This window comes from Astyanax mexicanus, chromosome 6, assembly GCF_023375975.1.
Source record: "Astyanax mexicanus isolate ESR-SI-001 chromosome 6, AstMex3_surface, whole genome shotgun sequence".
Classification (NCBI taxonomy): Eukaryota; Metazoa; Chordata; class Actinopteri; order Characiformes; family Acestrorhamphidae; genus Astyanax; species Astyanax mexicanus.
Genome location: NC_064413.1, coordinates 38,629,180 through 38,773,358, shown reverse-complemented (window position 1 = coordinate 38,773,358; position 144,179 = coordinate 38,629,180). Strand labels below are relative to the sequence as shown.

The 144,179-nt window shown below is 37.4% G+C and overlaps 5 protein-coding genes across 8 annotated transcripts in view; 2 read left to right on the top strand and 3 right to left on the bottom strand.

The window, feature by feature from the left end:
- pip5k1ab (phosphatidylinositol-4-phosphate 5-kinase, type I, alpha, b) overlaps positions 1–12,623 on the top strand; it is a 24,738-nt gene extending 12,115 nt beyond the window's left edge. Inside the window, exons 7-16 of the mRNA XM_022673485.2 lie at positions 4,352–4,651; positions 4,814–5,037; positions 5,282–5,365; positions 5,740–5,788; positions 5,875–5,956; positions 6,101–6,265; positions 6,364–6,463; positions 7,351–7,413; positions 7,505–7,592; positions 7,689–12,623. Coding sequence (XP_022529206.2) covers positions 4,352–4,651; positions 4,814–5,037; positions 5,282–5,365; positions 5,740–5,788; positions 5,875–5,956; positions 6,101–6,265; positions 6,364–6,463; positions 7,351–7,413; positions 7,505–7,592; positions 7,689–7,691 — 1,158 coding nt within the window. The 3' untranslated portion in view covers positions 7,692–12,623. The remainder of the gene's footprint in view (positions 1–4,351; positions 4,652–4,813; positions 5,038–5,281; positions 5,366–5,739; positions 5,789–5,874; positions 5,957–6,100; positions 6,266–6,363; positions 6,464–7,350; positions 7,414–7,504; positions 7,593–7,688) is intronic.
- Positions 12,624–23,577: 10,954 nt separating this feature from the next.
- Positions 23,578–30,972, top strand: vamp1b (vesicle associated membrane protein 1b). The gene is made up of 5 exons (XM_007250455.4): positions 23,578–24,138; positions 24,921–25,071; positions 26,148–26,306; positions 28,188–28,239; positions 29,404–30,972. Coding segments are annotated over exons 1-5 (381 nt in total). The 5' UTR covers positions 23,578–24,136; the 3' UTR covers positions 29,421–30,972.
- On the bottom strand, positions 30,966–41,244 carry tapbpl (TAP binding protein like). 2 transcript variants are annotated; one of them, XM_022673484.2, is made up of 9 exons: positions 40,786–41,244; positions 38,744–38,947; positions 37,892–38,170; positions 37,444–37,644; positions 35,344–35,514; positions 35,129–35,232; positions 33,759–33,987; positions 32,520–32,590; positions 30,966–31,611 (listed from the first exon to the last, which is right to left on the bottom strand). In XM_022673484.2, the coding sequence occupies exons 1-8, from the start codon at positions 40,829–40,831 to the stop codon at positions 32,520–32,522; spliced, it is 1,305 nt and encodes a 434-aa protein (XP_022529205.1). In that variant the 5' UTR covers positions 40,832–41,244; the 3' UTR covers positions 30,966–31,611. The 2 variants fall into 2 exon arrangements, with proteins under 2 accessions (XP_022529205.1, XP_022529204.1); XM_022673483.2 differs by having other exon boundaries at positions 32,520–32,593; positions 40,786–41,243.
- A 912-nt stretch (positions 41,245–42,156) lies between these two features.
- On the bottom strand, positions 42,157–57,972 carry grhl2a (grainyhead-like transcription factor 2a). The gene is made up of 16 exons (XM_007250452.4): positions 57,612–57,972; positions 53,988–54,174; positions 52,852–52,907; positions 52,337–52,676; positions 51,369–51,427; positions 51,110–51,266; positions 50,606–50,717; positions 48,879–48,973; positions 47,073–47,231; positions 46,374–46,464; positions 45,051–45,199; positions 44,859–44,896; positions 43,676–43,764; positions 43,496–43,581; positions 43,346–43,410; positions 42,157–43,081 (listed from the first exon to the last, which is right to left on the bottom strand). The coding sequence occupies exons 1-16, from the start codon at positions 57,626–57,628 to the stop codon at positions 42,967–42,969; spliced, it is 1,815 nt and encodes a 604-aa protein (XP_007250514.3). The 5' UTR covers positions 57,629–57,972; the 3' UTR covers positions 42,157–42,966.
- Positions 57,973–65,208: 7,236 nt separating this feature from the next.
- On the bottom strand, positions 65,209–109,132 carry ncalda (neurocalcin delta a). Of its 3 annotated transcripts, XM_007250449.4 has the most exons (5): positions 108,966–109,132; positions 100,995–101,063; positions 73,149–73,550; positions 69,385–69,490; positions 65,209–68,014 (listed from the first exon to the last, which is right to left on the bottom strand). In XM_007250449.4, the coding sequence occupies exons 3-5, from the start codon at positions 73,524–73,526 to the stop codon at positions 67,917–67,919; spliced, it is 582 nt and encodes a 193-aa protein (XP_007250511.1). In that variant the 5' UTR covers positions 73,527–73,550; positions 100,995–101,063; positions 108,966–109,132; the 3' UTR covers positions 65,209–67,916. The 3 variants fall into 3 exon arrangements, with proteins under 3 accessions (XP_007250511.1, XP_049336311.1, XP_007250512.1); XM_049480354.1 differs by lacking the exon at positions 100,995–101,063; XM_007250450.4 differs by lacking the exons at positions 100,995–101,063; positions 108,966–109,132 and adding an exon at positions 92,035–92,220.
- Positions 109,133–144,179: the final 35,047 nt, after the last annotated feature.

The following is a 144,179-nucleotide window of genomic DNA, read 5'->3' as shown; positions in this document are numbered from 1 at the left end:
AAATATTATTGAATTTAATTAAAAATTGTGCTTATTAAAACAGACAAATAATATCTTTAATCTTTAATTTAATTACAATAAAATGTTTACTGGACCGTGAAAACAAATGCATCACAGAGCTGTTCTAGGGTGCCTCTATTCTAGGGCCCTACATCCTTGCTTTATGACAGCTCCAGAAACAGAAACATAGCGTGATTTTCACTCCACCAGGTGAGTGAGCCTGAGTGGACACCTGCGTAAGTTGAAGCTGTTTAATCACTGTTTAATTCATCTCTCTCTCGCGCGCGCGCATTATGTTTCAGTCTCTCTCTCTCTCTCTCTCTCTCTCTCTCTCGCATTATGTTTCAGTCTCTCTCTCTCGCTATTTACAGGCGCGCTCTCGCTCTCTCTCTCTCTCTCGCGTTATGTTTCAGTCTCTCTCTCTCGCTGTGTCCTATACTCACACTCTCTCTCTCTCGCGCGCGTTATGTTGGCACTGCATGACTAACTACCGATTTCCACCCCCGAAGGGGCAACGCTGATCAAACGCGGGAAAAACGCCGGGCTCCGAATTTTCACGAAGGGTGGCGGGGAAGAACGAAGGCGTGGCGGACCGCCGCACTGAAATGAACGTGGCGGAAACCCTGGTATAATAGAAGACTTTATAAATGCAAATAACCTGTGTTTATTAAATGATGGATCAGAAACATTCCTTTACTCGGGACACGGAGTCTACTCAGCCATTGACCTTTCCATTAGCACTCCGGAGATACTCCTGGATTGTATATGGAAAGTATGTGATGATCTTTGTGGGAGTGACCACTTTCCAATCATAGTAACCCTGTCAAGCACACAGAAACAACAGAACACCCGGAAATGGCTTCTCAAAAAAGCAAACTGGTACCAGTTTGAAAGCCTCTGCTGGATGGAATATCACCCATCCAAGGGGAACAATGCAGATCCCATTAAATGGTTCACGGACACTCTTATGGACATAGCAAAAAGGACCATCCCAAGATCAAACCCAAGGACCCCAAAACCACACAACCCTTGGTTTAACGAGAAGTGCAAATTAGCCATAAAAGCCCGTAAAAAGACTGAGAGGCTATTCAACAAGAATCCTACAACTGAAAATCTCACCTGACTTAAAATCGCTAGAGCTCAAGCCCGTAGGACTGTCAATGAGGAAAAAAAGCAAACATGGAGGAACTTTGTCACTGGACTGAAAATGAACTCACCTGCAAGATCTGTATGGAATATGATGCGCTATATGCGAAACAAAGGCAACCACTCCCAAATTCAACATATCAAGCGTCATGGCACCCTTTTAACCACTGAAAAAGAAATAGCGGATGAATTAGCAAAAAGCTTTGAAATAAATTCCTCAGCAACAAACTGTCTCCCAGAATTTCAACAACTCCGTGCTCTACATGAAAACAAACAACTTCTATTCCATTCTAACAATGACAAACCTTATAACCAACCCTTTACAATGGAGGAACAATTGCCATTAAAAGCTCACATGATACTGCAGTGGGCCCAGACAATGTTCATTACCAGTTTTTAAAACACCTCCCTCATATTGCTCTATCGATGCTCCTAAATAGTATAAATGACATATGGACAACAGGCAAAATACCAACATCCTGGAAGGAGGCAAATATTATTCCTATCCCCAAACCCGGAAAGGACCACCAGGACCCAAACAATTATCGGCCCATAGCCCTGACAAGTTGCTTATGCAAAACTATGGAAAGGATGGTGAATCACAGACTTGTGTGGTTCCTGGAAAAAAACAACATTCTAAACAAGTTTCAAAGCGGCTTTAGAAGAGGAAGAAGCACAATAGACCATCTAGTCCGGATAGAAACGTACATCAGAGATGGCTTCCTTAACAAAAAACACGTAGTGGCGGTCTTCTTTGATCTTGAAAAAGCATATGATACCACATGGAAATATGCTATACTTAAGGATATGTTTCAAATGGGACTTCGTGGGCACCTGCCTATCTTCATTAAAAACTTCTTAATGGACAGAAATTTTAGAGTTAAGGTAAATGACACCTTTTCTGAACCTCACGTGCAAGAACTAGGTGTACCTCAAGGAAGTATTCTTTCAGTAACCCTCTTTAGCATCAAAATTAACAACATCACACAATCCATAGACCCGAGTATTCTGTGCTGCTTGTATGTAGATGATCTTTGTATCTGCAGCAGCAGCAGATATATGCCAACCCTGGAAAGGAAATTGCAACAGACCATTAACAACATACATAAATGGACAACAGAAAATGGATTTAAACTCAGTAACTCAGTTTAAACTCAGACAGTATGTAACCATTTTTGTCAGATAAGGTCACTTCACCCTGAACCAAACCTATTTCTAGATGGAGAATGCATCAAGGTAGAGAAGGAAACCAGGTTCCTAGGCCTGGTGATGGATAGCAAACTCTCCTTCATTCCTCACATTCAGCAACTAAAAAAGAAATGTCAGAAATCTCTCAATATAATAAAAATTCTGGCTAAAACAAGATGGGGAGCTGAATACTCGTTGCTAAGGCATCTATTCAAGACAATAATCCAATCACGACTGGACTATGGCAGCTTTATCTATGGAGCAACTAGAAAATCCTATATAAACTCACTGAACACCATTATTCACCAAGGCCTGAGACTAGCCTTGGGGGCCTTCAGAACATCTCCAGTTAACAGCTTGTACGTAAAGTCAGACGAGCCTCCACCCCATCTCAGAAGACTACAACTGGCACTTCAATACACTATAAAACTTCAAGGAAATGATCGAAACCCAGCACATTCCTCCGTCTTCAACAACAATCTCTCAGACCTGTACGAAAGAAAACCAAACGTGATCAAGCCGTTAGGACTTCGAATCCAGCCAGAACTGGAAAAGCTGGCCATTGACATGACAACTTTGAAAAAAGTACACAATTCAATAGCCCCTTGGGAAATTATCCAACCAACAGTCATATTAAAACTAACCGGACACCAGAAATCAAACACCCACCCAAATGATTATAAAACTCAATTCTTTGACATTCAAAACATGTACCCTACCCACAAGACTATTTACACTGATGGATCAAAAACGGAAACTCATGTAGCAGCAGCATTTTCAACCTCAAACTTTCACAAAAGCATTCGCCTACCAAGCCATAGTACCATCTTCACAGCTGAAGCATATGCACTGCTGCATACATTGGAATACATCAAAAACTGCACACACCCCAACTACCTAATCTGCTCAGACTCAAAATCTTGCCTTCAAGCTTTGGACTCATTAAAAACAGACCATCCCATCATTTCTGAAGTGCTTGCGAAAGTCAGCTCCCTGCACAAACAAATACCGGATAGCCTTTTGCTGGATCCCAGGCCACTGTGGATTTACAGGAAACGATATGGCAGATGACCTCGCCAAGAAGGCATCTACAAAAGAGATCACTAAGTTCTCCACCCCACCTCTGGACACCTTTTACATAATAAACTCCTTCATTAAATCTAAATGGCAAGAAGAGTGGGACCAAGAGCACAACAATAAACTACATGAAATTCAACCTCTGTTAAGACGGACAACCTTCAAACACAACTCAAGATCAGATCAAACAGTTTACACAAGATGCCGTATAGGCCACTCAAAAATAACACATGGACACCTTTTAACAAACACTGAAATACCATCTTGTCAATCGTGTAACACCCCACTAACTATAAAACACATCCTCATCTACTGTCCAGCCCATAACCATATAAGAAAATTGTACTATCAAGAACAGAACATAAAGGACCTTTTTGGGAAACACCCACCAGGGAAGATTTTAAAGTTTTTATCTGCTCTTAATCTTAAACATCTCATATGACACACATGTAGAGGCCTATGTAATGTTTGAATCAACTGTGCGTTTATATCTACGCTTTTAAAACCAAGTGTATGCCACAAATAGCCTAATTTGTGCTGGAGTGGCAATAAAACCCCAACAACCAACCAACATTGCACACTGTTTCATCATCTATGTGAAATGTACTTCATATTGCATTGTAAATGTTTGTTTCAAAATTTGCAACCTACTTATACATCTACATAGTTTAAAGGTCTCATTCCATCATTTTCAAATTTATAAAAAAAATTCAAGAAAATCTCCTTGTTTCAAATTAAAAGCCTGCTGCAAAGTATTCAATTGTGAACTGATGTAGTATTGCAAAATAAAATATGGCCTATGCAGCAGTGAGATTACAAAATACTAAAGCTGTTGCAGATTTGACTGTGCACTTCAAATGCATTCATTGATCAGTTATTGTTTCTTTGACTGAGACGAACTAAGTTAATTATGTAATGTAACAACCCTATTTCATGATAGAACTTGAACCAGAACAAGAGAACCCTACTGCCCAAGTTCTATGGACTGTACTGCGTGCAGTCTGGTGGGAAGAACATCCGAATTGTTGTGATGAACAACCTGCTGCCGCGCTCTGTCCCGATGCATCTCAAATACGACCTGAAGGGCTCCACATACAAACGTCGTGCCTCACCTAAAGAGCGGGAGAAGGGTGTGCCCACATATAAAGATCTGGACTTCATTCAGGACATGCCTGAGGGCATCCAGCTAGAACCAGACAATTACAACGCTCTCAGCAAGACCATCCAAAGGGATTGCCTGGTGAGTTTGTGTGTGCGTGTGCAGTTACGATTTAATGTGGATATATAATTTATCTTCACTCTTAAGGGTTTAGCTATAGTGTCATATATATGTATTACAGTAAATGTTAATAATATTAAATATTTGAGTGGTGGTAATGATGGTATTTTTCTGGTGTATTAGTTATTGCAGAGCTTTAAGATTATGGATTACAGTTTGCTGGTTGGAATTCATAATGTGGATCAAGCCTGCCGTGAACGTGTCGGAACAGTAGAAAGCAAAGGGGCGGAGGGGGCAGTGACGCCAGACCAACGGAGGCCACAAGCGCAGAAAGCACTCTACAGCACTGCCATGGAATCCATCCAAGGAGAGGCACGAGGGAAGGGCACACTGGACAGTGAGGACCAGTCAGTAACGTATTGTTTCTCTATAGCGATCTGTCTGTCTGTCTGAATCTTTAGAGGCAGTTTCCAGACAGTAATTAAGTGTTATCTAAAGCTACAAAGCACTTTAAACTAAGAATTTAAATTGAAAAGAACACACATTCTATGACCATGCTTAATCCCTGTTTGGAAAAACAACCCTTTGACTAAAACATAAAATAGAGAATGTATGTTCAATCTAAACACTTCTTTTACATTGTGTTTTTAGATGGGGAGGCATCCCAGCCAGAAACAGTAAAGGGGAGAGACTGCTGGTTTATATTGGAATTATTGATATTTTGCAGTCATACAGGTAACACAGCACCAGGTTTATTCTTCTTGTTTTTAATCACTTGTGACATTTAACCAGCACTACTGCATACTACTCTCTTCATGCTCTTCATGTCTCGTCTCACTTACAGTTGACCAGGGCAGATTTAGTGGGGCGCAGACCTTATGTATAGTGTTTCAGTGGAATTTGTGACGTAAAAATGAGTGTTACTAAATACCAGAATTTGGTGATTTAGGAGAGGTGTTTACCAATACAGTTGGTTAGGTAATAGCAGTAAATAATTGTATATTTAGTATGTTCATTCTTTATCCTCCCATTTTTGTCCACACATGTATTTCAATCAGTCTATTTAAAAACATGTTGCTAACCTTTTTTAAACGTGTGGCCTTTTATAGATTCATTAAGAAGTTGGAGCATTCCTGGAAGGCACTGGTTCATGATGGGGTAACAGCATGTTGTTGTTTTTTTTATCCATTATTTTAATGCCTCTTTGTGTTCATTGATTGATTATGCTTATCTTTGTCTTGCAGGATACAGTGTCTGTCCACAGACCAGGGTTCTACGCTGAGCGATTCCAGCGCTTTATGTGCAACACAGTGTTCAGAAAAGCATGTAAGGCTTCTTATTTTATCCCAGTGTCATTTATTTGTTTTTTCTCCACAGTCCGTTACTGCTGCCGTACCTATTTGTTTATTTGTTTATTTATTTATTTATTTATTTATTTATTTATTTATTTTGTGACTCCTTATTCCCCAGTAAAGTCATCCCCATCAAAGAAGAGTCAGAGAGGTTGCCAGAGTGTGGTCAGAAGGCTTGCCATGGGCAATGCCCCTACTGCCCAGTCAAGCAGCCACACGCTTCCAGACGCTCGTCTGGTCTACCGGACCCACCCTATGCAGCCTGACCCAGATGCAGAGAACGGTGAGAGAATACATTGTTGGAACAGGGAAAAATCAAGGTATGCTAAATTGTAGTTCCGTTAAAAATATTGACTGTGGTTTTCCTGTGTCCCTGCTTAGGTATGCAATCAGGCAGACCTGATTTACTCCCAAGGACCCCTCCCTTAGCTGGAGTTTCAACTGAAACTAATCTGCCCAACTTTTCAGCGCCCTCAATCAGGTATATTCACACCATCCTCTGTCATTTCATCACAAGTATATACAGTGGTATGAAGAAGTTTGGGCACCCCTGAAAATGTCTGTTTTTTTTTTTTGAGTGATTTGTTAAGGTTGGCAATGTCAGTTACATATATTATATAGCAGACAAACACAGTGATATTTGAGAATTACAATTACGTTTTTAGGATTTGCATAAAGTGTACATGAATTCTTTAAGCAAAATTAAGCAGGTACATGAATTTGGACACCCCAACAGAAAAATTATATCAATATTTAGTAGATCGTTCTTTTACAGAAATAACAGCTTCTAAACACTTCCAGAGTCTGGCTTCTGGTTAAATGTATTTTTACAAAACATCTCCAGTTCAGTCAGGTTTAATGGTTTCCAAGCATGGACAGCCGCTTAAAATCACACCACAGATTTTCAATAATATTCAGGTTTGCGGACTGAGATGGCCATTCCAGAACGTTGTACTTGTCTCCTGAATGCTTTAGTAGATTTTGAACAGTGTTTAGGGTCATTGTCTTGTTAAAGTATCCAGCCCTGGTGCAACTTCAACTTTCTCACTGATTCTTGAACATTGTTCTCAAGAATCTGCTGATACTGACTAAAATCCATGCAACCCTTAACTGTAAGAAGATTCCCAGATCCTTTAATTGAAAATTGATAGTTTGGACAGCAAAAAACACATCAATTTTAACTATTGAGCACGGTTGTTTTTCATTTGTTCATGCGACAACATAATAAACTTGCTCAACCTTTGGTGAAATTGCCATCCAGATCAAGAGCATTATCCCTGGGAAGATGGGTAAAACATTTATTTATTTTGCTGAAAATAATTTTGTTCTTCTTACCCATAAGCACTTTTTTTTTTTTTTAATTCACAGGTCAGTAGGGGTGGAGGTTCACAAATCTGCCAGCACAGAACCTGAGAACAGCACCCCCCACAGGTTAAACCCAAATACTTCTCTCTTATAATAAATGTAATACAGCAAATTACTATTGTTTTAGAAAAAGCTCTTTTTTTTATTTTTCCTTCAGTTTGGGGGCCGAAGCTTTGGACGAACATCTGGGGAATGAAGATGCCATTTCTCTCAAAGACATCATTCCAGAGACCAACATTTGTTTTGTGAGTCCTGTCCTGGTATAATATGTTCTGGCCATCCCTGTTAACTGCACCAACATGATGCTTTTGAGTCTTAACACTTATCTTCACATTTCACAGTAAAAGAAGAGTAACCCTGATGCCCCAACCCCTAATGGATCGAGAGTGTAGAAAAGAAAACGGGAGAGGGGAGAACTTGAAGTCAACGGAATATTTAGCCTTTTCTACCTGTGGAAGAGTGCTGGAAGGATGGCCAAACCTTTGGAGTAACTGCACAGTGGTGAAGGAGAGGTGTAACAGAGAGGTTGTCTTATCTCTCTTTCTCTCCAACACAGGGTATGCTGCTATAACTCCAGCTGTTAACTACAAGCATCCATCTCGACTCTTTACAGGCACCTTTCTCAAACACCTCACATTGCTCTTAAATGTACACACATACTTCATGCCACTCCAGTATATGCACACTCGTACATGCACAAACGCACACAGCAGACTGAGGTGAAACGTTCTTTTACATTTCTATAATACTAGAATATATATATTAGCTGCCCTCTAATTTTCCTACAGTTTTTGCATCATTAAGTAATATTTTTAATATTTGACAGTAATGATGTTGAATAAGACCCTTTCAAATTAGAGACTAGACTGGTTCAGTGCTCTAATGATTTTGTTACTTGATCCCCTGTAACCTAGCACATGATGATAAAAGTCATAGTTAGTCGGTTGTAGATGTGTGTTTACCAGTAATCAGAAATAGGGAGTGTACATGCATTAAATTTGGTCTTAAATGCTGCTGTAAGTTAAACTACAATGCTGCACTGCAGTACAAAAATCACTATTCAAAAAACCTGATGGTGAGAAATGTGCCTATGGTTTGATAATTGTTACATTTACCCTGGTGCTCCTGAAAGTATCCTACACTGTTGTGACTGGGATCATTGACTTCTCATGCTGCATAATTCCAAACAGTGCAGAATTACTTTATACGTCTGCATGAGCAGATACATCAGTAACAGCATTTTATATTGTGAAGGCAGGTTACACAATATTTTTATTATTATTTTCAAATGTTTATATTTGATATTGACTTCATAGATTGTCCACTTCTGCTTGGTGGGATTGCTTTTCTAGCTCCCCCCCCTGTTGAGATCTGTGCCCTGTAAAAATGAAGACATCCACAAGGATAAAAAAAAAAAAACACAGTTTTTAAATTCCATTTACCGGTAGCTTGACAATATATATTTAAGTGTTCACAATTTCATAACTTCAAAATTAAAGTGACTTTGTAATGAGTACTTTTCTTCCATTCTAAAGAGAAGCTTTTTGGGAAGCATGGATTCTTTTGTGTTCTTTATGAAAACACATATATTACGACATAAGTAGAACATGCAGTACACCTTTTGCTTTGATTTTTCTTGTTATTTAAGTGTTATTTTGCTCACTGGCTGTAACGACCTGTGTGCATTTTTTTGAATGTCTTACAAGGTGTTTTTTTTTTTTTTTTTTTGCATGCTTTTTATGCATCCATATTTCAGTTCTGTCAGTGGCCTTCAATCCATTGATGTACTGTATTTCTGTAAGTAACTGTACATATATATATTTTTAATTTGCTTACTTATTACAAAATAGAAGACTAATGTGCCCTAATGAAGCAGTAGATGTCCAAGCTAAGAAAACTAACAAATTAATGCATTAACTTGTATGTGTGTGTATATCTATTGTCTTCTCAGCATGCCTTCAATACAGCTATATAAACTGTATACTGTTGAAAAGTAATTTCTGCTGGATACAGAAATTACTTGAAAACTATCTATACATGGACCAACTTACATTACTTATGCAAATCAGTCATCAGGTTGATGCTGGAGTATTGTTATTGGTGTATTTGCTGACGTTTACCTCATCTAAAAATGCTGAAGTGCTTTATTGTGTTTTTTTTGCGCCTTAATCAGTAAAGAAAGCATTTTCTTTAGAAACGCATTATTTACCCTGTTATTATCAAGAGGATTATTTTTTTGTAATGGTGTGTATTTGTTTTGGATGAATGTGAGTGGTCATGGACAAAGAGACTGCTAGCCTGTTTACTCTTTAGTTGTATAGTTTGTACTGTAAAACTGTATGTTGGTGTGTAGTGTCTTACTCTGGTGAAGCAAGGCAGTGGACAAATTTCTTTAAAAACTTTGCTAGGTTGAAACAGGTCTGCATAATCAGCCGACCTTATCAACATAGTCAAACCTCAACTACATCTAAAACCTTTCATTTTATTTGGCTGAACATTGTAGTCTGATTTTAGTATTTACAGGGCCACACAATTTTATGATTGGATGCTTAAGAAATTATCCAAAATTACTTGGAATAACATCTTTCCACTGATCTTAATTAAAAGTTAAGAATGGTTGTTCCTTCATTTGTAAACTTGCCATTTAAGAGATTTTGCATGACTGAGACAACTTTTGCTTTTGCAGTAAAAAAAAAAAAAAGGATCAGAGTTGGAATTGGTATCTGTATTCAGTATAAGCACATACTTGAAAATTTGGCATCAGTATACATATTGGAATGGAATAAGTGATGTCTGTGCATTCCTGTCTCAGAGAGTACAATTGGCTGTGCAGTAATACACAAGGTCCATCTTTCTTCACTTTGAGCAAAAAGCCATTGTGTCCGCATAATATAGTTTAGTTATAGTTATAGTTAGGAATTCTAGACCAGCAGTGCTTAAAGAAGGCTGCTGTCAGGCTTCATCCTGCTTACAGGTACAGTAAACTGTGCAAGTATTTGTCCATGACCTTATTTTTTATTTTAGTTACATTGTACCTTTCTTATAAAACTGATTTATTTATTCCTATTATTTATACATTTTTGTGAAGCATAAAAAGTGAAAATATGCTGGCTTTCTGAAATATTTTCTGCACCGTTACACAGTCAACCTCCCACAGTTATGTAAAATAGTGGCTAAACAAATCCCTTAGAAAGGAAAGGAAATGAGGGCACAGGGGTCAACAGTGGGGTAGCTGGAATGGAAATCAGTTAGGTCTACATCCACTTTGCACATTGTGGAATCCTTATGACTGTAAATCACTCTAATCAGCAGAACGTCTGTAAGATATGTAGTTTGGTTGGTAGTGGAGGTTGATTGAGGTATTGGAAGGCTTTGTTGCAACTTTTAAAAACAAAAATGTCTTGCTAATCCCTTACTTCTTTCTGGAACTACAGTAGCAATCCTAGCTACATTCTTGCAGAGATTTTACATTTTCCTTTTCTGAAGATCACTTGAGTCAAGAGCTGTAAAAGGACTGGCTGTTGCAAGTGAGTATTATTTGGCACTCCTAACTATTCCTGAACTTTGTTTCTTTTGCTCCAGAAACGAATGAATAATTCTGAAGTGCTGTTGGGTGTTAATTTATAGAAGACAGGCTATAACAGACCTTAAAAGGGGGAAAATACAGTGACTAGGACAAACAAAAATAGAACTTGATTGTGGTAGTTACAAGTCTTTGGCCTGCTGATCCAAAATACCTAGAGTAATATGTTAATCTTTTTTCGTTTAGTTAAAAGCATGGAACAATTTTTATCTGACCGTGCCAAGCAACTTAAAGCTTGCAGTGGCTTTAGTAAAGATTGTTGCAGCTAACCTGCTTTCCAAACTTGAGCACTAAAAAAAAAGAATGGCTGATTTTCTTTCTTCGTCTAAACTCACTGACCAGTTTTGTTTGACCCAAATGTTGGCCGATTCAAATAAAGTTTTAATTTTTTTAATTCTACTTTTGTCATAAAATGTGCTTTATATATGCTATCTTTAGATTATTTAAATTTTACAGCCTGTGTACATCTACAGTATTAACATTTAGGCTTTCTTAAACTTTAAAATTGCCAGAATATACTGAAAAATAATATGTGACCCATTTACAAATGAACGTAGCCCATTTTTGTTCACAGGTGTCCTGCAGCAGGAAATTCTGCTGTTGTTACTTTTATGTGCAACGAATTAGCTTGTTTATTTAATTATATGGTGCGTTCCTCGTGTCTTGCTTTTTTAAATAAATGCAGCTGGTGGGGTTGGAAAATAAGGCCTTTTCAGCTTGTGAACACGACCTCTCTGTGTTCTACCCAGCCAGTGTACAGTTAAAAGCCTTACTTGTGCGTTATCTACATTCAAAATATTAGCATGAACTAATGCTTTCTTTTTGTAATGCTGTTTCTTTTGCATTTAATCTTTTGTATTTGTATTTTTCGGGAATGTGATGGACTACAATGTCCTGATCAAACTAAGACACATACACAGAAGTGTCTGTAGACCGCTGTCAGTTCGGTTTCCAATTGAGTTCACCTGAGTGAAAGTTGACTTGTATAAATGGAAGATGCAGAGTTCTTTGTTCCAGAATGTTAAGCGGCACACTCTCATCAGTGTTTTTAATTGTGTTGATCAAATTCCAGTAATATGATAGAACTGGCTAATGCACAACAGACACATCAGTCTTGCACAATTCATACAGGATTGTATGCTGGCAACAAAGACACTACATAAGCATATAAACTTTTGCAACATGAACATTTCTGCCAACTTTGTTTTTAGTAATTATATTTACTAAACCTTTTTTGTATCTTTTTAGGATTTCATGAATTTTCAACATGTACCCTAGATGATTGTAGTCATTATGTAATCAGATAATCATTTTTACAATGAAACTGCTTTTTTTGTCAAAAGGTGGAGTCTGACACTTTACAATGTGTTTCAGATGTATTTCACTTGCGTTTAACATATTCTAAGTTGTAGTTCTATGAAAGTAGTTTTTATTATTTTATTTTAAACATGAATGTCTGGTAGTTTCAAAACAACTGCCGTAAATGCTTTGATGGCTATATTTTTATGTGGCCTGTGTAAAATGTATATATGTATATAAACAGTCACAGAAATGCCTTGTTCCTTCTCTGTGTCCATCGCTTGTCATTTTTTGTGATGTGGAGGTGTTGTTTTCTCCCCTCATTTTTTAAAATTTTATTATTTTAAATTGGCAACAGTGTGTTCAAATATAATAAAATATTTTTTACACCTTGGGGGTCTGAATATTATTTTGACTGACTACAGCTTTAGCTAATAAGTTAACTCTGGCAGTGGGAATTTGTTATGGGTTATTTTAGATTAGAGTGATCACAACAGTGTATTAAAGGGATAGTTCGGGATTTTTGACATGAATCTGTATGGCATCAACATGACCAGTGTCGTGCATTCTCACTGACTTACCCCCGACCATGTCCGCTGAGCGGAGTTCTTGTCCAGTATTGTCCGAGCCGAAAGTAGTCCGGCATGTTTGCTGGGGTCACGAAACGAAAGCGTTTTTCTTCCCAAAACAGTACGAGTGCAAAAGAGTGATTTATTTGCATAACAAAAAACGGTGTCTGCAAAAGTCACGCCTCATTATCACTGGGGCACTACTTTCATTTTGGATCAGTGCGCATGTCATTCTAACTGCGAGCAGCGCACTAGTCTTTCAGATCATTGGCTGCGCTCAGCTTAAAGGGATAGTTCGGGATTTTTGACATGAATCTGTATGGCATCAACATGACCAGTGTCGTGCATTCTCACTGACTTACCCCCGACCATGTCCGCTGAGCGGAGTTCTTGTCCAGTATTGTCCGAGCCGAAAGTAGTCCGGCATGTTTGCTGGGGTCACGAAACGAAAGCGTTTTTCTTCCCAAAACAGTACGAGTGCAAAAGAGTGATTTATTTGCATAACAAAAAACGGTGTCTGCAAAAGTCACGCCTCATTATCACTGGGGCACTACTTTCATTTTGGATCAGTGCGCATGTCATTCTAACTGCGAGCAGCGCACTAGTCTTTCAGATCATTGGCTGCGCTCAGCTTAAACCAGCAACGCAAAGAACAAGCTTTAGAGAGAAGTTTATCGGCTTTTATAAGCTTCTTGAACACAGATTTATACATTTGTATGTGTGTGTGCTAAAATGGTGCGGACTTGTGATTATCCAGGCTGTAGCAACAAAGATGTGGCTGATTCTCCGCACAGTTTCCATCGTATCCCCGTGACTGACATTGCTCTCAGGCAACTTTGGATACTTGCAATGGGCTTCCATGTGGACACCAAAGTGGTGAAAATGAAGAAGCTTCGTGTTTGCGGTGCGCACTTCAGCGAGGATGACTATGTTTCTCCATGCCCGCTGTTGTTTGTGATGCAGGCAGCAGCTGGCCCGCCGACGTCCTCATCAATTGACAGGTTCTGTATCTCGGGCATAACTAAATCCCACTCGTGGCAGCAGTAACATTCCACCTCTGTCGGCATTAGTTCGCACTTCAAACAAGTGCACCAGGATTTGTCGGCCACCCTTGGTATCGCAGCAGCAGCAGCAGCGGCTCCAGCTTCGGTCTCAATCATTTCTCTGTCCACCCTCTCTCTTTCTGCACGATCGAATTCGATTTGGGCAAGTTCCTCCTCAGTATACTCAGGCTCATAAAGATACCCCCTTGGCTCTGAGCGGAAATCAATATATTCCTCGTCGCTCTCGTAGTCCGACATGTTCACGAACAGTAAACAGTGAAATCGAAACCGTAGGCTAGCTGCCAGGTTGCGCAATCGCGCGCACTGATCCAAAATGAAAGTAGTGCCCCAGTGATAATGAGGCGTGACTTTTGCAGACACCGTTTTTTGTTATGCAAATAAATCACTCTTTTGCACTCGTACTGTTTTGGGAAGAAAAACGCTTTCGTTTCGTGACCCCAGCAAACATGCCGGACTACTTTCGGCTCGGACAATACTGGACAAGAACTCCGCTCACCGGACATGGTCGGGGGTAAGTCAGTGAGAATGCACGAAACTGGTCATGTTGATGCCATACAGATTCATGTAAAAAATCCCGAACTATCCCTTTAAAGTGATGTTTTTCTGCATGAGGTATAGACCCAGCCTTTTACTGATTTTAAGGTCTTACAGTATATTTTTACTGTTCCTGACATGGATGCACCAGTGCAATACACGCCTGCTGAAAAATCCAGCTGAAGCTGATCATCAAGAAAAAACATGCCGTATTGTGGCGAGCATAGTTGGATTAGAGACGTTACCATTTTGGTGCTACTACTGTGTTGATAAAAACGCTCTACTACTTAAATGTTATGGTCAGATTTATTCCGGAGAGGGTGGCTGACAAAAACTATATAACAGCGAATGAGCTAAAGATACAAGTAAAGTATATATAAAAAGTGTGGATCGCTTCAACACAAGCAGGACGAGCAGTTGGACCTGAGGGACTAAACGCGTGAGTGTGAGTGCCAAAGTGGGAGAAATATGTCCAAAGGCTAAAGCCCTGTGGTAGAAAAAGGTCAGAAAAGGAAAAAAAACAGGAAAAACCGACGAGACACGCTGGTAATGTGTCCAATTAAAACTTGATTTGTTCATAAGTAAATTTTAGCCAGAAGAAAAGTTGTGAACTCTAGCTAGCTATCTACTAGCTAGCAAGAGATAGTGTCAGTTAACGTTACTTCCACCCCTAAATAAGTATATATTTCTATAAAGAAATGTACATTTATTTTAAACCTACAGTTACAAATGTAGCTAGGTTTTCCCTCCTCAGAATTAAATGTGTTGCCTACATAAAGCACCCACTATCTGTCTTACTCATAGACAGTCTATGGTCTTACTTAATCAGGCGAACATTTTTATTGACATCTTAGTCTAGTTTGTTTGTTAGCTAGTTAGCTAGGTAGTGTTGGATCTTCTTATACAAGTTAATAAAATGTGTGTTTTTTCCATTAATACATGTATAAGCATTTAATTTGATTAGTTTTTGATGACTAGTTACCAGTGTTGGGAGTAACGGCGTTAAAACTAACGGCGTTACTAACGCCGTTACTTTTTTCAGTAACGAGTAATCTAACTAATTACTCTGACTGTAACTATAACGCCGTTACCATTTCCGACACCCCGTTACTGCACGTTACTGTAGCCGCTCTATGAACTTTTTTTTTGTTGTAACTTTGGTTTGCCCTGGTTAACCCCTCCTCTGTCCGGTGAACTTGAGCTTCTGGCCGCTGTGCCTGTGGTTTGGCGTGGTGAAGTGAGGCACAATTGTGACGATTTGCTGCTCTAATCAATTCAGTGATTGCCGTGGACAGCCCAAGTTCCGAATTAAGGACGTTAAGCTCTTTTTAACGAGGCTGAAGTTGGTTTGATATTCACCTCTTTTTAGCTGCTCCGGTTTTTGTAGTGCTGCTGCTTTCTCTTTTAGAGCTTAGATTCTCTGCCCGAATCCGACCTGACCCAAAGACCGTCCCAAAATCGGGCTCCTATTTCTATTTTATATAAAGCTCTGGTGTGATAATTAGAATGTTGCTAAGTAACCAATTATTATTGTTCACTAAAGCGAACGAAATAGCGAAAACTGAAAGTGAAAAACATTTGTGTTAACTGAATCTAATAAAAACGGTAATTAAAAGGAAAAAACATAACTATCTCGAACTGTATTTTGTGTTTATAAAACTAACTAAAACGAACTAAAACTACTGAATTTTCGTGTTTAATTTATTTACAAGCGCTGTTGTACAGCGGAGTTGTACAGCGGGCGGTGTTGCCGAGCGCGCATCACCTCGTGGTCTGTGGCGTTAGTTCTTGTGTAAAGCGCTCGCGCTAGCCGCAAAATACGACAGAAAACACTGAGAAACTGCAGAATTATGAATGGGATTACAATATGAGCGCCAGGCAGATGAAAAAGAAACAGGAGATTCAGTATGTGAGAACATTTACCTGTGAGTAGCTCATTCCAGAACAAGCAAATCTCTCTCTCTCTCTCTCTCTCTTCCTCTCTCACGTTTATTAGATTGTTGATCTCTCTGATGAGATGTGTGAAAACTAATAAAAACTAGCAAGCCCACCCGAAAACAAATTAAAACTTACTGAATTAAACTATAATAAAATGAAAAATGTAATCACGTAGCTCTGGGCGCACGTGAACGCCTCCGCGTTTGACTTGCAGCACTGTGTGTAGCTGTTCTTAAAAATCATTTTAATTAAATAATAGTTTTATGCTATGTTACAGTGTTAATTAACATAATTCTGATTATATTTCGCTCATTCAATCAGCCCAAAAACAGACAGTTTATGGTTTGGGTTGGCTCGGGCTCATAATGACAGTTCATGGTTCGGGCTTGGGCAGAATGTGCACGGGCTCCGGCTGGATCGGGTCGGATTTTTTGGGCCCGATCTAAGCTCTATTCTCTTTTGGTGAAGCTGTTATATTAATACCATTTTAACGGTCATTAGATTGTTGTTTTTGTCCATTATTTTGTTTTGTTTATATATATACATATTTCCTTTGAGTATTTCGTTTTTATTTTTTGTAATTCGTTAGATTATATTTTTGTCAACATTTTGGGTTTATTTTCGTTTGTTATTTTTCTAATAATAATAGTAAATACATAATTCATTTCCTTTTTTTTTAACAGGCGAATAATAAAAGTAACGCGATAGTTACTTTTACTGGCAACTAGTTACTTTTATAGTGGAGTAACTCCGTTAGTAACTTTTTGGAGAAGTAACGAGTAACTATAACTAATTACTTTTTCAAAGTAACGTGCCCAACACTGCTAGTTACATAGCTACAGCAAACATTCTTTATTTGAGAGAAGTTGTAAGCTCAGCTAGGTTAGGTTAGCTAGCTAGCAGCTAGTGTTCACAATCTTTTTACTACTAGCTAGCAAGAGGCAGCAGCAGTTACTCCCACCCTAAATTAATTAGGAAATTTGAAAAGCCGTAGCCTACATAACACAAATCTAAGTTTCTTTAAAAACCTACATTTAAAAATGTCGTTCCTTCAGAATAAAGTTGCCTACACAAAGCATCCACTATTAAATCAAATCAGATTTTTTTTTTCACATCACAGAGCACAGGTGAACAGGTGAGGGAAAACTTGGCTGCAGGTTCCCATTAGTATGCAAAGAACAATATTTACAACTTAGAGTATAATACGTAAAAAAAAATAGTCTGACTAAACCAGGCAAACATTTTTATTAGTATCTCAGTCTAGTTACCTGGCCAGTGTTGGCACTTCCTACTAAAGTCAATAAAAATGTAAAATATATTAGAATTTTCATTCATTGTTTTTGATATATAGCTACAGAACACATTCTTTTTGTGAGAGGAGAATGGAGGAGACTGCCGGGTATGGTGGTAAAAAGGGCTGAGCAATATTGTTAAACAAATGATCTCAATGTTCTTTAAAGATTTTCTCAAATATGATTTAGATTTTTAGTTCTTAAATAACAATTTCAGTTTTTTATTTGTAAACAAACAGCACTATTTAAAGTAATACGCTATTGTTTTCCTTTACATTCACTATATTTGAGTGGTTTAGACCATGATACGGGCCTAATGAGTGTCTTCTGTTGAACCACAGGAAGACTTTTTCCCTGGACGAACAGCTGGTCGCACCTGAGATTAAGAAATTAAGTGATTGCACTCTGGATTCCTGACTGTCACATAAAAGATATTTTTACAGGTTTTTAAAAGAAATGTCTATCTACTGAGATTGCCTTTAGAAGCTTTGCTATATAAAAATGTACTTGATTATCCCATTTTGAAAACCGCATTAAAACAGTAATTTAAATAATCAAATAAATTCAATTAACCGCCATCCCTAGTGGTAACACATCTTCTTTCAGTGCCTGTAACTAATTGTTTAGCCAGAGTTCTCAAACTTTTATACAAAGTACCCACACTTTAATACTACAAACGTATCCAATATTACAGACCTCGTGAGTTAATGTCAAATACATGGTATTTCCTTGTTTCAGACTTGCCCACTACCAGGGTAGGTTGTAACCACACCACGCAATATGTTTAAAAAAGAACATAGGTTTAAGATCCAAATGGTCAGGGTCCAAGTCCTCAGCATTGATGTTTCTGAATGTGTTCACACAATACCCTTGGGAACCTGTGGCCCCTTTTATTTTATTGCATTTATTTCCTTACACTCACGCAACCTTGTCTCTCATGCACAGCCACATTTAAATTCACCAAAACCAAGCCTACACCTTACTGAATTGGAACTCACAATCTGCTACTCAAGAGGCAAAGTGATTTACCTCTCAACCACCTGGGATCACAAACAGACACTTTATTTAGGAGATTTATCATGAAAATTGACAGAAGCCATGTGTTTTGAACAGGATCATCTAGTTCACACTCCTAGTTTATACTGTGTCCATGTGCTAGTCACAAAAAAATCTACCTTTAACCTTTTATCACAAAGAGCAGAGAATCAGTAATGAATGGTAAATAATAAATTCATTTGGTGCCAGTGTGATGGAGGTTGGTAGAAGAAGTAAGAAAGGTTGCAGGGAGATAGGATGGAATTTTACTTTGCCCTCTATTCATCAATAAGGTTCTTTCTTTCTTCCCTCGATTGCTCTCCTCTCTCACCCTTGTCCTCTCAACTAACCACTTCCATCTCACCCAAGCCTTCACCTTACTGAATTTGAACCCACAATCTCCCACTTATAAGGTAAAGCCCTTTACCTCTTAACCACCTGGGTTCACACACTGCATCTCTTTTTAGGGGGTTTATCATGAAGATTGACTCACTCCTCCCCTTGACAAACAGGGTTCATTACGTGCAGGTGCTTTGTTGTAACTTACTGGAGCATCATGAACAATGGTAGATGTTAATTAAGCAATATAATTTATTTGTTTAAAATAATGTCACATCACAGGACACCTACCCTGTGTCAATCTTCATGATAAACCCCCTAAAAAAAAGGTGCTAAATATGAAACTAGGTGGTTGAGAGGTGAAGGGCTTTACATCATACACTGGAGATTGTGGGTTCAAATCCTGTGTGATGGAGCTCAAGAGGTTGGTTGGGTGACAAGAAGAAGAAGAAGAAGAAGAAGAAGAAGAAGAAGAAGAGAGAGTGGGGGCATGGTGTAATTTTTTCTGACAAAATAGAGGTAGCAAAGATAGAATTTTGCAGTTCCCTTTCAGGGTTAAGTTCATTAAAAATTTTGGCCCTAGGCTCCATAACTGCTGCTAGTTATCTCTGTGGAAGTCCCAGGGGGAGAGGGCCAGGTAGTTCCTCTCCCCCTTTGTGGGTTTGGTCCGGCCTTGTCCGCCCATCACATGTGACCCCCGGTGCGGGGACTGCTGCTAGGTTTATCTGCCCGTCTCTTCATGCATGCATGGTCCATGAGGTGTGGAGATCCTGGCTGGTCTTGAACCGGCAACCTCTTAATCGCGAGGTGGAGCATCTACCAGTGAGCCACAGGATCTCACAGGAATTGTGGGTGTTTTTTAAACATTTATATATCAGATTTTAAACTTTACAATGAATATGTGACAAAAAGGTCCTCTCTCTGGCCTTGAACCCTGACTGTACTGGTCACAGAGCCTTGTTTTAACCACTGAACCACCAGGCCTTGATGGTTTTTCAGGACCTTTCTGACTATGGTATGTGTTTTACTCGTATTTAGAAATATTAGTAAGTTGTCACATACTGTTTAAATTATTATCTGTACTTGATACAGCCTTTGTGCTGTAGACTTCCTGACCGGCCTTGAACCGGTGGCCTCTTAAATGTGAGGCAAAGCATCTACCAGTGAGCCACAGGATCCTGCAGAAACTGGGTGTTTTTTCAACATTTACATCTCAGATTTTAAACTTTGCAGTTAACAAATAAACAAATGTTTTGCTTTCTAGGATTTGAACCCTGACTATTCTGATCATAAAACTATGTTTCTAACCACTTCTCCACAGTATCTTCTGACTTCTCAGGCCAAAACTAAAGGAGAGGGTCCCCAAGAAGACTGCCCGGACCCGGTCTCAAACCGTCAACCTTCGGCGCTCCGAAGACCCCAAGGCCAAAGGACGGAGGACTCTACCTCTGAGCCACCCGTGCCCACATGGTCTTTGGGGGAGCTTTTGCGTCATTTGTATTTCGTTCTTGTCAAGACAAAACTAAAGGAGAGGGTCCCCAAGAAGACCGCCCCGACCCGGTCTCAAACCGTCAACCTTCGGCGCTCCGAAGACCCCAAGGCCAAAGGACGGAGGACTCTACCTCTGAGCCACCCGTGCCCACATGGTCTTTGGGGGAGCTTTTGCGTCATTTGTATTTCGTTCTTGTCAAGACAAAACTAAAGGAGAGGGTCCCCAAGAAGACCGCCCCGACCCGGTCTCGAACCGGCGACCTTCGGCGCTCCAAAGACCCCAAGGCCAAGGGCCGGAGGACTCTACCTCTGAGCCACCCGTGCCCACATGGTCTTTGGGGGAGCTTTTGCGTCCTTTGTATTTCGTTCAATCTAGTTCCTCACAGGCCAAAACTAAAGACGAGGGTCCCCAAGAAGACCGCCCGGACCCGGTCTCGAACTGGCGATCTTCGGCACTCCGAAGACCCCAAGGCCAAGGACCGGAGTACTCTACCTCTGAGCCACCCGTACCCACGTGGCCTTTGGGGGAGCTTTTGCATCCTTTGTATTTCGTTCTTCTCAAGACAAAACTAAAGGAGACGGTCCCCAAGAAGACCTCTCAGACCCGGTCTCGAACCGGCGACCTTCGGCGCTCTGAAGACCCCAAGGCCAAGGGCTGAAGGACTCTACCTCTGAGCCACCCGTGCACACAATGTCTTTGGGGAAATTTTGCATCCTTTGTATTTCGTTCAATCTAGTTCCTCACAGGCCAATACTAAAGGAGAGTGTCCCCAAGAAGACCGCCCGGACCCAGTCTCGAATCTGCGACCTTTACCCCTCCGAAGACCCCAAGGAAAGGTGCGGAGGACTCTACCGCTGAGCTGCCTGCGCCCTCATGGTTTTTTTGGAGCTTTTGCATCCTTTGTATTTCGTTCAGTCTTGTTTTTCTCAGGCCAAACTAAAGGAGAGGGTCCCCAAAAAGACCATCAAAACTGATCACAAAAAAAACGGCAACCTTTGGCGCTCCGAATACTCCAAGCACTGGAGGACTCTACCGCTGAGCCATCAATGCCCTTATGGTTTGTGATGAGCTTTTGCATCGTTTGTATTTCTTTTTGTCTTGTTCTTCTCAGGCCAAACTAAAGCAAAGGACCTTCTGGGTACCAGAGAAGACCACTCAGACCCGGTCTCGAACCGGTGGCCTTCAGGGCCGCGAAGATTTCAACCGCCTGTCGCTGAGCCACCGACACCCTCATACTTTTTGGGGAGCTATTTGCACAGATTTCTGGGTGGTTTGACGTTATTTGTATCTAGTCCAGTTTTGTCCTCCAAAGTAAAAAGGTTCAGACGCCCAACATGACCCAGTCTTAAATGGGTCTTGAAGGGACAAATATGGAATTACTGGTACTTGAGAAACATTGACCACAACATGTAACTTACACACCAACCCAATGAACCAGTTCTGCTAAACTATAAGCACAATTCCTGCTTTACTGCAGTTCTAAAGCACACTTTTTCAAAAACTACATGCACAATTTTCTGAATTTGGCACAATTTTCAAGAATAAAATCTCTTGTTTTCACAAGGAACTCACTGTTATTCACAAACTCTAAAGTTAATTACCCTACTATGCACAGTGACTGGTCACAGTCAAACACCCTTTACACAGGTTTACAATCAGCAATCAAAGCTTTAGCATATCGAAACAGAAGACAGGATGCAGCATAGTTTTTTGTTTACTGTAACTTTATACAATAAATTCGTCTGTTGTTTCGTATGTAAATCACTGCATTTTTGTGTTGGTTGCATTGTACACTGTGTACATTGTTTTTGTTGGAAAAATAAAATATATTTTTACTGTGTATTTGTGTATTCTGAGTATAAAAACAATATAATTCAATATTTTTCAGCGCATTCATGCATTGTTCAGGGTGAGTCTTCCTCATGAAGCAACTGAGAAAATGTTGAAAGTATGCAAATCTGTCATCAAAGAAAAAAATGGCTACTATTAAAAATCAAAAATTAAAAAAGTGGTAACTGTATTCTGGTTTGTTCACAAAATATTTTTTATGTGCTCTTGTATTGCTTTAGGAAATAATAATGTAAAAAAAATCATAAAAGCAAGAAAACAAGTTGGATATGAAGAGGTGTATGCAAACATTTTCCTTGTACGGTACATCTTCATTAATGAGTGTTGTAACATTTTTTGTGTTTTGTACTGGTGCTGGAATTATTTTTTACCTCTGCTGCCTAAACTGTAAAGTCAGCAGTTTTGTATTTGAGACCAGAAAAGGAGGAGGTGGGTGTGTGGGTGTTACTAGTGTCCATGTGATCACAGAGCTGATCGCCGATTGATGGAACTGACACTGACGCTGCAAATATCCTGGTCCTGCATGCATCCCCAGGCTCAGCCACCTCTCTTTACATTACAGTAATGCAACTGTTTTCTTACAGATTGGAAATCAGATTGTAGTGTGAAGTCTGTATAGTGCAGTGCAGTAGTGGGTTGATGAGACTGTAGGTCTGCAGTGCGGAAACTGGAGTGTGTTTTCTTCATAAGTAGCAAATATTAAATTATGTCAGGACTTTATGGAGCTCCCTGATACTGCAGAGAGCATCGAAACGGTGTGTGTGTGTTCTGGAGCCAAATGTGCTTGTGAGAGAGCAGACAGCTTGCAGAACAGTGCAGGGGGATAGTGTGTGTGTGTGTGTGAGAGAGAGAGAGGGAGATGGGGTGGGCAGTGTTAAAACAGCAATGTCAACATTCTGTGGGTCCTTCTCAGCTGAGTACTGCAGAGAAAAGAGAGAGTGTGTGTGTCAGAAAGAGAGAAATAAGAGCAAACAGAGTGTATATATGTAAGAAAGAGAGACAGCATGTCAGAGAGAAGAAAAGAGTCAAAAAAATAAAATAGGGAGAGAGTTAGAAAAAGAAACAGAGACAAAGGGAAAATGTGTGTGTGTGTGTGTGTGTGTGAGAGAGAGAGCGTGTTCAACACTGCACCATCATTACAAGCAAGTACAACTGTAGCTGCGACGCATTATTGCAGCAGGCTATAGGAGAACGCACAAGCACACACATAGAAAGTACTGCGCTACTCCATAGGTGCCCCTCCCCCCTCCGCACCGATTTACAAGCAGGCACTTGCTCTGAGAATCAGCAGCAGAGAGGACAGTGCTCTAAAACGGCACTGGGACCAGCCCCCAGACTGGACTCTTACCCATCCCATTATATTGAGGACATACTCATGCATTTCCTGAGTATATACAGCAGAAAATTGCAAGGAAACACAGGGAGAGGACTGAACAAAGCTGTGGCTGGACAACGTGCGATTGTGTGTGTTTTCTGAGGAGGATATTCTTGCCGTTTTAATGCGCCACTGCTGCTGAAGCCCCAGCTCTACCTACTTGCAGCTACTGCAGTCTCTCCAGCACAGCGCAGACCTCCTGCCCTGTCAACTCCAACACACTGGTCGTCCTTCAGCTTGACTCACAAGTCTAGGGGGTCATAAGGGGTCTTTATCCACCTTCTTCTTTACTTTTTTTATTTACTTGCATTTTTTCTTGACTTTAGGTCTCTTTCTCTCTATATATCTCTACCACTCGGTATCGCTGAGTCTCTCTCCCCATCTTTACTGAGGCAGCCTCTCGGAAATCACTGCGCACACGATGTGAGTACCAATGCGGACTGATGGAGGCATTTCTCCAGATCTTTAAAACCAAGCTGGTGGGTTTAAGGGTTCTTAGGCTCACTTCATCCATATTCTAGCTGTGGGTTGATAATAACTTTTATGCGTAATGTTTTTTCCCCCAGAGTTGACACTTAATGCAGGGTGTGCACGCGTAAAAATATACAAAACTCTGGGTTGGGACCCTTAACTGTATGTGTTTCTTACCTTTAGTTATGCCATCTAAGATTGCAGTTGTTTTTTCACTACTTTTAATTGAGAAACAAAAAAAGTATCTGCACATCACCTTTTTTCTGACAGTGCATGTGTCACGCATTTATCGACTTGCTGGGCACACTCTTGTCCATTAACAATATCGTATTGCTGCATAGTCTCCTCAAGTCAGTATCGACAAAGCATGCATTATTGTAACGCTTAAGCAAGTCTAGTAGTCTAATAGCTCTAGAAAGAGAGAAACACCTTAAATATATAAATAAGTAATGTTCTGTAAGATCCTCTATATCTGTAATAATTACGCATAGAAGTTCTGAAGCTCTGCATTATAGGTAATAAAATAATAAAGCACTTACTGCCAACATGACATCAGAACCTACGCAATTCCACAGTGAGTGTGAGTTCAATGCAGTGATGTACTTCAGTGCGTGACCAGTGACTGTGTTTTGGTGTTCTTATTAATCTTAACACTTAACACTTTGGGAAAAAAAAACTCTGAAACATAAGAACAAGGCAGCACCTTCATATCGTCTCCATATCTCCCTTTTCAGGTCAGCTCCAGATGCAGCAGCTCCAGGAGGGGCTCCAGGGGCTCCTGGTGCACCAGGTGGAGAAGGGGCCCCAGGTGGAGGCCCCCCTCCCGCTCCCCCAAACACCTCCAGCAACCGCAGACTACAACAGACACAGGCGCAAGTGGAGGAGGTGAGCATGCAGAGGTTATGATGGGAGGGTGATTTATGGCCCTGTGAAAAATGTATTTTCTTTCATTCATTATATACTTTTAAAATATTGTTACGATAGTGAAATTACACAGCTATTCAGCTATACAGTGCTTAGGTTAATGTTATAGAGCATAGTTCATCATGTGTTCTGTATACATATTCCAGTAGCCAATCACATTTTTAGATGGCTATAGTTGGGAAATATAGTGGGGGAAGATTGTTTTTTTAATTAGTTGTGTGATTGTTACCCCTTGGTGTGAATGGTTCAGCCTCTACCACCGCATTGAGAGAGAGCACTGACCTTTTATGCTGTAATCTCCGTTAATCCAAGTATTTAGTAAATTCCAGCCATCTAGAATATTCCAAGTTGTTGTGTGAGTCATTTCACGGCTCCAACACTCAAAAGAAGAACACGACGATATGTATTTAAGATTCTGCACATTGAACATTGTAGTTTTTTATTTGGTGGTCCTCTAACAGGTCTGATGCAATGCATTTCCTTTCCAGATATTGACAATACAATGCTCGTACTGGCTTTTACAGCCTTTCTACTAGAAGACTGAAACACTTTCTGTCCCATAACTCCATGTTGTTTGTACCAGAATTTTACAGTCTTTTTATTTGAACGTTACTGACTTTCCTTAAAAGCTCTACATTTTTTTATATCTGAACTGTGCAATGTTTTGTAAAGTGCTCTACAATCTTATTCACAGAACTCTACACTATTTGTACCATGTAATCTCTATACCAGAATTTTTTATATGCATTTTAGCAAACTGCAACCTGTGATTGTTTGTCATGTGGAAAACTATCACTATCAAATATATCTACAGTAGTCACACATTGGTGTTGGTGTTTTTCCCACTAGCTGGAAGGTTTTTGTTTATTATTAAATGCATTGTTCATTCGTCCATTTCGGTGTTCCTTCAGATTGTTCAAAAGTGAATTTATTTCATATTTATAACAGTCTCGTATAATCTTCCACACATACCAAGTGCTATATTCATCAAACACATGAACAGGCATTATGCTGACCCTATCTGTTCTGCTGTGCAGGTTGTGGATATTATGCGTGTAAATGTGGATAAAGTCTTGGAGAGGGATCAGAAACTGTCAGAGCTGGACGACAGGGCTGATGCACTGCAGGCTGGAGCCTCACAATTTGAGAGCTGTGCTGCCAAACTGAAGAACAAGTATTGGTGGAAAAACTGCAAGGTAAAATACAATGGAAATCTGGCAGTTAGAAGTAATCAGCTTCAGAACCATACAGCTTTAAGAAACAATATAAATATAAATGTGATGAAAGGATGCCTTGAGAAGTCTACAGTGAGTTATCTGTGGGAAATTAGATTAACACATTTCAACAGATGGAAAAATTAAATAAAAGTATTTGTTTTTATGTTGAGTAAGAAAAGGCATGCATCTCAAACTCACAGGCCCCTGCTGCTTAGTCAGACCTTGGGAGTGCGGTAGTCCTGCAGTCAGTTAATTAACCAATTTTTTTATATTGCCTTTTTACAATTGATGTTACAAAGCAGCTTTAAACAAACCTGTTTACTGATAGAGATAGTGTATATGGTAGCATATTGCTAATATTTTACAGGGTGTGGTATGGTTGGGACCCACACAAAAAAGAATAGGTTTCTTATACTTGTTATAATATACTTGTTATACTTATATTTATTATACTAACCACAGTAGCTTATAACTGGGGCTTTAACCATTTTCTTTTCAAAACAATTAAATATGGGGGCGCCGAGGGGTCCAGTGGTCTAAAGCACTGCCACTTTGAGCGGGAGGTCGCAGGTTTGAACCCCCGCTTATGCAGCTTTGCCATCAGCTGCTGGCGCTCAGAGGGTGCAAAATTGGCCCTGCTCCCTCGGGGTGGGTAGAAGGCATTCTCTCCCCACATCACTTAAAGGGTGATGTCTGCAGCACTGGGTGTCTGTGAGCAGATATACCGGAACCGAATCGCTGCGCTTTTCATCCGAGCGCGCTGGCTACTCGGCAATGCTGCATCAGCAGCAGCTCGAAAAGAAGCGGTGGCTGGCTTCACATGTGTCGGAGGAAGCATGTGTTAGTCTTCACCCTCCTGGTGTGTTGGGGCATTACTAGTGATAGAGGGAGTCCTAAAGAGTGAGTTGGTTAATTGGCTGGGCAAAATTGGGGAGAAAATGGGGAAAAAAACAATACAAATAAGATTAGCCAATACTCTTCATTAGACATCCCAATTTTTTTTAATGAGCTGGCAAAACCAGTACAAGTGGTTCATATAACCCATTAGTCCAATAAATAAGTCTTATTAATGAGCTGCATTATCATGGATATATTTCTCTCTATAACAGTGGATAATTAAATGCTGGGCCTTTAACCTGATTTTAGCTTTTATTATATTACTATAATATTTGTGTATTTGTAGTGTTCCAGTGGTATAAATATATAATAATAAAATATATAATTTAAACAGGCCTTCTGGCTTCTGTATTATGAGTGCACAGGTATATAGTAATATATTTTTGTTATTGCTTTAAGCAATTTTCTGCACCGCTTGAAATCAGAATCAGACGCATCATCATTTTCACATCTATCTCCCAGACAGTATTCCTCTTCTGCTAGCTGCGCAGTTCCAGGACATTCCTCTTGATTGGACATTTTTTGAGTAGGGAGTTTTTGGCTCAAGCCTTGCTTATTGATGGGTACTGGGGAAACCTTGCCTGGATTAGATGGAAAACTGGATTATGGCCCAGGCGTGAGACTAGACAGGTGATCCCATGCCGGAAGATCCAGCTCCGTATTTAATGAGCTGCCGATTCTGCAGTGAGTTTGCTTAATGCAGCATGTATCCCTCTGCTGCTTTTAGTGCCTAATAATGCCCAGCTAAGTGAAAGCCTGTGTTACACAGTTTACAGAGAGAAAGCCAGTAAGAGAACAGCTGTGTCATGTGCTGTGCTTTGCTAGTTTTTGTGCACTATATCTGTGTGTTAACAAGCTGTCAATGTTAACCTGAAGAAGCTCGAATAGTGTATACAGTTTGCAGTGTGTGTGCGCTGGCATTCTGATTTAATTCTGTTATTTTTTTTGTTTCCTTGCCTTTAGATGATGATTATGATGGGTATTATTGGAGCCATCGTGGTCGGAATAATCTTCTGTAAGTTTAAAAAATGTTCATAATTTTTTGATGAGAAATATGTTTTTATATTCATAATCATACTATTTTTATACTTTCTTGTCCTGTTATTCATTTGTAAAGTATTTCATTTAAAAAAATGTTTGAACACAAAAGTATATATTTTAACAATCATAAAAAATAAACAACACTTATTTGCCATGCATATTCTATGGACTGCCTGGATTATATTATAGCTGTATTTTTAGACATGTACTACAGTAATTTTATATGTATGTAATATTAACTATGTTGAAACATGTCTGCTTTTGCCTTGTGAATGTAAAAAAAAATTATTCACTGGGCAGAATAACCAGTTTATTCAGTATACCATTTAAAAGTTGTCCTACTGTCTACCTTTCTTAACCCTAACTCTAATATTATCACCATGCAACAAAAAAGCGCAGACAAAACTTAGTATTCCCTAATTTAGACATATCACAAACTTAAACAAGCACACATGCCTAGCGACAGTAAGGTAGCATGGCTGGGCACACTGATTTTGGACCCCTATGCAGTTATTAAGCCTGTCTGATTTAAATAAATTGTCAGTAAACTGTAGAACATATTATTATGAAAGACATTAAAGGGAGCTGAGCTGTTTTGGTTATCCGTCTGGGGTAAAACTGAACTTTTTTATTTTCTTTCTAAAATACGTGTCGATACACTAAATTATGTACATAATCATTCAATCAATAAAATAAGAAAAATATAACTAACATTTGTTTGATTTACTGTAAAAACGGCAGAGTATAAAAAATATACACATTTCTTGCCATGTCTCTGTACTAACACTAGAATAGAGTAATTTTGTACTGATGTGTCATGAGAAATTTCCCAGGTTGTTTTGTGTAGACCCTGCTTTTGTGGCTTCAGGGTGTGCCTGTATAAGGCCCAGACTGGACCACCTCAACACAAGCTCAATAATTCATCACTTTGATTACTGTGAATTATTCATGTCGTGCAACTGTGCCCAGTACACTGCAAATGTCTGCTGAAAAAAGAAAGCCTCACTGTAGCAGAGTAGAGTAACTATAAGTACACTGTCTGTATGAATTAAGTGTATACATTTCTGTAATTATCTGTGGTGTGATGAGCTCTGATGATTTGTTTTCTTTCCCTTTTATCTTTTACCTTTCTATACAGTGTATTTCTTCTCATGAGCTTATGACGAGGAGAAAATCAATGAAAGGAAGTGGAGGAAAAACAAAACAAAAACAAAAGACCTCTCATTTTAAGTCAATGCCTTTTCTGTTCGCCCTTCTCTCTTCACTCTCGAGCCATCTGGCACTGCAGGGTGACTGTAGTTAGCAGATCAGCAGATTCATATGAGCTAACCATCATTCAGCTTTCCACCTGAGCTTTCACAATGACTATCTCTTACTCCCTACTCTATGCTGCGTGGCATCACACACACACACACACACACATGCCACATAGGGAAAAGCATACATGGAGTTTAAGTGGGAACAAAAGAGTGGGAGAAAAGCAAAGGTGGAAGAGGGAAAATCAAGACTGTTTGAATGAAAAACAAAAAAGGGAGACCATGATCCTTCTTCTTCCTACAATGCTAAAACATCTATACCTCATGTGACCTTCCAAAACCTTTAGGATTCAATTTGTAAACTGATACTGACATATCTAACAACACTTCGTAACCTGCTAATTCCCACTTTCATAATGCTTCAGCAATTAGCATCCCTTTAACACTTGAACAAGATGAACAAGAACTTCAGTGTACTTTTTCTCTATGTGTAATTGTGACCCTGACCATTGCAGATAGATGCTTCTGTTCATATTTAGCTATAAGGCTTTTACAGCTATTACCATTGTCTTCTATGCCTTTCCTTCATGCTTCAGTACACGCCTTTTAAAACAGAAAGCCTTAGTGAGAACGGAGAATAGATGCGGCACACAGTTATGTGGAAAAAGGCAAAAATATGAAGACATTTTCATACATAGAGCTTTTCATGCATGCCGTAGAGTTACATGCATACATTTCCATCCACACACACATCCGTATATGCATACAGAGGCTATACATGATTCTGCAAGTCACTTTAAGATTGTGATAAGATTCCTTCTTTGGATTTGTTTAAAAATAATATGTAGTTGAAAGCTTGAAAGAAGGTAATCAGAATTAGGTGAAAACATATAGATAAACAAGCCTACATGAACACACACGCACATTAACAATAGATGTTAGAATTTAATTTGTGTCCAATTACTTGCATGTAAGACTCTTTGGAGTCTTATTCTGTAATGTCCATTTCTTAAACTACTGCCTAATGTACAGCTCTAAAAGAGACACTTCACAGCCTCCATAAAAGCTCATCAGTGTACGAAACACAAAACCTATGAGCCTGCCAAAAAAAAAACTCACACACTGATTAAAGGTGATAAGGAAAATTAGTAATTATTTGAAATGCCATGTAAAATGCTATTTTAATCCAAGTTCTTCATAGACACAAACTTTATTATTTTTCTATTCAATGCAGCTGTTGAATCTTGCAAGGACTGTCATTTTTTCATTGTATTGATTGAATTAAACAGATTGTATGACAGCGCTAAATGTAAATGCCATTTATGAATGATGTACCAGTGATCAGTAAACAAATCACATACAGCCATTTACTGAATCCAGAGAAGTATTAAAAGCATGCTTATTTGCCCTAACACTTTTGCTGATGCCAATAAACAAATCTTCAAACTGCTCATGCAATTGTTTTTTTTTATGTAAATGTTACCACTTGAATAGCTTTAAGTTTAATGCATGAATGACACTCTGTGTTATAAAAAATAACAGGAAAAATAAAAGCACAATAGAAGAGTAGAAAAGTAAAATTAACCATATAAAGCAAAAAACCCAAAATACAGATTATACAGTATTTATACATGTACAACAAATGTTCCTACAGTACTGCAGATCATCTCAAGATACATTCAGTTTAAAGATACATTACTCAAATTGGATTTTTGGCCTTGATGTGACAAAAACTGATTTTTTTACAGGACTGTGTGGATCTTTTTTTATCTGAAACCCCATTTCAAGCATGTATCACACATCAATATCATATGTGCAATTATTATTCCTGTTGTTATATTTATGAAAACAAGTTATCTTTCTTTACACAACAGAACCTTATCTAAGGGGAGTCAGCAGAGGGACAGATTAGTTCTTATTACAGACAGATACAGATGATTTATATGTATGAATGTGTACCGTTAATCAGTGGGCTTAAAATGTGAATGTAACCTTTGTTGTATGTATGTGATATGTACATCCATAAAAAAATAGATGGATAAATAAGCATTTTTTCAGTTCTTCAATAACTTCAAGACAGATTTCAGCATCTGAAAGGTTAAACAAATATATTTTATACACACACACACACACACCCACACATATATACACATATATATATATATATATATATATATATTAGTGATGTCAATCGATAAAAAATTCTAATCTGATTAATCACAGCAATATTCTGTGATTAACTGATTAATTTTTTGTTTTTAAGACGCAAGTTTTAATACTAGTATACTACTACATAAGCCAACGTGGGGTGCTGGAATAGAAAATAATAAATTTAATTGAGTAAACTTTTTTTTTTTACTTTGTTATAAACATCTCAGCTTGGTTGTAAGGATTTCTAAATTAGAACCTAATTTGCAGAGTATTAAAGAAAGTTTTCACACCTGTACTTGGTTTCTATGATCCAGATCAGTTAATGAGTTTGTTTACTTGCGGTGTTTTCTCCCTCTGTTTGGTTTGGTTTCACACAGGCCTAAACACACTAAAATGTGCACAAATAAACCACGCGAGCACATTGGCTCCTCTGGTCAGAGCTGCCTGGCACGGGGGCAAGAAAGTAAATATAGCGAGAAGATTCTGTGTACCAGCACGTATACCTGTGCAGTGTGAAGCTGATTTAACACAGAGTGCTGAAAAATTACCGCTGCGCTTTCAAACTATTTTTAATGCGACAGTTAAAAAAGTACATCTGCTTGCTGGGTCGGATCGAGACCACATTCTCACCACAAGCAAACCGCTACAGAAAAAAAAACTTCGCATTGGACAGGGCCAGGGTGGATTACAGTGGAAGGGCCAAAATTGGTGGCGTTATTAAATGCGTAAAATAATTATAACAAATTAATCATGTGTGCTAATGCTTTAATGTTGACAGCCCTAATGTATATATATATATATATTTTTTTTTTTTGTAATAGTCTGTAGAAAAGAGTTTTATACTTACTTATCTTGATGCCTGATATAAAAACAGGGCTGACAAAATCAGCGTTGCCAGGACCATCCAGTAGTAGTTGCCTGCTAAATTTAAAAGAAAAACTTTTAAAATTTTCATTCTGACCTGAACACATCTATATCCCAACAAACATAACAAATATGGCATTACTGGAATTGTGTTTTACCATAAGAAGACAGGTCAATGTTTTGTTTAAATACTGTGGAGTTTATAAGTACTATATACAACCCAATGTGGAATATCCAAAAGAGAACAAATATTTACAGTACCTGTCAAAAGTTTGGTCACACCTTCTCATTCAGTGTATTTATTTTTTTCCTCCATTTTAAATGAATACTGAAGTCATCCAGACTATTAAGGAACAGATAAGGGATTATGCAGTAAAATTAAAAGTGTTAAACAAACCAAAATATATTTAGGTGCTCTTATCTAAGGTGCTGTTAACTTGGGGTTTCTGAGGCTGGTAAAGCTGAAAAACTTATCTTGGACAACAGGGGTAACTCCAGGTCTTCCTTTCCTGGGGCGATCCTGATGAGAGCCACTTTTATCATAACATTTGAGTGTCTTTGCGACTGCATTTGAGGATACGTTCTTGAAATCTTAGTTGAGTAGTTTTCTTAGTTGAGTAGTTTTTGCCATAATATGGATTACAACATTATTCAAATAGAGCTATTCACTGTATACCAACTGTACCTCTTCACAACTTTACAACTGATGCTCGTAAACACAATAAGAGGACAAGAAATTCAAGTAATTAACTCTTGATGGGGCACAGCTGTTAACTAAAAGCCATTTCAGCTGATTCTAACTCATAAAGCTGACTGAAAAAATACCAAGATGTGCAAAGCTGTCATCTGAGCAAGAGGTGCTACTTTGAAGAATCTAAAATATAGAACATACTCTGGTTTGTTTAACACATTTGTTTTTTTGTATGGAATCTCATGTTTCTTCATAGTTTGGATGACTTTAGTAATAATGTACAATGCAGAAAAAAATCATAATGAATAAACCCTGAATTTAAGGTGTCCAAACTTTTTACTTACTCTGTAATTCTTTACATTTTACATAATTATTTCTCAAATACAATACTTAAGGCACTTTTTAAGACCAATTTATACTTCTGTGTTGAAACCTACGCCATAACCTGTGCATCCCCATGTACCCTACAGTCATTGATCAACAGTGGAAAGTAAAATGTACTTGATCCATTCTGGTTGAGTATTGTCTAACCTGGTTCGGGTGGATCTACTGTCAAGCTGACATCACTGGGGGTTTGCAGGGCAAAGTGTGAGACTCTGCAGGTGAGAACAGTGCCAGGCGGGTGTTCAGAGGGGCGGATGAAGAGGAAGGAGGAGAGGGAGAAAGTTCCATCGCTGTGCTGGCGGTGGCTAGAGAGGGAGGCTTTCTCTGTCAGAGAAATTGCCTCTGTCTCAGAGGGGGTCTGAGAGATCCACTCCACCTGCCAGAAGATATAAACATATAAACGTTTGCATTACAAAATGTTATTATGTGCTGAAAAGACAGTGCTGAAAACATCCTTATAGTTACCAAAAAAAACATCTACAGAAATACTTCATACTAAAACATCTATCATCTTCATATTAAATGATGTCCTTTTCATTTTAGCATGGATGCTTGGTGAAATATTTCAGTTTTTACGGAAAATTAATACACGGCATGTAGTATGCAATTGATTTATGTATTCTGTATTTAGTTCTTTGTGAAACCGTGGTTAAGAATCCATTACTTTTCTGTATACCACACACACAATTTCTGTAACTAATAGAGGGATGTATTATTTGCTCCTTAAAAGGTTTGAATTGATTAGAATAAAATAGAAAATCCATTAAAACATAAATTCCACTAATGTTAAAATGTAAATAAGTCAGAATTGTTCATAGTTTTTGAGTATATATAAATAATCAGCTGCATATAGTCTTTTTAGAATTTTGTTAGCATTCATATTTTTAGAGATTTAGATTTAGAGAGTTTTGAGAATTCTCTAAAAAACAGTATGGTAAAATATACCGGTAATCCAGATATTTACTATTATCCACATTACATAAAAATATAAAAAAATGTGCAGGCTGTATGTACAATATAAAAAATAAACCTGTCTGTGTTTACATAAAAAAAAAAAAAGTTTAATTCCATTTTTTTGTGTGTAAGATTTTATCCATTGAAAGCTGCAAACTATATTTTTGAATTTCATTCGTATTCTCAGCTTGCTGCTATGTGACTAGAACTAGAGTTTTAAAAAAATCTTACACAGAGTATTGCTGCATTTAAATGAAGGGCTACACAAAATGGGTCAGCTACCCTTAGCATGAATGCAGCTGAAACAGCAGATGTGAGAATGTGTGCGCCAACAAAGATGGGCAACAAATAATATTAATATTAAGAATATTAATAATCTCATTAATTGTTACAAACATGTCACTAATGCAATGTGTTTCTTTAGGAAATGAACACATTTGATTTAGGTACATTTAATACATCAACTTTATTCAATGTGTGTGTGAGAGAGGGACAGAGAGAGAGCTCATCTGATCTTAAATTACTGGATTCAGAACTGGCTTGACAGGATGTAAAGGACATACGTGCACATCCAAGGGGTAGTAGCGCTCACAATGACAGCTGAGTTTTTGGGGCGACTCGTCCTGAAACATCACTTTCTTTTCAGTGAGAAAAACGTTCGGAGGCTCTATAACAGACAGTGCAGTGAGTGGGCAGTTACAGTTAAGAAAGGCTTAAACTTAAAAATGTATAGACACAGTCCTGAGTAAGAGGGCTGCCTGTCTGATAATAAACTCACTTGTGATGTGGAGCTGAATGATCTGTTGAGTCTGAAATGCTCCAGTGCTGATGGTGCAGATATATGTGCCCTCGTCCGAAACCTTTAACTTCTTCATAGTCAAAGATGCATTTCCATCCCTGATCAGTAGGACTGAGTCTGCACTCACTCCTTCTCGCTCCTTATGCACTACTGTTAAAAACACAAGAGAAATAATCAAGAAAATAACACTGGAAACACAAATTACACATAGTGAACAACAGTAGTTGCACGCTTCAATGTAACATGACTGTCCAAGAAAAAGCTATATTGTCACTTTATAAAAGTCTAGTGCCTCTGCCAGTTGGATGCAGTATGATGTGTAGCTTTACCCATTCCAATAAACCTCAGTGTCACAACAGCCCATTTTTCCCTGTCTAATTCTAACAGTTAATTGTCCCTGTGCTAATATTGGCACACATTATTCAGAACTATCATGAGATATATGTGGTAGCTGGAACGAGCACCTGAGATGCTAACTTATTAATCATACTTTTGTTCTATAATATCATGAGGTGTTGTTTTGTTGGTTGCAAGGGCGTAGGCAGGTTGGGGGGGACACATATAGTGTGGAAATACTTTTAATGACTTTTTTCAGTACTTTTTACAGTTTATTATTAGTTGCATCCAAGTAAAAGTCACTTTACAACCTAAACATGTTACTTCACATTACAGGTAAAAAAAAATATGCGTGCAATGTCTGAATTATACACATATGTGACAAAAACTGATGAGTTATCACCTAATTTTTAAAATAATATAACAGATGTGGTTATAATTATTATTATTATTATTTATTTTATAATTTTATTTCAAAATTTTCGCATTTTCTCCCCAATTTAGCGCAGCCAATTACCCAACCCACTTATTAGGACTCCTGCTATCACTAGTGATGCCTCAACCCACCAGGAGGGTGAAGACTAACACATGCTTCCTCCAATACATGTGAAGTCAGCCACCGCTTCTTTTCGAGCTGCTGCTGATGCAGCACTGCCGAGCAGCCAGCGCGCTAGAAGGACAGAGCCGTGGCTCGGCATCCAGCTTCTAGCTAAGTAGTTTAGCTATCTAAAATAATTTTTCTTCATTGTATCTTACAGTAATCCTGCAATCCTAGTCACAAATCACAATGACTAGTCACAAGCTGCATTTTATTAGGCTGCATTTTATTAAGCACATAGTGGGTTCAATCTGACTTTTTAACCAGCTGTCAGGAACAATCTCACCACAGTTTACATGGTTAGCTACCGTTACCTGTCTTTTATAGAAATCGCTGTATATTCTGTATATTTTTTTTTTCAGTCTAATGTTAGCATAAAATGGCCAGTGTGATCCAATTAGTTTTAGCTAGTCAGCTAACATTAGTGTAGTTAGACATGCTGGTACGCTGTTTGTACTCTGCTTCAGTCAGATAAATTTAGTCTCCTAAATTTATTATCATCTATAATTCTCATCTAGACTGAATCCAAACCCCTTTCTACCTTCCTTTTACCATCCCCTGTCTATGCACTCTCGACACAAGAATAAACCGCAAACCTATAAAAGTGCCTGTCCCATGAAACCACCAGAATACTATGATTCACATTTTGGCCAAACTGCCATACATCTGCCATTTAAAATTGTTAAATGTTTTGTTACTGCAAACATTTTCTAATGGGCACCAGCAAATGTGTTACATGAAAATCTGTTTTGGTTGTAGCACCATCTCTTAAAACTAAATGTACAAAAATAATATATGTGTATGACAGTGCTGTCATCCCTATTCCATTCTGAGAGGAACTAACACTGTCCAACTAAAAGTAAAAAAAACAACTACTTTAAATCCGCTGTCCTTATGTGTTTTTTTTATTGAATCAGTGTTCCTGAGTTAATAGAGAACCAAATATTCTAATGAATGGTAGTATTATATCCTGCACTACTATCACTACAATGTTTAATATTCTAAAACCATTCTAAAAAGAGTGGTATGGTATGTTTGCTGGCTGGAATTGCTCTCTTCATTTTAAAAGTATCTTAAGAAGAGTCTCTTTTTCCCAAATTCCACAAATATACAAGCGGTTACTTTAAATACAGTCTGTCACTCACCTTGTGTCCCTTCTTCACTATCAACTCCTTGGGCTTTAATTTCCAGAATCCTTTTCCCATTTCCTTTATACTGCCAGCGCCACTCAAGCCCTACATCCTGGTTTTGAGATGTGTCCTTTTGCCTATAACCGCAGTCTAGAAGAGCATCATCCCCTAAAGGAGCGGCAAGGGATGGAGAACGAGAGAATACTACGAACACAGCTAGAAAGAGAAAAAATAATGGGAGAAAGAAATTTGGTGGAAATATTATGGTTAACATGGTGAATGACAACTGGTCAATAATAGGAAAAGGAATGCAGGGATGGGAAGAATATAAGGGGACCAAATGCCAATTCTTTTCAATGCATGAAGGAAACTGTTTAATGACAAGAAAAGCAAAGTTGCATAAACAAATAGATGGAAATATAGATGGACATACAAAATTAGGTTATGTTTAAACGAGTGGTACCCTCTGTTAGTAGTGTTCCCCACTGGCTGAGAGGAAGCTGGAGTTTGCTCTGCATTAGTGGTGGAACATTTGATTCTGCTTCTTCATTGGAGATTGTCTGCAGCACTAAAGTGAGGCCAACTCCGCCTCCTTCTATTTGAATGGAGCTGATGAAATGCGCAGGTAGGGCATCAGGCTCTGTTCCTCGTGGGACATACCGACTCAGTTCACACACAACCTCCTGTTCGTTACAATCAGCATGGAGCAGAGACTCTGCTTCTGGAATCTCTACTGATAATACTGAGCAAAACAGGAAAAAGAATGGATAAATGCTTTAAGAAAATGGGAAAAGAAAAAAAAGTGACTAATTAGACCATATTAACACATATTTATATAATAAAATGTAGCTGAAAGTGGCTTAGAAAAAAGAAAGAAAGAAAGAAAGAAAGAAAGAAAGAAAGAAAGAAAGAAAGAAAGAACAAAAGGAAGAAATCTAGAGAGGAAGAACACAAGAAACTGTATTTCAGCAAAAATAACAGCATACACACAAAATATTAACCAAAAATAAATTTTAAACATAGGGGTGTAAGGAAATATTGGTATATCAAAGTATTTCAATATAATGTTTTGCAATTTGGTATGAATTCTCAAAAAGACAGTATTAATTTAAAAGTAATATTTTATATGTGACAAATGGTGGGAGACAGTATTATTGGAAAACAGTTTTTTTTTCTTTTATCTTATCTTCTTTTTTTCTTAAATTCACAAAATCACAATATACTATTCATTATGTGTAACTGTATTGTATTGCCAGGTTCTTGCCTATACAGAATTCAACTTAAAAGTAGCTTTGCACAAACTGCTGCGACTTACCTGTGACCTCAAAAATGAGATCATCCGCATTAGGAGTGTCAGGAGGGTTATATGGGGTTACAGTGTCTTGTGAGGGGTCAGACGTCATGACAAGGTCCCTTAAGACCAGAGTAGCTGGAGTGCGGGTAAAAAGAGATCCACCCATCATACCCCCACCTTCTTCAATGAAGGAGCAGGACAGCACCACATCAGCACCCTGCAGGCCTGACACACAGAGAGAGGGGGAGGGGTGGAGAGAGAGAGAGAGAGAGAGAGAGAGAGAGAGAGAGAGAGAGAGAGAGAGAGAGAGAGAGAGAGAGAGAGAGATTACAGAAAAGGGAGAGGGGCACACTCATAGATCATATATAAATATATGGGCTTGGCCTGTCACCATAATTACATTATCGACTTATCGTACATTATATGGACACAACACCTCAAAAATGTGATTTACGAAGAGGATCCAGTGATGTCAACACAGGTTTTACTTACTTGATTATTTTATTTATGTACTAAATGTTACTACATAATAATATAATATAATTACCTTAACAGGCCTATATATATATATATATATATATATATATATATATATATACAATATAGGCCTGTTAAGGTAATTATATTATTGAACACTGAACTATTATTTTTGCTGACCCTAATATTGGCCATTTTGTTTTTTAAGCAAGAAGATCACATGGCCAAAATGTGGACTTTCATCTTATTATTTTATTATTTGTAGGATAATTTTTAAAGCGTGTAATTTATTTAAAATGTCTAAATATTTTTAAGCATGAAAAGTTAATTATTTTTCTTTTATTGTGCTACTAAATTCGCATTATTTTAGTGCCATAAAACTTGTGTCTTAACAAGACAATAATATTGTTTATTGCAATTATGGCTGGACCAATTTAGCATCCAAAAAAATAGTTATCAAAAAAACGCAAATAATATTAGATTTATTTAGACTTATATTTGATCTATTTGTCATAATAGCTGACTAAAAATACACAGTGCAATGAAATTATGTTTCCGTGGAACCATGCTGCAACACAGGACAAACAGTTCAAAATAAATTGCACACACCAAAACACAACAATATATACAATAAAAACAGCAGACAAGAGACAATTTAATAGCCAGGACAGTTAGGTACAGACAGACACAGCACAGTCTAAATGTGTGTGATGTAGAGGAGAAGGTGCAGAGATATGTGACATACTGTGACATACAGATCATACATGATCACAGCAGCTACTCAGGTAGATGATGAATTGTTCTTAGTGGATTAAAGAGTTAGAGACATTTCCTGTCTCTTTGAGCAAAGTGTGTTTTGAGTGTCTTTGTTTATAGAGTGATGGGTGGGTTTCAGTACAGTCTTTCATCATTCATTAAATCACTTAGAATTAAATAACTTACAATAGAAAAGAAAATAACGAAAGGATTGAAATGTCTGATATATGGATATTCATCTTTGTTCACTACTGCTGTGCCTCATACTTATTGCTTTATTTCAATAATATAGTTACTGTCACCTAGTGGACTATTTCCTCAATTCCACATACACACTCTAGTATCTGCACATTTATATAGCATTATATAGCATTGTATATTTATATATTTAGTCATATTTAACATATATCTGTGAAATATTATATGTCTATAGTGTAGGTCATCATGTGTATTGTTATTGTGTGTATTGTGTACTGTATAGTTATTTGTTTACTTCTACTTTATTTCATTATTCTACTCTTTGTTGTAAATCTTGTTCTCTGCAGGCTAGTGGGAACCTGCACCCAAGTTTTTCCCTCACATGTACACCTGTACTCTGTGATGTGACAATAAAAAAATCTTGAATTTAAAAGAGAGAGAGAAAGACTTTAGAGTTGAGTCCTGTTGAGTCCAGCAGAGGGCAGTATATTTAAACTAATGCTTAAAATAGAGCTTTCTCTGCAGCGTAATTTATCTCAAATAATAAAGGAAACAACGGCTGCTGTAAATCTTCGCTAGCTAATCTAACAGCGCTGAGAGGAAAGCATGTTATATTATATTATAATACTCACTGTGCGCCAGGGCCTGCAGACAAGCGAACACCAGGACTTCCAGCATATCCGCCGCTCACTTACCCTAACCTAGTAAACCTAACGTTACATACACAAATAAACAGCAGCAGCAGCTCTTACTGGGTTTAACTCCTAAACAGCTTCGATTAAACTGATATTTTAACAGGATAATAAAACGGAGGGCTCGTCTGTTGACGGCAGGTGAACTCTGGACATCCCCCTGATTCAGGTTTCTTTCACTTTTGATTTAGAAGGAGAAAATTCCGCTTTCAGAGACGCATTCTGATTAATATGCATTTCAGGTAGTTGTTCAGTAGTTCAGTAATATAAATCCACCAGGCGTGTGTTCAGTACTCCGTGTATATCTGCTCTGTTTATTTATTTATTCATTTTAAACCGACCTGTACAAAGTGAAAGTTAACACTGCTGGGTGCAACACGGAAATACGTCACGAGTGTTATTGACTTACATTACTGACTTTTACATTAGTAAATACACATATAGCAACAGCCTACATATTGTTCTGTAACAGAATATAAGAATAAAGGCAGGAATTGGCAGTTTATTTTTACAAGGGACCACATAATAAACTTGTAAAAGGCAGGTTAAGCTCAATTTGACTCAATATTAATTTTATTTCTTTATAAAAGTCAGTAATCAAATAGTTTTTGGTTAAAGTAGCAGGAATAATAAAAACACCAACACTATATACAGTGTCAATGTTTTTCTATATTTATTTCTTTATTTAATTTATTTCTACATTGTAGATTAATATTAAATACAAGAAAACAATTATGTAGTAAACAATAAAAAAGGCGTTTGTCCTCCAGAATCCCCTGACCTAAACCTGATTAACTGAGATGGTGATTTGAGGTGATTTGGGATGAGCTGGAGCTTCACAGCGTGAAGGAAAAGCAGCAGCTATTGTTCAGCACCTCCAGAAACTCCTTCCCTCAAGACTCTGAGAAAACTGTTCCCGGGGACTCTACCTATAAGATAAGATTTTACCCACCTGAAGGTGAACATTATTACATTTGGAGTGATTCCTAAATCAACCCAAATGGCAAACTCTTAAGCATTGTTTTTTTCAGGGCAGCTTCTTGTTTCACTTTGCTGGTAAACAATACAGAACATAATAGGTCAGTAAAATCGATCAATAAATGTTTACATTACTGTTCGGTACTGATCTGGCAGGAAAATGTGTCAAAAATACATTAAAAAGCCTTATTATTATTTTAATTATCAATCCTAAAAAAGGCAAAAGATAAAATTGCTGTTTATGTTTTGTGGGCCTAATAGAAGGCAATAGTTTCTGCATATCCGTAGGTAAAACCAAGACATTTGAAGTAGAAAATTAAATGAAAAAGATGCTTATGAGTTTATTACATTTATTAAAAAACATATTTACATCAACTGAAAATTACTCATTAAAACATGTACATTAAAAACACAATCTATATACACATCCAGTACATCATTAAAGATGTTTCCTCAGTTTTTATCATTATTACGAAATGGCAGTTAACAGGAACTGTGGTGGAGGAGCTGAAGAGTGGAAAACCAAGAGAATGTTCCTAGAGAACATCTTATATTACTAGAAAAGTAAATCCAGAAACCTTCAGAAAGAGATGCACTTGGTGCTTTTCTGTCTCTTTTTCTTTTTTGTTATTTTTTAAACTTTAAAATGTTTCAATTAATAATGTTTACAATACAAAAGAACTGTTGCATCTTCAACATTATGCCTCCTGGAAATCAGCTCACCTTATACTTGCTTTACTATTCACAGTAACACATTTTTATCGGGGTGCTCTAAATCTGCATGCCACTCGATGCCCAGTATTCATAATGATGAAGCAGAACTTATTGGGAACAACTCTTTTGTAGGAACTTGTTGCAGACCTAATTCTTGCTGCTTAACCACTGAGCAGGAGAGGGAGCTTAAAAAACAGCAAAACCAAAAAACAAAATAAAGAGGCATTTGTCATCCTATGCTAGTGCAATCACACATTAGTTAAGAGTGCATTTGAAATAATCCTGTATCTTTTCAGTGTTGTCCTTTTACAGAATCTACTTCAAGACGTGCTGCTCTGAGTGGTGAGAAAATTGAGACTGGGCTTAGGACAGGGCTGGTATAACATTCAGCAGACATGGGCAATTAATTCATCATAATCGGGATGTTCATTATATCTCTGTAAGTGTGACGTGAAAGCATTCTGTCTGAGGGTCAATGTTAAGTATGAAGGCATCCTCATTGGAGTAGTGCTCAATGATGTTATCATCCATGTTGACAAGAATCCTAATGGCCAAATAAGGAGGGGAAAACAAAGATTAGTATAAATATACAACCAAAATTAGTTAAAAAGCAATTGAGATCATTCTTAATTGAGTAATTTTGTTTAAACTAATGGATGCTAAAACATTTAAACCAATGATGAACCATTTTAATGCCCATAACAAACTTGTAGCAGCACATGTAATCAATAACATATAGGTGGTAATTCATTAGTAATGGCTAAATCAATCTAAACCACATCTTTAGTATGATGCCTATTTAACTCACCCTTTCTTACTTTTCTTGTAGATTTTAGTTATCCTCTCAGCTGGAAGAGAATATTTGCCTGATATCTAGAGAAACAAAAAGTGAAAACCTGTAATTATGAATAGGTTAATCCAAAGCATATAATGCATACATGTTGTACAATATACTTACAGCCTCAAGCAGACTTTTCACTGTTGGAGACTTCAGCATTAATGCATCAAAAACCTCATCAGCTTCTTTCCTAACATACAGCAGAACTGTTGAGAAATGGTCACTGGTTATTACAGAAAGAGAATCTTTTTAATTGCATCAGAATCTAATTTAACACAGCAGCATTGTGTACAGACATACCTCTCCTTGGTGTGTTTCCTTTACTCTGCTTGGCTGGGGAAGGGCAGATATCGTCTTCTGTGTCTCTTAATGGCCTCTTCATTACCACGCTGAATAAGAGTCAAATCGCTGTGCTCAGTTTTTATATTATATTACTTTTTTTTTTGTAAAATGAATAATAACTTAGCACTTAGCAATGAAAAACATGTTCAAATGGATATTCTGCCTAACCTGACCTGAGCAATCCTTACAAAACTGTGCCATCACCAGCATAGTGAAATAAAATAATCAACTAATGAGGCATTACTCACTAATTCATGCACTGTACGCTATTCACAGAACAGTTAGGGGTGTTCCATACTGTACTGTACACAATATACTGTAACACAGGAATATTTTAACTTTAATTTTGTGATAATAACAGTATTCTATTCAAATCAGTCTATTAATTACTGTGAATTTTGTTATTTTTGCAGTTTATATGATTACACTAAATATTCTGCATTTTGGTAGATTTTCTTGCTACATTACATTATTTTTATGTTACATTATTATTATGTCCGGCCAGACTGATGGAGTTTCTGAAGTCAGCTCTTCTCCATCCACCACCCACCACAGATCAGCTGCTCATCATCCATCTTACTCTCCACTACAGATTACATCCAAGACATTAGTGGCGTTACTATACTCCTGAATATATAAAACCTATGCGGATGTATAAAAGACTTTTTAAATTTTAATTTAAAAGCCGTTTGACCAGTGGTAGTCTTGGTCCTCCCAAGGTTTCTTCCTCCTCCTGCAGCTCTGAGGGAGTTTGTCCTTGCCTCCGCGCTCACTGGGGGTTCTGTATTCTGTATTTTCTATGTTTAATGTTTTGCCTGATTCTTTGTCCTGTAATCATGTTTCTGTAACGCTGCTTTGTGCCAACACCTGTTGTAAAAAGCGCTATACAAATAAATTTGATTTGATTTGATTTGATTATTTTAAATGGAATCAGAGTCTTGGCTACTCACTGTCTACAGATTGATTTTTTATCTACTGAATGTTTCAAACTGATATACTAAATAAAACTTTAATCCAGTAGTATATTCTTGAAATTAATAAAATATTTTCATATCACCAAGAAAAATATTATTACAAAATCACTTTTAAATATTGTATTTTTTGTATTTTTATATTCCCCACCCCTAAGAATAGCACTTACCCATCACTCTCCGCTTCTTCAGTACCAAAACCAAACATCTGTGAACACACAATCAAAGGTTGAAAAATAAGGCTGTAATAGAACATAGCAGAAAACAAATGACTTTGCTAAGTAATTTATTTGACCCTGTACAGCAATTGCACATGGCAACTAGGCTGTTTCCACCTCTCTCCTACAGAAGGCAGGGCTCACCTGTGCAGCTCTTTGTAGGTTACTGAAGTGGACATCAGGGATGAAAAGCACAGGCTGGGACTCCAGATCCATCATGGATTTGAAAAGCGTGATGTCTGACTTCCTCTGCAGTGCTGCTCCATACGCTCCTGCTTTTCCTGCCAAGTCTCCTGCCAAGAACATGAACAGCTTTAAGGCCATGTCTGGGCTTCAGGGCTTCATTATGACTATATCATTAAAGATGAGGCTGCTTTTTCTTTTTTACTAAATTAGTGCATATATGCCAGACTGTGCAACTGTTTGAATGCTTTCAGAATATTAACTGCTGTATTCACTCGCACAGAAGAGAGAGAGAGACCGGATTTTTTTTTTTTTACTATGATCACTGGTGTGTCTTTGATATGTAACACACAGCCCAATAATGTACATTTAGACTGAAGATTATGGTCAGTAGAATTTGTTTTATATCATTGTGGCCCACATTTAGTTACAGAGTACCATGTAAACATTACACATGGCCTTTAACACTGCCAATGTCCAGTGGTTCTTCATGTCTGTGAAGCTAAAGTAGCACTTAGAAGATGGATAAATTGTGGCCAGGAACATGGCTAGCAACAATATTAAAATTGAGTGGCACTGAAGGCATTTAAGTGGTAATTGGTTGATGTTAGTGGATCCATACTGTGCCAAATAAATATTCTCCACAGGCTGACGATAATTCTGCTGTGAATGCAATGATTGGTTGATATTTGTGGACTCAAAATGTGCTGAGTAAACATTCGCCACTATACCACTTCTATCAAGCTGGACAGTTAAAACAAGGCAGGTTAGGGCCATGAGTTTGTGCTGCTTGGCACCAAATTCTGACCCTAACATCAGTGTGCTACAGCAGAAATTAAGATTCATCCAGTTTTTAACTGTCCATCTTTGCTTTTTTTGGTGAGCCTGTACTGACTGCAGCCTCAGCTTTCTGTTCTTGGCTGACAAAAGTGGAATTTGATCTTGATGTCGCTTTTCAAGATGATGTGCATCCTGAGATGCTTAATGGAGTTACGGTAGCCTTTGTGTAAGCTCCAACCGGTCTCTCCATTCTTCATCGCCCTCTCTCATCAACATCCTGAGACGTGCAGCTCACTGAATGTTTTTTCTTTATTGTAACATTCTAAGAAAGCACCACATCCTGATGGTTGATGAGAACTTCACCTGAAGCTGCTTGCCTGTATTTTATCTGCATGATTGCATAGCATTGCACTGCGGCCACACTCTTGGCTAATTAGAAAAATGTATGAATGTTTCGGTAAGCAGGTATTTCTACAAATATGTACATGGATGACCCTGACTCACCACCACTATGACCGTGCCCTCCAGGTGTATGACCCTTCACCTTCTTCCGGATTTGCTTTTTCTCTTCATCCCTGATTTTACGCTCAGCCCCCTGTAGTGTAACAGGAATGCAGGAGTAACTCATCACAATACATAAACCATGGTTAATTTCTGAAATTTTTAGCATACAAAAAACAGTACACTTATGATTACAGTAATAGAGTTAGATGCCACTTACAATGCTATTCGTAAGGAAGATAAAGGATATCAGAAATAATGACCTAGTATGGCTAAGACATAGGCAAGCTCTTGAGATGATAGCAGTATGCAGATGAGAATTTCCCTACCAGAGTGTGCATTTAAAAAATAGCTGTGCCACTGTTTGCATAACTTCAATAACATAACTTTGGAATGTCAAAGTGCCTGTAATAAAGACTAAAAGTGATCAGGCTTCCTGCACCATGAAACCACACCTTCTGAGCATGTGACAACAAACACAGACCCACTGGTCATCTCCACCAAGACAACAGTGGCACTCATCATGGAAGATGCCACCCACAGTCACTCAATGACAGTCTGGCCTGATTACCAAGTTGCATTCCTGTTGCTTGATTCCTTCTGAGTGCAACAATTGTTTAACTATGATTGTAACTCATAAGCATGGTCTTAAGCATATGTTGGCAAATAAGCCTCAAAACCTACAGAAAATTTTTTGCCAACCTTGTCACAGAAGACCTTGATCTGGCAGTAGGCTCTGTGAATAGGCTTGTTGCTCCTGTTATTGTAGCTGTAAGTGTCGATCTGAATCATCAGCGGAAGCCCTTTCACTCCCTTCTGAGAGGAGAAGTCTGTGCTCAGACAGTTCACTGTGATAAACACCTACGAAAAAAGGAGAAGGAACATGCATTAACAGAACTTCTCTACAGGGACTAGACAAGCTGCGTGTCTGCGAGTGTGCATTTGCACATCAGCGTCAGAAATTCATTTGCAGGCATGCCCACAAACATTTAGATATACAGTGCATTTATCCAACATACATTACTCGTCACTCAGCTAAATCTACGCTCTAGAATCTAGATCAGTTATAAATGGTTAAAAAAAACACGTCAGCTGTTGGATGATCTGCATTACTGCAGGTGCTCACAGTTTATTCAAATAAGCTAAACGACATTCAATGAAATGCCTCCAACTGTAAATTGCCTAACGCCAATGTTTCAAGAGACACTGGAAAAACTGCTTTTGAGAGATGAAATGTGGGAAATCTTTTTGCCCAGAGTGAAAATAGTTTCCCACTGACTGACTTCTCTGCCTTCGTGTCCATGCATGCAGGTTTTGTTTGACAAGAAGGCTTATGAAGTAATATTGTGAGAACCACTTTTTTCTCATGGTCACATGACCACGTCCAACAGCCATCAGTTAATAAACGACAAACATGTTCAAAACAACAAGTGCCTGTAGTGTACACTATGCACCCTTCCCATAATGCTTAATGCACATCTGAGCAAAGGTGTGTATAAGGTTGTATCACAAAGATTGTCTGTCAGGAGTTAATTGTAGAGCCTTTGCAGCTGATAATTGGATACCAGAATAAACTTTTTAGTTTCATAGGGGGCAAATGTATCATAACATTATTAATAATCCTCTCATCCTAGTGTTTACTAGGCTTTGCCTGTATCTGTGGGTATCTGTCTTTGAGGGCTCATTAAAGTGTTTCCACAGAGATTTCCAGCCACCCATTATTTAACATATCTTCTTTGCTAATCAAATAATGTGAAGAGATCAGATCATTATAGCAAATATTGTCTTAATATGACAAATGTAGCAAAAATATATCTGCATCTCAAACCACATATTACATTACTATACATGTATTGCCAATGTGTAGAGTGCTAATTATGGCATAGTATTTATTCACACATATACTTGATACATTTTGTATATTTTTTTTACTTCTACTAAAACAGTTAGAGAACTATATTGATGACTGATTAATGTTTACGCATCTTAAAAATCTGCAATATGTATACTGCACATCACGTTCCCACTTTTTTTTTATTTTCTATGATATCTGAATACTGTATCATAAATATATAAATAAAAAAATTAATATTTGTTTAACAATTTCATTATAATATTAGCTGAATATGTTAGTAAAGTGCATTTAGACAAATGCATTATTAATAGCTTGGTTTTATAGAGAAATAACTATGGTATCTGAGTGATATTCGGATCAGCACATACTAAAGGCTGACATGTCAGTATCAAACATAAAAAAGTGTCATGGTGCCACGCCAATCTAAACCCCTATTGTATACTACAAGCAAGGTTTATGTTTGTATTAAATCACATATCATTTAAAGCTTAAAAGATCTTAAAAAGCGATGCTCAATAATGCTGCTTTTATTTCTCCAATTAAAGGACAGTCGCTAATTAAAGTAGTGCACAAAAAAGAAAAAAAACAAAATGAATAAATTATTGACACATTAATAGTACACAAAAAGTTTTAATACAGGTCTACAATCTCACCTTAGCTTCCTCTGTAACATCCCAGGTGAAAGAGACAGCATTGTAGGCGATTTCCTCAAGATTCCCAATGGTATTGAAGCTTTCCTTGTAGTCAGCTAGACAGAAAAAAATGGACAGGCTGAAGATCAGTAAACATTGTTCACTCATTTTAATGCACAGGTACAGTGCGCATCATAACACAAAAAAAATCCAAATCATCAATGTGTCCTGTGCAAACACTGAGACATCCTTCAGCAACAGGACTTAAATGTCCTTAATACCTTAAACAGAGATTACAGCTTACAATTTTGTTTGTAGCGGAGAAACTGTTAATGCATTTGGATTTTTCTCATATTTCTTTGCGAATGGTCTCTAATAAAATATTATTATCCCTCTGCATGAAATATATCTGCTGGTATTTTGTGGAAGGCAATTCTTCCCTCCTCCTGTGCTGTACTGTACTGTAAATGATACATGGAGCAACACAACCCCAAAGTATGTTAGAATTTTTTTTTACATGTTCTGTATTATGTTTTAAAGTTAAAGTTGAAGTTTTGTTCTTAAGACTCTTCCATGAGGATTACGTTTATCCATATAATTGCACAGTGTAACTAAGGACCATTACTTGTGATTTGATCAGCCTTTTTACCAGAATATGGCCATTTCCCTTTAGATAGTTCTTTAGACCCCATTTTGACCACTGTAGCTGCCCAGATGTGCCATTTCTTAATAAATCTTGACAGTTGCTATCAAAAACTGGTGACATGCCTCAGGCCTGTTTGTCTTACAATCGTTTTTAAGCACTTTTTTTTTTTTTTTTTTGATTTACAACCATCTAAAACAAAATCTGATCCCTTGCTTTGCTTATGTCAACTAAGGCAGAACAATAGGACCTAATTTTTCTTTTCACATTCAGATTTCCCACAATCAACCAACCACATAAAAAGAGTGTATTTGATTAGAAGTTAAATAATTGAAATTCACGAATATTAAAGTGTAACTGATTGGGTGTGTAAACATTATATAACAAATGCCAGACTTTTACCATGATGGTAGTCCCGAGAGTTTCATGACCTGAGACTGTTTCTATTTATGTGCACCTCGCCCTGCAACGGTTAAAATATCTATTCAAATCCTGATCTGTAGCTTCAGGCTCTAAGGAAAAAATCCCTGGATACTGTTATTCAAATAAAACATTTAAGACATATCAGGTTCCAAGCCCTCCAAAAAAAGCCAGACACTACATCTTGTAGGTCTGCCAACTGCTGTTGGTGAGACCCCTATAGTGGTCTTTGAGTGTTTCCCTTCCCCCATGTCTCAGGACTGACCCTATTCTTTACTGTCTTTCCATTTCCCATCTGTGAGTGAAGGTGACGGATTTCACTGCCCTAAGCCCTATACTAGTGTTGCATTTAACGGGATATGATATGCAGGGAAGGCAAAAGGCCACTGAATGAGGTTCAGGAGTTGTACACATGTACACACACACACACACACATTTGAGAACAAAGTGGGGATTCCCCTTGAATGATACCCCAAGAATCTGAAATAAGACATGACAAACAGTTACACTAATGGACTAAAGTATTGGGGCACCTGCTCACCTCCAACTCCCCAACTTATAGGTAGTACATATAGACATTTGCACACTTGTTTCAGCAATGGGTACAACTACAAGTGGCTCAGTGCCTTCAGTAGAGGGTTTTTTTTAACAAACATTTTTATAGACAGTGTACACATTCCCTTACCAATGTCCAGCACTCTTTGTTTAGCAGTGTGCTGACGGTTGTGCCAGTAGTTCCAGTGCTTCAGTTGCTCGTCTCGACACTTATCCTCTCCAAAAACCACCATCACCACACTCTGCGAGAAGCACCGCAGTAGAACAATGAGCAACAATACATTAAATAGAGTATAATTTCTTTTCCTGTCAGAATATAATGACCACCTCATTGTTTATTGATTTTACACTCTTTTTTTACCAGCTACACTGCACTTTGAAGTTCTTTAGACTGTAGATCTTCTATTTCTCTGCATATGCTCTGTAATCCTCCTTTCACACTGTTTCTCAATGGTCAGGACCCTAGAGGACCATCACAGAGCAGCTATTAGTTGGGTGGTGTGTCATTCTCAGCACTGCAGTGATACTGACATGGTGTTTGTGTTAGTGGTGCGTGTTGTGCTGGTGTGAGTGGATCAGACACAGCAGTGTCACTGCTGGACTGAGAATAGTCCTACAACCAAGCAGAACTCACCCGCACTTTGCTGATGGGAAGACGCAGACCCTTGCTTGCCCCCGACTCACTCAGAGTGATGCCGTAGTACTGCCCTCTGTTCAGATAGATCATTGGCCCCTCACCCTGCTTCTGGCGCACAGATCGGCTCGCTTCTATACTGTACTGGAAGGTGTCTCTGCACCAGAGAGAATGAATGTAAATATAAGTGTGTTTCTTTTTATCCTTGCAAGAATGTATTCATTTAAAAAAGGACTTAAAAAGGGACAGCAGTACTTACACTGGAGGCTGTTGATAGAGGGTGTTTTGGGATGCTAGGGATGTTGGTACTCTGAATTTCTGTTCAAATCAAAGAACACCACATATCACATTAGGCCTGATGCGAGCACTAAAAATACCTCTAGGACTAATCATTTCTGGAAACTACAAATAATATATTTATATTGTATGTCTTCATGCTTGTTGTGTTTGAAGTCTGAAATAGTGTTGTATTGCACTACTCTTATTTCATTGTTTTGTTTGGAAACAAAAGAACTACATTCTTCAATTTCAAATAGTCCATTCAGCATTTTCCACCTGTGGTATCTGGATTGATGTGCACAGGTAAACTGTCCTATAGGTTAGAACTTCATGAGAAGAAATGAATGCATATCGCATCAGATCAATCATGATTTTAGCACTCTGAATCACTTTTTTGTAATTTTTTGTATTAATGAATGGACATTATGGAAAATAATGGAAATTCTAGACTGCGTTCTCATTACCAAGTTCAGTGCTCATGTCGCTGATTTCATAAATGTAAGTGATTTGTGTCTGTATGTAGTGTGAACAAGTCTCTTCCTGAAATGTCTATCAAACACACATTGATGCATTTTACGTATAAATAGGCTAACAAGCAGTAGCTTAACCAGCCAGTTAATAAAATGGAGAACAGTAGCAGCAGTGGCTCTGCAGTGGCTTTCCTAAAAGAGTCACTATAAACTCTAGCATAAAAGGTAAATACATATATCTGTTCTAAGCTTAAAATAAAAATGTAATATATTTAAAAGGATTCAAATACCTGTATTTAATCTAATGTGTGCTTTACTGTTTGCTTAATAAACCTTTAGAATCTTATAGTGATATTAGCTTAATATTAGCATTATCACAGAAGCCTGACAATTGACAGAATTGGTACATTTATGACTCGAACTGAAGGCCTAGGTCTATCCAATGAATGTTTAACATTACATATTTAGACGCTCTCACCACATTCTCTCCGGTGTAAGAGTCTTCAAAGGTGCTATCCGGCACGCTCCTCTGTTCATCCTTCATGTAACGGCTATGGGTGATGGTCCTCGCCTCATGACTGGTTTGCTGATAAGGTAAGCGGTGGTGTGGCTGTTCCTCTTGCTGCTGGTTAGAAGTGGACAGTGCTGAATACTCTGGTTTTACAGGAGCCACTACTCCCCCCTCAGCTGGCAGTGTGCTGTATAAATTTCTCTTCATCTCTGTGCTGTGGGAGTCTGCGTTGAGGGACAGGTTGACTGGCACAGATTTGGCAGCCTGAACACGTTCCTCCACTGAGTCCACATCTCCATGCCATAACCTGTAAAACATATATAACTATGAGAATAAGCTTTGGGTTTAGAGTTATCATGTGTGCAGAGATATTATGCAAGGCATCTTGCAGCTGGAAGACACAGTAATGTGCAATGCAGTTTTTGTAAATATTAAGTATTTTTAATCACTGTGTCCAAGTGAGTGTGTGATGCACAACAGACCTCTTGTCTTCCTCTGGGATTTTAGCTACAGGCAGAACTCTCTTTTCTTTAGGAACCTGGCGGTCAACAGTAAAAAGAAAACAGGATTGAATTAGTAACTCCATATTGAATTTCATATTTATATTGTATTTGTATGTTGTTGGAAACATGTAAAGGTCTTCTATATTCCATATTTATATTATATTTGTGTATTGTTGACGACATGTAAAAGCCTTGCATCTGCAGTTACTACTAATTATTGGCATAATATTATCCGGTAGCTGTTCTTTGCATTGCTTCATGATGAATAGACTCATTGAAATGTTCCAAAATGATTTGGAAAAGAATTACATGCATTGACTTTCACTAAGTTAAAAAAAGTTTGCTTAAAAAAGGTATCATCATTTTTAGAGAAATAAGGCTTTTATTGATGGATGGATGGATGGATGGATGGGTATAGAAAGAAGGAGAAAGTATATTACAAAAAAGAAACACTTATTATAGAACAATTAAAGGGTTCTGAGACAGGACCTGAACAATTTTTGATGACCTTAATATTACTTAGGTCAGAGATGAAGGTGAATGAGGTGGTATGCCAACAGTGCATTTATTTAATTTATGTAGGATATTTAAACATTTTTAAAATTCCAATTCCATTGTCTGTATATTTTTATTAAATAGAAAGTCATTTATCTTAAAAAAATGTCTCCACTATTATGCTAGTATATTATTTTATGTGGCACTAAAGTCATAAATTTACAAACGTTTATTGCACTTATTCCTGTGAAAGTAGATCACCCCAAAAAGGAGACAATACTTAACTTTACATTTACAGTGTTCTAAACTGTTCTATTGAACCATGCTACTGTTTTAATCCATCCAAATCAGATAAGTGTGAATAATACAACATGGTTGGTGTGATATCTTGGGTCATCAAACCCAGTCTGACATTTATGTAACATGCTCAGTCAGAAGGTTTTATTTATTTTACTGTATACAGTGAAACACCTCAAACCCAATCATCAATGGAGATGGACTACATGTTATAAGTGCATCTTTCTTATAGGAAAATGTATCTGAATGTCTTTATTGTGCAACACAAAACCTTTATGAGATATGACATCAGACAGTTTCCCAATAGAGCTTTTCCAGCTGACCTTGTAGTAGTCGTAGAGCAGACCAAGAGCTGCCACACTGTCCTCATCTCCATTGATGCTCATCATAGCCTTGGTGACTGCAGTCAGAGGATTCTCTAGGTAGGCCCTCCAGGCCTCATCTTCACTGGTATAGACACGACGTGATGGAAAGGACGTCTCATTGGGGACCACCACCACCAGCCGCTTACTGTATCACACAGACAACACAGCTAGTACATTTGCATATATTGGAACATATAATGAGGTCATGTCTTCAAAGGCAAGTCATGTCATGAGCAAACTGATATTTTGTTGTTTGAACAAATCGAGCCATTCACCATACTCATATAATGAATGTCAGGACTTTACTGTCAAGCAGGGCAACATTTTACATTTTTATCCTATAGTGATTGTTATTGGAATTAATGATACAAATCTCCGATGTTGTGAATTTCATTGGGACATTTCGAATGAAAATCACTATCATTCACAGTACTGTGTTGCTTCTCTCCATACTGTCGAGTTTACAGTCTGTGTGTGGCTGCCCAATTCACATGACTATCAAGTGTGAACTTCCAATAAAATATATATAATTAAATTAAAATATTAAATAAATATTGATTTAAAATATGAGTAGAAATCAAATCAGCAAAATCAGACACTTTTAGTCACAACAAAAAAATTTTTTCCTTCCTGTAATTTAATGGGTTTTGACTTGTGACACTGTGTTTTTACACACAGACTCTGTACATTCTTACATCATTTGTTTTACTCCTAGTGAATTAAAAGTACTAATACAACCTGTTATTCAGAAAACCATGATGGAAAACAAGTGAAGGCATATTGAAAGTAGGGCTTTTAGCATCATAGGGATTTTCATGGATCATCACCACAGTTAAATCATACACATCGTGCTACAACTTGCTTGATACAAAATGAAAATTCACACTGTTCTCATTTCCCATGACTGATCTACCAGATGCAGTTTGTATCTGTCCAGTACTATCATTTACTTCAATCTTTAATATACAGAAAGCATTATAAATGTCATGTTGAATCTGTTTTAAAAAATCTTGTATTTTGTAATATAACAATATGTTTTGCAATATCAACAAAATATTAGGTTAATAAGTTAATGCCTTTTTATTTTAAAAGCTACTTGCTGACCACTGTATAAACAGATAATAGTGCGTCTAAAAAAATAGAATTTAATTGTAAAAGTACTTAATTTCCGTAATTCAGTTCAAAATGTGAAACTCATATATTATATAGATGTATTACACACAGAGTGATCTATTTAAGCGTTTATTTCTTTTATTGTTGATGATTACCAATGAAAACCCAAAAATCAGTGTCTCAGAAAATTAGAGTATATTATAAGAGATCAACTGGTACTGTGAGCAGTGTGCCATGCTGGAAAATAAAATCTGCATCTCTATAAAAGTTGTCAGCAGAAATAAACGCTTCAAATAGATTGCTGTGTGTATAATACATCTATATAATATATTTTCTATATAATATATAATATAATAAAGTTTCACAGTTTCACAACTGAATTACTGAAATAAAGTAACTTTTTTAATGATATTCTATTTTTTTGAGATGCACTAGTACTGCCAATTGTTAAACTGTCAAACACAAAAGATACATTGGTAAAAAAACATTATGTAAATCTCCAGACCAAATTTGTAAAAGAGAATGCTTTGTATATCTGTAAATCTGGTAAAGTGCTTTTTATTCCTGGTAGGCTGAAAAAACTCAGCTTCAAACTATGGTCTGACACTTGATTAGACACCATCTTTCAACAAGGGTGACCCTATTTTCCAAACCAGACATCTACACTAAATAAAACTGACACCTTTCGGTGCCTGAGGGCTCGCAGAGTCAACAAAGAGCTGCACCAAGTACCTGCTATTCCCATAGCTCTCCCTTTACATTGCCATCCAGTGTCCTGTCCTCACACACAATGTATTATCCCAGTGGATATGGATACTGCCATGTGGAAGTCAAAAGGATGTTAGTGGATCTAGGTTAAAATCTTTAATTCAGCTGCGCAAATTGTAGGAAAGTACAAACACATCAGTGCGTCATAGTACATATGAGAGTGTAGCTGCTATATCAATTTACTGCAGATACACCCCCAGATCTACACTAAATAGACAATTTAGTATTGTATTTAGTAACCTGCTCTTTTATTGTTTCTTCCAAAATCAGGGGTTTTAAAAAGAGTTATATTAGAGTTATATAAGAGTCTATTTAGAGCATTGCAGTTAGGATTTGATTGCATTCAGTGGGAAGAGCATTAGCAAGGTCAGGATGTTAGAGCATCATCAGTCCATTATATTGACAATACTTCTTTAAAAATATTATAGTGTGAAGCTGTGTGTGTACTAGTGCTGGGAGGTTAACTAAATTATTTCATTAATTATAGCATGGTTTTGAGTAAATATAAAAGAATCTATATTACAATACTGATAGCTCTAAATGGCTTCATTTGTTAGTAATTTGGCACATCTACAAATAAAAACTACTGAATTGAAGTTTTAGTTCTCAGAGTTGATTCATGACCAAAAAACAAGATCTAAAACAAATTAAACTGTAATAGGGAATCACTCATATTTGATGAATATTTATATTTAATTTTTTTTACAATATTGTGCAATAGCTGCAACTTAAAGCAACTCAATGCATTCATTTAAAAAGGTGTCTACAAATTATTGGACAGATCAAGTAAACACTAGTTCAAGTTCAACTTAAACTTATATCTGGCTAACTGACAAATCCTGCTTTGGAAAATACCCCTCAACACCCCACCCTGGTCCTGGGGTATCCCCTAACACATCAAACTTCAAATAAACCTCAAACACACCTAATTGATTAGGGGGATTAGGCTTGATTAGGGTGAACCCTGCTGAAACATCCAGTTGAAGACCAGCTAGTGGTTGATTTTAGATGATTTGTACTGGTCAAGTTATTAGAAACTGGTCATGTAGGCAAAAAAAAATAAAATACACACTTTGGGAAGCTAGCTGGTTCACCAGATCTTGACCAGTTTAGTGCATGTTAAATTAGATTTTTTGGCATACAGTTTGGCCAGCATGGTCTCGCTGGTCATACTGGTTGGCAATCTTTGAGATCCAGTATGGTCTCACTGGTCATACTAGTGGTCAATCTTTGAGATCCAGTATGGTCTTGCTGGTCATGCTGGTGGTCAATCTTTGAGATCCAGTATGGTCTTGCTGGTTATCATGGGTATCAATCTTGGTCAACCAGCATGGTCTTGCTATTCATGCTGGTGGACCAGCATGGTCAATATTGGTCAAACAGCTTGGTAATGCTGGTCAAACATATAGACTGGAAGACCAGCTAAGCCATCAAACACAAACATAAACATGTCCTTCGCTGATCCAAATCTACCTTAACAACCTTGACCTTCTAGAGCTGGCCATGTTTTTATTTCTTAGAAAAGAAGTTGAGAAAACAATCAAATATGAAGGTCAGAGGAAACTCCAGGACCAGAGGGTTATAAACACTGCTGTTCTTCATAATATAAGACTAATACTGAGCTGCTGAAGCAGCAGCTGATACTTCTGACTCAATACTGAGTTAGCAGACTAACAAACAGGTGCACTGTCTCCAACTCACCCCTCCTCCTGAGCCATGGAAGCAGCTGCGTGTCCTCCTGGGTTCTCTCCTCAGAAGCTGGTCAGGAACCTGTAGGAAGGTGACTGCTGGTCAGGAGAGTGAAAGGTGGACTCTGCCTTAACCCCTAGCTCACTTCACTCATCTGTGTGATGTCAATGCACCTTGCAGCCATAAACAAAGCAAAATAAAAGCCAATTTAGCTTCACCACAGACTCTGTGGAGCACAGTTAACATAAAAACTACAACAACAAAAAGGTAAGATATATCAGCTCAGCTCTCTGAGTGAGAAGGTGAGGGTGTGAATGAGTGAGCTGGAGTAACAGTGTAATCTCTCAACAGGTGAGAATCAGAGGTGTAGGAGGTCCTTCAGGATTAGACCCACCCCCTGACCAACTCTCCTCTCACCATCCTGCTACACTGTGTGCACTATCACTGTCACATGTGTGCAGGTTATAAACAGCTCTAAATATTGGGGGTGAACTATTTAAATCTTACCAATTCTAGTAAGTAATGAGATAAAAACAAGATGTGTCCTCTCCTCCCACTTGTTCATGGGGCGTTTAACTGTTCCTTGGTATAGGTGTCAGTACATTGAACAATATGAACAAGATAAATAATATTTATTCACATAACCCATTTCTAAATACTAATACCAATTTCAAAATGTAATCTGATAAATTTAATCAGCAGCTCATTCATGTTTGTTTCTTATTGTGGGCATATATATATGTCTGTTGATATTTTAAGGCAAGGCAAGTTTTTTTTTTTTTACAAAAAAGTTTTCATACACAGAGGCAATTCAAAGTGCTTTACAGAAAGATAGAAAGAGAAAAGTTATAAGAAATATAATTCAAAGAACACAGTAATGTAAACTAAGTATACAAATGTGACATTTATAATAGAATTAAAATGAATAAAATTGGAATATAAATAAATGTAAGATACAATACAGAACAATGTTTAAAAAAGGTACAAGACATTATATTTAAATTATGAAAATTAAGAACAAAAATAAATATAAGAAATAAAGTACTAAAGGTTTCTTAATGCTAAAATCTAAATGTAGCATGAATAACACAACAACAATTTCCTAACATTTTGTTCTAGAAATCAGGTCAAAACCAGTTCTGTGCATTAAAAGTATGTTCAAATTAGGTAAAGAATACTAAAAGTGCATTTTCAACTGAATATACTTTATGAAAATACACATTAAATACACTTTCTCTGTATTTCCATGCTTTAAAGTATACATTGTGTTGATAGAAAAAATATAAAGTAGCATTAAATACTGTTTAAAGTGCACACAATATGTGCATCAGTACGCAGAGTACTACATTTACAATATACTTTAAGTGTATTAAAAAGGTGTTTAAAAATACTTAATTAAATCTACTTAAGTTTGCAGAAGTTTTACAAAAAAACTCTCAAAAGCTAAATTTAATACTTTTATGTTGTATTTAAATATAGTTATTTATATATATATAGTTAGTTAGAAGTTAGTTTTATCTCCAGCACTAACCCAACACTCCAACATTCTGTAAATAAGGTGAGATGAACAAACACACATTTACACACTGTCCTGTGATGCCCTGAGGATGTTTAGTATATATGTGTGACACTTAGGGAGTAAAGAACAGAGTGCTGTAAGAACCTTTACACAGAGTCTTTAAAGAGTCATTAAGAATACATCACAATGGATTTTTTTTGGGATCTGAATAAAACAGCATGGCAAGATCAATCTTTTTAAGCTAATCTTAAAGTTTCACCAGCAGAGGGTTAAGTATTGTTAAATTTGAGCTCATCTACCAACCAATTACAAACATCACCAAGCTAAAAAAGCCCTGTCACTATAAAAATAACAGAAGAAAAATGAAATTGCTGTAAATACAAAGCACAAATAAAAAGCTTTTTAGAAATCCTTTGCTTTCTAGTTTACAGTTGTGATGTCATAAATACAATAAAATCGTTCCTGTCATTACACCATCAGTCCATTCAAACAGTATATTAAAAAAAAAAAAGATCACTGTAACTGTGGAGATAAATATGGCACTAAATATCCACCATAACATATTTGTAAAAAATTCAATGTAATGTTTTTTGTATTATTTTTTTTTTGCCTAATGGTAATTCATTTACTACAGTTATATTTTGCACCTGGTTTTGCTTAGATTTTTGTAGCAATTAAAAACAATGCTAGAAACAATCATGCATTCGTGCCCAATAAATTAATTAGGAAAGCATCTGAAAATCGGACATGTGAAGAGTGAGATGCATATGAAATGAATTTTATTGAAGCATTAATACATGCTGTGAGCGCTTAGTTTAAAATATACTCCTACTGACTGAATGTGCAAGTGATTTAAAAGCGAAATTAGTTATTTTGTAGAATATTTCACTTGTACTTTTTAACCATTGTTTAAAAAAAAAAGAGCAAATGTTTCCTTATAACAGCAGTTAAACATCTCTGTAGCAGCCACAGTTAGCCTATGGTAGATTTTCAGTGTTAAAGCAAGGTCCAGCTAGGCCTGACTACACCTCATTTTGATAGGACAAGGTAGTTTTAATGAAATTGCTTAAAACCTTTTCTCACTGCCACTGTATTTCTACATCAATGCTTTACTATACGTGAAAATTGGCCACAGTTGTACAATTGACTATTTGGCAGCACTCCAAACAGCTTTACCCATCAGAATAAAGGTAAATCTGTGGTGCGTAAGAGCTTAGTCACAGACTTGTCGGGTCTCAACAAGAGTGCTGTGATGAAATGAAACTCATGATCAGTCTTGAGTTGTGGGAAAAGTTGGTGAAACTGATTTAAAAGATAAACGATGCTTATTGTCCAAAATAAGACATTCCAGTGCTCCATTCAAACAGAGAACAGTGGCTACTGTTTACTGAATACATTTACACAGCATATTAAATCATTTATTTACTTAATATTATGTTCCTTTAAAAAAAAAAAGTTTTAGAGTTTTGCTAATTTAATCTCATAATATAAGATGATCATGCAGGTGAAAACATACCCTATACTGGGAAATGAGCAGGCTAACCAGCTCTGGATCAGCGTAATGTATGTAGCATTTGACTTGCAGTCTTGCTGGTCATGCTGGTTATGTCGGCCATACTGGTCAACCAGCTTGGTGATGCTGGTGATGCTGGTCTTGTTGGTCACACCAGTCATTCAGGCTGGTCTTGCTGGTTATGCTGGTCAACCAGCAACCAGCTGGGCAGGTTGATCTTGTTTGTAGACCAGATAAACCATCAAACTTCACCAGTTTAACCAGCTCAATCAGCCAAGATGCTCAGACCTATTTGACTTATGGATTTTACTGCTATAAAAATATCCTTCAGCATACTCTGTAAATGTGGCTGCACAGCAGCACTGCTGTGTCTAATCCACTCGTACCAGCACAACACAAACTAACACACCACCACCATGTCAGTGTCAACTGATCTGTGGTGGGCTTGTGGGGTCTTGACCATTGAGGTATTCAGAGAAATTAAAGGACAGTCTGTAATCACAGAATGACATAGTGCTCCGATACTATTATGGCTGATCTCTGTATGATGACTGTCTGTGCCAGTGTGACGGTAATAAGCACCTCTTCGCTTCGTTGAAATGAAATCAGTAGCTTGTTCTGGTGAAAAGGGAAACTTGTTTCAAATACAAAACTTTTTCTTCCAGGGAATCAAATAACCGACAACAGGCCGAGACAAACCCCATCCAGCAGTGCTTTGCAGCTTTGGACCTGTGTGAGAATAAGAAAACTGGCTCAGTGCCTCGAGGTCAAGGCTCTTCACCAACTGCCAACAGCAGTTAGTTCTCCCTCTTTCCTTTCTCTGATCATTATTGTTTATGGGACAGTTAAAAAGAGGTGTGGCACTTCAGAGGCTGCAGAGGGAAACTTGCTTGTGCTGGAGTCGCAGAACAGCTTCGTCTTCTACCTGTCTGACAGGTAACGGCTGTGGTGTGTGTGTGTGTGTGTGGTAAACGTGAGAGTGGTGTGTTTGTATGCACACACAAACACACATGTGGGCTGCACTGCCACTTCAGCTGTTTTCTGAAGCTGTTTTCCTATTTAACTTTTTGTGAGTCGGTTAAAGCAGCAGCCCTGAAGACTATTGTTTTAATTGAAAGCAGTCGTATTCCTGTTTTTGGGAGGGGAATTATAAAATTTGAAAATTCTAATTCTAAACAATTGTGTCCTGGCAGGATTACCCTTGCTCTCTACATTTTGACAGCATTTTATAAATGAACAATATGAACAAAACTATACATAGTCCAAAATGCAGAATTTTACACAAATGTAAAATATAGCATTGCAGAGTAGCCAGCGCACTCGGAGGAAAGCCCAACAATTCTGTTCTGATACATCAGCTCACAGGTGCCTTGTGCTGATCGACATCGCCACCCAGAGAGAGCAAGGCCATGTGTGCTCTCTCGGGGATCTAGCAGCTGATGGCAAGCTGCACACCCGGGATTAGAACCAGCAATCCTCCGATCATAGTGGCAGCACTCTCGGCACCCTAGTTTATTTATATTTACCTGCATTTAAAAAAGTACACCTCCACATGCTTGTGTGCAATTATACATTCTCACCAGAGAGGTCTCTAAATCCTCTAAACACCTAAATCCCCACAATTTACAGACTGTTGCTTTAAAAGCTTAATCTGACAGTACAGCTCAAGATGAGGGCTGATTTTGCAATGTATGTTCCATCCCAGCATTGTATGTGATTTTACTGGTGTTTCCTTTTACTGGTGTTTTGGACAGTATTTATGTAAATATAGTATGACACTGGGTTTTTGTGTATTTTTACTTTATCATAGAAGTGTTCAACATACAGTATGTGCAACAATATAACATTTCAAATGTGTCTATGCCAACAGAGATGAAATATATACATGCAATACAGAATAGAGAGTCTTTCTACCCAATCTGCGTTTGAAGCAAGTTTTTATTCATTTATTCATAAAGCTGTAAACTTAAAATTATATGTAAACTTTTACTGGCATAATATTTTAATGTGGGTATTTCTACTTTAATCTAAGAATATGCCTTGTGTATTTTGTTCACCGCTGGTGTTACTTCAGGTCAGTGAAACACTAAGGAACGGTTAATTTCAGGCAAATGTTTCATTATACCGAACAGGTTAGACTGCTTACTCCCTCTATGCTGGGAAAAAATGCAGCCACTATGGATTAAAGCCACTCGAGCATGATGAATCACATGATGTCATGATTTTTCACAGGAGGAGAACCAGCCTGACTTGTTTATTCTCGCGAACTTGTTTTATTCCCAGACACTTTCCAGGTGTATTTTGTGTGTGTAGGTGTGTGTGTGGACTCATAAACACATTGTGTTTAGATGCTGCAATGTTCCGACCACGGCTGTGACAGATTTGTGACGGGGACGTTAAACGGCCTTCAGTGAATAATCATAAGCACTAGCTGTTGCCAGACTTCCTTTGTGCTGGAGCGAATTCCGGCACCTCCCACATTTTACTGGAATTAGCTCCAATTTCCAAGATAACATTCTCATGTGGAACTCTCAAGGATAGAACTTAAGATAGGTTCCAGTTGGGAGTTCCAGGTGGGCATGACCTCTGAGTGGGTTTATAATTGTGTTTTTACTGGAACCCAGTTGGGATTTTCAGTTGGACCCCTTTATTATAGCCCACATTAATCTCACATGATTCCATTACTGACCTTGATGGGCTCTATCACTGATAAATAATCCATATGTGGGGCCAACATGGAACCCAAGGACAAGACATTCTAGGTCCCAGGTCCTAAATGCTCCTGGAGATCTGTATTCTATAATTTACTGTATCCCCACTACTTTACGGTGCACCCATTGCTGACATAGATGTGCAATTTCATGCACACGGCTGTTTTTAGAATAGATAGGGTGCTATTGAGATTCAGTACATGGGGAAAAGCTAAGGAGCTGGGAATTAGGTGGGTGGTGATTATTCAACATCCTCACATGTTTTTTTCTGAATGTGAATGTGATGACGATGTCTTACACACATTACTTAGCCATTGAAAGAAATCAAAAGGAATATATATATATATATATATATATATATATATATATATATATATATATATATATATATATATATATATATATATATATAATATGATCTATGACAAGGTCTAGTCCCTGTCTAGAAAACCTTAGCCTTATGTGGTCAGTTTAAAGACTGACTCTTTAGCCTAGCCCTAGACGCAATTTTCTAGATCTTTAAGCCTAGTAATAGACTATATTTCTCTTTCAATAAAAAAATCTTTAAAATGTTATATAGTCCAAGACTAGACCAGTTTCCGTCTGGGAAACTGGTACAAAGCTGAACAAAAAAAGAAAGCTTCTCTAAAATCATTTCTTGATTAGCAGTGCGGGGCATATTGGATTTTAGATGTCATGAACGTGGCTCTCCAGGAGCAGGGTGGGGTTCTCTGGCTTCAAGCACATACGAGATTCACTCAGAACACTGACAAACTAGAAAAACAGCAACAACCGTTAGAGCATACAGTCACACTGGAGAGTATTAAGTAGGCTTTATTTAGAATAGATACCCCCTTAAAGAAAGCACTGGATTTATGTAGACTTTTAAAGCTGGTGAATTGTGAAAAAAAAAAACATGCATATGATCCTATAATGCTCCACAAGTTGTCACATTTGTAGATCTTTGAAATAACAGATTTGAAATTGCTGGACCTTGGCTGGAACAATTTCAGGGATGTATATGTGGGAGTGTTTGCAGAAATTTTCTTCATTAAATCTGAGTCATAATGATTTAAGAGATTTACAGTATTTGAAATGATATATGAATGATGGTTCTGCTAATATATACAGCTACATTATTTATATAAACAAAATTACATATATCACAGAGGATCTGTTGCTTTATAAGCCCTCCGGTCCTCATACAGGATCAAAATATTCTGTATGCCCCCAACTGTATATATATATTTTTTATCAAAAAATATTAAAGAATTCACTCAGTAGAGATTTTAATCCTCCTTAATCAAGCTTATAACTGACTGGGAAATTAAGCGTAGACGGTATAGACTTGATTTTTCTTTCAGAGGAAAATCTCCATTTGAAATGCTGTTACTCCAAAAGTAGGTTTAATGACTGTCTGGGAAACTGGCCTTAGAGGTTTTATTATTTTTTCTTGTATTATTATTATTATTATTATTATTATCTATTCTACTCTTCTCTCATAAGATTCTTCCTGCTCTTATTACCCTTGACAGATTTATCCTGTCCTGTCTTACTGATGATTTGATCTTGTTATTTTTTTCATTTTTAGGTATTTAAATTATACTACAATTTTGTTCTGTAATTGTGTTACTTACTTATTTTTCTTTTAATATATATTTTAAACTTTGTGCTTTACACTATACTGTACTCTAATATTAATGCCTTTTATAACAGACTAATGTTTAACTTTATTCCCTCTATAAAACCTTCTATTGTGACATCTGGTGGGCCCCACTGGTATTACTTGACTTTTTCAAGTTTTGGTTACTTTTTAAGCTAAATTCTTAAACACACAGGACACTCCAAAAACAAAACACTACAAAACACTTTTTTGGAGATTTAATCTTTGCTTTATAGGATAACCAAAACAGATTTCTATACCTCAAATCGACATAGTCACAAAATACAGGTTACCATACAAAATCTACAAAAATGCAACAATTACAAACCTTTTGTTCGACAAATAACAATAGTACAGTATAAATTTATACAATACTGTTTCTGTATATTTGGCACCTGACCACATGATATAATTATGTGATGCAGAAATGTTATGTCCAATGCTTACAAAATAAGGAAGAAAAAATAATAAAATAAAATATATGCATAAAACATGGAATAATTGCAGTAGTTGTGATCTGTTATTTAAACATGTTTTTTTTTAACTTTACAAACAGCAGTTCATCAGAACAAAAGAAAAGTAAAAACATTCAAATTTGTCCAATTAACAGTATCGCAGTACTGAATACACTGCGCATTGAGGCATTCAAAACTTACAACAAACAACAGCAGCAACAGAAGGATTCTGGAGCTCCATGTGCTTTAGCATGCTCACTGAAAGCAGAGCAGGTGATGGGAGATGGAGGAAGAGAACTTGTGGAGTGTTGATTAAGTTTGATTCTTTGTACCAGAGTACAGCAAGTGGATCCAGCTCGGCTGTAGTTGGCCAATAGCATCTCATGTGCTACTGGAGAACAGAATCAAGTGCACTTCTTGTATTCATCAAGTACAAAGAATGGAGTAAAGGGTCTTGGGGGCCTAACTAGACCCCATCTCAGACTACAATCTCTAATGGTAAAACTGCCTTTGTTTTTACTGTTGACAGTAAAAATGTGCATATTACATCCATAAAGCCCAGTCACAAAAGAGTTTAGTGGGGAAAACTAATAGAAAAACCTCTGTCAGATGGTGGAGCGAGTACCACGCTTTCAACACTTTCTCTAAGTGATGAGACGATCTAAACACTACAATGCTGTCAGGAAACTGGGCTCTGATGTGTTGTTCTAGATGCTCTTCCAAGATCACCAGAGGCTACAGGAAAAATTCTACAGATCACACTTTAGCATTGCAGGCAGCCATACTGCCACTAAATAGCACTAAATAAGAAACAAATAACATGAAATAAAAATGTAAAACCAGTCATCCATAAAAAACACTTAACTCTGTGTATGTTTGTGTGTGGCACATCAGTAACTGGAACAATGTCCACTGTAAGACAACTGCAGCTGTTCTTTTGTAAATATTACAGATTTGGCTTTCATGTGTCTTTCACTTCTGTGACGATGTAATAAACCAGTACCAGGACACTATTAGCCACATGCGTGCGCTCACACACACAAATACACACACACACACACACACACACACACACTTGCATGCAGGCATACATATAACACAAATAGTTACTCTTCCATACACAGTTAAAACTGATTTAACATGCTCCACTAAAGCCACCAAAACTGAGCAGATGTTGCATCTTAAAATAGCATTTCATTTTGATTAAAGAGTTGTGCATGCATGTGTGGTGTTTCATTATTTAGAAAATCTAAAACTGTACAGGTCTAAACAAAACCACAGAAAAGTCCCACAATTCTTCATTTCATTTCCTTCAAACAATACAACTTCTCGGATAAAAGTGTGTGTTTCCAGAGATCTGTATTTAAATGGCTTTGGGGTCTGTCTAAAACGTGTAGTGTCGTACATGGAATAGAAATGCACGATTAGGTTGAGGGTGTTGACTTGGCGGTCAAGATTAGTTAACACTGATATGCTAAACGATAAAATGGGCAAAAAAAATGGAACAGTGGTTACTGCCATCAAAAACTACAAAATAAAACTACCAAACTACTAAGGGTTGGTGCTAAGGATCCACAAGAGCCAAAGCCATGGTCCATTTCTCCTGAGTCCAGCATCCCATGCCAATCAATACTAACAACTAAACTGACAAGATAAGCACCTCTTTTCACCTCTAAAACACATGAAAACCTCCTAAAAAAAACAATAAACTACTGTGATAAATCAGATTAGTCTCACTAGAGTTCCCATGTTTGCGGGGTGGTCAGATATGTTAAAGTTATGTAGCATTTTAATACAGTGTCCTACAAACCCAGACAACATGTATCTGTGTGGTGCAAGTTCAAAACTGTTTCATGTCAGAATCAAATTCCTGGTAAGAGGCATCTGGTGAGGAGAGTATAGGCATGTTTTTAATCATGGTCTGAAGCAAAAGGATGAGCAAAAGCACTTAACTTTGTTTTTGAATTTGTGCCATTCTTTAAATTGAATCTTACCAAAATCTTCCCTTAAAGACCTTCTAAAGGCTTCTATCCTGCAAGAACAAAACATTAAAGGCATATTACATGCTCCTCTCAGGCAGTTTCAGCTGCATTCCACTGCACAGAGTAGTGCTCTCATTACCATCACTCTGCCTCACACTGGACCTCAATCCAGATCAGAGGGAAATCCCTACAGAGCCCCACATATAGTGTGTGTGCGTGCGTGAGAGAGAGAGAGAGATACAGAGAGAGAGATACAGAGAGAGAGAGATACAGAGAATGGGGGGAGGGCAGAGATTGCGTGTGTGTGTTGAGGGAGTCCTATATCTGGTCAAGCTCAGTCTGATGGGACAGAGGCCCTCCATCATGTCCCCATGTTTGACCAGAGGGAGTTGCTGTGTATCAAAAACGGAAATAAAAACCCATAAATAAATAAAATGGAGGAGGATGAGAAGGAGGAAGAGGCGGAGGGTGCTCTCAGAACTGTCCTGCACTGCTAGGGTCACACTGCAGCAGGCGCACGATGGACGGGTCACTCTTGGCCCCTTTGATGAATTCTTCCAGGGAAAGTTTACCTAACCAACAAGAACACAGGCATACTGTTAACAATGTGTCATTAAGAGAAACATCCTTAAACTAAAGAATGACCGTTACTGTTCATACTGACATGATGCTATCAAACCGAGAACCTACTGTATATCATATCATATTATCATACACAAACCACACTACTATACAAAGATCACAGTATTGTGTGGAGACCCCCCTTGTATCATATGGGGCCCCCAATTATGCAAAATCAAGGGCCCACTGTATCATATCTAGATCCCACTGTATTGTATTGAGATTCTACTGTAGCGCATTAAAACCCCATTGTATAAGGATCTCTCTGTATAGTACTCAAGACCACCCTGTATCATAAGGAAACTCACAATAGGATATTAACACAATACACTGGCCATGATAACGATGATATCACATTACTGTGATTCTGCAATACTCAATATAATGCAAGACTTTTTTTTATGATAATAACTAACTACTTCTAACCTCATTTATTTCTTCTCCTCCTTTCCTCCTCCATCCCATTATTTCCCTTTGACCTTCTTTAGGCCCTATCTAAAAATGTTTTTTTTTTTAGCTTAAACTTCTATTACTCTATGTACATCACTGTTGTAAGTACTTTGGACAAAAGCGTCTTCCAAATGTGATGTAACGATACTCTACTCTATGCATCTCTGTTACTGAATACTCCTAAATACGCAAATACCTGAAACTACTGATTTATTGGTGTCAGATTCACAAAATGTAACAACCAATATTTATTGCACAGAGACTCCACTGTATCATAAGGAGAACTATGTATTGTATCGATAGAGTGTATCAGGCCATGATCTCTTTAAAAAAAATGCAGCATGCTGTAATGGCCAGCAGATGGCAGTAAATATATTTTTTTCCATCCAAAAGAACAAATGAAAATGTAGGCTCTATATTCTTCTAAATGTGGACACTGTATATAATACATGAGAAAGCACATCAGTCATATAAACAGTTTACATTTGCTCATTCGCTCACACTCAGCCAGAGTCACACAGAGAGACAGAGAGGCGCACTGATACACCCTCTGCCTGTCTCTCGTGACTCTGATCATGAGTGCTGGAAAAGCAACACAGTTCACTGACCATGGAAACACTCCACTCTCTAACTTGTCCAAGCATTCCATCTCTACTCTGCTTTTCTGAAGTGCACACACTAATGTAAAGTGGGTCTGCTAATGTAGCTCTCAGCCAACCTGTCCATTTCACAGCTTTTTGTTTTATCCTGCAAAAAGAAGCAGGGGATGCAGGGACACATAACTGCAGTAGAAAAAAAATCATTGTCAAAATAATGATTTGAAACAAACAGCACCTGAGAAAAAATACAAGGTTGAATGAGAAGCTCTTACCATCACGGTTGGTATCCATTTGCCTAAAGATCTTCTCTGTTCTTTTCTCTGGTGTGGATTCGTCCTCCGGCATCTTCATTACTGAAGACACCATTTTATAAATAGCCTGTCAAACAAACATGAAGGTTATTCATCTGTTAGTCAATCAACCAGGGAAAAATCAAACTGTACAGATAGATATGGATTTGGAAAAGGAGAGATGATATTTAACTGATGTGAAATTTGTTGTAGATTGAACAGATTTAGCAAGCTTACGTTATATGTTAAATACAGATATTCTAATATGAATGAAATACAATAAAATTCTAAGGTCTGTCAGAATAGGCATGTTATTAAGTTATCACACAACATATAGACATGACCACAATATTTTTTGCTGATCCCAATATTGTCCTTCGTGTTTATTAAGCTAGGTGAGACCAGGATTGTGTCTTTGTTTCAGAAACAGTGATTTTATTTTATTTATGGTTTTATTGTTAAGAATATTTAATTTAAATGACTATATTATTCTTAATCATTTTAAGTCCACTTCTATTCAAAAGTGTAAGGGTGGTCTGCTTCTAATGTGTACAGGGTTGAAATATGTGGTTAAAGGAAGAGAAGGTAAACTGACTTCATCTCAGCCATAGAACTACTGAATTGGCAAATGAAAAATAGAAACCAGAAAAATTAAGCTAAAAAACATCATCATAAATATATAACACGTATAAATAAGCAAGAAATCGCCTGATTCTATGCAACAAACAGCTTTTGGAGAACTTCAAAGACCTCAAATAATTGAGAATGTGTGAATTAGACTCTTGGCAGTGGACATATGTGAGGAGCTTGGCTGCCAGGCAGCAGAAGAGTGCAAACACAGCCAGCGTCACAGTACTGTGACACAGCTAGGCAAACGATGCGCAGCAGAGCTGTAAACACCACCAATATGGGAGGACAGGAAGGAATTGCTAACACTCTCACACCTTCAGATGAATGCACAAACACACACATACACAGATGCAGTGAAAGAAGAGATGGTGCCGAGTGTTGTGTATGCAGAAGTCAAAGAATACATAATCTCTCCTTACCATAGATTTTTTTTATTTATCTATAAATTTACATCTATAATTATAGCCTTGTATACTACTTTTAAAGTGGGAGCAGATCATAAACCAACTGGAAATATTACACTACATGACTGGTAAAATCGGAAACCAAAATAGAGCACACTACACGACTGGATATGGTACAAACACGACCAGATTCCTGACCACACGTGTCAGGAATCTGACACATGACTTGTGTTACCTAGGAGATTCAGATGCCAACATGGAGGTGCTCAAACTTGCTGCAGTTGTAGTTTGTGCTGCTTCTTTGTGAAGCAAAAAAAAAAAAAAACAACACTGTTGGGTAAAGGTTAGCATGGGAGAAGTGGTCAGCATGGTCTCTATGCATAACCCACTTACTTTTTGTGGTACCCACTGTGTGTTTTATAATAGATAAACAGTTACTTCAGTAAAGTTCTGTTTTCATTGGATGCTAATGGAGTCTGTTTACACTAGAGTTGGTAAAAGGTTTTTTTTTTTTGCCAGATTCTGGTCAAACTAACACTTATTAGGTGTGAGAAGCAGCAGGGAGCTCACAGTGAACTTTTACACAGGAAGACGCTTCAGTACGATTAGCCGTGCAAGATGTTCTGTGAACCCAAAAATTAACCCTCCCTAAACATGACTTTGCATATACTGAAAGAATGCATAGTGTAGTGTGAATCCTCAGAGGGACAGTGTGCACCAAACCGTGAGCCCTGTACCATGAAGGTGTTATAAGAATACACATGATACTGAGCAGCTATATGAAGGGGCAGAAGTTAGAAGTCGGAAAAAACATTATTTAGTATTATTATTTTTTTTTTTTTACCAAATGATCTCTGGTTCACACGTCTACCAAACGATGAAGGTTGATTCATAGGGATTAAGGACTATTTATGGCCTGTTACACCCCTAGTAGGAGTGTACCCTATAACCTACAGCTGTGTGATTACCTGTCCATCAAAAAGTCCGGTCTCAGCAATTAGCCATAATAAATTATTAATGATCACAATTAATGCATTTAGTAATACACCAGCTGCATCACAGATCAATTAGATACTTATAAATCAAGTCAACTTTCAAATTAAAAGATTTTTCTCAATGCACGCAGTCAGAGCCAGTCCACTTGAAAAAACTGAAGATCTCCATGATTCACTGAAAAGTCCTAATCACCACTAATTGCAAACAATAATGGCAATTATAATATTTACTGCAATAAAATTGCAATTATATCATTGTTTCCATGAAAATGTTTAGTTTTCATTAGACTAGAATTTGTTGGACAACTTTAATCAGAGTCTCAAAATCTGAGCAAAGCTAATCTATGCCAAAATTACTGCAGCACTCCACTAGCAGACAAAAATAGACCTGCGAGAGGTGGCCGTCTGAAGCCTTTTTGTTCAAGAAGGACATAAGGCTGATCTCTCTTCAGCTGTAGAATGTCCTGACAGCTACTGCCAACACTTGTCTAAAAGCTTTACAACATATTTCAGAACTTTTGCTATTAAGTTTTTTTTGTATAGAAATAGTAATTTATTAGGGATATAGTGATATGAAAATTGTCATATCGCTAAGAATATTGTTATTGTCAAAATGCCTTAAATAATACCCTTGTGATAATCCTTTAGAGCCATATCATCTACCTCTAAGGTAACTGCCTGAAATAGCGTTCACCTTGCTACACTTTAGCACCCATCTAGCATCCACTTAGAAACACCATAACAACCACCTGGGATACCATAGTGGGAATTAAGCAACACCACAGCAAAAAAACAGTCACATATTCACTTTTTACGTTCCTCTAATAATCCTCTAAAACACATACAATATGCCAATGCTGCTACACACCTTTCTCGTGTTACTTTATTTTTCATTTTAATTGTCATATTATTCACATTATGAGTTTGCACACTTTCATATTATGTATTGTAACCTTGCAACTGCCCCAATGCAAATTTGTTGCAGGCCTATGTTGCACCACCAACTACTGCATAAATATTCAGTATATATCAGCTCTATCTCAGATCTCTCTTTGTGTGATATATTTTGTACATAGTTGAAGTTCCCCCTTTACAGATCATTATAAGGCTCCTGATCTGCTTATTTAGTACATTTAGTGCTAGCCTGCTGAAGAGTTATTTCCTGAGCCTCACCACAAGCCTTTCAAATGCATGAATCTTCTGACAAGTTGTGCAAAGGAGAAACAGACCTTAATTTGATCTCATATTGTTCCATTCACATTCTGTGCCTCCATGATTTCCTGTTTATTATTAATCCTCTAATGAACGTCACCTCGCTTTGTCAAACATTCACACAAAGCAGTCCAGACTGTTCTCATACAGAGTTCCCCAATGGTGGAACAAACTTCCTTCCACTACCAGATCAGGAGAATCTCTCACTATCTTTAATAAACTCCTGAAGACAGAGCTCTTCAAAGGGCATTTACTCGCCTAACACCTCTAACTTACTAACTACTTCTAACCTCATTTCATCCCATTATTTCCTTTTGACCTCCTCTAGGCCCTGTCTAAAAAGTTTTTTTACTTTACTTAACTTCTAATACTTTTGTACTTCACTATTGTAAGTCGCTTTGGACAAAAGCATCTGCCAAATGTAATGTAATGTAATGTAATGTATGGTGTGTGCATCCTTGGTTATTGGTAAATGTTTATGCATAACTTGGCGTCGGTGTAATACCTGTACGATTTCCAGCATCTCTGATTTGCTGATGTATCCATTCCCGTCCAGGTCATACATGCTAAAAGCCCATTTCAGTTTCTGCTCCAGCTTCCCTCGTGAAGTGACACTGAGTGCGATTATAAACTCCCGAAAGTCTATTGTGCCGTCGCCGTTAGCGTCAAATGTGCGGAACACATGCTCAGCAAACTTGGAGGCATCTCCATAGGGGAAGAAATTGCCATAGATCTTTTTGAACTCCTCCATTGAGAGGTGTCCGCTGGGGCAGTCTCGCAGGAAGCCCTTGTACCACTCCTGGATCTCGTGCTCGGTGAAGTCCGTGCTCTCCAGCAGGTCCTGCATCACCTCCGGCCGCAGCTTGCTGTTCTGCTTCCCCATGCTCACGTTAGATTCACGTTAAAGCTTAGGAAAAGCAGAGGAAAAGAAAGTCAGGTCAGGAATAGGACAGAGCAATGTATATATATCACCTGAAGATTTGGCCTGACCATATTGTGTTCGGTCATTAAACATGTATATGTATCTATTTTTGTATGCATTTTGGTCTCTTGCCAACACAAACAGAGCTTTCTGTAATGGAACTTTTTAAAGCTGTTTTCAGAGCAAAAAATTTCAATAACTTTGAAAGAATTCTTAAGTGCAGTTGCAAAGACCATCAAAAATGTTTTAATGAAACTGGCTCTCATCAGAACCACCCCTAAAAAGGAAGACCAAAAGTTACTTCTGCTGCACAGGATAAGTTCATCAGAGATTAACAGCACCCCAGATAAGAGCCACCTAAAGGCTTTACATAATATTTTGGTTTGTTGAATACTTTTAAGGTTAGTACATGTCATTTACCACGTGTTCCTTCATATTCTGGATTACTTCAGTATTGATTTACAATGTAGAGAAAAAAACATTAAGAAAGTGTGTCTAAACTTTTGACTGTAAACAAATGGTAATAAAAAATAAAAATAAAAAAAAACATCTACAAAAATATAACAGTCGGTTTAGATTTTAAACATCAGATGATCATTGTGACATTTGTAGTAATTTGGGACTCGTCTTTTCTTCCATATTCATGGTGTTCTGATTACAGAGCTAGTTTGGATGGAAATATTACTAAATATTACTATATATATATATATATATTATATAATAATCCTACCTTAAAAAAAGGTGTGTGGACATTGAATACCTCATATCTAAAGATCATGGTAAAATTATGCAAACTGAAAGTCATCACTATACATATTTAGACATGGACGTCCGTGTTTGCTGGGTGTAAATTTACTCTGGTATTTGCCTTGGTTTAACATTTCTACAGAATCTCACCTTGTTCACAAAACAAAAAGATGTAAGAAAAATATCCAGAAGTGCATTTTGATTGATTGTATCATCATTTACTTAAATGTTGAATAGCAAGTGTATTTATTTGCTTCTTAGCAAATATGGTGCTGGACACGCATCACTCTGAGCTTTAATAAGAATCATTACTGCAAGTACTAGCACCACTAAAAAACACCTTTTCACTATCAGGAAACTTCAGCAAGGCTGAGCACAAACACACAGGCCATATGCAGACTTTATCTCTCCATAAAGCACCTTGAATAAAACAGCCGGCACATTATTCCTCGCCTATTTGTTACAACAGTTTAGGAGGAAGCCTAGATTCTGTCTTGGGCCGGATGGTCTGTGGTCGATCAGTGGTTGCAGGACATTTGATACAAGCAGAATCAGGAAGTAACACTGTCTCTTCAGGCTGGTCATAACTCTTGTCAATAAGACATACATTTTATCTGCCTGTGCCTTTTTTCTTTTTACTTTGTGTTAGATCTAAAGATGATTTAATTTCTGAAGGGAGATAAATGCAGTAATTTGAATGAATAGTAGATATGTTCAGTAGCTAAGCATCACCAAAGCATTCTGCTCTTCTTGATTTCATTAAATCAAAAAATCATCTTGAAATGATCAAAATGTAATTTTTCTTAAATACATAATTTTAAGCAATTTCCTGCTAATACTGATATGATGGATAATCCAACTAACTACATTAACCACCAATTCTCATACTCTACTACAGTAACTGTCACATATGTAAAATTATTATTATTATTATTTTTTACAATTGCTAATTAAAGCTAACATCAAGCCAGTTACCAGAATTGTAGCTTGAACTTGCACACTGAGTCATTTTAATGTTTAAAAACGCATACCTGATGCAGCCATGAACAACACCACACATTTTGGTATCTGGCCCGATGTTCTGCCTACTGCATTACAGAAATGTTTAAGTTCCATTTATGCCACATGAACATTAGCTTCAAATATCAGTTATCTACATCCATGATTACTAATAAATCACCATCAGCCCTAAACATATCACACTGGCCAACTCCTACTTTCATTACGAATTTTATAGGCTCTACTCCAACATCATTAGTCTGTCTGAGAAAAGAGGACTGGTGCCAGATTCTACCCACAAGAAATTCTGCGCCCACTGCAATATTGAACACAATGTGCACTGTAAAGCAAGAGTGTATGTATAAAGAAAAGGTACAGGCGAACATTTGTGCATAACAACTATTCAGGGAACAATGGCTTATAACGTTTAAGGATATGAAAATGATTCTCTCTTCACTTCCCATTCAATCATGTGAAAAATCACTCAAGTCACATAGACTGCTATCAAAAAGTTGAGGATATTTGGCTTTCGGGTGACATTTATGGAAAACGTAAAAACTTCACACCACAGTTATATTAGACAAGAAAAGTAAGGTATTTATGTAGAGGCCTGCAATAGTGATTTCCTCATCTCGAAAAATGTATTGAAACAAAATGTTTTAAAAAATTGTCATGTGCGTTTAAACATCAATTATAACTTGACAACGATGTCTCATACCGTTCACAAGTAGATTAAATGTCATCTGAGGCAAGGCATCACGCACTTTCCTCAGGTCACTGAGGTTCTGGCCTGTACCTAGTGGTGTGGTCAGGTACCCTTGCAGGTAGACTAGCATGCAAACCACACTGAAGTAAACGCTGAATTGGTTTCGAATGATTGCTTGTGACACTCTCCTCTGTTAAATGTGTCTGGAGTTGTGTGGTTTTCATCAACTGTTTCTGCAGGGCACTGTTAACAATGAAGCAGTCATCAGTGTTGGATGTGGCCTTTCTGTGACTCTCTGGATCTCTGTTGCAACCTGTTGATGACACTCTGACACTCTGAGCTTAGCGGCAAATTCCGCCTGAGAACATCCTGTTTGAAGCCTTACAATGGTGAGGTACTGTTGAACAGCTGTTAGGTGTCATCTTGGTCTCCTGATGTCGAAATGTGAACAGTATGATGAGGAGTGCTGTTTAAATACCAATTGTATTCAAACCAGCAAAAAGTACGGAAACACTAAACAGTTGGACATGCAGTTCACCTTAGGTTCACCATTAAAGGCTAGCGTGCATTTTAGGTTTATCCTCAAATTTCACCCAAAGGCCAAATTAACTGTTTGTGAGTTGAAAAAGCAAACCACAAAATAAGTTCCCTCAACTAGGATGCGTCATATCAAATCGCTTGTGATATTGTCAGTGTACATTGTGATAACAGTCGTATTCTGTCTTAAAAGCAGTAAAGGTATTCCACTTATAATTGTTTAGTTTTTCCATTTATAAATGTTTAAAACAATTGTATTCATACAAAAAAAAATAAACATCCAAAAATATTTGCATAAAATATTGTTTTTGCAAAAGAACCCTGAAATATTGTAAAACTATTTTAGAGCAAAATTGCCCACCCCTACCCTCAGTGTCGGGTAAAACTAGTGGAGTTAAGAGGTAGGGCTGGGAACTACTGTATATATATATATATATATAAAAAGGGGGGTTAAAAAGCTATTTTTTTTTAATATTAGCAAGAAGTTCCCTTTAACCTCACAAGCAGCTTTTATACTAAATAAAGTGAATAAATATGCTCCTAATATTTTAGTTAAGTAAAGGTACAAAATATGAAATACTCTAAATATAAAGATCTGCAATCCTGATTACCCCATTAAAAAATATTAATACAGTAATTCAATTAGCCAAATTAATTTAGCCAAAATAATAAAGTAGGCATGGATAAAAGTGACTACCTGCATATACACAAGCGTATTTGGCCCATTTTCCTCTAGTGGACTATTTTGGGAAGCCCCTCTCTCACACGGCACTCGTCTTGATACCATAGTGATGCAAATGCTGTGCAAATACATTATTCAGATGGGGCTCGCAACACAGAAATATGAATGAGAACAGTGGCGTCCTGTCTCTGGGAAGCTTCAGGCGTGAGAATGGGCTCTGCACTCCCTCCCCCGACACCACCAAGTTAGAACCATCAAGCAGTTGCCATGGAAATCTATCCTGAAGATTTCATGGCTCTTCCGGAGTCTTTTCGAAGGAGCGAGAGAGCGAGTGAGAGAGAACCTCAGTGTGTGACTCATAGACAGAAAAAAGAAGTGCGAGTGAGCAAGAAAGAGAGAGAGAGAGAAAAAAAGAGAGAGAGGGAGTAACACATCAAGGGTCAGTCTCATGCAAGATTTTACCGTATTCTACAAACTGGCTATACATTTGGTAATATCACTGTCATCGTGATTTCACTGAGGGATGGCAAAAGCCTCGACCAACCACAGGTTTCCTAACACAACTCAAAACCCTATAGGCTATAGGGATCAGAGCAGTTGAGCAGCCTAAGGCGATGCCACTATGATTTAAGAACCCCTGGCTAGAATCTGGCTAGAATTATGCTGCTTGCCATCAGCAGCCGGAGTCCGAGAGAGCACAATTGGCCTTGCTCTAGTTGGATATGTAGAACGTGCACTCTCCCCATATAATCTCTAATGTAATGTTGGTCAGCACAGGCGTCTGTTATCTGACAACATCTGAGCTGAGTTGCTGCACTGTCCTCCAAATCTGCTGGCTACACAGTTGATGCTGCATCAGCAGCCATTTAAAAATAGGCGGAGGCTAATTTCACATGTATAATAGGAGGCAAGTAGTCTTGCTTCTCCTAGTGTTAGGGGCATTACTTGCGGTAGGAGGAGTTAATATGAATGGAAAGTGAGTAACTGGCCTTTTAGCAGTGAAAACAGTGTGAAAGTAGAAATAAAAAAATAAAAAAATGAATCAATAAAATAGTTGCAGCATGGGATCTACCAGCATAGCTTTATTTTCTGTAAGTTATCTGCACTGTGTGTTGAAATAACACTTGATCTGTATCATCTCACACTAGAGTCTAAGATACATTTGGAAAACTTGTCTGATGGTCACGTTTGATAGCTAGCAGCAAAAAATACCAATAAGGAACTTAGATATGTGCAAACATTTGCAGACGCAAACAAACTTTTATAATTAAGATTGTAAATATACGGACATGCCAAATGTTACAAGACATGCAGCACTTGATCAATGATCAATATACATACATGCTGTCCCATGACTTCTGTCATGTTAGTGTAATTAATGTAATGTAAAATCATTTTGGGTAGAGAAAAAAAAAAGAAGGTTAAAAAAAAAAAGCAAAAAATTAAAAAAATCAGAATGTACATCAAAATAAAAAAACTGCTCACTTCTATACAAGCCTCCACACTTGAGACTAATCGTTCTAATGTACACAGTGTACTAAAAAGCACATTATAATCATTATATCTACAAGGATGATCATAATGATAGTTATTACAGTAGGCAGTGTGCAGCACAGAGTAAAGCTAAAAGGTGTCAGAATGACAGATATATACGTTAAATATAAAGCATTAACCCTGCTGTGATTCAGCTTCACTTAAAACCTTAGAGAGACGGGTGTTTAATTAGCTCAAAGTCTGCAACACTTTCTTTGTCTACAATAATGAATCTCTCTGACCTTTTGCCATGTTACTATGGAAACAGACACTCTGCACCACATTCGTTAGCACAGAGAAAACAATAAATCGATGAGAGATTACAGGCTTGTGCCTCAGCGGGCAGAATTCTGGAGTACCGAACGCTGGATCAGTGTTACGAAGAAAGATGTGTTTAATATGCAGTAATGCTGATCCCAAGAGAGGTAACTTCAATCACTTCCATGGGGCTGCGATTGGTATCGCTGTTCTTTTTTTTCTTTGCCCTGTGTGTGACCTAACCATCTAAGTCACAGGTACACTTCTCAGTAGAGCTCTTTACCTGAACAGATCTGCTGCCGAAACCACAGCGGAACTGGAATGTCAAAGTGAATCACGCACAGGTTAATGAAATTCAGTTACCTGTATTAAAGCAACTGTGTATTTTACAGGGCTGCACCATGGCCTGCACATTATGATGCATTCATTCATCCAGCAATAAAACTCAATTCAACAGCTGGCAGCACATTTCTCCAGAATAGCCAGTTTGACATCCTGCTTCTCAACATTTTCCATGCCAAAGGCAGCCTATCAATCTGTTGGCAGTGCATGCTGATTGGGAGGGGGGTGTTTATTTTCTGCATAGTTTAAATATATCCTGAAGTCTATATATGTTAGCTTTTCTCAGTTTATCAACATATTTCCACTCAGCCCGTGGCCTAACCAAATACAAGCAGGATCAGAAGCAGGTTTAAGTGTCCCTGAAGGTAAATCAATATCATGATCACATGATATTGTGCATTTACCTTAATAACATAAATGAACAATTATTTAACAATGTATTCTTTCTTGGTTTAAGCTGATTGAGTTGCTCAGTTGGCTCAGTGTTTTCTCCATGTTGAGTCCATGTCACAGACTGGATAAGGCATGTAGTAGTTTGTTTTAAGAGGATCGTACTGCTGAAATAATAAAACAAAAAACTAAATTTCAAAAAAGGAAATAGTTAACATGCACAAGATAACGTTAATTAAGAAGTTGTCACTAAACAAAATGACAGACAGACAAAAATACTTTGAGCAAAAGTACTCAGATGCTGCTTCACAGATTACTGCAGTTATCTAATTATTCAAGCCTTTACGTACACAGCATAAAGGAGTAAAGTCTAAAAAAACAATTTAAGAAACTAAAATGACAAAAAAATATAAATAAAGAAAGCTGGATTTTTGCTCAGTAATTATATTTAGCTTGCGCATGCATGTAAACAAACCACAGTACTGAAAATAAACAAACCAACATTTAACACAGTTAAATGTCCATAAAACACTAAGAGCGATACTGAAACTGAAGGATTTAGATAACCTTCAGCTTCGCTTGATGACCAATGTTCATATGGAGTTCAATATAAAATAGTAAGAAGTTTTACATAACAGTAGTGGCACATCTTATGCTGTGGAATTATTGGCTGGTTTCAAAGCAAATAGCTAATTACTGCCAGACTCATTACGGATAAACTCTGATGTTCTGCAGTAATCATGCATTTAAACAGCCTGACTGCGCTCATGAATGTAGATGTAACCACAGTCAGGAGAGGACAGGCTCAAGGGCAGTTTCCTTCATCTGCTCTTCCAGCATCTACTTATGTCCTTACAGACCTGAGGGGAATTGGAGATTATTAACTAACTTGTTTTCTCCAAACACATCCGGCTCTGGTCGTGGCATCATATGGCTCATTAGTCAAATTAGAGACTAACAGATTTGTTTTAATCATGGCGAGCCTTTTATGAAGCAGCAGCATGCGCTGGTTTTATGACAGCAGAGGAGATTTCTCAGTAACTCTCTGTGGCTTCATGACTCATTTGATCACACTGGCTAAAGTTGATAAGCACCTGTGGAGCAAACTGACTTCTTAGAAAAGGACCCGGCTCAACCTTAGATGATCATTCAAATTAGCTAAATAAAGTTAGTGCCACCTGGATACACAGCTCTGCAATTTTCCAGGCAGATGTCTGACATGACTGCTGCTATGTCAATCATGTGATCACTTGATGCAAACATTCAAATAGTAAACTCTCTCATCGTGCTCTGATTTTATTATCCGGATGTGAGAGTTTTATGACAAAGGATATTTTGGCCAGTTTTCTTGCACACGTCCTCCTGATTAATCCAGACTAATCCAATCTTAATAGGGTTTTTGATTTTTTTTTTCTTTTCAAAACCTCATTTTATTAAGTGGAAAACTCAAACTAAACATTACGTTGTGCAACACCATTACTGAATTATGATGTGTGAGAGTGAAACATAGTGTAGTCTGGAGTCCTAAGAACTCTTAGCTAATGGGAAAGACACTTCAATCATGGCAAAACCACTTAAACGAATTTAGGGCCAGTGAGTGCGACACTGATATACTGCATAGTTGGAAGCTGTTATATAAACAATAAAGATGCCTTGATCCCATGAGAAATACAGTGAACACCAACAGAATGACCAATATTACTTAAATGCACTGTGGGCTTTGAAACAATTATTATACAGATACAAACTACACAAACAAACAAAAACGTAATGCAACATATAAATCCATGTGGAGCTGAAAGACAATACCAGTGGAAAGCTTCAGCCCTTCCTCTATCTTCTGTTGAGGCACTCCTGGCAATCCTGATGTGAGTGATAATTTGTTAATGCTGCGAAAGATTAAAACAGATTATGCCTTTAGTGAACTGCTTCTAATAGAGAGTCCTAAAGCTTTTAACATGCAAAGATGAATGTGGTACTCAATAGCCCTCAATCACAACTAGTGCAGGCCCCCTTAAACAAAATGTATTACTAAATTTGTGAAAAAATGATCTACTGGCCTAACAAATAAATAAGAAAATTTAGCAGTTTTCTTTTCTTTTTAATAATTTGAATCTGGAACAAAATGAACTGCTTCAAATATGTACTGAAAAATCTTCTTCCACTAAAAGGCAGTAGTTATTTATTCTACAAGGTTGCTGTTTTGGAGCTTTTGGCTAATTAAAATAATATTCCCCAGGCATCAGTCATTTACAACAGTATTATTTACTATACTCATTTATGACTCACACTTGTTCACTCAGCCATCCTTCTCCACACAGGTGCTATTAACTCCCACAGTCAGTTATCTAACCCATTACGACCACATCTAACCCATAAGAGCCATTACGGACATGCATGGGCAGGATATTGTGGTGTACACTGAAGCACAGCTCAAATCATGCTGAGAATAATGTTCACTTTAACCTATCATTTGGGATCTGCATGGACAAAATAATGATGATTTACCAAAAATATTTAATCTATTTTGATTTTGTAATACTCTCCGAATTCTGCCTAAAAGCAGTCTCCATTCTATAATTTTCTGATGCAGAGATCATGGAAGAAAATCTAATAGAACCCTTTCAAGTGCCTGAATGATTTCTGTTCATGTCTTTTTCAAGCACGTTTACTCACCGTCTTCAGTGCAGACAACACAAAATAAGTGAAGCCTTATATTTAATAACCTGCAGATCCCTCTTTAGCAGCAATCACCTCCACCAAGCGTTTCCTGCTGCTGTAAATAAGATTTACCCAAATAAGGTTTGCACTCTACAGCCCATGCCTCAGCATCTGAACTGGGTTAATTTCATTCAAACTTATTCGTACAGCACTTTTTTAAAACGGATGTAGCTTTACATCAAAGATATGGGTCTAAGCCTAAGCAAGCCAAAAGGTGACAGTCGTAAAATAAAGCTACCTAATACCAAGAGGAAGAAACCTTGAGCGGAACCAAGATTTAAAAGGGGAAGCCATTCCCCACTGACTGACAAAGAATACAGAACAGATAACACAATCAGGTCAGGACGTTGTTTACGAAAGAAGACATCATTTGTGTTTTCTGCTATGGCATTCTTTAGTTGTGCATTGGGTCATCGCCATGGTGCATCAGCCAGAATCTCTTCATCCCGACATCATAAACTGTTGCCTTTAAATTCTTCCATTACACATTTTCATACACCTCTAAATTAGCTGTTTCCTCAATTATTGCAAGGTGCGCGGGCCCTGAGCCAGGAGATCTGCCCTCACCATGCTTCACAGAAGGGATGAAATTTAGATATTCACAATCAATGTTCTTTAAACAAGAGATCTGCATTTGTGCTGAAATATTCTCTTTTGTCTGATCCGTCCATTTTCCAAGAATATGGTGGTGCATATAATGGGACTTGAGAATAGCTGCAACGTGTTTTTAGTTTTTTTTCTAATAGTGAATTCATCAGCAAAGTTTTTTGTACCCTCTTCTGTAGGTTTTCAAGTTCTTTCAAGTGCTCTTTTAAGTTCTCCTCAAAGCAGATATGTATCATCTTAACTGAAGCATCGTTTGCCACCTAGCTCTTGGAGAGCATTATTATATTGTTTTAGGCTGCCTACACAATAAGCTCAGTAATAATAATTATAGCAATAGCTTTTGTTTTTTTGTCTATACAACTTTTATATAACCAGGCGGTCTTCTGTGTCACTAAGCAGCTGCTGAGAGTTCTATTTGTGTGCTCTTTTTTTACCCTAGACGTAAATTGCTTTGTTTTCTTCAGGACATCTCGACTTGTTCTAGCAAATTACATTAGATGTACACTTAGGACAGCACAGTGAGTAACACTACTGCCATTCATCCAGCAGACTGGGGTCTGTACCAATGCCCGGACACACTGTGTATAAATAATGCTATAGTCACCTACCTCTAACAAGATTACACTGCGAGCTGCTGTGAATAGCAGCATCTGTCAAATGCCTTAAATGTAAATGGACTCTACTCTCTGACATTCCAGTTCCTGCAGCAGCTGGAGGGGTGACATGACCCAGGAGAACCGCGACAGCCCGTTGTGATGGCAACCTCACTGCTCTAGACACTATTATCCAGACTTTAACACCATTCAGATATTCTTTTCATTCCTACTTCCTATATTACAATGGATTGTGCTTCACAAAAGATGTGGCTGGAACTAAAGTTTCAAGTGGTTTTAATGGCCAAATCCTCATTTAATGTCCAAGGAAGTTCCACTAAAAACTGCTGTGAAAAAGATTGAACATATTGAGTACTGACTACAAGAAGGCTATTAATAAATTGATTAAGCAGTAGTTTGACCCTGGGCTGTAATAAAAGTGTTTTTTTGGTATTTACAGATTACACGTTTTCTTGTTTTTCATTTTTACCCAACTTCCTCTGCAATTTAACTGAGCCAATTACCTCACCCACTCACTTGTAAGGCTCCCAAAACCAGGAGGGTGAGGAAAAGCTCTTACCTCCTCCAATAATTGATACTTTCAAACTTCAGCTATTGAAACACTAGTAATCCAATGCACTCACAGGAAAGTGCAGAGTCCCCAGCTTTGACACGTCAACCAAAAGACACACAAAGAGTGATAAGGGAAGAGAGCACTATCGACCCACCCAGAGAGAACAGGACCTATTGTGCTCCCTCAGGCTCTCAATGTCTGCTGAGCCATTCCAAGCCATACATGCCAGACAGGGATTAATCCTAGTCTTGGACTTTAGAGCTTCTTGAAATGTAGATTTTCCATTAAAAGAAAAATACAATATATGACTAGGTTTAATCCACGTTCAGGAAACTGAGCCTCTATATTTTAAGGTGGATGTAAAAAGAAAATTGAAAATAAACTTTCCCATGCATTTCTTCACAACAAACACTAGTTATACAACCAACTCCAACAGCCACTTTCCCAGACATGGATTAAGACTAATCTTGCCTGTATTTGGTCGGGATTAAATTTACATAGGGTCTTAAAGTAATTCCCTGCTCTGTGATTTCTATTTTCATCTGGAATGGCCGGGCCAGCATTTTTCATAATGATATTTAGTCTTTGGGATCCCATATCGGTCAGAGATTCAATTGTTGAAACTTTGCTTTGCCCAGAACTAAAAATACAAGCTGTGAGAAAGAAGAGTCATAATGTGATACAAACATCTGTGTTCTAAAGTCTCTACTCCAGTGGCAATTTTATTACAGATGTCCCCCTGACAAACTAATCTGAATAGGGACAAATGTGAATTACCAGTATGGTCACCATGAATTAACACACAGGTGCTTCATGATCTGAACACTGTATTACCACTGCGTGACTTCCAAAGGAAGCCACAGAGTGACTTGAATTTTACACAGAAAAAGTAAGCAAGTGTTTCAGTTAGCGAAAAAAGACTCAGCTAACATTGCTATCCTTGCCCTTATTGCATTTAATGTATGTGAGTAGAGTGTAAAAACAAACCTGAACCTGCTGTTAATCTGCTCTACCTGGTGGTATTCTAAATAGAATCATTCAAATCTAGCAGTACTGATGAATAAAGGTCCCACTTCATACTGAGCATCTCCAATAACTGTGTAGTTACTCATTAATAATCCATATAATAACATTGTAACTACTGGTGAAATACGCAAATGTTACAGATTTATTACAGTTGCACAGCTTATTTAATTGTACGTCAGCATCTATTTTGACTTGCGTATAGTGTGCATTTTTACATGTAATAGTGTGTGTAAAGTTGGATTTCTACAACAGCTCTTGTATGGTATGTAATAGGGCCTGTGATTGTTTTTGAATTAAAAAAAATCATTATTTAGATTTCAAAAGATTCTGCTTTGCTCAACCTTTATACACATGTTGTTATATATCATACTGTGCACCTGTAATTTATCTGTAACAATGCATACTTCACATATTAGTTACACACTTATTAGTCTTATTTGGATTGTTAATGTGTAACTACACAGTTATTAAAGATATATTATAAAGTGGGACCGAAAAAAAGGAAAGAAAACCTTAAAAAGGTTCTTCAAAAGTTTTTTTTTATGGTTTAGGAAATTCTTCTACCATTTCAATTAAAGAATCACTTAAATTACTATTTACAAGTGCGATAAAAACCTAATTTCTTGGTTAGGGATCCACTCTAATACTACACAGCATCTCGAGGGGAGATTTTATATTGATAGCAAAATACAGCCCAGTTTAGACTTAATCTTGGTCTTAAAAAATCAGCCCTTATTCTTACAATGAAGCCATACATTTTTTAAATCAAGTGATGCTGTTAATGAACTTCCAAATCCACTGAAAAAAAGTAAACTAAGTATCTAAAGCGCTGTTCCCTCTCACTGTGTTGCCTCTTTTCTCCCACACTCCCTCTCAGTGCTCCAATAAGGCAAAGCAAAAGAGAAGCAGCTGTGTCCGGCTTGCTGTCTAGTGGACACACTCTGACACGCAGCCCTGAGGAGGCAGCGCATGCAGCATGAACAAAAATAGGCTTCTAGTTTTCCAGTTATGCCTGGCCTGCTCTCACATGAAACTGGACTTTAATCTGAAGCCCATCGCAGAGATAGGTGCCATCAACAAGAACAGAATAATCCTCATATAACCCAAAAATGTGTGTAATAAAAGGGGAGTGGGTAAAATAAACCAAGTATGAATAGACTTTAAGAAAGTTTCAAAACGCATAGTGTACAATGATATTTAATTTTCTGACATATGATAAAAACTGCACCGAAACCAGTACGCCGCTATAAATATTTTTTTGTCCTTTGTAAGGAAAACTGTATCTGGTCAGCATATCAATAAAAATGTGATGTAATGTGATGTGACATTACAGTAAGGGCTGTTGCACATTGAAGATAACATGCAAAACCAAGATAAAAAAATGTTAAAATGTTTGCACACCAGTGCACACATTTTTTACCCCTCGTCAAACTCTTCATACCAATTGCAACTATTTTTATGGAATTGGTAATGGAGTTGTTCGGGCAGCAAATAAATAAATGAGTAAAAATCTACATAAATAAACTTCTAGAAAAAAGTTAAATGTTTTGTCATCAACTGCCGAATCTCAGATCTCGTACATCTGGGTGGAGATGCGGACATTTCACAACCTCCGAGTGCACTACATAGGGATGAAGGAGTTATTTGAAGCAGGGCCTTACAGAATTAACACTGCAAGCTGTTTTTTGTTTGAAGAATTGAAGAAATAAAAGTTTATTTACATAAACTTTTGGAGAGCTTTAAAACTGATACTGAAAAGATCTTACGCAAAGAGTTCAATTATAATTTTAAGTTGCCTGTAGTCACAGATGGCTGTTACCATACCAGCACCAGAAAACAAGCTGTTATTGGTGGAGAAAGGCTTTGGAACACAAAAATAGAAAAGAGGCTCAGAGTGGTCCAGCAGGCAAAGCGCTGCCACTATGATTGGGAGATCGCTGGTTGGAATCCCAGTCATGTAGTCCGTCATCGGCTGCCGGAGCCCTGAGAGAGCACAATTGACCTTGCTCTCTCTGGGTGGGTAGATGGCACTCTCTCCTCTCATCACTCGAAAGGGTGATGTTGCTCAGCACCATAAATCTATGAGCGGGCTACACAACTGGTAGGGGGACTAAATAAAAAAAAAAATGATGGGCAGTAATGGCTCAGTGGTTAGAGCACTGGGCCACTGACAACAAGGTTGGAGGATTGATACCCGAGTTTGGCCCATGACCAAGGCCTTTAAACCTCACTGCTCCCTGTGTGCTGCAGCAATGGCTGCCCACTGCTTTGTCTGCACCCAGCACATGTATGGTGTATAAGGTTGTCTTTTTTTTGTCTAAACATCACCATACACTAACCTCAGTTTTAAAAACTGTGAATTTTGAAATGCTTCTTTTTCAAAATAACATAACAGCTACAATAAATGAGCATGTCTGCTGATGATATCTGTGCTTAACAATTAAACTTGCTAGCTCCATGTCCTACCTCATGTCACTCTGGGAAACACTTCTAATTACAGAACTGATATAATTCTGCTAAAATCAGACTGCAAACGGGTTCCAAGTCATTTGAGATGCATTCAACCCACAACAAATTCCTTCATTCTGAGGTCAATTATACAAGAGCACATATGGCACAACTGCTCAATCTCAACCTCAACCTTCCACAGCTGGCAAACCCCACCATAGACCCTGGCAGTCCCACAGTGAAACACAGGCTTGAGACCCCATGTTGAGACAGGCCTCACTGGCCTCTGACCTTCTCTAAGTGGGCCATTGAGAATGCAACAATGGGGACGCCCACACAGCTGTCACTGCAAACCATCACTGACAGTTCCACATCGCCTTAGCGTTCCAGACACAAGCCTGGTGCGAATGGTTTAGACACTGGAGAAAATGATAAAAGCCCATGATTCATTCTCGTTCTTCGGCTGAAGTTTCAGTCCAGGCTATACCAAACATTTACGTGAGCATAAATTTGAGACTGTGAAGAGAACTGACAAATGAGTTTAACTTTCCTGAACAGCTAGCTAAATTCCCAGCTTGCCCCAGAATTATTTTATTCAACAAAGCATGCAAAGCTCTTCTACTTTCCATCTTAAACTATATACTTCAAGGGCTTGTTTCCACCTCTTGAGCCAGTGCTGTATTAACTAGACTGTAAATAACAGCCCAGAACTAACAAACGTCAGGTATTAGCGTCATGCATTAACCGTACTTGCAAGCTGCTTCTCTAAGCCACAAGATATACTGTGTGATGCGACAGCCAGGGTGATGTGTTACTCTTGAGCTTCAGAAGTAAGAGAAGAAAGACTATCCATAAAGCTACGTGAGACTACAGAGCGGTTCTGCATTTACCTCTAAATCAATTTGGGCAAGTAGGGCACTCATAATATATCCACAAGGTCACAAAACATGAAAATAAATTAGATAGTTAAAGTAGCCATTATTTTATTCAGATTTTAAGGTAAACTAGCTGTCTTACACTAAATTCCACTCACTTGTCAAACTCATACAGGGCTCAGAAAAGGCAGTAACAACCGTTTTAAATACTAAATACAAGAGCTATGATTGTGCCTTCGCTCAGTTACAGTCACTAAATAGGTTGTATTAAAAAGTTGTATTAAACTGCTTCGAGTAGATGTGTCAATGGAAAATAAGGCACATTTTTCTTTTGAATGAAGCAAGTTGTAGCATGATCTGCATGGGTTAGTTTAAAAAGACCTTCAGGTTTTCACCAAATGCTTCAAACACAGGAGCCAAGATACGGACATAACTGGCCAAAAATATTTAACGGAAAACGCAGCTCCAGGTTTGTATGCAGAGACAAAAGCCTGCCTGAATAAAACAGAATAAGCATTAAGTGTGTCCAAATTTACATAAAACAGGTTGGTTATAATGGTTAGCACTGACAGTACACAAAACATTACAGAAGCACTGCATGATGATGCATTACCAAGTTTGACAGGAAAGATTAATTTGGTTCAATTAAAAAAGTTTCAGCATTGTCACTGCAATGTATGCACACACGCAATGTTTTGTGCAATGACACATACCAATGTTTCTGTGCTCTCTCACACACTGTTCGTATTTTACCTAAAAAGATCTACTAGACGTGTACAGATGTATCTATCCAATACCATTTATGCTTCTTAAATTGGATCATGGATACAAATTGGATAATATATATATAAATATATATATATATATATATATATATATATATATATATATATATATATATATATAATATATATATATATATATATATTTTTTTTTTCAGAATAAATCCCCCATTATCGTGCAGCCATAAGTACCCTTATCACTCTGGTTTCTGGGAAAATCCAGATCTGTAGGTAAACTACACATCTCTATGAGAAACTGTAGTATTTATCCCTATGTGAGCATTTCCATTCACAGTGTAAGGCTGATTGGAGTGGAGATAAGTGGATTCACTTGAGGGTCACTTTCACGTTTTGTTTGAGTGATTCTGCATCAGGGTATCAGGACTTTAGCTCAAGTACAAAAACACACACACACACATTCTGATGCTGTAATAACAGACAAGGCTGATAACACACAATAGCAGTGGTTGCTGTAAGGCTAATCTCCTCCCACACGTGTGGGCTGTGTTGATGGAGCTGCCAGTACTGTCTCTTATCCTCACTGCCAACAGGCCTCCAACAAGTGTGTGTGTGTGCACGCATGTGTGGGCACTGTCAACAGGCCTTCAGAGTGTGTGTGTGTGTGTGTGTGTTGACACTGGCCACAGCTGTGCCACTGTAGAGACCTGCTCACTTCCACCACCTACACAGATTCACAGAATGGGACCAGCTGAGAGCCTGCATTCACCAAGTAATGCTATTGAATAATGCAGCTCAGTTGTGAAAACTGGTTCTCTACGTTACACTCAGAAATCACACACACAATTAGTATTACAACAACGCATAAAAAAAACAAAAGAACAACCAAAAGAAAAAGAACAACCAAAATGCCAAATAAAACCAATAAACAACTAGAGATGCACTGAAATTAAATATTTTTCAGAAACCAAAATATTGTTTTGTACTGGTTTAAAAAAAACCTACAAACCATTAAATTAGTTTAGCAGTGCAACTTTAGTCATGTTTTTACCTCATCAGTGCCATTCTAACCATAAAAGGTACTAAATCAGTGCACTCAAGTTATGGGAGTAAAACTTCCACAGAGAAAGACAGCCAGGCTTTTGGTAAACAAACAAATGCTAAGGCTACGTTAGCTCAGCTAACATTACCATCCTAGCCCAAATTGTAAAAGGTAATAAACTAATACCAGGCACGAAAAGTGATTCATAATGCTTTATTTCATTTAATTTGCCAGAGCATAAACTCAGTTACTCCTACTGCTAACAAGCTCCAATGCTTATTTAGAGAATTGCTTTTCTTGGTTATTATCATTCAAAAACATATTAAATTGCCCAGTAAACATTAATGTATTTTTTTAATGTGTTTGTTTGTTTGTTTTTTTTTGCACTGAGACATGCCTAGCAACACCACACGTGGTGATATTGTTGTGGTACATGGCCTTTAGAGATATTAGAGTTGCACAACACACTGAGCGTTCAGTACTTTTTTCCAATACTGCAGTTTAAAATTTTAATTGAATTTCCTTACATCCATTAACTGCATTAGCACAATATTGTCAGATTGTATGCGGGCTACATTTAAGAGTTACTAATAATATTGATTAAAAAAAAAAAAATCTTCTAAAAAACATTGATATTAATGTTGGGCAGGTTTTAAGATTACCTACAGTATTGTGCATTAAGAAACTTAGCGTTGGTATTAAAATAAAAATTCTGATATATCAAACCTATGAATAGAGGGAGAAACTGTAAACGGCACTAGAAAATTTTAATGCAAGATAAACGGACAGCTATTCTGGCAACCAGTGCAAGAGCATCTGTGAAAGGATGCAGCCAAGACTAGACGAACACACACACACACACACACACACACACACACACCTTTCTGCTACAAGAACATGGCTTAAACAGATGAGTAGTGGGAGAGAAGAAAGATGTGAAGGAGTGGGAGGAGAGATGGAGCTGGAAGGGAAAAGAGAAGCTTCATTTTCTCCTCCATCTTTCTTCCCCTTAAATGCTTTCTCTATGATGCTCCCTGATGCTGAACTGCAAACAGTGGCCTTCTTGGCCTGACATTTGAAAGAGATACTGCATTATCAAACTTCAGTACACCCACAGCAAATATAAACACACACACACACGCAAACACACAAACACTCACATGGACACACACACACACACCCACAGAGACACACAGCTTTTTAAGCCTCATCAACAAGCATACCAGCACAGCCCTCTAGGGAACATTATGCCCTCACATCCTGTCTATACTTCAAACATATCAGTGGGGGGTTGCGGAAGTGAGGAATATGGAGCCAAAAATAAAATAAAAATGTCCAGGGCTAAGTGTGTGAAAGAACATACTGAAGGTTTAGAGAGATGAAGAAAAAAAGCAATAGCCTGCAATAGATTAGAAGATTGGTTGGAAAGAAAAATGAGTGGATGACTGAGTGAAGATTGTGTGCAGACTGAGAGATACAGATAAACAGATAGAGACATAACCCAGCCTTCTTCCCTTTTTCTCCTGCTCTGAAAGGCTTCAACAACAGCATGCTACAAAACAAAGAGCCTCAGAGTGCCCTGCTCAAAAGCACCTGTTGCAATTAATCATGAAATTCTCGAGCATTACCACAGAAGAGGAAGAGACATACCTCTTCTTTTTTGGGCAAAACAAGTCCTTAACAGTCCATAACCTGGTGTGTTTCCCACCGAGTGACAAACACAGGCAGCAACAGGCAGTGAAATGAAACCAGCAAGACTGAGCAGGCAGCAGCAAGCGTCTGAGACCAGCCCTGTCAACTCAATAACTCCCAAGATTCTTCGCAGCCCAAAGCAGCCAAACGAAAAACCAAACTCGGACCAAGCTCCTCCCCCCTCTGACGCCAGCGCCTGGTCACATGACCATATGAAAAGCAGAAGCGAGACTTCGTTGCTGTGGCAACAGGAACACGGCTGTGCAGTGATTTCAATAGGTCATCCATCAGAGGCTGCACTGAAAAAGATTTAGAGAAAGAGAGAGAAAAGAGAGAATGAGAGTGAGAGAGAGAATGAGAGATGAGACCATTACACTACGAGAGAGTGAGAATAAGAGGGGCTCTACAAGAGAGAGAGAATGAGAAAATGTAAGAGTGAGAAAGCAAGAGAGAGTGAGAGGGAGAGAGAAAGACTATGAAAGAGAAAAAATGAGGGTGTAAGAGAATGAGACTGAAAGAAAATGAGAATATAACTGAGAAAGACAGCAAGAGAGAAAAAGCAAGGAAATGCAAGAGAGAGCGTTTTAGAGCGAGTAAGAAAGAATCAGAAGAATCACAGAGGAGGAGAGGGAGTGAGAGGGAGAAAATTAGAGAAAAAGGAAAACTGAAAAAGCAAACAAAAAAGACAATCAGAGAAGGAGCAGAATAAGGATGGATAGAGAAATAACAGGAAAATGGAATGGGGATAAAATTATGGAGAGAGAGAGAGAGAGAGAGAGAGAGAGTAATAGTAAGAAAGTAAGAACGAGAGAATGAAAGAGCGCAAGAGAAAGTGTGCATGTAAATGTATTTGGTCACTGCAGCACTGTTAACTGAGGACTCGTTTTAGAACTGGATCTCTTATTGCACTTTGCATTTCTGACCACGTGCATCAATGAAAAGATGGAGGAACCAGTTTAATAACAATAAGAGCCACTTATGTGGTTTTAAAAATCAGGCCCAGATTACTGACAGCTTTGGCAATCAGGACCAGCTGTGGCAATCACGAGAAGGAAATATATATTTAACTTTCTGAATCATAACCACCTAATCTCTACATGCTTCTATATGTTTCTACAGAAATTGCACAGTGCTTATGGTGCCGTTTCTAAAAATGATAGAAACCAAAAAGCATACAAATCTGAGATTCCATTTACCTCAAAGCAAGAACAAGTGCTAATAATCAGTAAAATAAGAAGTCATGTTTAACTTATCTTTAGAAACATAACTAATATAACTAATATAACATAACTGATTTAGTCCTTTACTGGTTAATAAAAAAGCTTAATTTTTAACCACTTATTAAATTAAATGATTTAAAAGTTTAAAAAGATGGGCCTGATTTACCAATATCTTCTCATTTCCAATATCTAATATCTTAAGAAAATGTCTCAAGAAAATTCCCATCAAAAATTGTCAGATTGATGATGTTTGTGAAGCAAAGATTTGTCCATCATCTGCTCTTACAATGATGCATCCCATTTTCCTTATATTTTAAACAAATGCAAATTAGGAAAAGCACACCAGAATCTTTGTGAACACTGTGTAATTGAGTTTTAAGAATAAATTTCTTTCTAATAAGAATAGTTGGTGAACAAGGCCCAGCGTCATGAGTGCTGATAATTACAGGTACATGCTGTGGCTGCTAGTACTGAAACACAACAGGCTTCACAGGAGGTCAGCCCCATTCTTTGGATTCCATCACAATGGACTGGAGGCACTTTAGGTTCTCAGGGTCACCGTTTCAGCGTTAACTGTCCTCGTGGCCCTCAGAGCGTGGAAAACCTCGTTTCTACACAAGGGGCCTGATTTGAATACCATCTGGAGGTCTGTTGAATAGAAAGGACAAGAGAAGCAAAGAAAGGAGGGGTACCGATGGAGGAAGGGCAGAAATAAGTTCTATAGGGCAGAGCAGTGGCAAGGATGGAGTGGGAATAAAACCCAAAGAACTGAACCTCAAAAGAACTAGAATTGGGGGCGGAGGTTTAAAAAAATGGCGGATGTTTGCTTAAGCCCATAAAAGGACAAATTGGTCAAAGAACGAACAGGGAGAGGGACTCCAGAGTGACTGGGTAACATGCACCAAAAAAAAAAAAGAAAGTGTGGCAGACACTTTTTTGTGCCTCCATTTGGAGGCAGTGAGTGTGAATTATTTACACTGAGAGAATAGTCCAAGGATTAAACTGGATATGCCACAGGGAGCATAGAGGATTCCTTAACTGGCTCAAATACAAACTGTATGCACTCTAATAAGCAAAGGTTAAAAGCAACGTGCTCCTCAGGAGCCTTCTCTCAACTCTAGGAAAGAGAGACATATTTAGACACTCAAATAAGATTATTTGTGTGCAACACAATAGAGCTGACCACAAACAATGCACACCAATAAACTAGAACAGCAAGAACTTGTAACCCAGCATATAAGGTCAAAAACTGTCATCTGAAACTACAATATATATACATTTATGATAAGTGATGAGGCTTTGTTCTAAGGTAGATTTTGATTTAGCATAGAAAAAAAAAGTATGATCACATTTGCATCTCTATTCTCATTCTTTATAAAACCAAAAGTCTTAAACATTTTTTCAGAAGATCAGCTTCTAATCTAAGAAAAATGAAGAGCAAGGAAAAAGGATGTTAAAAACACCTGAAACACCTTCTTGCTTATTTTTTTTTAACTGTACTTACCTCACACAATTGCTACCAATCTAGAAGAGTAGGGAACAATTATTTTATGTTAAGCTACTGATTCTTAGCACAGTTAACATGTTCATATTGTGCACAGTTGGGTCATTGTCTCTTTCTGGTATCAAGTGACTTGTTAGAAAAGCCTCTTCTGAAGCTGACACACAAAAAAGCCCACAAACATTTGTTAAAAACATGCAGTCTAAAGGCATGGATTACTGGTACCATGTCCTGTGGTCTAACGAGAGCAAGATAAACTTGTGTGCCCCAGGTGGTGTCCAGCATGTGCGGTGGCATCCTGGTGAGGAGTACCAAGACAGTTGCCCCTTACCTACAGTCAAGCTTGGTGGTGATAACACCATGGTCTGGGGCTGCATGAACGCTGTCGGCACTGGGAAACAGAATTCCCACATGTACTGTGACATTCTGAAACAGCAGTTTTCCAACATGACAAAAAACTCAAACACACCTCCAAGATGACAACTGCCTTGCTGAGGAAGCTCAAGGTAAAAGTGATTTATTGGCAAAGTATGTCTACAGACCTAAACCCAATTAGGCACATTTGGGGCATCCTCAAGCGTAAGGTCGAGGAGCGCAGGGTGTTTAATATCCACCAGCTTTGGGATTTCATCATGGAGAAGTGCAAGATGATTCCCATAGCAACCTGGTGAACAAAGGGTTACGGCAGGGCTAGATAAAAATGGTGGTCACACAAAACAGACAGAAAGGCCACAATGTGAACATGTTCTTTGTAGGGTGTACTCACCTTTGTTGCAAGCTATTTAGACCTAATCTGTGTGTTGAGTTATTTTCACAAGGCAGTAATACTGTCTTGTGAAATAATATCGGTATTATATTGTATTAAACGAAACCCATATTGTCCAGCAATAACACAAAGTATTAAATTGAATCTAATTCTGAATTTAATTATTTGTTACACCCCTAGAATATATAGGTGTTGGGGATTTTTGCAGCACCTAAGCAGAGTTTCTAAACGCAATTGCCACATTCCGTGAAATAAAACGTATGAAAAACTGTGAAGAGCAGTGAAGTTTTGTACCATGTCTTACTTTATAAGCACATACTGCAATGAAAATAAACACCAATTTATTTCTGAAAGCATAAAAGGTGCATATTTTTTGAGCAGACATGTTTTTCTGTGAAAATGACATTATCCTTGACCGAAAATGAGGAAGTAGAAATCAAAAGATGTACATCTTGCTCCCCTATAATTTAAAATCTACTCAACAATTTTTTCAGGTGCCAACGACTGACTTGTTGACTTTCAATCTTGAGGTCTCAGTCACAGTTCTCAGTACCGCTGCAATTTCTGCTGTCCTTGACACCACACTTATTCAGTTTACTGAAGCCTTACTGAAGTAGACACCTCCAGTGACTCAGATGACACTTCTTTTCAGTGCAAGCATATTCTAGACTGAATGTTGAATGAGGCATACTGGTGTGTTGTTTGATAGACCCTTTCAACATAGAGCTGGCTCACAATACCAGGCTTTTAACAGCGAGATGAAGGCATGCTGAATTTGCAGAGTTAATTTCAGCAGAATTTACACTGACTAGAAATGGAAAGCATTGGCTATGCCTTCGTCTTCAGTGAACAGATGATAAAATGATTGCATGTAAAAAGAAACCTACGAGCAGTGAAGAAATGAGCACTGTTCCCTTAAATCAGTTCATACATATACCGTATATATAATGCAGTGTAAATTATGATGGTCTGCTATAGAAGAACTTATGTAAAATTGCTGCTGCTTCACTAGCTATATATCGGCACCAGCATCAATGCGTGGTCTCATAACATACATACAGTATCTCACAAAAGTGAGTACACGCCTTTTTCATGGGACAACATTACAGAGCTCTATAGACATGAAACTTGGATATAAATTGGAGCAGTCGTTGTACATCATGCATAACAGTATAGTACAGTATTACTGCCTTGTGAAAATAACTCAACACACAGATAGATAACACACAGATAACACTATAGGCTCCCATGGCCCGGCAGTGTCAGTGTGTAATGACATACACTACAGGTGGTGGCTTTTAGATTGTCAATATTGGAATTATATTGTATCAAGCGAAATCCACTTTTTCCAGCACTAACACAAAATATTATATTGAATTTAAATCTGAATTTAATTATTTGTTACACCCCTAGAATATATAGGTGTTGATTTAAATGCACAACCTAGGATGAACCCTAGACCAATTTTTATAGTTTAATGTAGCATTATTTGTCATCTTCCAGGGAGCCTAGCATACACCATGTCTTAAAGAGTGAATACAATCCAAGACATTTTTACATGAATTAAAATGCTTAAAAATGAGATGCAAATATAACAAGATTTTTTTAATCAAACAATGACTCCAAATAAAAGAAAATAGACCAAATAAATGAGAAAAAATATGTTCTGTATTATTATTGTATATTTCCTTTCCTTATACACTCTGGCCAGTGGGCTTTTATTATTAAGCCTACATTAACAGATGTCACACAGTGGAGCTCGCTAACTGTTAATTGATGATGTTTTTCCGAGCTGGATTAATCACTGTTTTTTGATTACAGATCACTGTCTTTGTGCTGGTAGGTTCTCTGGATGGTATATTATGGCTACAGTTTACTCAAGTCCTTAGTTTTTAAGCTAAGAACACCAGCATGTAGCTGCCGAATCAATCCTAGCTAGGCTAACAGATGGTGTGTCTCAGATGGGGTTACTGCACTGGTACAGGCACTGGTTACATGGAGAAAGTCCAGCAGTTTGATGGGATATCTGTAGCCTACTCAGGATGACTTAGAAGAGTACATTGCATGTAGCTTCATAGAGTTCTGACAGATATGTTATAAAGACTTTTGATCTGAGTGATAATAAAACAAATCAAAAACGTGTTTAAAAAGTATGTTTTATTATTTGTATATTACTATTGAATATTCTGGGTTGCCATGAGAGTGAGCATGGAAACACGAACAGAAACTGCAGCAGAAACAGCAGTACATGCTACCCAAACTAAAGAGCCAACAGCTTTCTAAAACGCAGAGGAAAATGAGAGTAAAATCTGTCAGTTAAGTGCTTTATAAAAAAGGACACACATTTACCAGGAATTTAACCTTCTGGACGGTACTGTGATGGATATGGAATTGAATGATCCATGTGATTCATAAAAACACTGCATGCCTGGAGCAAAAGGAATGCCAGGCTGTAAAACACAGGGGCCCATAGCCTCCTCAATAGAAACAGACAGCATGAGGAATGCTGGGAATGCACCGGGTCTCACATGAAGTTCTTTTTGACTATATTTAATACAGCAAACGCACAAGCACTAAAAAAAGGTCACGCATGTTAGAGAGTCACACAGTGTTTAGTCATGAGAGTGCCGCACACATGGCCTTTACAAACATCAACAGTGACATGGAATGACAACTGCTGTTTTGCCAATAGGAAAGGTCGAGTCATGCAGGTCACACCACAGGCATACTGCTACCTGCCAAAGGGACTTCTGGGAAACCCGTATCTGCTCGCGTAAATGACGCACAGCATTTAAGCAAACGGAGCAAATTTCTGCCAGGAATGAGTAAGCATCCATCTGACCTCTCCAACCCCTGAGTTTAGACAGGTTTCCCTGAGGCTGAGTATCACAACTACATCACAGAAAATGTAAGTGATTATGAAACATTTTCTATGCTTTATACATTACGGCCACAAGGTGCACTGGGCATTAGGTCAAGATCAGGCCTCTGACCTGTAATAGAAACATCACAACTGACGATCATGAGCAACAAAAGAATCCTGTTACATGAAGAATGCACATTTCTTACTGGCAAACTGGCTCTAAAAACACATGAGATGATTCACTTCAAAATAAGTGGTAGATCACTACGACTCCACTTTACAATGTGTGAAATAAGTTAGTATAAAAACGCTTAAAAAGCTTTATTATCATAAATAAGTAATTACAGATGCAAGGAAATTTCACTCAACATAACATTATTAAATATTACATTACTAAAGGCTACTTCTCTGTTCTCTTAAAATCTGCTAAATCTCTGTTCTCTTTGTGTTTCTGCTAAGGTTTGACACAGTTTTGGAAAGCATGAACTGCCTCTTTGTTTGGCTAGAAGTGTTGCTATACTCACGTGAAGCACCGCAGTTGCTTGATTAGGTTAATTATACGTTAGCCGTATTTCCATCACTCAACAGGCTGACTTTACTCACACTACTACAATGTTGCTTTTTGGCAAACAAAAGATACAGTGTGTTGAAATAGATTGAAGATATGTTGAAATATCTTCAAACAAACAACATTTTACTCAAACAAACCGCTAATTTCACTATCTTCTTACAGAATAGAGCTGTTGCAGCATTGTTAACTACCCAACTTCTGGTACTCCCTCACTTAAAAATATCATCAGCTGCTTATTAAAATAAATTATAGATGAAGCCTAACTTCTAGCCCATGTCACACTGGTTTTACTTACATTACAAGATAATGTCTTGCTTTTCTTCGTTTCTAAACTAAAATGTCTCCAAACAAAAAAAAAATACTTTTGTCAAAGTAACAGCTTGTTATTTGAGGCTGAAGGTACTAAAAGCGTAAGGTGTGGAACTGCAATCTGAATATGTCTTATGTTAATGTTACGGTTTATGGTCGAGTGCAAGCTGTAAGAGCTCAATGATGGGTAAGACAATGTTTAAAAAATAAAAATAAAAAAATGAACCAAGTTTCAGTCGTCCAAACCTAACAGTGTTTTGTGTTGAACAAAATGTTATCCTGCTATCTGAGCTAATGCAAATCAGCTTCTCTAATTTATTTGCAATGGATAAACACTTATCATTGTCACACTGACTGTTGAGATTTTCTGAATATTCGGCATCTGAAATTATTTGACACAAAATTGCAAACAATTCCTTCAGGCGATTGGCCGAACAAGTGAAATAAGTGCAAACAAGTGACCTGTTATTTGGTTTTAAAATAACACAGGATCATCTGTGCTACAGTTTACACTACTCCCCGCTGCTGGTAATACTGTATACTGCAGTTATATTTTGAGACTTTTAAGATTCAGGAGGTAACAAAAGGAGGTACTACTAAACCCAAATTATCAAGAGTGAGAGACTACCATTGTGGAGAACCTGACCTACTGAATGTATTTGATGTATTTGATTTGATTATATACAGTCATGGATTGGAACATGCAGTCACTGTCATTCTGTTTTTTTATGTGTGAGCAATGAATCTGTTGGGTCCTTAGTTGGTTAGGATTTTGTCAATTTGTCAGCATCTTATACTTATCTAGACTTAAAGGCGTCAAGCTAACTCTAAACAAACCATGGCAAACTTCAGTGTTGATTAGAATGTATAAACTTTTACATAAAAAAAATCCATAATTCATGAATTAATTTGATGAAATTAAATCAAATTTACTGCTGTGCAAAGTCACAGTGTATTTAACTGAAGCATGGTTATCCCTGGCTTAGTAGGCTCAGCGCTGGAATCCTGACAAAGTTGTCATCAGGCTACACCCCAGGGTGTCCATTAGGTGGTTATTTAGGGCTATTTTAATCGAGGCATGAATATTGCGCGCGGACAGTCAATTCTCAAGCCCTATATGGAAAGATGGCGCTTATAATGCAGCACAGCAATTTTTTCATAGCTAAAATCTCTCTGATACAATAATTGTTCCAATGATAACCCCTGTGGTGTGTATTCTGAAAAAGAGAGCATCTACACCCAAGAGGAAACGTGAATCCTTCACACACTATTTAGTGACGAGTGGGTGAGTGGGCCGGGTCAGAGTGTATCTCGGAGCATGGGAATCTCCCCCTTTCTCATTCAAGTAGCAGAGAGTCATGGGAAAGAGAGCAGGCACTACAGTTAGAACTCTGCTCCAGAGTCATAGGGCAGGTCACACAGCACCATCAAATGGAAAACAAATGGGTCTAATGGAGCATGCCACATGTTCTCCACTTAAAGTATACTTTGCAAAGTGTAATATTCTTTGCACTCCCTCACACTATCAAAAGGACACAGCAAAGACTGTTTGATGGACATGTACTACCAAAAGCATGCCATTATACAGAGCAGTGTGGGAAGAAGCTAAGACAAATACTCATGTTAAAGGGGAGCAAAAAAAAATCCAAACAAACACACAGAAACATAAACCCACACTCAGTACTTACAGACAGAGCTGGCAGGACTTCCTCAATCTTCCCCACTGATCTGAGAGAAACGCCCCAAACCAGCCAATCCTGCAGGGAAAACCAGCAGCCTGTTAGTGTGGTCTTCAACAGTCTGGTTTATTTTAAGTGCAAAAATATCAATATCAGATACCAGATAGTTAAATCATGTTCAAACTGTCCATTTTTGCATTGACAATATATTGTCCCAGAAATGATTGCTGTAAATAATAGTATTGTCATCTGAAGAGCATTTTATGCCACTATAAAATAGTCTTAATGTGTACACAGCACATATGTTTCAATACAAATATTGTTATTTGATGTCAGGTATCAATAACGTATCACAAATGAAACAATACAATACAATGTGATTTTGATATTTTGGCCTAATGAAAAAGATTTGAGCATCTTTTTACCTGCTGTGTCAACAAAGCCTTAGTCTTTTTTCCCCAAATATTATGTCTGCAGCCCTTTATACAAGCCTTTGTAAAGTGGATTGACCAAGGAGCTACAGCCAGACCATGTACTACTCAACTCCTATAGCCATTTTTATTTAGTAGTAAACTTGTCTAGGTTTAAAAAAATAATAATTGTCTGAAAAATATGTTTACCTTCACACATGATGAACAGCCAGAGACTGACTTTGGTTTGAAAAAAACAAACAAACAAAAAAAAAAAAACACACAGACTGACTATTAACAGGCTGGTCATAAAGTTAACCCTTCAGTTTGAGGAACAGCATGGCACAGAGACAGGGTTTTACTGTATGTTGTAAAAATACTTTAGTTACTGACAGAACACGGCAAAGATAAACCTTGCCTTCTAAGCAGTGTTCAAAAATAGCTCGGTAGAACATTACATATCCAATAGTACATGAATAGCTTTACCTACATTATCTGGCAGCCCTGTGGATACTTCTCATATTTAATTTAAATCCAGTTCAAACAGTTTTATGATAAAAAAAAAATATTTATCACATCTTTAGTATGTAGTATGAGGTACACAATGCACCACTTGGCAATGTAATGGCGAAACAAATTCTATCCATGGTGAAATTAAAGGATTTGTTATAGAAGTTGTACATAGGAGCAAAGATTTCTAGAATATACAATTTACACCTTTGCTCATAATTTAGTGGCACCTCCTAACTCAAAACCTGCAACCTTCCCCAAAGATATAATGATATAAACCACCAACATTGCAATTAGTGCTGCACAATATTGGAAAATATTGCTGTTCTGCAATGTATATATATATAATATATTACAATGATTCAATGATGATAAGGACCTCATGATGATAATAATCCAACCTGTGTATCAATACTGATATGACTGGAGTAACATAATTAGCACTGGGTAGATACAACGTGTACATCTTTGCACATATGGTACATATTTTGAAAAATATGAAGTGGAAATTTCCACTGTATCAAGTAAAAAAAAAAGCTTAAAAAATGTAATTTGACACTGCACAATAATTGTATGGCCTGCGATGATTATTGTGTATTTGTACATTGCAAGGATGATGATGCTAAAACGATATATTGTGACCTGATGGCAATTCTCACAGAATTACCAATACTAGGTTTAAACCTTGCGTGTTTTAACTTTAAGTCATATGTGACTGAAATTTAACAAAATGTCCATACTTGTTGTTAGAGTACCTATTAAACACACAGGCTGAATACATTCATCAAGCACCTACAATTTAAAGAATGAGAGAACAGTAGAATGCCTTTGTCTCAATAGACACCTGTCATGGCAACGTGGGAGTCTGTTAAAGTGCAGTACAGTGTACAAGTAGGTGGCCGTGGAGTTGCGAGCAGGTATAATATATGTGTGTGTGTGTGTGTGTGTGTGTGTGTGTAAGTACAAGTGTGTGTGCGCGTGGTGGGTGGGGTTGGACGCCTACATATACTTGAGTTTTTTAGTTCCCTTCCTCACGGCAGAGCCAACAGTCACGATTTTCAGCCCACTCACGCAGAAAAACTTCCTGTCTCATTTCAGATAGAGAGCTTAATGTGTTTGCTGTAGCTGCACTGTTCTCTCCGTGGAGGCAAACCACAAGCAGCGTTCACACCTCACCATGAGGACTGGCTGGTCACGAATCTGAAACAATGAACAGCCGGATGATTCATCTTGGAACAGTGGTAACATTCTGCCAACAGATCTGAGTGGGTGATATCTGTTACAACTCCAGACAACTGCAGAGAGACATATTAAACACTACTTGGTAACTTCTGCTTTAGTTTTGAACCATCTTGAGTGCACGAAGCGCAGATTCTAAATTCACTCTATACCCACGCACAGTAAATCAAGAGAATCTCTTTAAATTAACAATCAAAGGAAGACTACATGAAACAGAAACATCAATCGACCCTTGCTGAAATATGGGTTATGTAGGTACTGTGTGCCTTCAGAATAAACACAGTATTAATTCCGGTGCTGCTCTTTAAAACTTACGTGTCATCTTGCTCATCATTTATTTCAGTTATGTACATTTCCTATAGACCAGGACTGCTCAAGAAGTCATTAATGAGGATTATTTCATATGGCCTACTAAAACATTACCATAACCTAGGGCTGGGTGATTGTATAATTAGTATTGTATCATGAATTTTTAAGACACTTTCACAATACACAGTATTTAGTGGGGAACAGACAAAATACACAGGTAGATGCAGATTCTTATTAACTAATTTAAATATGCTTAGTACAGTGATACATATATATAATTCCGAAACCTTCTGCACTGTGCAACCTGTGCTAATTAAGCACCTGATGATAATAATTAGAGGTGGTCAGAGTAATTTAAGAACTAGTGATATTCACATTATATTCACAAAACTATATTGTGTGTCACAATCACATTTTTCACAAGCTGATAAAATATTGTCATAGTGCCCACCCCAACTATACCTCAACCTTTCATTAAAAATGCTTCTTCCATATATGACTTACTAATATCTGTTAATAATAAAAAAATAATAATTATTAAGTATTTTAATCATTAAGTATTAGCTAAGTATTTGAATTCCTTATTTGCAAGATACACTGCCTGGACAAAAAAAGTCTCCACCTGGATTTAACTAAGCAAGTGATCTGGGGTTGTTGCAGTTGGTCAGGTCTAGGGTCAGCAACAGTATGTGCTGAAAGAATGAGGTCAGCTGACTACCTGAATATAGACCAGGTTATTCTATCAATAGATTTTTTTTTCACTGATGGCACAGGCATATTCCAAGATTTATACCAAGATTCATGAAGCTGGAATTGTGAAAGAGTGGTTCAGGGAACATGAGATCATCATTTTCACACATGGATTGACCACCACAGAGTGCAGACCTTAACCTCATTGAGAATCTTTGTGAATCTTGGTGAAAAATGAATGCAACACTGGATTGAAATAAATCTTGTGACATTGCAGAAGCTTATTGAAACAATGTCATGCTGAATGCGCACCACAATCAAAGAAAACGGCGGACCAACGTTTTTTGTTCATGTGTTTGAGGCATAAAAAAATGGGAAAGCATACAATTGTCAGAGACTAACAGGGGCCCAAATTGTGGCAGAACAGAGCAAATTCAAATCAGCAAGGCTTCAGAGGCTGGTCGTTTTAGCACATCTATAAATTAAAAATATAAATAAAAATGTGTGGGACAATAAAATTACTGTGTGAAAGATATGAGTTGTACAGGGCTAGGATATAAACATTAACTGAGATAATGTAGCATTCTGTCCTTCTAAGCCCATGGATGGCTTTCATTTAACATAGTATTGTCATTCTGTTTGGGTTGTTGGCATTTTGGATGACGCATGGCATCAGTGGGCTTCACTTTACATTGTAAAAGTACTGCAGTGTTTTTTGTTAGTTTTTTACACTTTCAGAGTTAAACATAACCCCATTAAAGCATTTAGGCATCCCAAGAGATTTGCAAAATGTCAAAGCTTCATATAAAGAGGATAATCCTTTTTTTTTTTTGGCTCCTGAGCAGTAACTGCCTAACAATGAGAAAATTTAAGTACATGATGCTTAACAAGCATGAAAAGTATATAAGATGTCAAAGCATTTTCAAGCATCCAGTTCCTCATTTGGAGAATAATTAAGCAATAAAAACTGTAAACAATAAAAATGGAAATTAAGCAATCACGCACAACATATAAAAAAAATGTGTCAGCATTGACTGGATATTTCATATATTAACTAATATATCAAATACATTAACACAGAGGTTAAACATTTAGTAATATATTTAATTCATGGATGACCAACACTTATGCCATTGTATGTGTAAAAAAAACACGATTGCTATTTGCAAATAGTTCACAGAAAAAATCCTAAGCAATAGATCACATTTTTACTCAGTTTCATTTATTGGGATTTTTAAGGCTACTAACCAACCTACACAGAACATCATTCACTTCAGAGTGCGCCAATCATCACCCACACAAACAGAAAGTCAGATCAGAGGCATTATGCTGCATGAAGGAGGAATCAACCAGTTATGTAAAAGAACAGGTGTGAGAATTTTATTTTTTTTGTGACAAAGCTGTTGAATCAATTAAACCCTAAACACTTCCAACAGAATGTCCACCATAGCAACAATTGCTAGAAAAAACAAACAAACAACACAAAATATTGAGACACAGTGCTTAAAAAAGTTTTAGGCCAGGAGGAGGGGGCACTTTCCGGTCCACCAAGAGGAGAAACTAACTGTAAGAGCCTGCTGATAACTGTACTGTCATCATCTTCAATTGCATTCACTGGCTTAGCTTTAGCAGTGATAGAGTGTGACTGAAAAAACTGCAAGCTTACTTAGTGTGCCAGCTCTCTCATGAAAGATAATGTGTGTGTTAGTGTTTAGTCGTTGCCAAAATACAGCACGAAAATAAGTAGGGAGCTCTGGCACAGGAACACACAATTGTGTGTGCTATTAGGTCTGCATCACTGTCACTAACTTCCATCTGCTCTAGATTACCAGGGGTGTGTGTGTGTGGTGCGTGTGTGGTGTGTGATGTGTGTGTGTGTGTTTAAATATGCTTCTTCAATGCATCTACTAAAGAAACCCACCTGTTAAATCCCACCTTTTAGGGCTTCAATGGCAAAGTCGATTGCTACGTCACCAAAAGTGCAAAAAAAGATAACATTTTACTCGCTAAATATCAAGACATTCCATTTTCAAATGCCTTCTGGGCAAAAAACAAGAGCCACATCAACAGAAGACAAAGATGGATGGCATGACAGAAATAATAGGTGACCACTAATCCACTAATCCGAAAAATAAAATAATCAACAGATTATTCAACCACAATCACCATTATCTGCAGCCCTGCTGGTGACAGAAACCATGGATCATAATGTCTACAAGGCAAATATAACCATTTTCAAAATATTTTTTATCAAAAACAAACAGTGGTCCTGTATATATGTTGTAAGGCTGATCTTGGTAAATTAGTGGTGTCTGTGTTTTGTTTCTTTTTGCGAACTATAGTGCCTATAGCAAATTCAATATATCTCTCTGTAAGGCATTTAAAATATATATATTTTAATTAACATTAATCACACAGAACTAGAAGCATTTTATTAAGAACAATTGGCAAGTATTCCTTAGAAAATAACTGAAAGACTTTTAGTTGGCTATAAAAACAATTTGTAGCGTTTATAAGCTATGATACTTGCCAAACACTGTGACTGATCTACCACTACTGATCATGCAGGGTGCATAAAATATTTTAGTTTTTGGTTATTCTAAAACTGTATAGATTTTACTAAACTGTATTAATGTAATTAGAATTATTATAGCTTTATTTCTCATGCATAGTTAGTCAGAGCATCAAACATTTTGACCAGAGAGTGGCCAAACTCTTTCATACACCTGCACATTATGTTATGGAAGACATGGGCATGGGCTTATTTTGTGTAACAAGAAAAATTTGAAGGACTCAAACCATTAACTATACAAACTCTCAAACAACTGCTCGCTCAATTAGTTAAAGCCTCCTAAGCTGTTTAATACTTTTAAAATGCACAGTGAGAACAGTCTGCCTACAGGACCGAGCACAGTGACAAGTCTCTTAGCTTGCTAAGTTGCGTTCTTAAAATGATTGGGCCCCACCATTATCATCCATGAACAACTCAACTAATCTGACATTTATATTAGTAAAGCGGTCTTCCGCAGCGTTAATGGCCGGTTTAATGGCTGTCTGCTTCAGTATTAAACATGTCCCTCAGGCGCTTTTCCAGTAAGACATCATCACATGATACAGCTACACTGGGAACTGAAGACCTCAATTAATCAGATTTAAAGACAAACTCCAGTGTGAAATGGAGTTGAGCTGAAGTGAAACATAATATTAAGTAGTACCTTTTGACAAATATCCCACTTCCGTTAACCCCCAGCATTCTGAAATACAGCGCTTTGAACCAATGCCCAACAGGCTTACAATGCTAGCAATAGGGGCATAGCGTTACCAAAGCAAAGAGAGATCATTGTTTTTAGACCCAATCACGATAAGTTGACTGATGAGCACAAACAAATAGATAGCTAGGATAAGGGAACAGATTGCAAATTAATTCAGTGGAAATCACGAACTCCAGCTGTTGCTGAAAATATCTCTATATTATTTATGCATTTCTACTGAATTCATTTTGCAATCTGTTCCCCTATCCTACATATTTGTTTATACTTATCAGTCGACTGACTGTAACTTCTTTTACAGTAATCTTTTATCAGTAATTTTTGCATTTCATTTGGAAATCAAGGGATCAGAGTCTGAAGGAAGAGTGGAGAGACACACAGTCCAAACTGCTTGAGGTCTAGTGTGAAGTTTCCACAATCAGTGATGGTTTGGAGAGACATGTCATCTGCTGGTGTTGGTCCACTGTGATATATATATTAAGTCCAAAGTAAGTGCAGTGTTTTCACAATAAATCTTACAGCACTTCATGCTTCCCTCTGCTGACAACTTTTATGGAGATGCAGATTTTATTTTCCAGCAGTACTTGGCACACTGCCAAAAGTACCAATTTTCTAAAACATAGGTTTTTGAATTTTCATTGGCATAATCATCAACAATAAAATAAATAAATTCTTAAAATAGATCACACTGTGTGTAATAAATGTTCAGTTTTTTATTTATTAAATTATCAAAATAGATAATCAATAAGAGGTTATTTCATTTGCCAAATAGTAAAAAACAATGGGTCAGTTTTTGTGGCCCAAGTATCTACTTTTACATGAGCCTTACATGAGCCAATACATTTACATATTGCTGTAATATTATAACCTGAACATAAGTAGAAAATAGGCGAAAATTTTATTTTATGACCACTGTGACAAGAGGTTAAAATCATGTTTCATACAGGATTTCTCCTTTAACTAAACGGTTGGTTGGCTGGTTTGATCAATAACGTTAGGTGGTTAAGATCAGCAGCTGTAGGTTAATAATGAAATGAAACTTAAAAAGTTGTTTTGAGATACGTCCAGCTTTAGCTTTGGGTGTTTTCTGCAGCAATTTAGCCAGCTATATCAGTTAACTAAAGCTGAATAAGAAGAATAAACTGATTTATCGGGATTTAATGGCCTGCTATAGCTAAGCCAGCTCAGCTCACTGCTCAACATCTGCAGACTGGAAACTTCCGATTACAGATTAGCCATCAAGCTAGCCAAGTTAGCTAATAGCGTTTACTAACTAATTAATCCCGACACGCATTATTAAAGAATGAAAACAGCCTGAAGAAGCACATTAACACGACTCTTTTCAGCTCTATCGCTGGGTATTGCTTTTATCTTGCTAAACAAACCACTGACCACCAGTGTAGTGTCCCAAGCTGCACTCAAGACCCCAACATGTTACTAGTTAGCTTAGTTTAGCTAGCAACCAGCGGGCTAGCGCTGCGTCCGCCGCGGTGATGCGGACCGAGCAACAACAACAAAAAAGTTAGAAATAAAGTTTAGAGAGAGAAACTCACCGCGGCAGAGCTTCACAGAGCAGCAACAGAGCCGGAGAAGTGTGGTAGCGCTTCCTCTTCGGCAGGAGAAAGAGTGAAGAGCAGGAAAAAAGAACTAAAAGCGAAAATAAACCCAAATCCTCCTCCTCTTCTCTCACTGCTGGCCACCACAACTGCGTGCTGACGTCATTTGCTGAACCATATACGCCCTCATTCAGATCCGTGTGGCCTAGTCTGATCAGAGGAGAGAATTTAGTTTTTCTTAAATTCCTTATTTATTCTTCCTGGAAATACTGTTTTTTTTAAACTGTGCTTTGTTTGTAAAAATAACTAATAATAGACTAATAATACCAGCAGGAGGAATAAAAGTTTTGTTTGTTTGTTTTAGTTATCTTAAGTTAATCTTAAGACTTATCTTAAGTTAGTTAATCCTAGTGTTATTTGTTGTGTTTTGACTTTGCTAGGTGTTGTACAAACACAAAGCTACACACTTTGAGATTGTACCAGTGTAATGCACTAAACATATTTAGAGACAGGTATTTAAGGGCCACTACACCCCCTAATTTTTGCTGACTCCACACTCAAATTTGAAAAAGGCTAAAAAAAATGGAGGGTAGTAGAGGTGGTTTAAAAGGGGCACTGGGTGATGTATGGGTTTAGGGTGGAGCTGCAACAATTATACAAATTTGTCGACTCCAAATATGCATTGTAGACAAATTGTTCATTTTTATCACTACACAAAGCACTCGGGATAGAAACCCAATAATAGAATAGTAATGGGCTCACTCATTTTAAACAGTTTACACTCAAGTCGGCCTGCAACACCAAAAGTGCCCAAACACAACAGATTACATATTTCTTCACTACAGCAGCACTTTCCACATTTAAACGGCAATGTTCTGGACATTTGAACGGCATCTAATTCCCATGTTCTGTTGTTTCTATTGTTTGAAAGGGATAGAGAAAGCTAGGATCAAGAGCCATACACACAGCAACCAGAGATGGAGAGCATGGTTTAGTGTTTAGTGTCAAGTGTTTATAAAAAAAATAAACAGGGCTGGTATGTTTCATTACTTTAAAGTAACACATTTTAGCTATTAATGGAAAAAATATATGTTTTAGGGTTTAGTGGATTTTTAAGCCTAGTTTTGGACTAGCATTTTGAATGGAGAGTTTCCATTGAAAGGAGAATATAGTCTATGATCAGGAATAGTCCCTAGTGACATTTAGTGATAATTTCTAGTGAAATCTAAAGCAGGGATTTATAGATTTATTTACTATTTATGTACTATATGTTAATTTCTGTGGCATGTTTAAAGAATAATTCACCAAACATAAATGTATACAGTTTTCACTATTGCTCTAATTATCTGTCTTAATTTTTGCACTGGATATAATAATTTTATGTAGCTAACAATTAACAAATTAAATGATTCTGTTGCCTTTTCAAATGAAATCCACTCCTTTAAATCCAAATACTATTGTCTGAAATATGTTCTGTTTATATTAATCGTGTTTGTTGTTGATGTTTTGTTGTTTGGATCAAAATTGAAAATGTGTTTTTGTTTTTGTTAACATCCCAGTTTCTGCAGGTCTGTGGTTTGAGTCAGCTGTCCATTTGAGGAATTGCACAGTTTAACTTTAATGGATTGACATGTGACCTTCAGATGAAAACAGACCATTGAAATCATCACCTTATAATAAACATAGACACATATACATATTATAAAAGCAGGAATTGTAAATTGTATTTAGAGAGGAAAAAATAGTACAACTGTGGTACAGTAAGAAAAGAATAACGCGAGCCTTTACTGACATCTAGTGGAAAATTGATGTTAAATGTCATTTAAATTGAATGCTTTTGTGTTTCTGCTGTTACCAAAGAAACCTTTTCTTTACCAAAACAAGCATTGAGGTGACAATGATAATCATGCTTATGGTGATGATGATAATGATGATGACTATGTCAGGTGGATCTTGAGTCTTCAGCACTTTTAATAATGAGATTAGTATTGTAAATCAATATATCATCAGTAGTATTTAATTAATGTAAAAATGTGATAAATATATCTACAGTTAGATCTTTACACTACAGATCTTTCTTTATGCAAAATATGGCGTGCTGAATATAGCATCAGTTACAGTCAGGGTCAGTTTCTTGGACAAGAATTAGGTCTAGTTTTAAACTTTACAGCATTTTTACAAATATTTTTTTCCTTATAAAAAGAAAATAATGTCTATGAATATGCTTAATCTCATTGTTCTCTAATATTGTATAATAAAATGTATTCTCTAACATTCTCTAAAATGTATAATAATAACATATTTAATACATTTAAACACAAATTAAACACAAATACTGACCACATGCAATATTGATTCATATTATAATGGAAGCAAGAACTGTTCATTAGTGTTGATCTTTTTAATCTTTTTAACAGACTTGAATTTAAATTTAGCCCCTCTTGATATTTCACCCATGTGTTGTGTAGACTATCCCAGCAGATGGCAGTCTTATTCTGCTCTATTATTTTGCAAGTTTAACTGAACCCCACTCTAAAACTCTTATCAGACACATAAACACTATCACCTTAAACTCATATTGAGACTTAACTGATCTTAATTGGTAATTACAAACAAATTTTAATTTATTTGATCTTTAGGTTTAAAATGTTGATTTGAAATGATCTGGAGTCAGAGTAAGTTGTAAGTATTTTTATTATGTGAAATCTTTATGAATACTGTGCTGAAAAAAAAAACAGTTTTGATAGTTTTTGCATCATGGAGATATTGTTGTGATGAGTGCTGTATAGGAAAATGGTCCCTAGATACTATTTATTTTTAATGGATCATTGTTTGAGTGTTAAAAGTGTTTTTTGTGAACTATTTTTTAAGTAACAAACTCTCACACATACATATACACATATAGTCAAGTCAAGTCAAGTAGTTTGAACCTTATTCACCACCTGATTAAATTGTTTAAATGGATTGGTATATTGAGTAGCATTAAATAGGCCCCAATATGCATGGAGATGTTTCAATCAATTATTTAAGAAAATCATAATGCATTATAAACTGAAATAATAATTTACAGGTAGTGTATAATATCTCTTTTGTGTGTGTTTGGTTATTTCAGATTTAAGCAGTGTATATACAGACATGCATTAATGGTTACTGAAGGCAGGCTCTGTTTTTGTATTGTGCATAGTCAACCTGTGCTGTTTGATAAGATCAATATAATATCCTAATAGTTTTAATCTTATAGCAGCTCTGTACACTCTGTACATGATGCTGGAGAACTATGCCAATCCAGAGTGTACAGAGCAGCTATAAAGTTTCAACTATTGAATTCTGGGTAGAGACCAGTAGAAATGTTTTAAAATGACAAGAAATTAATCTTAGTTTACATAAACTTTTATTTAAAGCTAAAAGCATTTTTTACTAGCTTCTGTAAATTCCCCATTTTGGAGCTACATGTTTTTCATTGGACATTGACAATATACATTTAAAGCCTTGAATTTATATACACAAAGGTTAAATACTTTAAAGCTTAATTTAATCTCCAGATATCTTTATCTTGATCTTTATTTTGGCATGTCAATTAGAGCATTTGGTGCACATCGAAGTTAAATTAAAGAGTGAAACTAGAGACAGACCTGTTTTAGCTATAATAAACTAAACCAGATTTTCAGCAGGTCAGTATTTTACATATTGACTGTCTAAGGGGCTTTTGGAAATTGATGTAACACCATTTAGAAGCTTCTAGTTGGCTAACTGCCAAATTAGGAGTTAATTATTGCACCTGTTCCTGTATTTAAGGCCCTGCCTAATACAATGGGAAAAAAACAAGCAACTCAGCCAGTGCCTTAGAAAAGCAATGAGGATCTCTATTTGTCTGATTCCTCCTCAGCAACTATTTCCAAAAAAAAAAGAAAAAAAAAGAAGCACAGGACACAATTGTAGGAAAATATAAAATTGGAAGGACTGACGGAAACCTTAGATCTTGAATAACTGTGTCCTTTAAACGAATAATCATATATAATAACCATTTTCTCCAGAATCAGTTATTATTGTCCATTAAAAAAACTAAAATGTTCGGAGCATTCTACAAAGCAAATATCCCATATTTATACATTAAAGGACAATGGGAACTACAGTTAAATACAATAGTTGATGAAGACGTTTGGGAAAGTGTGTGTCTGAATTGTTATACGTGGGTCGGGAGCCAGCTATAAAAAGAAAAATAATTTAATTGGAAGGGTAAAATTATTTTTTTAGATCCCCACTGATGGCTTCTGTTTTTAGAAACAATTCTACCAATAAATGCTGGAGAAACTGTGGCATGGTTGGATATCACACACACATACTCATTTGACTGCCCAAATTCAGACATTTTAAGGTACAGATAAATTAAAGATATAGTAAACTGATATACAGATATATTAAAGAAGAAGCAGAGAAAATCCTAATCTTCCCTCGATTGTTTAATGGGTACAAAAAATCAAACATGTGTAGATGATGGAATATATGGCTACTCAATTGCAACTAAAATGACCTGCGTTTACTAGATAATGAATTACCTTGGTTAGGAAGTATATAGGGTTTGTGTTCTTGTTTGTTTGTTTTACAGTAATTATAAGCATATGTAGATGTGGGTAGCACCCCATCCTTGTATAATGTTATTCTATGTACATGTACATATGTCAAGTGAAGCCCAATCTCAAGGTCAATAAGTTATATAAAATAAAACATGTTTATTTAGTCCTATAAGAAGAAATGGTTGGTATATGGTCATTTATTGGAAAGGCTGACTTTGTGGTCTGATAAGTTTGAAAGAAATCAAATGCAAAAACATGGGAATTGATTTAATAGCTGGATACCAAAATGTCAGCATGCAATGGAGTGATATAATAGTACAGCCTGAAAGACAGCAGAAAGAAGCTATAACACCCTTTCCTTATAACTTAAAAAAGAAACAAATAAATACTCAAGTTTTTAAGCTAGGGACAAAGACCTAGCCTTCTGGAGAAGTGTTCTCCAGTAAATAGGAATTAAAAATGCCATATTTTGTCATAATGATCAATAATCAAATAGGGTAAAGCTTTTAATTGAAAAACTACAGCACTACACTACATTACATTGCATTTATATCGAAATAAGCGGACACTTTTATCCAAAGCAACTTACAAATAATAATTTAGATCAGAAATAGAAAACATGGAAGTTCAAAGTAAAAATGATTTTTAAGACAGGGCCTAAAAAAGGCCAAAGGGAAATAATGGGATAGAGGAGTGAAGGAGGGGAAGAAGGAAATGAGGTTAGAAGTAGTTAGTTTGTTAAAGGTGTTAGGAGAGTAAGTGCTCTTTGAAGAGCTCTGTCTTCAGGAGTTTCTTAAAGATAGCGAGAGAAGCGAGAGATTCTCCTGATCTGGTAGTGAAAGGTAGTTTGTTCCTCCATTGGGGAACTCTGTATGAGAACAGTCTGGATTGCTTTGTGTGAATGTTTGGTAAAGCTAGACGACGTTCATTGGAGGAGGAGGTAGCTGTTGTGTAATCTCCTTGTAGACGATTGTAAGAGTTTTGAATTTGATACGAGCAGCAACTGGTAGCCAGTGGAGCTCAATGAGCGGTGGAGTGACCTGTGCCAGTTTTGTCTGTTGAAGACCAGACGCGCTGCTGCATTCTGAACCATTTGAAGTGGTTTTACAACACAGGGTCAAGGGGGAAGAAGAAGTAGAAGTGTCAGAGAAGTAGACAACATTATTAAGAAACAGAATTAAATAGAAATATGAAGCAACTTTAAAGTAGGCATCACAAACACAAGACAATGATCTTTTATGGAATTTGTAGCACAATGGCTTAACTTTGACAGGTAAAGGTAGGCAATGGAGTGGTCAATAGTCCTGACCTGAGTTAAACTGTAGCAATGTGTTCAAGCAAGAAGGCCAACCAACATGCCTGGATTATATCAGTTCTGTTAGGAGGAATGAGCTAAAATTACAGAAAAATATAAGCATATTGAGAAGCCTCGGGGAACATTATCCCAAGTGTTCAGTTTAAAGTAAACAATTAGAAAGCCAGTAAGTTAACAGTAAGTTTCTACAAGCTTTTGACTAATTAAAAATACCTATATATATATAAACCTGAAATAATTTTTTTATAAGTCTCTTAGCTGAAATGATGTCATGTGGAAGCTAATAAAGCATATATCTTAAATTAACTATAACACAAAAGTATGGTAAATTCAAAAGTATGGAATTTGTAAAATACTTGCAAACATTTAAACATTTTTGTCCTTTTATCTGTGATGCAACCTTTAATCAATCAAATGTTTCTCAATGTTCAGACCTGCAAAAAAAAAGATCAAAAATAATATAAAATATTAAAATCTTAAAAATAGTGTATAGTGTAAGGCTACTGACTTTAAATAGGGAAAGGTGTATGTTTGTTATTTATCAAATTATCCAATCTATTGATAAATATTTACATAGTTTTACAAAGGTGCGCACACACACACACACACACACACACGTGAACTCACACACACAGGCACACATGCATTAACACTAGGGTTAATGTGTTATGGAAGCTCACACACACACACACACACACACACACACACACACACACACACACACACACACACACCGTGTGCCACACTATGCCTCCACTTCTCTCTGCCTGGCTGCCAGTCTTGAATCTGATGCCAGCCACTGATAGCTGGCAGACTGTCAGTAATTTGTGTTAATTGTGGGAAGTTTCCGTGGCTGGCGCTCTGTCAGCTGGCATGGATGTTCCTGTGCGTGTGTGTTTGTGTGTGTGTGTGTGTGTGTGTGTGTGTGTGTGCATGCATGTGACCCAGCAGCTCATTCAGCCATTCACCGCTGCACACACACTCAACACACTCGGCTGTCTGCTGTCAGTAGAGCTTATCCAGGATCAGCCTCCGCTATCCTAACCGAAGGAGCTGGATGAAGAAATAAATAACAGATAACACATTTCTGATTAGAAAATATTACTGACAGCTGGACAACCCAATACCACACACACACACACTGTTTACATTTAAATCAGAGAGAAAACAACTGCACTATATCATTAATTACAGAAGAAAGTTTTGGGATTTCCAAGTAAAACCTGTTTTTACTGTTGGGCCAGTTATTCTAACACAGTTACAGTTACAATAATAAATCATATGGATCTGTATTATTCTTTTCTGATTAACTTAATAATAAATACAACTATGAAAACTCAAAAAGAAGGTGTGAAAAAAAAATCTTAAAATATACTCATTTCACTACAACAATAATGGCATCTGTGGTAAATGACAAATTAATCCATAGTAAATCTAAGCCACCCTTGTATAAATAACACATTTTGTCAAATAAATTCAAATAAATGTATCTTTTTGTCCCATCACAGTAACACAGGTGCACAGGTGAGTGAACACATCACAGGAGCAGTAGCAGAAAATACAATAAATACAGATAGAAATATAGAAAATTTTACACAAACATACGCATAACTTGTTTTACTAAATACAGCTTCTATATGTAATCAAACACAGAAAAACACAAAAATGTTTGCATCAGAAAAAAAACATATTTTTTTATTTGGCCTGTGCGAAAGTTGGAAAGTTGCAAAGCTAGTTCTAAAAGATAAAGAAAAAAATCTAAATCTCTATAAATCAAAACCTCTATTTGACTGCTAATAACGTAAATAAAAGTGTCAAGAGTGCACCATTCAACTGTGCAGTGCTGATCTTCATGGGTCTTACCTGAAAAAAATCTTGACCTGACATCATCGAAAATTCAAATAAAACTTGAAAAATTTGAAAAGTCAAAATAAAACATTTATAAATGAAGATGTGTTTAATGATTAATGAAGAAGTGCAAGGATTTTTTTAGCATTCCTACAAAAATATCAAAACATCAAGCTGTTAAATGTTTTTCATAAGGTATTATTATTATTATTATTATTATTATTATTATTATTATTATTATTATTTCCTAATAATGTGTAAGTTTTTCCAAAAAACAGTTCTTAAAGAAAACTAAATATTCAAAGAGAAACACACAAGAAACTTAAGGTAAATTAAGGTAATTCTTACTTCAGCTTTATTTCCACATCTCTACCACCCTAATGAATCAACCTTTTACCACTGGATGTTAATCATTTTTAACTTGCCACAATTGACTAATTAAGCTAATTAAACTAATTAACACTAATAATGAAGTGATGAGAATGACATGGTCGTTTAAACCAGGCATAGAGCAGAACAGTCATCGCCCACAGACTGAATCACACACAAATAGCCCCCAAACAAAAGAGTTTATTTAGAGTGAGGATTTTCTTTCTGCAGTTGAGGAAAGTGGATCAGAAGAGGAATAATTACTCACACTGAGGAGGAGGGTCCACAACTTCTCCCTAAACAATAGAAGAGGAGAATATTAGGGGGAGAGGAATTATAGAGGAATTAAACACTGTTTTAATTATTAGAATTGTATTTTTGGTGCATGTAATTGCTAATTACATCAACAGTGTTACCATAAAATTGAAAATCTCGCAAAAAGATTTGCTCGCGCTTCTTAACCAGACAGCATTTTTCCTTTTTTTCTCCTCCTTTTTTAATGAATTAATTAGGCGATCACTGTAATTACTGTTTATATTGTTGTTAATGAGCCCAAAGGCAAGCGAGCAGCACTCATCCAAATTACACTCACTAGGCATGGAGCCAAGGAAAGGTCCAAACCGGGTGGTAGGCGGGGGGAGAGGGGCTGTCGACTGCAAGTGTGTGCTGTATCGTACCATCGTTTAAGTTACAGAAACTGCCTACTCATTCACGAGTGTGTACACAATTAACTCACAATTCTATAACTTACAATAGAAAGAATAACAACTTTCTTAATGAAACTTTTGTCATTTACTGTGAGAAATAAATGGGAAATTGAATTTTGGTATCAAATATATTCTAAAAGTGGTACCCCTTTATAAAGGGGTCATAAATAATCTATGAGAGAGTTTATTTATTATTAAAATTAAATTGTAAATACTTTATAAACCATTAATAAGTAGTTACAACTTATACTACTTGTTTGTTCCTTCAATCAGCATTAACAAATTGAATAAAATAATAATATGGAAAATCAGTTTAGTTATTTAATGTTATTTTATGTTAATATACACCACATTATGATTATTGGATAAATTATTAATCTGGGTAGTTAAAGTTTATAACAGATAATAACAGTTATTAACATATATATTAATGCTGACTGAAGGAATAAACAAAGTAAGATAAGCATCCAGAAAGTTCTGAGGTTTAACAGTATTCATAATTGTGAAATCACTATTTGGCAAACAACAGGCCACTGTAGCTAATTAATAACATTAATAAACTCCTTTATACACTATTTATAAAATGAGCCTTACTTTAAAGTGGTTCCCTAAACAAATTAAAACATAACTCATAAAGACTTATCGCTGCTGTCATACAAAAAATAAAATAGAAATGGAAAAAAATGACATGAAATAAATATATCAGGTGAATTGGTGACTCTTAAATTGTCCAGGTGTGTGTGTGAGTGTGTATGTATGTGTGTATGTTTATGTATTATATGGATTGGCTGTCCTGTGTCAGACCACCAAGAGATCTATGTGATCCTGCAGGTGGATGATAATTTCCGGTTGAGATGAAGCTTATTAAAGGTGTGTGTGTGTGTGTGTGTGTTAGGAGAGTACAGATTGTAAAGAATTATGAAGAGCATTGATTGTAACATGTGCTTGGGTTGCAGAAAGGTATTATATGAGAGTAAATTTCATCCATTTATACATTTATACAGTTTATATTAATATTTCCATTTAAAGAAGCTTTTTTTCTTCATCTGTGTTTTTTGTGTCATAGCATTAATATACTCGATCCCTGGTGTAAAAACTTTAAATATTATTTAACTATAAATTAATTCACTTCAACATTACTTCTAAATACCATGGATATGAAACTGAGAGCATTTAACACCATTTAATATGGATGGAGGGCTTAAAAACGTAAAGATCAAGAGCATCAGAAAGAGACGCTATATATATATTTAATTTTGATAATACACTGAAAGTTTTTTTTCTTTTTTAAATAAAAAATCTCTTATTGGAGCCAAGGCCTTGTTTTCAGCGGATGTCTACATATTTACGTCCTCAAAACAAGCACAAACCAGCTCACAAAATAAACGTGACAATTACAATATAAAATTGATACCACGTGACATGTGGAAAAGCTTTGAGGTCTCTAATGGAAGCTCAAGAGCATCACGTGGGTGGATGAAATTATCTGAATTCCATAGTGACAAAAGGGGTCATCATTTCTGTGATATTTTAATGACAGTATTGTTTAGTATCGTTGCAGATTTTCTTGATTTTTTTATCAATATAGTAAACAGAAAAATGCTTAATACAAGATTAATACAATCCTATACACTGTACAGAATCATAATTAAAAATATATTTAAATTGAAACGCTTCCATTATACTGATAATTGATACTGATAATTATGAATGGCGATTCGCTGTTTATCCAGATGTGTGAAATTAAGAGGCTGGGTAGGTGCTGGTCAGCGTACAGCTAGTTCAGGTTATCTGTTCTGATACAGACAAGTAAAATGTCACATTTGGTTTTGTCTCCTGACAGATTTGTAGCAGTTACCTGTATGATCCGGGTCAGCTTCACACGCACACACACAGACAAACACACACACACTCCCCCCACCACACACACACACACCAGCACCAGCCCAAAAGCTGTCAGCCCTTTAATTAACAGTCATTTCCAAAGCCTTCTCTCCAGATGCCAGATTGAACCAATCAGAGTAGTGGAGGGGAGCCTCGCTAGAACAGAAAGAAAAAAACATGAGCACAAGGACTGAGAGAGAGAAAGAGAGAGAGAGAGAGAGAGAGAGGAGAGGGGGAAAAGATGGTAGAGGAAAAAAAACAAAAGAAAAGAGGAGGAAGCAGCATGCAATAATGTAGATGTGCCATTTTCCCCAAATGAAAAATTGAATTTAATTATTTTTGTATGAAATATTAATAAGAGCGTCACGTTCGCTTGCAGACATTTATCTAAATAGAGGGTTTAATGAATGTGTCTGGTGCCCTTATTATACTTGGAGGGGGTATGCTGCAGTGGGGACAGTCAAGAAGGTCAGTTTGAAGGGAGACTGGCAGAAAACAGGGAGCCCTAAAAGGACATGGAGGCGGTGAGGTGGGCAGTGAACGGGGGGCACCGTTTAGAAACGGCTGGTGGGTAGCGTGTGGTGGCCAGTGGGTGGTGGGCAACAGATGGTGGTCAGTAGGGGGCATTGGTAGTGGGCAGTAGTGGTTGGTAAGCAGTAGCTGGTGGTGGGTAACAGTGTTGAACACTATTGGGGGGTGAGGGGGGTGATGAGTATTGAATGCTACTACACAGGCTACCACTGCAGGCTGCCCCCGGGCTTAATACTAGCATGTCTCCAAAGAGCTTTCATAGTCCCACTTTCCCCCTATAGACCTCTGCTAACAATAGTGGATAAAAGCACTGGGCAGCATAGTAAGAAAAGAACTGCTGTGTAGATGCTTTCAGTGCAGTATAGTGTACCGATGCAGAAACTAATAATGAAAATGCTTTTTTTCTGTTGAGAGGTCACTGAAAAAAAAAATGGTACCATATACACATTTTGCTTTTGTAGCAATATTTTAGCACAATAATACAATGCTATTATGTATGTGAGTTTATAAAGCACTTTAAAATAGCTGTATATATTTGTGTACCGGAAATTTGGCACTGAAAGAAATGAAGACTGCATTTTTTTTTTTCAAACAAAGAAAGGAAAGCAAAAAAGAAAAAGAAATTGCTTATGAAAAGCAGCTTGTGCTCAAGCAGCTAGTACTCAGAAAATAGTGCTTCAAATGGTTCTGTAAGCAATTCCATAGAATAACCACTTATGATCCTACAAAGAACCATGTTTGTAAACTTTGCAATATGTTTCTGTTTCCAAGAATAGCTTAGTTTTAAATTAGAAATTGTTGATGGAACTTCATAATCAGTCTAAACCCTTATTGTTGACATATTGTGGAACATGGACTAGTAACATGTAACAGGTAAGTACTATTTAATATGGTTGGATTGTTGGATATATAAAGATATCAGAAAGAGATGTATGGTATATTTTATTTTGTATATTATATTTTTATTTTTATTCTGATTTTTTTTAATCTGATGTCTACATATTTACATCCTCAAAACAAACACAGACCAGCTCACGAAAACCTTTGTAACCTTTGCAATATGATCTGTTTCTGCTGCTAAGAATAGCCAAGTGTAAAAGTAGAATAAATTAATAATCAAGCCCTCATTGTGGACATATCATGAAACATGGACTAGTTCCGTGTCCCATGACTTTTGCCATGTCTCATGGAAGCTAACGAATGCTGCACTGATCTATGTCGCTTGTCTGTTTGTATGGACCATTCTAGCCAGACACCTTTAGTCACAATCATTACCCCTGTCTACTGTGCTGTCCACTGTGAGTGATAATGCCTTGCATGATGTTTTCCCAGTACACACAACACTGTGGATCATTAAGGGTAATGTTAAATAGCTGCACTTTAAAACTTTAGAAATGAAATGTTCCATCCACCTGGCACCCACTATTAGGTCTTACAGGTCAGACATCTCCTTGCCACGAGCATGCTGACAAGTGTTTATCCTTAATCACAAGATAACACCTCACAACTTATGCAGGTGTGAGCATTTCCAAGCCATTCCCAGAGGCAACACTTAATGATTTATGTGTATCTACAGAGCCTACAGTCTATGTTTTGTGAATGTATTAAGATGTTGGATTGCAGTCTTAAAAAAGTTTTCCTGTTTCTGTTTCTTTTCATTTTTTTGCTGTACTTTTAATAATATTTGTACAACACATTAATAATAACATGTCCAAAACCTAATTTAAAAGTTATACCTTTCCCAGGCATTTCATTACTTTGCAAATACCTTAGAATCCCTAATGTGCTTCTTAGTAATTACATCATTTTCTAGTTTACCTGCTGTCATTTTTCATCCCACACACTTTCAACCACAGAAGAGTTCAGTCTGAGAAATAAAGGAATAACTCTTTATATTTGTGTGATTGCAGTTTGTAATGGAGAAGAACTGGAGCTCTGTAAAAGTCACTGTTTTAGGCTGAGCTCTGTGCTACTGTGATTTTTTTACTGTGAAAGTCTAATAATGAGGCTTTCAATTAACGCAGGCCAATCAATGCGCTAATTGCAGTGAGGGACTGATGCAGTGTGAGGAATCGCTGGGTTCTGCCGCCCCATATCGATTTACTTAAAGCAATTAAACGCCTTTCTACTGCAATGGAGCCTCAGTCCCCTGCCATCTGCTCCAAGCACACTGCAGTGAGACGCGCAAAATGGGCAACCGGAAACAGGGAAATGAATGGTGGAAAACAAAACAGCCAAGAACATCTGTAGAATGCGTACATGGGCAAGCACACACTCACTCACACACACACACGCATGCACACAAATTCATAAAGACGCATAATCTCACATCTATATGCACAGTCACACAGGGCGAACAGACATATAATATTTCCTTACACACGAATGCAGTCAGAGAGACCCTGATACAGTAAAGATATATCATCTTAACATGAAAATATAGCACATCATTGCTGCTGCAAAATATATCAATGAGTATGTTCAGTGTCTGTAACAAGATTTTATTCCTTAACTCTATGTCACACAATCAATAGGGTAATATTATAGGTTTAATGAAAGCACAGTTAAATCAAATTTAATTAAATTAAATTAGATTTTTTGTCTCAAACCAAGTACTGGTGTTCAGGTGAGTAAAAAAATCATGGGTGCATGTTCTCACTATTAACTGTGGTTAAACAGTATGTTCTTATTTTCCATCATAACAGTACATTTTCAAATAGTATGAATAATAAAAAATAGTGTTTTAATAATTTAGTGTTTCAAGGTTAAAATTATTTAGTTATCTTTGCATAGTTCAATAATAAGGGTTTGAAACATGGAACTAACATGCCACGATCCTCAAGTATTGTTTTGTTCTCCTCCAAAAGCAAAAATATGCACATAAAAGCTATAAAATGGATTAATTTCAAAAACCTAAAACTGATTCATAGCCGTTTTGATTTATTATATATAAGTCTTTAACATTTGAAAAAATCCTGCCTACTAGCAAAAGCCTTTTAAGGCTAAACACAATGGATTTTTTAGAAGAATAGGGAATCGAGGCTAAATCTGGACACACTAGGCAAGGCCAGGCAAGTTTATCTGTATAGCACTTTTTATACACAATGGCACATTCAAAGTTCTTTAAATAAACAGGGATAAAATACAAAGATATAAAAAGCATTCAAAAATAATTAAATAATAAAATCTAATAAAAAATAATCATTAAAATAAAAAAACTTACACCCGATCTATACCTTTTCATCTATTTAACTTCCCAAATTTACTGAGAAGAAAACAACACTACCCAGTAAGAATCTTTTAAGCTGGGCTATCGCATAGGCTATAACAAAAAATCATTATAGTTTATTCTGGGGTAATATAACAGAGTGGTATACAGTCATGAACATTTCAACTCAAATCATTTCACATACTTTTATTTATACATTAAAACAACCTTATTTAATCAGTAAATGCATTATATTGTACATTTTCAGAAATAACTATATTTTATTTTTAAGTAGAGTACCTGTTAATGTAGTTTGTAGATCACTCACACATCAATGTAAAATACATTTTCACTAAATGGACAAAACTTTTGGGACACCTACTCATTGATTGTTCAAGGATTTAAAAAAGAGTGTATCCTGTTTTTGTTAAAGTAGGTGTTGACATGTCTATTGTGTGGAGGAGGGTTTGTTTGTGTGGATTTGGAGTGTTAGTGAGGTCAGGATATTGCATCCCCAACACTATGAGCACTGCATGTATATTATTCAGTCTTTTAATTGATTTAGTCATTGTATGTTGTGCTCAAATGGCTGAAATGAAGCTGAAATCTGTGCAAAAGAAGGTAATTACAGTATCAATCAGAAGACTAAAGTGGAATTCACTTGGCTTATCATGACCACTGTCCGTACCAGGCTGCAGGATGCTGCTGAAGGTACAATAGATGCTGTCTGATATTGATTTTGGAAGCTTCTCGCATCTCTTAGATGTCTTTTTCCATTTGCCCGCAGCTAATCTTAATGTCTTTAAATAGGACGTGTGGCCCACTTACAGCTCAGGCACTCGAGTGCAGCACAATGACATTACACTACACAGCACAATCTCCTAACCACCATTTTCTGCTTTTCACTGAGAAAAGCTAAACGGACGGGCTAATTGTAATGACCTTCGTTGCTAAGGCTACACGGTAATTGGAAAACAACCCTGGAGTGTGTCCATCTTCAGAAGTGCCTCAGAGTTAGAGAGAGAGAAAGAGAGAGAGAGAGAGAGAGAGAGAGAAAGAGACAAGGACACTGAGTGAAAGATGACTCCAGCTACCTGACTATCTAAAGCCTTCTTTATTATTTTAGAAATGTAAACACACTATTGTGTCTGTAATTACCATGAATAAACTTTATTCTTTAGTTTGCATCTTTTGATGTTAATAATGGGAAAACAACCTTTCAAAAAAACCTTTATGTAACATTGCCTTATATGTGTCAGAAAGTGTTGAAATTCTGACACTGAATCAATGTTCATTTAAAGGGTTTGAATGGTTCGGGCTCTTCTACACTCACAATGCTTTTAGGTGAAAGATGCTCATCTCATATAATAATAGTAATTATCATAATTATTGCTTAAATGCCTACTTTGTATACTGCAAGAACACAGTACATGCTTTAAGAATAGAATACAAACAAGATATACATATTTAATGTCTAATTTGAATCACAGATACTGTAAAAACCAATGTATCAATGAATCAATGTAAAATCGGAAATCATCAACAGAAAAAAGAATGTTGATTTAACGTATTTGTGCTCTATTAGTTAACTTTTAGTTTTAGACTCTGTTCCAACTTTAGATTGTTCACTCTGATTGTGAAATTTGAGATGATTGTAGAAATATTTAATCATAAAAATGAACAGAATGTGCAGATCTTGTGTGCAGATGGTACAAATACACTATTTACACTTAACCTGCTAAAAGGGTTACTACAGCAACCACCTGAAACACCTAAGAAACCACTCAAGACATCTAAGCATCCATCTGAAACACCTAAGCAACCACCTGAGACACCTAATTAACCATCTGAAACACCTGAGCAACCACCTGAAACACCTGAGCAGCCACCTGAAACACCTAAGCAACCACATGAAACACCTAAGCAACCACAGAAAAGACCTAAGCAACCACCTGAAACACATAAGCAACCACCTGAAATACCTAGGCAAACAACTGCAACACCTAAGCAACCACTTGAAACACACTAAGCAACCACAGGAAAGACCTAAGCAGCCATGGGGACAACATAGCAACTGCATAGCAACCAACACTGCCTAAACTTTGAAAAACACTTAAGCTGCACAATCATTCAGTTTTGCTTTAGTTAAACTTTAAATAATGACTGTATTGTAATATATGCCATTGTGATAATATTAAACATATACATATACAAAATATATGTAATTTCATTAAAATACTAATAAATTAATAGTAATTGATTAATAAAACACTTACATTCTCTTCATTTTGTGAGTAAATAAGACAACAGCATTGTTTCTGTATTTAATTCATATCCAGCCTCATTTACACTCTTTATTCCTGCAGTTAAAATGTAGCGGACAAAGGCCGTTTCCAGAGATACAAATCTATCATACTCCTCCTTCTGTTCAGCTCAAGCTCATATGATGGTGGTCTGCCATCCCCTGCCATTAAGATTGGTACAAAAAGCTTTAACAGGCCTAGAGAAAGAAGCTTTCACAGGCACAGAGTCTGCTTTAAAGTCTTGAATAAAGCAAGTTTATTAATCTGCAGGGGGAAAAAGTAAAGGGTGGAAAACGAAAGTGGAACGAAAGCACTTTTGCCTTTCTTTTTATTTCGCCAAAAAAGCATGAGCGAGAGAGAGAAAAAAGAGAAAATCAATTACCGGCCCACCTGAATATTATTCCCCGCACCATCCCTCCTCTTTCTCCCCCCCCAAAAAAGAAAAAACTAAATTACTCAGCAAACTTATCGCTTGCCGTGGCAAGACTGGTATTAAAGAAAACAATCAAGGCGTCAGGATTAATCTCTGACAGCCGCCTTATCTTTAACTTGCACCTTTGTTATTTTCTGATGAGCTGCTCCTTTCTGCGCTGCCACATTGTGCCATACCTCACTGCCTCCTTTCTCCGGCTCCCGGGCCGTCGCACAGGACCTTTTCAGTTTATTAAAAAACCTTTATTTGTGAAGAACAAAGAAGAGACGAAGGCAAACAATAAGGTCAGGCAATCTCCTTTCTGCCAGCACTCTCTCCTCTCACCTGATATTTGGGGCATTATCTGTGTGTGTGTGTGTGTGTGTGTGTGTGTGTAGGTGTGTATGTGTGAGAGAGAGAGTGTGTGTGGTCTAGAGGTAAAGGCACTGACAGAAACGCTCTCTCCTGGAGGTGATTGACACATATCAACCTCCAGCAGAAGACTTTTCTATTGCTCCTCATATCAAAAGGGCACGGCTGTATCTCCTCGCCACATTGACGTCTTGTCAGACTAAATGTGAGAATCCACAGACACACACACACACACACACACACACGCACGCACGCACACACACACACACGGACACATCACACATCATTGTGTAAATATGTAGACATGTACATTGTACAGACATGGCAGGAGCTGCATTTGACCTTAAAGCTTTTCCCTCTATCATGTTTGGACTCCATGATTGTCAGTTTAAGCTGTTTTGTTGTTGAGGGAGTGAGACAGCAAATATCTATACATATCTGTAGATCCCCCCTGTCCAATGAAAAACAAGAAGCTCCATTTTTATTGAGTTTTAGTTTACTACATGACTCGAACACACAAACTGTCCTCAAACACTTCGTAAAAAATATTGATAAATGGATCAATAAAAATTCTCTTAAATAACATGTAATAAATTCTTTTTACATTGACTTCCACTGAAAACCCAAAAGTCAGTATTTAAAAACATATATTATGTAAGGCCAATTTGTACTTTTGGCAGTGTGGGCAGTGTGCCAAGTCCTGCTTGAAAATGAAATCTGCATCTTCATAAAAGTTGTCAGCAGAGGAGCATGAAGTTCTGTAAGATTTTCTGGGAAAACACTGCACTGACTTTAGACTTGATAATTAAACACAGTGGACCAACACCAGCAGATGACCTGGCTTCATCACTGATCATCAGTAAATTTTGCATTTTATTTGTAAATCAAGGGAGCAGAGTCTGGAGGAAGAGTGGAGAGTCAGGTCATCTGCTGGTGTTGATCCACTGTGTTTTATCAAGTTCAAAGAGCACTGCAGTGTTTTTTCCAGAAAATCTTACAGCACTTCTTGCTTCCCTCTGCTGACAACTTTTATAGAGATGTGGATTTAATTTTCCAGCAGGACTTGGCACACTGCCTACACTGACAAAAGTACATATTGGTCCTATTTATAATATTCTAATATTATAAATATTATAAAACACTGTGGTGGACTGGCTGACTGTCTGAGGGTATTCATACCATGCACCCAATGATTCCACATTCTGCATATAGTCTCCAGACAAAACCCTGACTAGCAATAAGTGGATGAAAATATGGGAACCAACCCCAACCCTGACCAGGAACAAGTGAATGAGAAGATGTATGGTACCTTATAAGACCTAGACATCGATCTTCAAAAATTGGGGATATCATCACATTTTTTCATTTTTATAAGCGTAGTACCGGCAAAACATGTTCTTGCATGCATTCCAGGCCAGCCAAGATGACCAAACTACTCTCTCTCTCTATCCTCCTTCTCCTCCTCCTCCCACCCTCTCCAGCAAATCGAGTCTAGCATCTGCAGTGACAAGTGCTCCCGCTCACCTCTCCTCTTCCCTTTCTTTCTTATCTCTTCTCTCCCAGAGAGCTCTTTCTCCCTCTTCACCCTTCTAATCTCCCACTCTCTCTCCCTACCTCTCTCCCTCCCTCGCTTTTTTTCTCTCCCTCTCTCCTCCTCTGCTTTCCTCCTCCTCCTCCTCCTCCTCCTCCTTCTCTTCTTCCTCCTCCGCTCCTGCATTCATCAGGCCTGCCTTGTCCATGCATGCGATGGCTCTTTTATCTGCCCCCCGAGAGGGAAAAGGAGGTAAGAAGTAAAAACTGATAAACAAATAAAGCGTGAGGATAAATCTTGTGAGCGCTGTGTTGGGCTGGATGTGTGTTCAGAGTCAGTGAGTGCTATTCAATGGCTGGCATTGTGGTGGTCTGGTTTATTACTGAGAGTCATTTTATTTCACACCATGTTAAAACACAACCTTACTCAATAACGTGTTCTGCTGTTAATTTAAATATAGATTTGCAATGTCTTGTTGAAAAAAGCAGCAAGGTCAGCTTAATATGTAAAGGATGGTTAAGCTGGTTGGCCGGCTTTTTACCAGTGCAAAACCATGTTTTGAGTTGTTTGATTTAGAAGGTTTAGCTGCTTTGTAAATTGTTGACCAGCAAGTTGCATAGCCAAACATAACCAAATTCAAATCCATCATCCATTATGCTGTTCAAGAGCTGTTTAAACAGCTAAATAATGACCAGCCTTCCAACCATCTTGACAGTCAAAGACCAGCTTAGACCATCTGAATCCAGCTACCAGCAGAAATCTGGTCAAGTTAATCCCAGTTAAGACCATACTGGTTGACCAGCATGACCAGCAAGACATCGTTTAGTTTGATTATAGGTTTAGGTGGTCAGGATAAACCTGACTAAGCTAGATAACCAGTTTGACCACAAGCTTCCAGTATGGCTCAGCTTGAACCACCATCCTTCAACATCAATGGATGACGAGCATCCAGAGATTTCTTTGTCCTGCACTAAGGGGGTGGAATGAACTACCACTAGGCATCTGAAAAACAAAGTTGCTTACTATCTTTAAATGCAGACTATACAGACTAGAGACTCATCTACCCAAAAATTATCTTAATTATGATGATCTTCTAGGTAGCCATTTATCAGCATTTATGCTTGATGATTCATTTTGATTCTAGCCTCTACAAACTAGCTAAGGATATTCTGAAGTCAACAACAAGTCAAGCCCAATTATAAGTTACTCCAAAAAAGGGCATCTATTGCCTAAATGCCTTAACTGCAAATATAAAATGTACCAACAAGACCATGCTAGATAAGTAGCATAGTCAAGAGCTGATTAACCAGCTAGCTTAGAAGTAAAGGATATGTTTTTGCCTGGATGACCAGCTTTTCTACCACCTTGGCCCTCTTAAAGACCAGCTTAGATCATCTGAAACCAGCTACCAGCTAAATCTGGTCTTCAACAGGACTTTTTCTCAGCAGGGAGGTGTAACACTAAACTGCAGCCAACACTACAGGAGCTAAGGAGCTAATTCCACGCCGCTGATGAGCGGTGTTCTCCAGGCTCCTGAGCGCTAAGCGCTATGGCGGCTGTGTATTGTTTGATGTCGTTACTGAAGTAAATAGATGGCGCAAACACTTGACACAGTTGTTAAACACGGCGCGCCTAAATGTCTTCTAACTCGACATCAAACGCTATGCTAATGCTGGGGTGCATTAGCTGAGCACAGTGGCAGCGGACTAGAGTGGAGTGAGGAGGCTGTTGAATAACACAAAAGCAAAGACAGACACACAAACACACACACAGACACACATGTGGAGAGAGGGTGTAGACAGTGTTCTGAGAAATGTAGAGCAACAAACAATAATAGCACATCGTGGTTAACAAACTAATCCCGCCATGAGTGCATTCTCTTTGTGGGCTAAAGAGTTTCAGATCACTTGATGGAAAGTGGCCCTTAGAAAATGAATTCATGCAATCAGCCCTGCACGTAAACACATCTCTATTATGCAAACAGCTGAAGACAATGCTGCAGCTGGACGGCAGGAAGCTCTCGGAACAACTCTCGCCTGAATAGGACTCCACTGGGGATGACACCCACAACCATGAGGCAAAATGTCATCCTGGCCCATGGTAAAGAAACATAATGTTGCAATTTTAGCTTAAAATATCAGCTCAAAATAGTTTTAAATGTACACTTACTTTTTATTATTTTATTTTTTTTTCATTTTCTCCCCAATTTACACGGCCAAATACCCAACCCACTCTTTAGGACTCCCTCTATCACTAGTAATGCCCCAACACACCAGGAGGGTGAAGACTAACACATGCTTCCTCCGAAACATGTGAAGTCAGCCACCGCTTCTTTTTGAGCTGCTGCTGATGAGCATTGCCGAGCAGCCAGCGCGCTCGGAGGACAGCGCAGCGACTCAGTTCCGATACATCAGCTCACAGACGCCCTGTGCTGTAGACATCACCCTAGGAGTGATGTGGGGAGAGAGTGCCATCTACCCACCTGGAGGGAGCAGGGCGACCTTCCGCTCATAGTGGCAGCGCTTTAGACCACTGGAAAATGTACACTTACTTTTATTTATTTTATTTTTTCTTATTTTTTCCATTTTCTCCCCAATTTACACGGCCAATTACCCAACCCACTCATTAAGACTCGCCCTATCATTAGTGATGCCCCAACACACCAGGAGGGTGAAGACTAACACATGCTTCCTCCGAAACATGTGAAGTCAGCCACCGCTTCTTTTTGAGCTGCTGCTGATGAGCATTGCCGAGCAGCCAGCGCGCTCGGAGGACAGCGCAGCGACTCGGTCCCGATACATCAGCTCACAGACTCCCTGTGCTGTAGACATCACCCTAGGAGTGATGTGGGGAGAGAGTGCCATCTACCCACCTGGAGGGAGCAGGGCGACCTTCCGCTCATAGTGGCAGCGCTTTAGACCACTGGAAAACGTACACTTACTTTTAATAAGAAGAACAACATCTCTGTTGTTGCCGCTCCAGGCCTAAAACGCTGCTAACTTTATAATGTGCCTTTGGTAGAGGTTGTGCAAGAACACGTCAAACACTTTTATACAATTATGTGTCTCTACAGAAGCAGTATCTATAGATAGAATACACTTACTTGGTATTCCCTTACTGTACATCATGGCCGAGGGAGCAATTGCAAAAAGGATGACAAGGAAAATAAAATAGAAGACAAAGACCAAGAGAAACATTATGAACTGATTTGTTTTACTTGTTGTGAAGAAGTAGCCAGACTTCTTCAGGTAATGTTAGCAAGCTAGTCTCTCTTTCTGCAGAACAGCTGCTCTGAATGACCTCTGAATGTGTGCTCTGTTGTCTGGAACCACAAGGGTTCTTCATTTTGTCCTGCTTTCAACACATCAGCTGCAAGAACAGACTATTCACTTGATGCGTAATATATCCCAATGCTTGGCAGATGCCGTTTATCAATATAATCAATGTTATTCACTTTAACTGTCAATGATTTTTAAAGCTATGGCTCAATTTAACAAATTTGAAGCATTTTAAAATGTAGACTCAACAACGGAAGGTTTCATATCGTGCAAAAAGCAAAAAAAAAAAGGAAAAGGAAATGAATTTTCTTTTTTACTAAACATTAACCTACTAGGACCTGGTGTCCACATGTGTGGACATCCCATTTTGGCCTATCTAGACCATGACACTTAATTTTGCTCTACAAGGGCCTGGTGTCCTCTTATGGGCCTCATAAGAGGACACCAGGCCCTTGTAGAGCAAAATTAAGCTTATCCTGTCACCTAGTTTTGATTTTGTTCAGAAATTTAAATGAACATTAAATACAGTAAATACAGTTTATGTTTTTTAGTTTATGTCTGTGTGTTGAAGCCACTCTTCAAATAAGCAAATCTTGATTCTTTCTGTTCCTGTAAAAATATGATTTGTTGTTTTTACAATACTCAGGTACCAATTAACCCAAATAGCAAAGAGAAATAAAAAGAAAAAAACATGCCATGTAAGAGTGTGGCACTTAAGGGGTTAAAAAAATAAATCATTAAAATGATTATACTGCCTCCTGCTCAGTTTTACAGCTGCATTGTGTTGCACTTTACACTTAAATACTCATTTTTACCTTTCACATTTATATTCTAATGTGTAAATTTAGGGCCCATATTTCTATTCATATTTTAGTTATTATCTCTTTATATGTTTTTTCTTTTGATGCTTTTTGACATCTTAGCTTTAGCTTTTTATTTTATATATTCAGCCTTTATATTAGAGCTTTATTATTTAATGTTAGAGGACAGTTATCATATTGTTTCACTGCTAGTATTGGATATGACTGTAGGTGACAAACATTTTATTTTATTTTGATGTAAATTTCTTTTATTTAAATCATTTAGGTCTATCAGTCAATAGTCAGAGGTTCACCTCTTTAATAAGCACGTGCCATTCTTTGTCCTCGTCTCTCACATGATGAGACCTGTCTTTAATTGCCCCATTTTTGACAGATTTTCACAATAGGAAGTGAATTTTCCAGGTCTTGAGCTCAATCAGAAGTGACTGATTGAACAGATGATCTGGGGAGTCGTTAGCTTCCTGAGTGATTGAAGGCCTTTTGATATTGTTATATGTAATTTTTATCACAGAAAATGTTCACTGGTCCTGTTGTCAGTGATGTAACTGATGTGAAAAAAGGGATTCAGATAACCAGTGAGAGAGCTATGAAAAAATGGAAGGAGAATTTCTTAATATTTTGATCTATTTAATTAGTTTCCATTTATGTGTGTGCATAAAAGCCCAGTTTGTATATTGAAAGTTTATATTTTTGTATTGTTTATGTGATTCATAGGTGAAACTCAATATATGTGTAGGAAGACAGTTTTGCTTATTTGTTTGTGTGCAGCTTTCAGACACTGGAATTATAAGCATGCAGGCCTTATTTTTGTGTTTTTTTTTTAGCCCCATAAAATGATAAAGGATTACTTGATCAGATGTTAAGGGATGTTAAAGCAGATTTAAAGTAAGATGTAAGAATTGGTATTTCTTGCTTTTGGCCTCTAGAGTCAGAAAGTTTCATCCACACTTTGAGCTTTAAAAAAAAGAACGTGCTTTACACATGCATTTCTGGACCAGCTGAGAGATCCAGAACCATCACTGAGAGAAAAGCAATGTAAAGAACATGTGAACCGAGATGATTTTTCCATCAGCAGTCAGAGTCAGAGAGAGCACAATTGGGGATCTGGCGCTTTCATCCAAGCACGTTTGCTGATGAGTGATGCTGCTTTGGCAGCAGTTCAAAAAGAGGTGGTGGCTGACTATGTATCAGAGGAGACATATGCTTGTACTCACCCTCCTAGTGTCAGGAGCATTAATAGGGATAGGGGAGTTGTAATGAGTGGATGGGTTAATTAGCACAGCTAAATTGAGGATAAAACAAACAAACAGCAATCAAAAAGGCTGCATTACACAGTCGTGCTCGTTTCACCAGAGTTAAGTAGCGCAGTAAGCTGCGTGCTGAGCCTAAAGCAGCAATGATGGAGATGCTAATCTTTATATTAGAATTTTGAGGCTTTTTTTGAAAGACTGAAGACATACTGAAGTGAAATACTACATGATGCTGCATTAGATCTCTTTAAGCCAGTATATCTGCAGTATATCTGAACTAACTAACTTTCTTTTTCTAGATGAATCATAATAATTTTCTGTATGATCATCTAATCTGCATCCATACCATCAACAATAAGATTCTGTTCTCCCCTTTCAAACCTTTGTGCTTTACTCCCCACCACAGGATGCATTCATGAGCTGCCCACTAACTGTCTCCTGTCTTTTGTTTGAGGGGTAATGAAGCTCGCAGCATGCATCTGTCAGATGTCTGTTTGTTATTCTCAAGCTGCCATGTATATGTGTGTGTGTGTGTGATAGACCTTTAAAAAAAAGAGTGAGGTTCGGGAGGGGTAATTGTGATTATGGCCTTTTAATTAGCGTATATGCGGCCTCTCGGACACCTGTCCCAGCCTGGCACAGCGGGACCTCGCACCTGAGACCTATGTGCCATATGAGGGGGTAATTCAGTCATCAGGAGGGCTAAAGAGAGGGCTTACTCCACAACAACAGGCCACAGAATCAGGCCACCGCACCTGGACCATACGCACACACACGCACAACCACACACACACACACACATACAAAAACGCTCAGCTTACATTCTTAAAAATAAGGATGCTAAAATGGTTCTTTAAAGCACTGCAATAGAAGACTTCAGGTTCCTTAAAGACTTTAAGCTGAATGGTTATTTTAATGAACACACAGTAAAAAAAAATAAGTGTATTTAAAATGTATTTATTTAAGTAATAGATAGTCCACCAGACCCTTTCTGGTTTTGGATTGGTGCATGGACTACATGGGTGGAGCTAAGATGTTTTAAAAAGTAAGTATTTAAATAAAATCATATTTTAACCTGTGAAAGTGTAAATATAAGCATATTTAAAAGAGATACTATCTGTATTTTGGACAAGGTGCAAAACCACTTTCGCTAGATCCGGCAACCATGTGGATTCAAAAGTTCTTCATAAGCTCCATACATTTTTGAAAAATAATAATGATTTAGAGATCAGTCAAGGAAAGCAGACAGGCAGGGTAGTTTAGCCACAGACACAAAGGAAAATATAGCCGCAAGCGGCAATCATCGGGTTCAAGCACCAACTTGCACAATGGTGCCTACTGGAGCATTGAATGGTGATGTGTAAGAAGGTCTAATATGATTGGAGATGCCCTGTCACATTTAGAAATTATCAAGTTTTTCACCTGTTATTAATGTTGAGCAGAGGCCTTTCAACCTGATCAGTGCTTAAATTCACATGTAAATCTAGTGAACTTTGTAGGATATTCATTAAGTGAGTTAGAACTAGTCAAAAGGTGTCTACATGTTATTGGTATTGATCAGGTGGCTTCAACCAGAATGTTCACAAAGTGGTATTCAGATTGACCTTTGAACCTTTGCAGAACAAGCTGAAATGTTTGACCAAACAAGTTTAAATTAACACAAAGGAGTGAATGTTCTGATATGACATGTAATTACAAAGTTATTATAAATCTAGTTCTGAATTAAATGGCGCTTCATCAAGCACCAACTAGCACAATGGTGCCTACTAGAGCATAGGATGGTGATGTGTAAGAAGGTCTAACACAATTGGAGACATTCTGTCACATTTAGAAATGATCAAAAGTCTTTCACCTGTTATTAATGTTGAGAAGAGGCACAAAGGAGTGAATGTTCTGATATGACATGTAATGTCAAGTTATTCTTAATCTAGTTATGTATTAAATGGCGCTTCATCAGAGTGATATTGTACAGAGGTCTTTAACATTGTGAGATTACAGCAAATACTGCAGAGTTACAGCAATTTAGGTTAGAAATTCCAAGGACACACAGATTGCTTGATGCCTGGAGAGTATTGTATGTGAAATTTTCACAAATGTTTTTAATGAACATTTACCTAGAGACTCTACAGTGTGCAGCAAGACTGAAATGGAGGTGATAGGCCAAAAATCCAGAGAGTAGTTTCAATATAGCTATTTTCAAACAATTAGCAATTATGAATGAACAAAGCACTTTTTAAACATAGTTGTATTGAGAAATTTGTCAGAGCCACTGTACTAAATATGGCAAAAACAATTAGATGTCAAAATAGTACAGCATGATTGACATATACTCGTTTTTTTGGAACAGCGCCCCCCAGTGGGCGGATTGTTTCAGCACTTTGCAGGTCACTACAGTGTCTCCACCTGAACATAACTGCCAAATATCATCCAGATTGGGCAACATTCAGCCTGCCAAAATGTCTGCTGAATGCTGATTGGCTGATGGTGTTCAGCCATGTTGATTGATTAAGTTGCCCTTTGAACATCCTTTAGAGGCTGTATGATAGATTCTGCATGCAAAGTTTCAACTTGCTAGGTTGCACGGTTGCTGAGAAACAGTGCTCCAAATTTACCTCTTGAAGTGAATGGGGCATATATCCGGAAGGACTAATTTGCATATGGCGGCCATATTGTTTACATATTTCAACTTTTTCTTAATGAATATTGAAGCGCATGCTCTCACAAGTGTTTTGATACCAAACATGCCAGGATTGGTCAAAATTCCTAGGACTAGTTTGCAAAAGTAGGTTTTGCATATTATGCAAATTAGCAAAAAATCTATATAGACGGAAGTGCATGGTCCAAATTGGAAAGTTGTTGGTATTGACCCAAGGAATCCATCAAAAAAGAATTTTGAATGTAGGTCTTATGGTTTTTGAGTTATTGAGAAAATTGTGAAAAATGAATTTCCTTGTTTATAGCGCCACCACTTGACCAATCGGTGCCATTTTTGTTGTCCACCGAGATGCACTGATCCTACATCTACCTACCAAGTTTCATTTCTCTATGACTTACGGTTTAGGCTGCACAACTGTTTTTTCAGGAGAAAAAGAATAATAATAATAATAAGAAGAAGAAGAAGAAAAATCTTAGCAAAAACAATAGGGTTCTACGCACCTTCGGTGCTTGAACCCTAAAAATACTGAATTTTCTACTGATCAAAAATAAATGAATAGTGTTTCTCCTCTTACATCTAAACAGCTTATATTTGGAGAAGTTTCTGTATTCTGTATTTGACCATTGAGACACCTGTTTGTTCATTGTTTCATCTGAAATCAAGGGTACTGAAAACTAATGTTGAATTTTTGCACCAGAAGTTATCCAAAATCAGTGTGTAAGACTGGGGGAGAGCATGCCAAGATGCAAGAAAACTGTGATTAAAAACCAGAAGTAATTCACCAAATATTTATTTCTGAACTTTAATCAATATGAACTTGTTTTCTTTGCAATTCCAGCCCTCAACAGCTGCATCCAAGCTATTTGATTAAGATATTGGCTTTTTTCAGTTTTTTCAGCCAAAACTAAGCTCCAATAAAAATTTGATTAAAAATGTGTTTCACGATTCATGAAGTTTTTGTATCTACTAGAGACTAGAGAAGATGAATTGCAGTGGCCAACAACTTTGTTTGTTACATAAGGCGACATCTTCCTGGAAAAACACAGAGATGTGTTGCCAGACTGTAATACATTTATCAGACGACGGCTAAGTTGAGAGAAATTCTGTCTGTAATGAGATGAGCATCTCCTGCAGAGAGAATTAACTCTTAAATCCTAAGTAAATTTACTCCCATCCTATAAAACACTATACTGTAGCTGCATTTAACTAAAACAGCTATGCTATCTCAGAATAAGCATACCTGTCAAGTCTCCCGTTTTGGCCGGGAAACTACCGTATTTTACTCCTCTTTCCCGCCGTCCTCCCGTATTAGTATTTTCCCGTAAATTTCCCGTATTATATTAAAAAAAAAAAAAAAACTTTACTATTGAGGCGACAGGGCACTGGTCACTGTGTGTCTCTTAACCAATGGTAGTGCCGGTTCAAGGAGAAAGTCCCGCCTTTCAGGTGAAACAGCCAATCAGGTTCCTGGTTTCGCGGAGCGCAATGTAGGAAAGCCCCGCCCCCCTCGCTGTGAGAGCTAGTCGGAGCAGCTGACGGTAAAGCATATCTGGATATATAGCGAGGTAACGGAGCTAAACATGCAAACTATGATGACGTTGTTTCTGAAACAGTCGGATCAAACCGACTGTGTGCTTAAGAAAATACAGCTTGTGACTCAGTTAGCTTAACTTTACAATTAGATGTTCTACCTGCCCTGATCAGCCAATAACTATTTCATTTTCAAACTGTGTTTATTAATTTAGGATTGCAGGCCTACTGTAAGCTATAATGAACGAAACTGTATTTATTTTATTAGTTCAGGGCTAGTTTAAGAGTATTGTGGTGTAATTTATTATTTAGAAGGGGCAGAAGTGATGGTTGATCTGGAGAGAGAGAAAATGTGAAGAGGGCTGAAATTAACTGACTGACGGGACTGGACTGATCAATAGAAAGAAGTATTAATTAAATTATTAATTGTTTAGGCCCCTTTGGACTAATATTTACTTATGCAATATATCTGGTCCATGTCATTTTTGTAAAAGCTGATGATTTCATGTAAATGTCTAGAAAAGGGTTTTACTTAGGCTGTATTATAAGAATTACATATGTAGGAATGTCCACAACATTTCAGTGTCAACAAAGATAGACCTGTCAGATTCTGATAATCTAATTGTAGTTTGTAAAATGTTCCCAGGTGGTTATTTTAGATTTATTGTAAACCTGTCTTAAAATATAAGGGATTCTGAACCTCGGTTGGGTTGGTGGGCGACTCGAAGCAGGTGACGGAAAATTTCCCTTATTTTTAAGTCCAAAACTTGACAGGTATGAGAATAAGTCATTAACTAACTTTACCTGATTCAAACATATGCAATACTACATTACTACACAAATAAAATATATCACAAAAAATTCACTTTACTTACTTTTGAAATATCTTTGTTGTTATAATATCTTACATTCGACGATCGCTGGGGTGAATCTTGAATCGTGCAGTTTGCCATCAGCAGCCAGAGTCAGAGAGAGCACAATTGGCTATGCTCTCTGAGGGTTGTGTAAATGGCACTGTCGTTACAACATTACTCCTAGTGTTATGTTGGTCAGCACAGGCGTCTGTTAGCTGATGTATCAGAGCTGGGTCGCTGCAGTTTCCTCCGAATGTGCTGGCTAACCAGTTATCCAGGTGAAAAAAAGGCGGTGGCTGACTTTACATAAATCAATAGAGACATGTTCTAGGGTCTTCGGTCTCCTAGTTTGGAGGACATTACTAGCGAAGGGAAGAGTTCATATGAACAGGGAATGGGAAAGTGTCCATCCAAATTGAGGATAAAATGGGAACAAATTAAAAACAAATGTAAAAAAAAAAAAAAAGGCAAATAATTATACTAATGTACATTATGGTGGAACTATTGCACATTCGAAGCAATGCATTCACTGCAGCATACAGGGGTCTTGCAGTGAGCATAAATCAGTGTGAACTGGACTCCAGGCTTTATAATATGTGTTATTGATTAAGTGTGCCTTTTCCCAGTCGTAGGCGGACTGTGAAAATGAACATTGATCTTTACCATTCCGCCTGCAAGACATAATGGACTGAACTGCAGGTGTAGAGTGAATACACTGGACCTGGTAACCGGTAGTATGGTTAATGAATTATTATCAGCGTTGCAAGAGAGTGCAGTTTTCATTCATACACTGATCATGAGCCGCAGTGCAGAGTTCAGACCCACTCAGAGAGCAGCACAGCAGCACAGACAGTGCAGACTTCAAAACAATGTGCTGACTGTGGCTGTAAATCTGAGTTCATACGCTCCGGGGTAAGACAGTAGACAGTGGAGTCACAGTGTGTGTGTGTGTGTGTGTGTGTGTGTGCTGACCAAGGCTAGTAATGTGCCTTTATCATGCATAAGAAAGTATGCTGTCAAAGCCATGTATGTCTCTCAAACAGTCTGCTGACTGAGGGCGAACAGGCTGCTGCCTTTGTTTTTCAGGTCTGTCAAACTACCTCTCTCTCTCTCTCTCTCTCTCTCTGTCTCTCTCTCCCTGCAGCTGCACACTTCAAGTCCTTCTCTGTATTATGGTGTTAATAAAGGGCCAGGGGGCTCAAAGGGAGTGGCGTGTGCCTCACAAAGACCAGGCCGCCGCCGCTGCTGCCGCAGTCTTCAGCCTTCATTAACTTCTGTCTCATTGCAACAGTCATGTCCTCTTATTATCCATCTTATCGTCTTTCTTTATCTGTCTCTCACCTCTACCTTCTTCTTCTCCATCTGCCTAATGGTCTCTCCAGTTTGCTTCATATAGCAAAATATACTGTTCTTAGGCGCTCGCCTCTTCATATATGCTATATATATATGCTTGTTTAGCTTCATGATACAGTATATAAGTATCATCATAAGGAAATGATGAGTGTATACGTATGTTTTAGCATTAACACTGTAATTATTTTTGTCTACTGGCAAAAGTGCCATTAGGCATGGTGCCAAAACAATATGTTTATCTGCTCAAGAGAGTCATATTCTGCTGAAATGCTAGAAATGTTCCAACATTACTTTAAATAAAATCTTGTTTTACATTAAAATTCATTTTAATGTATCCCTGTCCCTGTAAACATTTGCTCTTTCTGGAGATATTTTTTTATATTTGTTTTACATATGTTCCTGATCAGGGTCTTGTTTTAAAGAAAGAACTGGAGTCATCTGTCAGATTATCTTCAGGGTTCCAGGTTATCAGAATCAGTCTTGATTTTATGGATATTTGCATTAAATATACAGTGCCGATAAAAAGTATTTGCCCACTATATATTTATTTTGTTTTTGCTTTTTAATCATACATATATTGTCAGATTAACAAACAGACTGTAATATCAGACAAAGATAACCCGAGTAAATATAAAAATCAATTTTGAAAAAAAAAAAAAACCTATGCAAACCAATCTAGCCCTGTGTAAAAAAAAAGTGTTTGTCCCCTAAACCTAATAACTTGGTTGTGTCTTTGCAGAACTGTTGTAATTTAGCCACATTGGAGGGGTTTTGAGTATTAACTGCCTCTTTAAGATCGTGCCACAACATTTCAATCAGACTTTTTACTAGGCGACTCCAAAACGTTCCTTTTTTAAGCCATTTAAAGTTGGAACTGCTGATGTGCCTTGGATCATTGTCCTGCTGCAGAACCCGAGTACGCTTGAGCTTAAAGTTAAATTAACTTAACATTTCTTCAAATCAGTGACCAGTGTGTTGTTTTTGAGGCCTTTTATCCTGCTTCATATTGTCAGACAGTTTCTATTTAAAGGAGAACTCTGGTGTAAAATGGGCTTTTGGTGTAGTAAAACATGATAAAAGAACTTAACTTTGATAAATAGCACACCTCTGTTCTCCCACAGCGTTCTGAGATCCAGATATTTTAACAATTTGTCCAAGTCACTTTTTTCACTGTTATCCAGGCTCAAAGTAGCTCCACACCTCCATGCTAGAATCCAGAGAGCCTGAATAAAGGTGGAAAAATTGATTAATCGGGAAAAAGTATGCCCCATGTCACCCAGTCTGAAGGGTGTTCGGACAAACTGTTAAAGTCTGCAAAAAAAAAACCCCAAAAAACTGTAAAACATTTTGGAACGCTGTGGGAGAATGGAGCTCTGCTATTCATCAAAGGTAAATGCTTTTTTTCATGTTTTACTACACCAAAAGTCCTCCTATAAGTAATCAGGCCATGTTGTGGATAGCACAAAAATGTGGTTAATCACAGTTTAATCACAGTTTATTAATCATTTGTCATCATTAAAAATGACAAAAAAAGCAACAACAAAATAAATCTGTCCCTTTTCACAGCACTGTAGGTGCATGGGATTCTGATAGAGCCCAAGCTCCAACTTCATTGTTCTGCTGGTGGATCTTAACATTAATGAGGGAGATGATAAATTAGGATTTTTACCTGTATTACCAGTGATTGGATGCTGTTAGACTCTGTGTTAGACTTGTCATGATTTGTCTATAATAACAAACGCTATATTCAAATACAAGTTTGCTCATAAGCGTACCTCACACCCTGCATGAATACTGTGTGTGTGTGTGTCTGTGTGTGTCGCTGTGTACCTACTGTACTCTTGCTTGTTTACGTCATTGAGTCAGCACTAATGAGTGATCAGCTTTCTCAGCGTGAGAGAGGTGTTGTGGTAATTTGGTGGCGCACCGTGTTCCCAAACGCAGGAGAGCAGCTTCATTAATGAGGAGAGACCTGTATAATCAAACAATTACTGCAGCATCCAAACTAGCTCATATCCCTCAGCAGCACAGACTCTTCCTACACTCCCACCGTCCATCCTAAATACATCATCATCATCCTCAGCATTCTCCTTTTCCTCTTCCTTTACTTTCTTGCTCTTATATCCTACATCCTTTTCTTACCTGCATTTATAAAGGCAGCAATTGTATTGTATAAAGAGCCATGAAAAACTTAATTAATTGAATTGTTTAAATGCTTCTTTGCACTTCAGAGATTTTTTTAAGTGGCCACTTATTGTATATATTTGATATATTGATCCATTTTTCTCCCATCTGCCAAAAACACATGGTAGGTGAATTGGTGAATGGGTGAATGGGTATGCTAAATTGCCCCTAGGTGTGGCTGTGTAAGTAAATAGGGTGTGTGAAGTACCCTGGGGTGGACTGTCACTCTGTCCAGGGGGTATTTCTGCTTTGTGCTCTGCCCAGTGATTACAGGTAGGTTTAGGATCCAAGAAATAAATGTTTTTTAATTATTATTATTACAATGACTATGTATAAGATTCATGATGGATCATTCAAAAAAGGAGGTATTTAGAAAAACTAAAGCAGATTTTTATTAGTTTAAATCTTACCCACTCTAAATCCACCCCAATATCCTGTTCTAATGCCCTAAAACAAATGCAAAACAACTAACTTTTATTTTTAAAGTAATAAAAAAAATATTATAATTGGTGCAAGGTCACTGAATCATACATTCATTAACAAGAAATCAGCGTTTGAGATTTTTCAGCAATTCTTAATAACAAATATAATATTAGAGCCCAATCAGTGCACGGGTCTATTATCTGCCATTGCGAATCAGTATTCATCAAGGACAGTCAACCCTCTTTCAAAGTCATATTACACTTGCTGAAATCTAAACAATAGCTGAATAATGAGCGGAGCTGAGAGATGAAATTTTACCACAGAGCTTACAGTAGTGATTTTATATTAGCAATGAACCCTCCCGCCCCCGAAACCTATTGAATAATACATCGAATTGGGGAGATTTGATGTTTCTGTAATCATAATGGATTACGTTTCATAAAGCATACAAGCAATCTCATTATTTTTCAGAATACAGATGAACCCGGGATGTTGCCACAACACATATTATTACCTCATCATGAATAGGGATCCAGTTATATGAAGAAATTTCCAGAGTTCATGAATAATACATGACTCTCAGCTGTCTAAGCATATTAGGAATGGCCCTGAATGGCTGATGAGATTTACATGGTGCAAATAAAGCACTGGGTTACTGAGGGGGCCACATTAGACTTAATCTAACTAGAGTGCATGTGAAAATAAATTAATAAATATCTGCACATTCAAATGAATAAATAATCTGGATTGTTGTGGCTGATGGCTCTACGCTTGAGTGGGTGTGAGGGTGGATCTCAGACGGGGGAGAAGATTGTGTTTTGCTTATGCTGGGAGCTGTTTGCGGCCGTGGCCGTCACTGCGCTGGTCCTTATTAATAGCTGTGTGTATACTCGTCATAGTATTTATCATTAACCACTTAGAAAGACTGTCCAGGCAAAAATAAATGCATGAATGAAAATGAAGGATGTTTTTATCTATTATATATTCTAATATATACATTTCTCTTTTGTGCCTTCAGTTCTAATTGGCTGGTTGCCGTGTTTTATGCTTATTTAAAAAGCAGGACATGGGAGGAGCTAAACTTCTGAGTAGGCTAAATATACAGATATATAGATATGAGGCATCTGTCACCTTACAAAATTTGCACCGTGCTTTATGTGGACAGATATATTGGGACTCCTCTTTTAAGTAGATTTTTAATATATAATAATCCTTTTTTGTGAGTAATTGTCTCTGTTATCCATGGAAGGCTTTCTACTAGTTTTGAAGCATTGCTGTGAGGGTTTGATTGCATTCAGCAACAAGAGTGTTAGTGATGTCAGAATGATGGACCACCCGCCCACTAACTCTCATCCCCAACTCCCAAATTCATCCCAAAATAACTGGGTGGGGAACCTTAATTTCACAGAACACAAATCCATTGCTCCACAGCTCAGAGCTGAGGGGGGTTTATACCCCTCTATTCCACACCTGGCATTAGGCACGCTGCCAATAGGTTCATGTTGATCTGATCTAGTCAAACTAATCCTATTCTATTGACTATGGATTTTTTTTTTACAGGGACTAGACATGGATATACAGCTCTGGAAAAAAAATTCAGTTTCTGAATCAGTTTCTCTGATTTTGCTATTTATAGGTTTATGTTTGAGTAAAATTAACATTGTTGTTTTATTCTATAAACTATGGACAACATTTCTACCAAATTCTAAATAAAAATATTGTGGCTGAAATAACAAAAAAAGATGCAGAGCTTTCAGACCTCAAATAATGCAAAGAAAACAAGTTCATATTCATAAAGTTTTAAGAGT

Coding starts and splice junctions, on each gene's coding strand:
- vamp1b (XM_007250455.4), top strand. Junction 25,072..26,147: donor CACAGGCGCAAGTGGAGGAG/GTGAGCATGCAG, acceptor TCTGCTGTGCAG/GTTGTGGATATTATGCGTGT. Junction 26,307..28,187: donor ATTGGTGGAAAAACTGCAAG/GTAAAATACAAT, acceptor CCTTGCCTTTAG/ATGATGATTATGATGGGTAT.
- tapbpl (XM_022673483.2), bottom strand. CDS start 40,831: ATGCTGGAAGTCCTGGTGTTCGCTTGTCTGCAGGCCCTGGCGCACA. Junction 38,948..40,785: donor TCTGCAGGCCCTGGCGCACA/GTGAGTATTATA, acceptor TCTGTGTGTCAG/GCCTGCAGGGTGCTGATGTG. Junction 35,515..37,443: donor TAGTGAAGAAGGGACACAAG/GTGAGTGACAGA, acceptor TGTTTTTAACAG/TAGTGCATAAGGAGCGAGAA.
- grhl2a (XM_007250452.4), bottom strand. Junction 45,200..46,373: donor AGGGCACGGTCATAGTGGTG/GTGAGTCAGGGT, acceptor TGTTCTTGGCAG/GAGACTTGGCAGGAAAAGCA. Junction 44,897..45,050: donor ACCTACAAAGAGCTGCACAG/GTGAGCCCTGCC, acceptor GTGTGTTCACAG/ATGTTTGGTTTTGGTACTGA.
- ncalda (XM_007250449.4), bottom strand. CDS start 73,526: ATGGGGAAGCAGAACAGCAAGCTGCGGCCGGAGGTGATGCAGGACCTG. Junction 69,491..73,148: donor AGATGCTGGAAATCGTACAG/GTATTACACCGA, acceptor TTTGTTTGACAG/GCTATTTATAAAATGGTGTC. Junction 68,015..69,384: donor AATGGATACCAACCGTGATG/GTAAGAGCTTCT, acceptor CTTGTTGGTTAG/GTAAACTTTCCCTGGAAGAA.